General features: G+C 48.8%; 5 protein-coding genes across 9 annotated transcripts; all 5 read right to left on the reverse strand.

The window, feature by feature from the left end:
* Positions 1-21669: 21669 nt before the first annotated feature.
* Positions 21670-32941, reverse strand: LOC122393467. 4 transcript variants are annotated; one of them, XM_043389491.1, is made up of 9 exons: positions 32804-32941; positions 30025-30332; positions 28363-28577; positions 27877-28074; positions 27502-27759; positions 27041-27184; positions 26406-26619; positions 25278-25420; positions 21670-22435 (listed from the first exon to the last, which is right to left on the reverse strand). In XM_043389491.1, the coding sequence occupies exons 2-9, from the start codon at positions 30330-30332 to the stop codon at positions 22371-22373; spliced, it is 1545 nt and encodes a 514-aa protein (XP_043245426.1). In that variant the 5' UTR covers positions 32804-32941; the 3' UTR covers positions 21670-22370. The 4 variants fall into 4 exon arrangements, with proteins under 4 accessions (XP_043245426.1, XP_043245425.1, XP_043245423.1 ...); XM_043389490.1 differs by having other exon boundaries at positions 32860-32925; XM_043389488.1 differs by having other exon boundaries at positions 28363-28598; positions 32860-32925.
* A 2250-nt stretch (positions 32942-35191) lies between these two features.
* On the reverse strand, positions 35192-66101 carry LOC122393465. Its single transcript, XM_043389487.1, has 9 exons — positions 66093-66101; positions 51883-52211; positions 51301-51521; positions 50810-51007; positions 50428-50682; positions 39135-39278; positions 37434-37647; positions 36799-36941; positions 35192-36508 (listed from the first exon to the last, which is right to left on the reverse strand). The coding sequence occupies exons 2-9, from the start codon at positions 52209-52211 to the stop codon at positions 36444-36446; spliced, it is 1569 nt and encodes a 522-aa protein (XP_043245422.1). The 5' UTR covers positions 66093-66101; the 3' UTR covers positions 35192-36443.
* Positions 66102-67396: 1295 nt separating this feature from the next.
* On the reverse strand, positions 67397-85823 carry LOC122393469. 2 transcript variants are annotated; one of them, XM_043389495.1, is made up of 7 exons: positions 85692-85751; positions 84967-85187; positions 84417-84674; positions 83798-83941; positions 70420-70633; positions 68681-68823; positions 67397-68390 (listed from the first exon to the last, which is right to left on the reverse strand). In XM_043389495.1, the coding sequence occupies exons 4-7, from the start codon at positions 83931-83933 to the stop codon at positions 68323-68325; spliced, it is 561 nt and encodes a 186-aa protein (XP_043245430.1). In that variant the 5' UTR covers positions 83934-83941; positions 84417-84674; positions 84967-85187; positions 85692-85751; the 3' UTR covers positions 67397-68322. The 2 variants fall into 2 exon arrangements, with proteins under 2 accessions (XP_043245430.1, XP_043245429.1); XM_043389494.1 differs by having other exon boundaries at positions 67660-68390; positions 85529-85823.
* A 161-nt stretch (positions 85824-85984) lies between these two features.
* Positions 85985-92030, reverse strand: LOC122393468. The gene is made up of 4 exons (XM_043389493.1): positions 91924-92030; positions 87840-88236; positions 87255-87475; positions 85985-86971 (listed from the first exon to the last, which is right to left on the reverse strand). The coding sequence occupies exons 2-4, from the start codon at positions 88232-88234 to the stop codon at positions 86850-86852; spliced, it is 738 nt and encodes a 245-aa protein (XP_043245428.1). The 5' UTR covers positions 88235-88236; positions 91924-92030; the 3' UTR covers positions 85985-86849.
* Positions 92031-103403: 11373 nt separating this feature from the next.
* LOC122393463 lies at positions 103404-137665 on the reverse strand. Its single transcript, XM_043389484.1, has 9 exons — positions 137548-137665; positions 132127-132523; positions 131460-131674; positions 119260-119457; positions 118885-119142; positions 110728-110871; positions 110073-110286; positions 104123-104265; positions 103404-103649 (listed from the first exon to the last, which is right to left on the reverse strand). Exons 2-9 carry the CDS (start codon positions 132519-132521, stop codon positions 103582-103584), a joined length of 1635 nt encoding a protein of 544 aa, XP_043245419.1. The 5' UTR covers positions 132522-132523; positions 137548-137665; the 3' UTR covers positions 103404-103581.
* Between the last annotated feature and the right edge of the window lie 5952 nt (positions 137666-143617).

Raw genomic sequence — 143617 nt, forward strand, 5'->3', positions numbered from 1 at the left:
TGGTATGAATTAACCCGCGAGTTGCTGGGGGGGGGCGTTAAACGCCCCCACTTTTTTCGCCGGGCCATAGCATAAAAACGGCGCGCCGCAGGCGCGCCAAATTTTGGGTACCTGTAGGGAATTGATTGAAGTTTATTGTGACGAAGTTTCAAAAAAATCGGTCGAAAATTTTTTGAGATATCGAGGTTTTAGTGACGTCATGATTTCTGAGTTTTCGACCAAAAACGGCATATGTTCAAAAAATCATATAAAATCACAGAATAAACATACAGACATGCCGTAAACGCCATTAGACTGCCAATACCATGATCAATCAAATGGCTATCTTCGATTATTGATTATCGTTCCGCATTTTCCATAATCTTGAACTGAATCTTGGCAATTTTTCGTGACTACTTCACGACCATGATACATGAATTTATTAAATTGAACTTTTTGAGCCAAACACGTACACATATGATAAAATGAATGTCACCATCGTGTTCTACGCCCCAAATTACCTATAAAACATGTGTCACAGGCTGCGAATATCAGTTTTGATTTTCGGGGATATGTGCCTACCCGGTTGACCTGACCTTGACCCTGACCTATGCTTGACTGATCCCTACATGGAGCTGACACTCTTGTAGGCCTTATAAGATGGATTGTGCACCGTTTTGACGGAGTTTATGGCGAGAGGCGCCCATTGCGAAGTCCTGAAGTCCATGCTACTGAAAGCCCGATTTCAGGTGTTTGACCTGACCTTGACCCGACCTGTGACCTCAAAATTCAACTTTAAAGTACTCATCTGAAGCGTCTCGTCGCGCTCTTTCGTTTGCCGCCTCGTGCGTTTCGCTGCGCCTATTGGTTCTCGAGTTATCGGCTGGGGGCGTTTAACGCCCCCCCCCCCCCAGCAAACGGTGAGTGGCGAAATACCCCAGCAACTGCCGGGTTAACTGCACGTGCATAGTTCATGTCCCAGGCACCCCAGTGCAGTCATTTTCATAACATCATGTAGCGAGTGTCTAGTTCTATCAGTGTACCGACTTTTGTGTCGCTAGATCGACGTTTCCCGGGATCAGAGGATCCCTGGTCAAAACCGTTATCCGCCCCCCGCACGCGCAGCTTGCACCCCTGGGATATTATCTCGCCGGAATGTTACGACTCAATGTATTCTTCTTATGACCTGCAAGTTTTGAACCAGTTAGAGCGGCCGTTTACCCTGCAGGCGTGGCAACGCACGAAGGGGTGCAATCGGCTTGCACGTACCTAGCTCATGCACCACAGAGTTTAGCTCAACCAAATGTGCACTATTTTGGAGGCCTTGCCTGAGACTACCATTGAACCGATTTTGAGGTTGATAGCTCAAAATTTCTTTGAGCCAGAGGACCTCACGTCAAAACGGTTTTCCGCCCCCAGCACGTGCAGCCTGCACCCCTCGCAGACGGTGACCCCCCTGGAAACTGGTTCAAGGTGTTACCGATGTGTCCCGCCAGTGTGGCTTTGTCCGTGACCTCGGGTTGACCTGTAGCCTTGACAAAAAATTTCGTGTCACCGAAACTTTGAAGCGGAATAGCATGTGCCACAAAGCACTGAGCGAACCGAGGCCAGTACCAAAAGTTTACCTCGCCGGAGACGAGTCGAACGGTCCCACTTTCGTCCCGATCGGTCCACCCATTTTGACTCCAGGTCCAAAAAAGCTTGGACAAACTCACTCACATACTCACATACTCACTCACTCACTGACCAACTCACTGACAAACAGGTTCAGCCGAACTTTTTTCAGCGACCCACCAATGGGAATTTCCGGATGCAAAAGCATGCTATCGCATGCTTTTGATCCTCCAATTCTGGATAAAAACGGCACGCCGCACACGCGCCAAATTTTTGGTACCCGTAGGGAATTGATTGAAGTTTATTGTGACAAAGTTTTAAAAAAATCGTTTGGAAAATTTTTGAGATATCGAGGTTTTAGTGACGTCATGATTTCTGAGTTTTCGACCAAAAACGGCATATGTTCAAAAAATCATAAAAAATCACAGAATATACATACAGACATGCCGTAAACGCCATTAGATTGCCAATACCATGATCAATCAAATGGCTATCTTCGATTATTGATTATTGTTCCGCATTTTCCAAAATCTTGAACTGAATCTTGGCAATTTTTCGTGACTACTTCACGACCATGATACATGAATTTCTTAAATTGAAGTTTTTGAGCCAAACACGTACACACATGATAAAATGAATGTCACCATCGTGTTCTACGCCCCAAATTACCTATAAAACATGTGTCAAAGGCTGCGAATATCAGTTTTGATAAAGGCTGCGAATATCAGTCTTGATTTTCGGGGATATGTGCCTACCCGGTTGACCTGACCTTGACCCTGACCTATGCTTGACTGACCCCTATATGGAGCTGACACTCTTGTAGGCCTTATAGGGTGGATTGTGCACCGTTTTGACAGGGTTTATGGCGAGAGGCGCCCATTGCGAAGTCCTGTAGTCCATGCTACCTACTGAAAGCCCGATTTCAGGTGTTTGACCTGACCTTGACCCGACCTGTGACCTCAAAATTCAACTTTAAAGTATTCATCTGAAGCGTCTCGTCGCGCTCTTTCGTTTGCCGCCTCGTGCGTTTCGCTGCGCCTATTGGTTCTCGAGTTATCGGCTGGGGGCTTTTAACGCCCCCCCCCCCAGCAAACGGTGGGTGGCGAAATGCCCCAGCAACTGCGGGGTTAAACGCCCCCACTTTTTTCGCCGGGCCATAGCATAAAAACGGCGCGCCGCAGGCGCGCCAAATTTTGGATACCTGTAGGGAATTGATTGAAGTGTATTGCGACAAAGTTTCAAAAAATCTGTCGGAAAATTTTTTGAGATATCGAAGTTTTAGTGACGTCATGATTTCTAAGTTTTCGACCAAAAACGGCATATGTTCAAAAAATCATATAAAATCACAGAATAGACATACAGACATGCTGTAAACGCCATTAGACTGCCAATACCATGAACAATCAAATGGCTATCTTCGATTATTGATTATCGTTCCGCATTTTCCAAAATCTTGAACTGAATCTTGGCAATCTCTCGTGACTACTTCACGACCATGATACATGCATCGTAAATGTTCGTTCATCCCAAACCGGTTTCGTTTCATACAAGAAACATCATCAGTGGTACACTTCACAAGTGTCAGTGGTAACGGACAAACAGCACAATAATAAATACACACATATACAGTTGGTGCACACGCTAAACATACATGTGGTCCTACAGGGCGCGATCGATATAAGGTCAATAACATGAAGAGCTACACATTGTAAGCAAGGTTACCTGACAACAGACAGGGGATATGCCGATGTTGTGCCATTAAGCCTTGGCTTCAGTTGATGGATGAAAAGTGATTCCAAGATCCTGAGAGAATGTGATGGCTCGCTGCCTAAAATGGTGAAATCGTTGGAGAAGTATTTTGTCCTCCCATATCTAGGTAAGGGTTCGATCAATATGCAAAATGAGCTAACTGAGATGTTTAAGAAGTTTTACCCATACCTAAGCCCCAAGATAGTTCTCAGGAATAGATTTACCATCGGAAGTCTCTTTAAATTCAAAGACAATGTCCCTATGTGCATCCGCTCTGGTGTAGTGTACCAGTTTCGTTGTTCCTCGTGCGAGGAATCGTACATAGGTTCCACCTATGTACGCTTGTACACCAGGGTATGTGAACATAAGGGCATTTCTGACCGCACTGGTAATATTCTAACAACTCCAAAACAATCGTCCATTCGCGATCACAGTCACACATGTGACACCCCTGTCTCCTTCAACGATTTCACCATTTTAGGCAGCGAGCCATCACATTCTCTCAGGATCTTGGAATCACTTTTCATCCATCAACTGAAGCCAAGGCTTAATGGCACAACATCGACATATCCCCTGTCTGTTGTCAGGTAACCTTGCTTACAATGTGTAGCTCTTCATGTTATTGACCTTTTATCGATCGCGCCCTGTAGGACCACATGTATGTTTAGCGTGTGCACCAACTGTATATGTGTGTATTTATTATTGTGCTGTTTGTCCGTTACCACTGACACTTGTGAAGTGATACATGCATTTCTTAAATTGAACTTTTTGAGCCAAACACGTACACATATGATAAAATGAATGTCACCATCGTGTTCTACGCCCCAAATTACTCATAAAACATGTGTCACAGGCTGCGAATATCAGTTTTGATTTTCGGGGATATTTGCCTACCCGGTTGGCCTGACCTTGACCCTGACCTATGCTTGACTGACCCCAACATGGAGCTGACACTCTTGTAGGCCTTATATGATGGATTGTGCACCGTTTTGACAGAGTTTATGACGAGAGGCGCCCATTGCGAAGTCCATGCTACTGAAAGCCCGATTTCAGGTGTTTGACCTGACCTTGACCCGATCTGTGACCTCAAAATTCAACTTTAAAGTACTCATCTGAAGCGTCTCGTCGCGTCCGTAGTTGCGGCGCCCGCCACGGGCGGCGCTGGCCCGGCGAGCGGCGGTGACCCGACCGCTCGCCGGGTCAGTCTGATTGCCGCCTCGTGCGTTTCGCTGCGCCTATTGGTTCTCGAGTTATCGGCTGGGGGCATTTAACGCCCCCCCCCCCAGCAAACGGTGGGTGGCGAAATACCCCAGCAACTGCCGGGTTAACGCGAGGGTACTCAAAGTTTCGTCGCGATCGGCCGCTTTTTACGCGAGTTATTCGCGAAAAACCATGGGGGGTCCGTTCGACCCCCCCCCCCCCTATACGGGCGAGGGTTTTAAGTCATACATTTAACCCGCGCCCCAGTGGCAGTCTCGGCCAACTTCGCCCTAGTGGGGGGGGGGGGGGGCATATGTTACCACCCACCTCTAACTCAAAAACTAAGAGGGCTAGAAAGACGCAGTAAAAAAGCAGTCGATAGCCCTCAATGCGTACGTTTGAAAGTATTTTTGGTCATTTTTCACCTTAGAGCAATATTGGGGTCACCAGAGGTCATTAAAGGTCAAAATTTGCCAATTGTCATTATATTTTTCAGAAAACATGCCGCTATCTCATGAACTATGGTAGCTAGAAAAACGCATGGAAGAGCAATCGATTTTTGAACTCTTCTTTTGAAAAGGTCATTATCAATATTGACCTCAGGTCAACGGTTTAGCCTCCAGAGGGCAAAAACTCCAAAAGAGCTGTTTTTACGAAAAGTGTTTTTCGACAATAACTTTCGACTACAAAAAGCCACGACATTTCTATTGCCAGAATCGTGTTCCCCTCGCCAAGACGCGTCGAATGAACTATAATTTGACCTTGAAAGGTCAACTTGAAAATATGACCTCAGGTCAAGGTCATGACCTTACCGGAAAAGGTCATGTTGCATTTCAGTTGATGCTTCTCAACAAGACAAACACAATGAGACCATCCCCAGCGTTCTATCTCTTTCCAATCGCGAGTTATTGGCAAAAAAAAAAACTGTTTGTAGCCTCAAGTGACCTCGGATGACCTGTCTAGAGGCTATCAGCAAAAATGACACCTTGGTCATCACGAGTGGACTAAATCATTGTGATTCTGAAATATTTGGACTGTTCTGATGCGTACACACGGATCTAGAGGCATTTTCATTTTTCTCCATTGAGTTGTAATGGAAAGGTCACGCCACTGACCTGACCTTAGGTCACGGATATAAAAAATCCGAGATATACAAATTGTAGGCGCCCATAACAACATGCGATCCACCAAGTTTGAAACCTTTCTGACAAATACTGCAGGCTGGACATGATTGCAAACTTTTTTTAGGCTTGGTCAGTTAACTTTACCTGGTGACCTGACCTGACATGACTTGGGGTCAAAAATTTCACACATTATCCAAAATTGATGTACCAAAAGCTACCCCAAGCGGCGCGTTTTTTATTCACACGCAAAAAACGCGACAGGGTGGTAACATATGCCCCCCCCCCCCCCCCACTGGGGCTAAGGTTATTTAGTTCACGTCCCAATTAGATCCGTTCCACTCAAGTGTGGCTATTCCAGAGTCAGGCTCAATATCTCAAAGTAGAAACAGCTCACTGTTGGTCACTTATGCTAAAGTACAGGCACACGCACCAATTCACGCCCATTCCCACTCCGCCATAGACGTGTCATCGAGAGCCGGCGCTGCTGGCAGCCAGCCTGCAGCTGCGACTGGCGCATGCTGCTTGTTTGTTTTTGTTTTGTTGGGTTAGGCCCTTTCGGTCTGACAAGACCATTTCAGAGCCGGACGAATGATAGGAATTAGGGGGAGACATTGGTCTGCGCAGACACCCTACAGAGTCGCCGGGGCTGAGCCCGTCCGAATGGACAGATCGACCAGCCCCCCAAGCACTCTCCGCACCCGGTTACGGGGTGCACTCCCTCGGGAGCGGTGCCGCTCCAAGGGAGCAGCCTGCATGAGATAAAGGTCAAGGTGCCTGTCCAGCCCGGAGTGGGGGTTTCGGCGTGGAGGAGAAGGATTGGTATCCTGATTCCTGAGGATGGAAACGACGGAACGGAGGAGCACGTTGCTCCGAACCTCCCCTTTACATAGCCGCGAGAGTAGCATTTTTTCGGTAAAACAATTAAGGATATGTAAGCTTTTCTCCCTAGTGAATTTGCAAACTCCCTAGTGAGTTTGCAAACTCACTGATGGGTCAGGGAGTTTGCAAACTCATGGATTTCTCAAACTCCCTGTAACATTTATATACATTTAATCACTTGTATTTTAGTGTCTGTCGGTGGCTGCCTATTTCCGTTTTCATTTTCAACGTCCCTGTGCCCGTACTCCTATGTATACCTCCAACGGATACGGTCATCGCTGAGGTTATTGTGGTCTATCCAGTTACACGTAATATCCGCCGTCGCCGTCCGGCCGACTGACCTGCTGACCGCTGCCACCTCTGACTGGGTCAGGGCAGGGATGTCCGTGAGGGGCCGGGTGTCTTTGAGCTGCACCGTATATAGCTGGCAGCAGACGTGGAGGGCGGACAGCACAGTGTCGCAAATGACGCCGGGAATGAGAACAGCGACGTCTCTCAAGCTGGTGAGGGCAGTCAGGAGGCGTTCCGTCGCTTCCGGTGTCACGGACGGTGAGTCTGTAAAATATAAAAACAGATACACAATACAAATGTCGGTCTTAAAATGCATAAGCTATCCAACAAAAGTAGACATAATAATTTTAGGTAGGTAATGTAGAAGCCGCACGTCGGTCTGGAAATCTATATCCTGCGTCCGTGGCCAGCTTTAGGCTAAATAGGTATAGCCCAATTGTTACATGAGCAATTGTAAGCAGAGCCATGGTAACTAACCATGGCTCTGAGCCATGGTTAGTTAGAGCTAGTAAGAGTTAGTAAGAGCCATGGTTATGTGTGTGAAGGAAATACACTCCCTCTCATATGATTACGATATGAGGTTACGATATCTTAGGTTATTCATATGGTTACGATATCTTAGCACCGATGCTTTCCTTATATTGCTGCTCACCAGTTATTGCCAGTCCTGTGACTGCGCGGGTCGCCAGAGCAGCCAGCTGGTCCAGGAGTGTGTCCGTCGCTAGCTGTATACTGACATCGAGTCCAGACGTCGGCCATCGGGGGTGATACACCGGCGTTTCAGTCATCCCGGATCCTGTGGAGAGTGATACAATTAGCCGTAAACCCGCGCCGTGACGGGAGGGGGAGGGGAGGGGGTTTTCATAAACCAAGCGCATCTATTTTTTATATTTGCAGAAAATTGAGAGGATGTTTATCCGCCATTTCTCTATAGAAAGCCATTTTGACACTTTCAAACGTAGTTTTATGGGTTCCTATCGAAAACTGAATTGTTGACACAAGTGATCACAAGTGACACAAGTGATGACGCAAGTGATCCTAAATTTTACTTATGAGGTCGTATAAGATCGACAAAGGACCAAGGTCATTAACAGTTTTTCGACGAAAACTATTGAATTTTGATAGATAAGCAAACAATGGATCTATGCTAGCTCCTTGAACCTTGAAAAGGTTGCGCTCAACAGTACGGAATCACAAGTATGTACATACGTTGACCGCCAGCTATGAAGTCAATCTCGGACCAATTCGTAAAACTGATATTTTACTGGTCAAACTATCGTTCATCATTCGACGCGTCTCGACAAAACAAGGATCAGATGCTGGTAAAAGCACTGCCGTTATGTGACAGTGATGCAGTTCATAATTGTTGTTGATGTTGTCAGTGATCATTTGATCATTTGTGAATAGCAACAAATGAAAATCATTGATAATGTGCTCACTGACAAACAAACAAGGCGTAATTCTTTCCATCAAAAGCGCCGGCGAGAACTTCTGTGTTAGCAATCACAGCGAGACCCACACGCTGAAAATTTCTGAGCCGGCGATCGCAAGAAGATTCAAGAATCACAAGTCCACAACTTTTGACCCAATGATCCCAGGCAGCCTAACAATGTGATTTGTACAGGTGAATATGGCTGACCTACAGTACGGACCAGCGCGGCGATTTATTATCTGAGCTAGCGTGACGTACGATAGTAACTAACGCGTTCCAACGTCGCCCCATAACTCTTCTTACCAGTGATGTCCAGTCTCTTCAGCGACTGGGGCAGCAGCCGAAGCCACTTGCCCGAGCTGTCCACGGGTGGGCTCACATCGAGCCGCTCCAGAGCCTTCAGCGGCTCCAGCAGCGCCTCCAGCTGCCAATCGCTGATGCCGGCCGGCAGCGTCAGCTCACGCAGACTGGAAGCGTTGGCATGCGCCATCCGACGCAGGGCAGAGACCCGCAGCTTGAAGCCGCGCAGGTTGGCCTTCTCCAGGGCGTGGCAGGTAGCCGCTGGAATAAAGCAACACTGTCAGTGAAGAAGTGATCACTTGTATGGACAAGGCATGGCAGTTACAGCGGAATATAGCGTACCAGGTCGTGTGTAGCGCGTTTCACACAGTACTCACCGACCAGTCGGAGGTCGGTGTCCGTCTCAGCGGTCGGCGCCTGCAGTTCGGTCATCTTCGGCTGGTCCTGCACCTTCAATACAAGCTCTAGGCTCGTGGCCGGCGCCGGGACCTCTCCACCGCGGGTTTGCTGATCGGTTAGCTCCCGCCGACAGTCGCCGACGATATCGTCGACGGCGGACCGCCAGCGATGGCAGACTGTCGGCACCAACGAAACAGGAGGAACAAGTGGCGTCAACGGAAAGCCTGAAACTCAAAGTCCACAAACCGGCAGAGTTTATATATCTGGCAAATAGGCGGCAACCATATTACGGCGGCCGTTCACGTCTCCAGCAGCCCTTTACCTATCACATTCGTTCAGATTTCCGACCCCCATTGCTGAACTATCTGATGGCTAAGGAAACCAACACATCAACTCGGATGTTATTGTGAAATACGACATCGGCATTCAACAGGACACTCACCCCGCCTGGCGCGGAACATGTCCCTGCAGTCCATCTTGCTCAGCACCATCTTCAACAGCTTCGAGTCAAGGTGGTAGATGTTGGCCTCGCGAGGCGCGGGAGGCCTCAGCTTACCGGACGCCGCCGGCCCCATCTCCTCCGTAGTTGGGGTGACGTCACAACTGGTGGTGGCGTCACACTTGTCACGAGTGTCGGCCTTCAGTGAGACCACCTCTTCGCCGTCACTGTGGTGAAATGACGTCAGAGTGACGTAGTAGGACGTCATCTAAGGTCAGCCATAAGGCGATAATTTCGAGATGTCTTCATTTTACCGAAACAGCACCGTACCATGGGCCCACGTAGGTAAGCCAATCCAGTGTCTTACAGACAAACTGTATTCACAACCGGGTTGGTTCTTACAGACAAAATGCCCACACAACCATGTTGAATCTTACAAACTGTCTACACAACCGGGTTGACTAAATTATCGGCAAACTGTCTACACCAAGTGCCGCCCCCCCCCCCCCCCCCCCAGTGCCACCCCTGCTGCCTCCCAGTCTCACCCCTGGGGACGGCCGGATGGCGCCGCTCGCCGGCGGACCTCCTGCCGCAGATCCTCCACGACGACCTGGCGAGTGGTGCGCTCCTCGAGGACAGCCTGCCGCAGGCGGACCACCTCTTCACGTAGATGGACCACCTCCTGACGCAGTGTGGTGTTGTCTCCCTTCAGTGTGGCGTTGTCTCCCTTCAGTGTGGTCACCTCCCCCTTCAGTGTGGTCACTTCTCCCTTCAGTACGGCGTTGTCTCCCTCCAGTGTGGTCACTTCTCCCTTCAGTGTGGTCACTTCTCCCTTCAAACCAGTCATCTCTTCACGAAGAGCAGTCAGTTCTCCGCACAGATGTTCTATGTCCATCTGAAACACAAAATGTTTTGTTTCTCAGGTTCCCAATGATCAGAAGAGACAATAGCCGTTTTCATGACGGGCTATCCTGCGAATGCACCTACTTTGACCAAATCTGCACCTAATCTCTTTTAACTCTGGCCGGCACAGGCCATTTTGAGTCCTTCGACGGCACAAGGGGGGGGGGGGGTTGGTACGACCCCCCTCGCGTTTGGCCCCTGGTGGAGCTAGAGCTTCGCGGAAAAAGGAGCGCGTTGCCCGTCACGAGAGGAAGCCAATGATGCCCAATTTTAAGGTCCTAAGTCATCGGTTTGACCCAAAAATCGGAAATATCGGGACCTGTTAGAAAGTCGTAAAGCGTGGCTGCTCAGAGGTTTTCCAAGGTGCTGATCACGAATATTGTGTTAGTTTTGATCAACGATGATGTCGTTAAGCGTTTAGACCAGGTCGGGTCAGGTCAGGTCAGGTCAACCGGTAGGGGTCGTGACGGGTATTCGTAGTACCTGTCGTCCGCCTCTGACAGCTTCGTAACATGTTACGATAGCACCAAAACTACTTCGTAAATGTTCAAATGGTTGCTAAATTCGAATTCAGCTCAAAAAACTAGCCTAGAAACATGTAAAACTCGAAAAGTGAACCGAGGTCACCAAAGGTCAATGACCTGACCTGACCTTCAGGTGACCTTGACACCCACCCTAATGCATGGGAGCTACATCAAATCACATGTTTGAACGTTTGAAACCACGAAAAGCTTGCAAACGCGCGGGTAATGCGAGCCGACATACGCCGAATCGCGATTTCGGCCAAACATGGTCACGGAAAAGAGGTCACAGGTCAAAAGTCATTGTCAAAGGTCATTGGGGTCAGGGTCATGAAATTTTCAGGGTAGGTGTAAAATTGATCAATGCGAGGGTACTGAAAGTTTCGTCGAGATCAGCCGCTTTTTACGCGAGTTTGTCGCGAAAAACCTTAAGGTGGCATCACCCCCCCCCCCCCCTGTGCCGACGAGGGTTAAAAGGCAAATATCTTTATTTTATGAATTTATTTCAGTGTTTTAAATGTCAATGATACTGTCTGATAATTTGACAAAGCAGGCATATCAGCAATTAGTGCAACAATAACCCATAGCTTCTATAGGAAACACACGGATAAAATGATAATAAGAAACCGTAGCCTCATAATAAGGTTCAATATATTGCCGAATATAATTATAACAAAGTGAGACGACAGTTTCGGGCGTAGCCCATTATCAAGTGTGGATAATGTGTGTTAGGTGCAGATTATCAAATCTGCACCTAACCTACACCGAATGTGCACCAAACGTGTATGGTGTACCTTCCAGATGGCCGTCGTGAAAACGGCTATTGAGATTTAAGACTGTGACTGTGAGATGACTGTGTATGTTCAACACAGACTCTACCATATACAGTCTGTGTTGAAAGTACTGCAGCATGGCAGGGTGGCGCTAGGGTTCACGGAGGGCGGTCCAGTTTGAGTGCCACTAGATCGCCTGTGGGACGGGGAGAGGGGGGAGCGGAAGAAGGGCAGGCCAGAAGGCAATGGATGGGGGGAGGCCGGGTGGGGCGATTTGACGGACTACGGACAATCAGTGCCACAGACGCCTTGTGATACCCTTTGCCCAGCTTCGTGACCTGAGGGGCTCTGACCTGACCTTGACCCGAGGTCAACTACTTAAGTTGACCTCACCCTAACAAAAAGTATACCATTCGACGCACCTGAGCTAGGCGAACACAATGATGCCAAAATCGCGGCTCTGCGGACATTTCTTGCCAAGTTATTTACTAAAAACCGAACCCGTAACTTCAGTCAATTGACCCGACCTCAGACGCTACCGGTTAACCTGAGACCTTAAAATTGGAAACCAATCGCTGCGACTTGTAACGACACACACGCTCGTTTTTTCCGCGGGCCTCTAGCTCTAATAGAAGCGAAGCAGCGTGCTGGGGTCGTGTCAACCCTTCCGAAACCCATTTTGTTTGCGGGAAAATGAGGAACAAAAGAACACCTTTCTAATTTTTTGCATGTCGATTTGCAATGACATGAAGTTTATTTTGAAGAAATAAAAATGTAAAAAAAAAAATTGGTCCCAATAGTCATAACAGGCAAATGAAAAAAGATTAAGGTTTTTGTTCAACAATGAAATTTTTTCTTGGGAATTTTTAAAAAGTAATATTTTGATTCATCGCAAGCTTAGTTTTGTTTACCGTTTCATAGGCGTAGGAACAGGGGGGGGGGGCAGGGGGCAAGTGCCCACCCACTTTTCGAGGTGGGGGGCCAACCATGTGTTTTCGCCCACCCACTTTTTACTCGAGGCCCCTCTTCTCGATTTGAGAGGACGTCGTCACCTTCCAGAATAAACAAACTCGGTAAAAATAAGTTCCACGGATCCCCACGCACGGACTCCAAGGGGCCGTGATGGATCCAAGGAGGCCCTCTGTTCATACTTGTCAGTCGAAGCCCCTGAGACTGATGGCCTGAAAGGCCCTAGTGGATCTGAGGAGGCCCCAATATCCACACTGGTCTGGGGAGGCCCCTGACACTGGCGGTCTGGGAGGCCCCTCTATCCACACTAGTCAGAGGTCTGAGACTGGTGGTCTGGGAGACCCCTCCATCCACACTAGTCAGAATAAATTTAGGCCCCTGACACTGGCGGTCTAGCCGAGGCCCTCTACCCTCACTAGTCAGAGGAGGCCCCTCTATCCTCAATAGTCATAAGAGGCCCCTGAGACTGATGGTCTGGGAGGCCTATCCATCTACACAGTAGTCAGAGGAGGCCCCCTGAGACTGATGACCTGAGAGGCCCTTATAATCACACCAGGCAGAAGAGGCCCATGATACTGATGGACTGAGAGGCCCTATACTAGCCACAGGAGACCCCCAAAACTTTCGGTCTGGGAGGTCCCTCAATCCGGCACCAGTCAGAAGAGTCCCCTGAGACTGATGGCCTGGGAAGCCCTTATATTCACACTAGGCAGAGGAGGCCCCTGAGACTGATGGTATGAGAGGCCCTCATATTCACACCAGTCAGAAGAGGCCCCCGAGGCTGATGGCTGTGAGGCCCTTCTGTTCATATAACTGGCCACTGGAGGCCCCTGAAACCGGTGGTCTGGGAGGGCCCTCTATCCAGACTAGTCAGAGGAGGCCCCTGAGACCGATGGTCTGAGAGGCTCTTATATTCATACAGGCCACACGAGGCCCCTGAGACTGATAGTCAGAGAGGTCCACTCCCAATGAATCTGAGGGCGCCCTCTATCCACATTTACACTTTTCTAGGGAGGCCCCCCGAGACTGATGGTCTGAGAGGCCCTTTTATTTATACTGTCCACAGGAGCCCCCCGAGATTAATGGTCTGAGATGCTCTTCTATTTATACTAACCAGAGGAGGCCCCTAGGATTGATGGTCTAACAGGCCCTTCTATTTATACTAGCCAGAGGACTGAGGAGACCCATGAGACTGATGGTCTGAGAGGCCCTTCTACTCAAACTAGGCAGATGAGGCCCCTGAGAATGATAGTCCGAAGAGCCATGCGGCGGCAACTGGCCGTGGCCATATTTCGGCTCGGTAGGGCCCCACAGAGCTCATGAGAGCACCTCAAAGGCTCCTAAGTAGACACGCTTATCCCCACGTGCCACGCCGGCTTCTGAAGGCTCCTTGTAGGCATCTAAGGGCCCTTTCCGGCCTCTAACGGCTCCACCCGCCTGTGATGGCTCCACACCAGTGTTTATGAGCGCCACACAGCGGCGCCTTTGAGGGTCATACTAGTGTCTCTTAGGCCCTATATCGGTGGCTCTGGGGGCCCCACACCGGCGCCTCTGTGGGCCACCACACCTGTGCATCTCAAGGCTCTATAGGTACATCTGAAGGACCCACACCGACACATCTGAGGGCCCCAGACCAGTATCTCGGAGCTCGGAAGGCCCCACACCGGTGACTCTGAGGACTCACCGGCTCCTGAGAGCACCATGTTGATGTCTAACGGCTCCACAAGGCCACTGAAGGCACCACACAAGCTCTCACTGAGCTCTTATGTCCATGTACCGGCCTCTGAGGGATTTAACCCGCGCCCCACTGGGGTCTGTGTATAACACGCCCTACTGGGGGGGGGGGGGGCTAGTCATAGCCCCCCTCCTAACTCCGAAACTACTGGGCCGATCGTCAAAATTCAAACGGCGTCTGATAGCCCCGGAAAAACTGTCGATCGAAACCTAATTTCATTGACCTCGAGGTCACCGATGACGTCACAGGTCAGGTCAAAGTAAAAATTATTAGCATTATGGCTTGTTCACATTTTGGGCTCTGGCCGCCGTCTTACAAGTCAGATCAGGCTCATTTTTGGTTTCCACACTCGTGAATAGATGCTCTAGATACCTTGAGGGTACCAAACTTGTACTTTGATTTTCAGGTCAGGGTCAGGTCATCACAGGTCACGAAAATTTTATATCATGCGTCAGTCATGTGACACATGTTTTATGGTCCATTTAGGCCATAAATTTCGAATTTTATGTCGTCTGTGTCATTCGAGGTCATTTTGAGTCGAATTTAGCTTAGGTTAGGTCACTTTCAGGTCAAAAAATGTCAAATTTTGAAGTTAAAATTTTTCAACAAAAAAAGGTGTTTATTGGATGCAGTTTCAGCTCAGGAACACGATGGTGCCATTTATATTGGTAAACAATGTCAAATACGTACTGAAAAATTGATTTTAAAAATTAATAATTTTGAATTTTTTGCAATAATGCGTATAACTTGGCCATTTTTGAAGATATTTAGCTTAAACTTGCTAGAGTTAGTCATAATCATGCGTTCTGTCACATATATTCCGGTGTTTTCGAAAAATAAAAAAAAATTGAAAAAAATATAAAAATATAAATTTTGAACATTATTATACAAAATTTTCCAAATTTTCAAAATTTTGAAAATCCGAGATAGCAGTCTGATAGCGCGGTCAGTTCTGAGTCCTTTCATGCAAAGAAATTGGATCTAGCTTAAAAACTGAGCTCTTGGGAGCGATTGCCGTGGTTCAATGTTTTGCGTCGAAATCGGACGAACATGACGTCACTCTGACGTCATTTTCGGCCGACCTATGGTAGCTACGAAGTTTAAATTTTGTCACAAGATGTCAAATTGATGCAGCCAAAGGTACTGAAAGTTTGGCGTCGATCCGTCAAGCGGTTTGGAAGTTATTGCAGAAAAACGGGAGGGGGGCTATAAATAGCCCCCCCAGTGGGGCGCGGGTTAAGCCAGCGCATTCATAGCTCCACACCAGCAATTGTAAGGGCTTCACACTGGAGTATCTGAGGGTTCCACACCGGTGTCTCTAAGGGCCACATACCGGCATCTCTGAGGGCCCATACCGGCATCTCTGAGGGCCCCATACCGGCGTCTCCGAGGGTCCACATCTGGCGGGCACCCATCAGCGACTGAAGGTCCCACACTGTCGACTCCGAGAGCCCCATCCGCGTCTGGGAGCACCATGCCGTCTCTAAGAACCACAGCGGCTCCTCCGTACGAAAGATGGGCGTCTCCATGCCAAAGGGGAGCGGTTCTGAGACAGTAGGGCACCTACGCGCAATAGAGGGGCGCCTATGAAGCCCATAGGGGCGCCTCAATGCGAAAGAGGGGCGCCTCTGAGGCCTACATATATGGGCGTCCACATGCAATAGAGGTCTGCAAATTGCAATTGACCAATGCCATGGGGGTGCATTCATAAGAAACAGGGGCGCCGGCATGGCAGAGAGAGGTGCCTTCAAGTGTCCATAAAAGAGAGACGCCTATGATAAGCGCACATTGTATGCGACAATGGGGCGACTGTGGGACATATCGACACCCACATTTGTTCTCCGGTGAATTTCAGACAAGTTGGTTAGAGACCTTCAAAAAAGGTACAATCACTCGATTTTTCTCAAGTTTGTCTGTCTTGGCAGATAAAGCAATACCAGAACAGGCCTACGAACACACATATTTGATCAGGATCGGACGATTGGACACTTTTAAAAGGAGATCTTTCGTGCCTCACGGAAATTCACGGGAGAGCAGATGTGGGGTTTAAAAAAAAGGTGTCGATATAGGGATGTCTCTGATGACTATACATAGGGCGCTTATATGCCAAAGAGGGCGCCTATGAAGCTAATGGGGGCACCTGGGAAACGAGGAAGACATTTGTGTAATGGTTTTCAGGGGTCATGCGCCGTTTGCGGCAAACACATTCTAAAAAAATGGGAGGGGGAATAAGTTTTAAAAATGGTGCGGACTTTCTGCACTGTTCGCTTAAGCGGTTACGCCCCTGGGTACATCTGCCCGATCTCAGAAGCTAGATTTGGAGGTCATACTTGAAAGCAGCCAGCAGGACGAGGCAAAAGTTGGAGGCCCCCTGGAAAAGGAGGCCCCTTGACAGGGTGGCCCACCCACTTTTCATGACGTTCCTACGCCCGTGTACCGTTTGTTGGTTGCCCAACCCGTTCTTGAGTTATAGGCCATCAAACTCAGCGTTGCAAACCGAGGTTTACAAAATGTAATGCAATATGACTCAAAACGTTTTGATCTGAGAAGTCTGATATTTTGCCAGGCGTCTTTGGGGCCTATGATTGCCCCTAGGACCGATTTTCATTATCCTTCGCCCCAGTGTGGGGGGGGGCATATCTCAGGCAGCTTTTGCCAAATTGTCAGGGAACTCAGATTTGTTTTTCAATACAAAAACACAATTCTAAAGAATAGTGTTTTAACCCTCGCCCGTATAGGAGAGGGGGGTCGAACGGATCCCCCCCATGGTTTTTCGCTAATAACTCGCGTAAAAAGCGGCCGATTGCGACGAAACTTTCAGTACCCTCGCGTTCATCAATTTCACACCTACCCTGAAAATTTCATGACCCTGACCCAAATGACCTTTGACCTGTGACCTACTTTTCGAGACCATGTTTGGCTGGAATCGCGATTCGGCGTATGTCGGCTCGCATTAGCCGCGCGTTTGCAGTCTTTTCGTGGTTTCAAGCGTTTAAACATGTGATATGATGTTGCCCCCATGCATTAGGGTGGGTGTCAAGGTCACCTGAAGGTCAGGTCAGGTCATGGACCTTTAATGACCTCGGCTCACTTTTTCGAGTTTTACATGTTTCTAGGCCAGTTTTTGGAGCTGAATTCGAATTTAGCAACCATATGAACATTTACGAAGTAGTTTTGGTGCCTTCGTAACATGTTACGAAGCTGTCAGAGGCGGTTGCCACCTACTACGAATACCCTTACTGGTTGACCTGACCTGACCTGACCCGACCTGGCCTAAATGCATGAAGATATGATCTGTGATCAAAACTAACATGATATTCGTGATCAGCACCCCGAAAAACCCCATAGCAGCCACACTTTACCACTTTCTAACAGGTCCCGATTTTCCCGCCTTTGGGGTCATTGACCTGACCTGCAAGATCAACCAATGACCTAGGACCTTAAAATTAGGTATCATCGGCTTCCTCTCGTCACGGGCAACACGCTCGTTTTTTCCGCGAAGCTCTAGCTCGATCAGGGGCGAAACGGCAAGGGGGGGTCCAACGGACCCCCCCTCCCAATACGTTCGCGGCTGGAAAAACACCAATACGGGCGAGGGTTAACTATTGACAACAAACCTTCGGTTATGCTACCACCCTGTCGCGTTTTTTGCGTGTGAATAAAAAACCGCGGCGCGTAGCGCCCCGCCGCCTGGAGTAGCTATTTGTACATCAATTTTGGAGAGTGTGTGAAATTTTTGACCCCAGGTCATGTCAGGTCAGGTCACCAGGTCAAGTTAACTTGACCAAGCCTAAAAAAGTTTGCAATCATGTCCAGCCTGCAGTGTTTTTCAGAAAAGTTTTAAGCTTGGTGGATTGCATGATGTTATGGGCGCCTACAATTTGCATATCTCGGATTTTTTTTTTATATCCGTGACCTAAGGTCAGGTCAGTGCCCAGTGGCGTGACCTTACCATTATAAGTCAACGGAGAAAAATGGAAATGCCTCTAGATCCGTGTGTACGCATAGGAACAGCCCAAATATTTCAGAATCACAATGATTTGGACCACCCGTGACGACCATGGTGTCTTTTTTGCTGATAGCCTCTAGAAAGGTCATCCGAGGTCATTTGAGGCTTCAAACAGATTTTTGTCAATAACTCTCGATTGGAAAGAGATAGGACGTTGGGGATGGCCTCATTGTGTTTGTCTTGTTCAGACGCATCGACTGATATGCAGCATGACCTTTTCCGGTCAGGTCATGACCTTGACCTGAGGTCAAATTTTCAAGTTGACCTTTCAAGGTCAAATTATATTTCATTCGACGCGTCTCGGCGAGAGGAACACGATTCTGGCAATAGAAATGTTGTGGCCTGTTTTAGTCAAAAGTTATGGTCGAAAAACACATTTCGTAAAACAATTTTTTTTTTTAGTTTTTGCCCTCTGGATGCTAAACCATTGACCTGAGGTCAGTTTTGATGATGACCTTATCAAAAGAAAAGTTCATAAGCTATCGATTGCTTTTCCATCCGTTTTTCTAACTACCTATCATAGTTCCTGAGATAATTGCATGTTTTCTCAGAAATATAATGACATTTGGCAAATGTTGACCTTTGATAACCTCCAGTGACCCCATATTGCTCTAAAATGATAAATGACCAAGACACTTTCAAACGTACGCATTGAGAGCTATCGACTGCTTTTTACTGCGTCTTTCTAGCCCTCTTAGTTTTTGAGTTATTAGAGGTAGGTGGTAACATATGCCCCCCCCCCCCCAACACACACACACACTAGCACTAGGGCGAAGTTGGCTGAGACCGCCACTGGGGTGCGGGTTAAAATCTGAAAGATGAGGGTGACCGGCCTGGTACGATCTATCGTGGAATGCCCCAGTAAGCACATACATACCTACTATGGATAGCCGGCGGGCGCCTGTTGGTTAACGTAACCTGACCGCACTGCCGACTTTCCCCAAATACATGAATACAATGATCAAAACTGAGTTGATAATAGCGATTAGCGAATGCCTAACAATTATAAAACTAATACCTAATGCTTAGTAAAATGCTGACAATTGTGTCTCGCTGGGTCACATGGAGTCAGTAGGTCGTTCCTCTCCGACTCCCAGCGGGGCGCGGGTGAAACTGAAATCGCTTACCTTACGTCTTTCAGCAGCACACCTTTCGTCCTAGACCTCCAGTCTCTGTCTGGGGTCACAGGGTTTAAACTGCACAGTGCCTCCCCTGTGTCCCTTTGTCATGAGGCCGAACTAACCCATTGACGCGGAGCGGTGCAACACTTTGATGACGTCAGCAGAGTTACCATGGTAACGTGACAACACGAGCCGAGCGGTGTGCAGTCACTGCCCTCCCCGGATATGCAAGTTGGGGTGGGGCAGCTCATTGGAAATGGGGGCACTCAAGGCCGTGGGGGGGGGGGCGACACTATAGTTCTGGTATAGTCAACTGGTAGTCATCACTTGACCGCTGACCACCACGACCGTCCAAATTTGGAGCATCGCACAAAATTCTTAAATGTATCCCCAAGAGTTTTAACTTCAAAAAGGTGCTCATCAAGACCTAAAGTTCATCAAAATTGAATGGCCTTGACGCTACAATAAGCCAGAGAACAAACTTCATTCCTTTCTTTGGCTCACTTCTTCTTGCAAAAGTGAAGTGCACGTACAGATTATATGCGCTTATGCGGCGAATCACCATTCTTGTCGAATATTGTCTTAAAACAATGCAAAATTTCAAAGGTCAATGATTGGACCAGTGGACCACGAACGTTTTCAGGTAAGGGTATTGATTAGAACTGAGTGATAAACGTTACGTCAATATTCACCACTTTTTAGAGGGGAGTACCTAATTGAGAAAATAACCGAAAGGCCCTATTGGACACTTCCCCTCTAGGCATGTGATATGGCCACTGGCGGTATCCAGCCTTCTAAAAAGTGATAATGGCCACTGGCGGTATCCAGCCTTCTGTAAGAAATAGTGTCCACTAGCGGTATCCAGCCTTCAGTAAAATAATAGTGTCCACTAGCGGTATCCAGCCTTCTTAACCCACGAGCCGCTGGGGGGGGGGGGCATAAAGTTGCCCCCCCCTTTACGTTTTGTGAAATATCTCCGAAACCTGATGAGCCACGAACGTGAAACTTGGCATAGCTTCAAATGAATACCTAGGCAATGTTTGAGGAAAGTTTGGTGGTTGTAGCACCTAAGATGACGTCACAGTGACGTCATAAAGTTTTGTCGTTTTCCGATATGGACCGTTTCTGATGACGCTGAGCATGAAACTCGACTGTAAATGAACTAGACAGCACCTGCTGTCATCCTAAAACATCTTACTACACTTCCATCTAGTTTCTGACCAATAATCGGCCCTTTATATTCGGTCCCATATATGTGATGTATCGTGAGGAATATGAGAGTCGCAAATCTATAATTTCACTTATGACGTCACTGTGACGTCATTTCAAATGGGATCAACACCAAATTTGGACACAACCTCGGCTAGGTATTCAGGAAGATGTGTGCAAAGTTTCGCTTCTCTATCTCTTCGCGTTGCGACGATATCGTCGCAGAAGTAAAGGGGGGCAACTTTATGCCCCCCCCCCCCCCCAGCGGCCGGCGGGTGGCGCGGAGGCCCAGCGGCCGCCGGGTTAAAAGTGATAGTGTCCACTGGCGGTATGTAGCCTTCTAAAATAATAGTGTCCACTGGCGGTATCCAGCCTTCTAAAAGAAATAACGACCACCGGCTGTATCGCACCGCTGGATACTAGACCGTGTCCTGTATCCACCAGTCGATGGTATGGTGTCCCGGATCCGTACCCGTGCTGTGTCCATACAGCTGTAATATAACTAATACACACTGTACAGTCTACAGTTGACGGCAGAACGATGCACCGTTTCTCAGCGGGCAATCAGCTGCCTGGAGTGGTAGGCTGTACCGCACTGCACCGGCTGGGTGACACATTGATCACCATAGACACACTTGATTGTGTGATAATCAGTACAGCCTAACGGCTCAGTCAACTGAAGTGCTGGGCTGGTGGTATGGGTAAAAAGTATGATTCGTCCGTCCCCTGGAGGGATACGTTTCCTGGAAATGACGCGATTTTTCTTTTTACTGATAACTCTCTGGGTTTGGCTTAATTTTCACGGAAAACATATTAGGGAACCTGAAGTTGCACACACTTTTTATGAAGCATCCTGACATCAGAGCTCCACGTCACTTCAAGTAGGTGACTTCTTTTTATCACAACTTTGTATGACATTATGGAATGATATGCTCAAAGCATTGCATAATGGTCAGAAGCCTTACAGTCCCTTTGACTAGTTAACGTCACTAAATGACAGCACTACATAGTGGCGCTTGGAAATCCAGTAGCATTGTGTATTGAACGTCTCAACCACTGTGTATTCCAATCGCCATCAGCCCGTGATATCCCATGAACGACACCGAACCGGACATATCCGGTCTAAACCAACCACAGCCGACCGGACCACCGACGGTCCGACACAGTGACGGGCGAGGTCCGATATCGCCTGGACCGGCCACCCCACAGCTAGCTCCAACGAAACTCTGGTCTAAACTGAAACGACACAACAGCACAGCGGTGAGAGCCAGCGTGACGTGACGTCACAACACACGTGACGTCACCACGGCGGTACCTCCGGCACGGTGACAACGGTTTACCGACGGCTGGACAGTGGCCCCGAGCGTGATATCTCGGATACTGAATATACCCACTCACCACTGTCTATCAAAGCAGTGTCAACAAGCGTAGCAATCTATGCCTAAATCAAATGACCAGCCTACAGGTGGCTACTCAACCCAAACCAGCCTGGCACGGCGGTAAAGTACCTACCCACGGACCTGAGCCGATGGGACAGGGCGGCTCGAAGTACTTCTGGATATGAAGGTCTTGATGTGTATTGTGCCCCGTACAGCGCTGCCGACGGGACACGGTGCTGCCATCTGTTGTCGAGTTCCGACACGGGACACAGTACTGCCATCTGTTGTCGAGTTCCGACACTGCCGCCGGGACCGGAGCGGTCGAAGCACTGATTAGTCAGGCTTTTAGAAGGAGTACACGGTGATTTTGCTGCCGTTGGGTGGCTTAGTAAGCTTGTCGTATACAGACTCTGGAAAATAGAGCACGTCAGATTACACACAGTTTGCTAGTGATGTCACATGGGCAGGGCCTATTTTAACATGTTAACTGGGGGGGCAAATGCCCCCGCACTCAACAGAATTGCCCCCCCAGTCGTCGAGATGTGCCCACTATAAAAATGGGCATAAAGGAACACGGTGACAAACATACAACTGTGACTTGTTTTGCAATGGATGTCAAATGAGTCAGTCTGCAAGTAATGACCAGTGGTGGATCCAATGGTGGGTCATATGGGTTATGACCCCCGCCCCCTTTGGCCCGGGGACACCACAGGCCTGCCTGGGGCACCACCGGCCTGTCAGGGGCACCACAGACCTGTTGGGAGCACCATCGACCTAGGAAGAGCACCATAGGTCTGCCAGGGGCACCACAGACCTGCCAGAGGCCCCACCGGCCTCGCAGGGGCGCCACCTTGGGCCTGTCAGGGATACCACCACAGGCCCGCCAGGGGCACCACAGGCCTGCCAGAGGCACCACAGGCCTAGCAAGGGCACCACGGACCTGTCAGCGACACCACGGGCCTGTCGGGGGCACCTCAAGCTTGTCAGGGCCAAGGGACACCACAGGCCTGTCAGGGGAACCAGAGGCCTAGCAGGGACACCACATGCCTGGCAGGGGCACCACCGGCCTCGCAGGGACATCTTGGGCCTGTAAGTGGCACCACGTGCCTGTCGGGGACACTCCAGGCTTGTCAGGAGCACCACAGTCCTCTCAGGGCCCAGGGGCACCAGCGGCCTAGCAGAGGCACCACCGGCCTAGCAGGGACACCAACGGCCTCGCAAGGGCATCATGGGCCTGTCAGGGGCACCACGGGCCTGTCGTTGGAACTTCAGGCTTGTCAGGGGCACCCACAGTTCTTTCAGATGCACCGGCGGCTTAGCACCATGGCACCATGTTTGGCCGGGATTGCGATTCGGCGCATGTCGCCTCGCATTAGCCGCTCGTTTGCAGTCTTTTCGTGGTTTCAAACGTTCAAACATGGGATATGATGTTGCTCCCATGCATTAGGGTGGGTGTCAAGGTCACCGGAAGGTCAGGTCAGGTCATTTACCTTTGATGACCTCGGTTCACATTTTCGAGTTCTATAAGATTCTAGGCTAGTTTTTGGAGCTAAATTCGAATTTAGCAACCATTTGACCGTTTGCGAAGTAGTTTTGGTGCCTTCGTAACATGTTACGAGGCTGTCAGAGGCGGTTGCCACCTACTACGAACACCCGGCAAAACCCTTACTGGTTGACCTGACCTGACCTGACCCGACCTGGCCTAAATGCATGAAGACATCATCTATAATCATAGCTAACATGATATTCGTGATCATCACCCCGAAAAAACATAGCAGCCACCCTTTACGATGCTCTAACAGGTCTCGATTTTCCCGACTTTTGGGTCATTGACCTGACCTGGAAGGTCAAGTGATGACGACCTAGGACCTTAACACTCGCCGGCACAGGCCATTTTGCGTCCTTCGACGGCACAAGGGGGGGGTTGGTACGACCCCCCCCCCCCTCGCGTTTGGCCCCTGATTGAGCTAGAGCTTCGCGGAAAAAAACGAGCGTGCTGCCCGTCACGAGAGGAAGCCGATGATATCCAATTTTAATGTCCTAGGTCATCGGGTGACCTTCCAGGTCAGGTCAATGACCCGAAAATCGGGAAAATCGGGACCTGTTAGAACGTCGTAAAGTGTGGCTGCTATGGGGTTTTTCGGGGTGCTGATCCGAATGATATCATGTGAGTTTTGATCACAGATGATGTCTTCATGCATTTAGTCCAGGTCGGGTCAGGTCAGGTCAGGTCAACCAGTAGGGGTCCTGCCGGGTATTCCTAGTAGGTGTCAACCGCCTCTGACAGCTTCGTAACATGTTACAAAGGCACTAAAACTAGGCTTCGTAAATGTTCATCGGGTTGCTAAATTCGAATTCAGCTCCAAAAAACTGGCCTAGAAACATGTAAAACTCGAAAAAGTGAACCGAGGTCATCAAAGTTCACTGACCTGACCTGACCTTCAGGTGACCTTGACATCCACCCTAATGCATGGGAGCAACATCAAATCACATGTTTGAACGTTTGAAAGCACGAAAAGCTTGCAAAAGCGCGGCTAATGCGAGTCGACATACGCCGAATCGTGATTCCGGCCAAACATGGTCTCGGAAAGTAGGTCACAGGTCAAAGGTCATTTGGGTCAGGGTCATGAAATTTTCAGGGTAGAGGTAAAATTGATAAATGCGAGGGTACTGAAAGTTTCGTTGCAATCGGCAGCTTTTTACGCGAGTTATTCGCGAAAAAACCTTAGGGGGGTTGCATCAACCCCCCCCCCCCCTGTGTCGGCGAGGGTCGGCGAGGGTTAAAATTGGGTATCATCGGCTTCCTTTCATCACGGGCAACACGGTCGTTTTTTCCACGAAGCTCTAGCTCGAGCAGGGTCGAAACGGCAAGGGGGAAGGTCCAACGGACCCCCCCCCCCCATATACGTTCGCAGCTGGAAAATACCAATACGGGCGAGGGTTGATGGATTATTAGAGACAATTTTCCAGGTTGCCCCCCCAGTCAAATTCCCTTAAAATAGGCTCTGCACATGGGGCAACTCAGACTGATGATGTCACTCACATATACAGAAACAAACACAATGACAATGTGTGTATCACTGACTAGTGACGTCATGCGGGTTGATACTGATGCTGTGACGTCACTAAGGGAGATACACGTCACCAAGCGTGACGTCAGTACATGTGACGTCACGTGCGTCAGTGTGCGTGTCCGAGAGTCCGGTGGCGCCGTGTCGGCTGGTGTGGGTGGTTAGAGACACCGTCACTTACTGGGGACCTTGAAATTGATGGTACGGGACTGGCTATTGTCACATCCCAGGTCTGTCTCGTGCAGGGCAGTCAGGACGGCCTGGCGGTTTTTGATTGAGGATGAAATGAACAGTGTCTTCAGTTTCCTGCAGGTTACTGCCATCCTGCAACAGATTACAACAAAACAGAACAGGTCAGTATATAGGTACAGGACACAGTCACAAAGTGGCACCAGTGGGCGATTGAACACGGAGACACCATGAGTTCCGATGCCGTTCATAACAGAACATGTGTGTCTCTGGCTATCTAAAGTTCCCAGTCTGGTGCTGCAACTTGCTAGTTGCTACACTGGTTTCACACGATACTAACAGCCTTATGCCATCCAATATTATGTCCATATCTATATTAATACCAGTCTGCAGTCCACATAACGTAGTTGCCCGTCCGCTTGTCCGTCTGTCTGTCTGTTTGCATCGCATCAACACAACGACCTGAATCAAAAAGTCTGCTTGTGGATACCTATTCTTCTGTAAAGAGTTTGTTACAATTTCCAGTGTCCATATGCCCGTATTACTATGTAAACCTCCAAGGGATACCCAGTTTCTGGGGTTATTGCGGTCTACGATAGGCGTTATCACAAGTGTATTCGCGGCCATTGGGGCGACGTAAGAAAAGAAGAAAACAACTGGCCCCAAGAACTTTAAATTATCAGTTAGCATGCACATTTTCCTTGATATGTAGAGAATTTACCATTAATTGTTAGAGAAAATTGCATTTAAATCTTCCATTTATGCTTTTTTCATCGTTTGCACAGTATGTTCTTTTACTAAGCTAGAAACACTAATTAGAAATAGTTCCCGCATCATCAAGAACAATAGGGAAGGCTTGAAGTGAATACAATAATCTAAACGGTTTTGTAATCCATGTGAAGACGCTTCTAAAATTGCCTGTAGAAATATTAAAGGCAAAAGTTCAACTTTTTCACAAGACGGATGACTTATTCAACGTGTGACAACTCAGCCGGTATTTCGTCGCCTACAGCCAAGCTTTCCCTAGTGACCGATAGAGGCGCTGCTATCGATGTCCGCCCGTGCCGCCTAACGATCCAGATACACATAAGTATCCGCCGTCGCCGTCTGGCCGACTGACCTGCTGACCGCTGCCACATCTGACTGGGTCAGGGCAGGGATGTCCGTGAGGCGCCGGGTGTCATTAAGCTGCACCGTATCCAGCTGGGAGCAGCCGTGAAGGGCGGCTAGCACAGTGTCGCGAATGACGCCGGATCCGAAAACAGTGACGTCCTTCAAGCCAGTGAGGGCAGCCAGGAGGCGTACCGTCGCTTCCGGTGTCACGGAAGGTGAGTCTGTAAAACATAAATACAGAAGCCATAAGTGCATATGTACACACGTTGCGATCACCGTGGCCCAGATCCCAGCAGTAACTATTGATAGCAAGATAAAATAATTACGAAGCGCGTAACGCATAATATCGGGCTCTCCACAAGCACCATTAATCTGAACTCCTTGGTGTGGGCCACACTTCTAACTGGTTAACCTCGAGCCAATCGAGCTCGTCGCTGTTGAGGTGCCTAACCGAACGATGAATTAGCGCCCCAGTCGCGACACCACAGGCATGCAGTACCGGCGAGAGCCGGACGACAGGCGCAACAAGTTTTGTATTCTTTTAGAGTAATTTGAGACAACGGAAGAGTAACATCTCCCTTTCATAATGCAACATACACAACACTACGTAACTTTCTATGCTTTACTCATGCTGCTACTCACCATAAATGAACAGCCCTGTGACTGTGCGGGTCGCCAGAGCAGCCAGCTGGTCCAGGAGTGTGTCCGTTGCTAGCTGTACACGAACATCCAGTCCAGACGTCGGCCAACGGGGGTTAAACACTGGCGCTCCAGTCAATCCAGATCCTGTGCCGAAACAGAAACAATTAAAACGCGCCCCGCTAGGGGTCTGAGTATAACGCGCCCAGAAATGCAGACATGCAGAAATGCAGAAATGCAGAAACGCAGAAATGACGTCATTCTGACGTCATTTGCGTCTAACCTATCATAGCCTTTGGAAAAAATTGGTCACAATGTGCAATAGCTATTCACGGGAGGGTACTGAAAGTTTGGTGACGATCGGCGCAGCGGTTCTTGAGACATATCGAAAAAACTAAAGGGGGGGGGGCAAAAAAATGCCCCCCCCACCACCACCTGGAAGGATATCCCACAACCCTTCTCACCAGTAATGTCCAGTCTCTTCAGCGACTTGGGCAGCAGCCGCAGCCACTTGCCGGAGCTGTCCACGGGAGGGCTCACATCGAGCCGCTCCAGAGCCTTCAGCGGCTCCAGCAGCGCCTCCAGCTGCCAGTCGCTGATGCCGGCCGGCAGCGTTAGCTCACGCAGACTGGAGGCGTTGGCACGCGCCAGCCGCCGCAGGGCAGAGATCCGCAGCTTAAAGCCACGGAGGTTCGCCTTCTCCAGGCCGTGGCAGGTGGCTGCTGGAATAAAGCAACACCAGTCAGTGAAGAAGTGATCACTTGTATACACAAGGAATGACAGTTACAGCGGGACAAAGCGTACCAGTTCGTGTGTAGCGCGTTTCACACAGGACTCACCGACCAGTCGGAGGTCGGTGTCCGTCTCAGCGGTCGGCGCCTGCAATTCGGTCATCTTCGGCTGGTCCTGCAGCTTCAACACGAGCTCTAGGCTCGTGGCCGGCGCAGGGACTTTTCCACCGCGGGTTTTCTGATCGGTTAGCTCCCGCCGACAGTCGCCGACGATATCGTCGATGGCGGACCGCCACCGACGGCAGACTGTCGGCACCGACGGAACAAAAATGGAGATCAGGTGGCATGTCAGCGACAAACGTCAGAGTCAAAGTTCAAATACAGGCAGCGTTTGAAATTATATGAAGAAAATGACATCGATATCCCATACTATGGCAGCCGGAATTCACATATCTACAAGCCCTTCAACAGCGTTTAGATATCATATCCACCCAGACTTTCCCAGTGCTGAACTCTCAGTTGGCTGAGGAAACACACCACATCGACTCGGATAATATTGTGAAATAATACCTCGCCAGTCGCAAGGGCACTCACCCCGCCTGGCGCGGAACATGTCCCTGCAGTCCATCTTGCTCAGCACCATCTTCAGCAGCTCGGTATCAAGGTGGTAGATGTTAGCCTCGCGAGGCGCGGGCGGCCTCCAGCTATCGCCCGCCAGTCCCGCGTCCTCCGCAGTTTGGGTTGTGACATCACACTTGTCACAATTGTTGTCCTTCAGTGAAGTCAGTTCACGAGGCTCTTCGTCGTCACTGTGGCGAAATGACGTCAGACTGACGTAGTAAGACGTCATCTAAGGTCAGTCATAAGGCGATAACTTCGAGATGTCTTCATTTTACCGAGACAGCACCGTACCATCAATCCACGTAAGCCCATGCAGTGTTCATCCCCCATTTCCAACCTCCAGTGCCATCCTTGCTGCCTCACAGCCTCACAGACAAGACAAACTATCCACAAAATAAGGTATACAAGTACCTAATATTACTGACAAACTGATCACACAGCCGTCACTCTTACATAAAGCTGTCTTCACAACCGTTTAACCCTATTCCTGGCGGGGGGCCTCAGGAGCCCCCCCCCCCCTGAGGTTTTTTGGTTATTTCTCCCAAACGCGTTGAGCTAGGAAGCTCAAATTTTCTGACTTTTCCTAAAAGGCTTCTACACAACATGTCTGAAAATTTTGAGTTGATCTGACCTCAGGTCAGGTCACCAGAGGCGGTTTGGTGACCCTACCTCAGAAAAGTTTGCAATCACGCCAGAGCTAGAGTTTTTGACCGATCAATTTCTTCTCTTCAGGCTTTAGTTAGGGTACCAGTATGTGCAATTTGTTTATCTCGGAATTTTGATATCGGTGACCTAAGGTCAGGTCAGTTTCGCGACCTCCCAATTATAAGTCAATGGGGGAAAAATCAACTCCCTGTTTTTACCACTAAAACGGGTCGGAATGGCCCCATATACCATACATGACTTCATATACGATCAACCTTCACTACCTTGAGGTCTGTTTTGCTGTTGGGCAGCTGTGAGGTCATGTGACGTCATCAAAGGTCACCAAAGGTTTTTGGCCAATAACTCCGTACAGGAACAAGATACAGACGCATGGATGGTCTCATTGTGTTCAGCTCGTCAAGACGCATCGAATGATATACATGATGACCTCGAGGTCACGTGACCTGAGGTCAACCTTTGACCTTGACCTTTCGAGGTCAACATATATATCATTCGATGCGGATTGACGAGAGGATCACGATGATGCCCTTAGTTTGTTCCTATCTTGACTAATTCGAAAGTTATGCGAGAAAAACTCTCTCCATATCTAGCGCCGCCATTTTGACTTTTTCGACCCCTGTGACGTCATCTTTGACCTGACCTGAAAATGACCTTTGTAGAAATTGTAGATCTTGACCGTGCGTATCCGATGCCGTTTACCGTTTGTCGCTGCGATGTGTAATTTTGAGATCTGAAGGGGGGGCCGAATCGGCCCCCCCGCCAGTTTCTTGTCCCGGCGGAGCCCGCCAGGAATAGGGTTAAGTCTTACTGACCGACTATCCGTACAGCTGGTTTGAGTTTTACAGACCAACTGTCTTCTACGCCAAGCGTCATATCCTGCAACCAAAGCCGACCTCCTGTTACTATTTGCCCCTAGTGTCATCTCATCGACTAACCCCCACTGCCACCCCTGCTCCCTCTCAGTCTCACCCCTGGGAGCGGTCGGATGGCGCCGCTCGCCGGCGGACCTCCTGCCGCAGCTCCTCCACGACGACCTGGCGAGTGGTGCGCTCCTCGAGGACAGCCTGTCGCAGGCGGACCACCTCTTCACGTAGATGGACCACCTCCTGACGCAGTGTGGTGTTGTCTCCTTTCAGTATGGCGTTGTCTCCCTTCAGTGTGGCGTTGTCTCCCTTCAGTACGGCGTTGTCTCCCTTCAGTGTGGCCACTTCTCCGTTCAAACCACCAACCTCTTCACGAAGAGCAGCCAGCTCCCCGCACAAATCTTCTAAGTCCATCTGAAACACAAATGATAAGTAGGTATCCATTCCTATGCTTCCAGTAATCAGATGAGACAATGACAAACAAACCATCTGTAATTAGTCTTTCTTGAAAGCATTGATCTTGAAGTTAGAGCCGCGGTGCGGGGACACGAAAAACTACTCTGTTGGTACTGAGGGCCATAGAAGCGATGTCGTGTATCATACAGAATCTACGCGCGGTAGTACCAAGGGGAAGTTGAAGCAATGCCGGAGTTGGGGCAAAGCCGAAATTCGAGATATTTCGAAAACCGTAAGACATGGATGCCACCTGTCAGTGATGCTCTGAAGCTTAAGTGACTACAATTATCGCATGTTTGTTACGAGTCGTCATTCGGAATACTTCGGCTGCGAGGGCGCCAATAGCGTTTTCAAGGTACGCGTTCCTTGTACTACATGCTCCTTTGAAGCTGCATTTCTTACTCATTATGCTACCGTTTGTCTGGCCAATTCGGTCAAGTAATCTTCAGCATGTCTTTGCATAAGTGTGCTGCCTATTTGAAATTTATACGGCACGTTGAAAAGTTATGGGCCTGCAAATGAAAGTATGGCTGGCTGGGGTCATGCCGAAAACGTGCAATTACGCACGTTAAACTAAGCACGCTACGTGGACTTTACTGCTGTAGAATAGCAGCGCGAGTTTTTAGTCACACAAATTACACTTTCAACCGACCGGCCTGTTACTATGTATAAGGAATTATTTACCTGGCATTTTCTTATTATATCACACAATTATAACTTCCAGTGTGCACCAAGCGTCCTCAAGCTCTTATAACGCGTGTCACTTCTTTGATATTTTTAGTTTGTGCGCTTAACGGTATGCGAATTCATCAAATGCGCCTGGTATGTTTGAAAGGCAAAAGACTGGCCTCTCGAATGACGCCAACAAGAATAGCTTATGTTGTCTACCTTCCGTGCTACGGGCGTCAGAAAAAAGTATTTGGCGTTCCTCCAACTTCCCCTATTATCTATGGCGTAAAGTAAACTACTCTTGCATGAAATAGGCGTCACCACAGCCTATAACAGCTGGGCTGAAACAGTTAGCAAGGAGACCGGTCATAGGTCGTGCTGTCGTAACTCTCCGTTGACCCCGTCCACCGCCTCAGGCGGATACCGGCGCCGCTGGGGCTCACCTATCGGGCGTTCATTGGTCTACCTCAGTATATCCTGTCACTTTACAGATAACTTATCATACAGATAACAGATAACAGTCCTATATAACTTGACAGATACCGGCAGTGGCGCGGGAACCGGGGGGGGGGCTAGCGGGGGCTGAGCCCCCCCCCCCCCCCCCTCCAGCTTTTCGGCCAAGGGGCAGGCTCGTAATGTATTTGAGCCTCCCCCCCCCCCCACCCAGCTGGAGGAATCGAAGTCGGAAATCTACCAACATAATTTCATAGATTCATACATAGGCGCGGGAACCGGAGGATGGGGCAGTGGGGGAAGCTTGCCCCACAACTCTGCGGCCGTGGCGGCGGTGCCCCACAACTTTTCATAAGGCCAGGAAACGTTGGGCAGCTTGTCCTCCCCAAATTAGGGGTTATGGGTCACAAAGAAAGAAAGCATGTAAGTGAAAAATCCAGCTCGGCAACTCATTTGGCATATTAAAATCTTTACTCCAGGTTGCCAAAACGGTAGTTTCTTCACTCAGCTGAGACGGAATACCTCACTTTTTTGCTTTTTTTTCGTTTTTTTTGTTGTTGAAAAGGCCACAGCCTGAAAAATAAGTGGCCTAAACCGGTGAGAAAACTATATTTGGGGGTACCCTAGGTTGATCTCTATTATGCCCCCCCCCCCTCCCGTCTGAAAGAAGTTCCCGCGCCAATGGATACCGGCGGTGAACGACTTAAGCACTTTAACCCGCGAGTTGCTGGGGTGACACCTCTTCGTTTTGCACGTGGCACGTGCATAAGGGGTCACCCACATGCATCGGGAATAGTCCAATACTTGGTAGAAGGAATGAAGCTATCCTACAAAAATTACCGCATGTAAATCGGTCAAGTGGTTGCTGAGATATAAGCGTCGCAGAATCGTGACTACGGCCGGCCGGCCGGCCGGCCGCTCATACTCAGAAATTTCCGTTAATCTAAGGAAAGACTTTGCTCGCTTCGCTCGCTCCGTAACAATATCCACTGAAAAATACCGAAATCAAACCGACTTTGGAATATGAGGAAAATACAAACTTTTTACCAAATTCTCGGCCTCTTTTACACTAGTGAGGATTCAAAATACCAACAATGTACCGAATGCACTCGCCTTGAAATACCAAATACCAAGTTGGTATCGGTTTGATATCGGTAGGTATACCAAAAAGTTGGTATCCGATTGACATCTCTAATAGTAGCGAATGCCTTATCATTATGAAAATGACTTATGCTTAAACATTGCTGAATGCAATGCCTCGCTGGTTCCGAGGTCTCGGCAGATCGCTCCTCTCCAGGCCACTATACCTTGTCTCGGTGGGTCACACGAAATCAGAAAACCGCTCCTCTCCAGGTCACTATATCTTGTCTCGGTGGGTCACACGAGATCAGAAGACCGCTCCTCTCTAGGTCGCACTGTCCGACGCCCGGGGCCTCAATGCCAGTGTTGTCCCTATCGATACCCTGTGTGGGGCTCGTGACATTGCTGTAGCCGATACGGTATCTCTGCACCGATAAGGTATCAGTGGACCGACTGGGACGAGTATGGATACTTCAATTGATGGCAGTGGCGGATCCAGCGCCAGGGGCGGATCCAGAAAATCTCCAAGGGAGGGGCCATTAGAAACCAGGAGGCCCCCCCCCATAATCCCACCTGTTGGAGGCCCCACCTTCCCACTTGTTGGGCCCCCCCCCCCAAAAAAATACTGCGTCTATTGAGCTTATCTAGCTGTCCAGGCAACATCTCAACATCTGTGCAGGCTTGGAGGCCCTCTGTGCAGGTTAGGAGGCCCTGTAAAAGTGGTCATCTCTGTGAGTATAAGAGACCTCCAAGTTATGAAAAGCTTTACCAATCTTCTAACAAAGAAGTCTTCTCAGCTAGTCTTCTAAGAAATAACTAAGTGGGTAGGTTAAAAAAAAACTCATCGGATTTCGGCCACTTTATTTTCAGGAGGCCCCCTTTTCAGCTTTTTAACTTTTTAACTTTTTATTTTATTTTTGAAAAAATCGGCCAAGGGGGGGGGCCATGGCCCCCATGGCCCCCCCCCCCTTGTATCCGCGCCTGTCCAGCGCCACGTTTGGGGTGGGGCAGCTCATTGGAAATGGGGGCACTCAAGGCCGTGGAGCGGGGGGGGGCGACACTATAGTTCTGGTATAGTCAACTGATAGTCATCACTTGACCGCTGACCACCACAACCGTCCAAATTTGGAGCATCGCACAAAATTCTTAAATGTATCCCCAAGAGTTTTAACTTCAAAAAGGTGCTCATCAAGACAAGTTCATCAAAATTGAATGACCTTGACGCTACAATAAGCTAGAGGGCAAACTTCATTCCTTTTTTGGTTCACTTCTACTTGCAAAAGTAAGGTGCACGTACATATTATATACGTTTATGCGGCGAATCACCATTCTTGTCGAATATTGTCTTAAAACAATGCATAATTTCAAAGGTCAATGATCGGACCACGAACGTTTTCAGGTAAGGGTATTGATTAGAACTGAGTGATAAACGTTACGTCAATATTCACCACTTTTTAGAGGTGAGTACCTAATTGAGAAAACAACCGAAAGGCCCTATTGGACACTTTCCCTCTATGTGATAGGGCCACTGGCGACATCCAGCCTTCTAAAAAGTGGTAATGGTCGTTTTCACGACGGCCATCTGGTATACACATTTGGTGCAAATCTGGTACAGATTAGGTGCAGATTTGGTCAAATCAGGTTCAGTGTGTCTCTTAGCAGCTATCAGCTAGGGTTGCAATAATTGCTTATATGCCTGCTTTGTCATATTATCAGAGAGCATCATCGATTAAAACCCTGAAATAAGTTCATAAAATGAAGATATTTGATGTAAAAGAAATTAGGTGCAGATTTGGTCAAATCAGGTGCATTCGCCGGATAGCCCGTCGTGAAAACGGCTAGTGTCCACTGGCGGTATGCAGCCTTCTAAAAGTGATAATGGCCACTGGCGGTATCCAGCCTTCTGTAAGAAATAGTGTCCACTGGCGGTATCCAGCCTTCTAAAAGAAATAACGACCACCGGCGATATCGCACCGCTGGATACTAGACCGTGTCCTGTATCCACCAGTCGATGGTATGGTGTCCCGGATCCGTACCCGTGCTGTGTCCATACAGCTGTAATATAACTAATACACACTGTACAGTCTACAGTTGACGGCAGAACGATGCACCGTTTCTCAGCGGGCAATCAGCTGCCTGCAGTGGTAGGCTGTGCCGCAGCGCACGGGCTGGGTGACACATTGATCACCATAGACACACTTGATGTGTGATAATCAGTACAGCCTTACGGCTCAGTCAACTGAAGTGTTGGGCTGGTGGTGTGGGTAAAAAGTATGATTTCACCCGTCCCGTAAGGAATACGTTTCCTGGAAATGACGCGATTTTTGTTTTTACTGGTAACTCTCTGGGTTTGGCTTAATTTTTACGGAACACTTATACATGTTAGGCAATCTGAAGTTGCACGCACTTTTTATGAAGCATCCGACATTAGAGCTCCACGTCAATTTAAGTAGGTGACTTCTTTTTATCACAACTTCGATGACATTATGGAATGACAGGTATGTTCAAAGCATTGCATAATGGTCAGAAGCCTTACAGTCCCTTTGACTAGTTACCGTCACAGAATAACGGCACTGCATAGTTGCGCTTTGAAATTCAGTAAAATTTGTGTATTGAACGTCTCAACCACTGTGTATTTCAATCGCCATCAGCCCGTGATATCACATGAGCGACACCGAACCGGACATATCCGGTCCAAACGAACCACAGCCGACCGGACCATCGACGGTCCGACACAGTGACGGGCGAGGTCCGATATCGTCCGGACCGGACACCCTCACAGCTAGCTCCAACGACTCTATGGTATAAACTGAAACTACAACCACAACAGCACAGCGGTGTGAGCCAGCGTGACGTCACGTCACAACACACGTGACGCCACCAGGGCGGTACCTCCGGCACGGTGACAACGGTTTACCGACGGCTGGACAGTGGCCCAGAGCGTGATACATCTCAGATACTGAATATACCTATCAAAGCAGTGTCAACAAACGTAGCAATCTGTGCTCAAATGATCAAGCATTTACTATGGACGTCAAACCCCATGAGACCCCACTTTTTTGCGATAATTTGTAAATGCGTCAACTCTCGTTGACAATATTCTGGCAATGTGTGTTTCAGAACCTGCCGAAACTTTTATTACTAAGGTATTTTGACGCCAAACGATTATGAAAGGTACTTCTCATTCACTCGTAATGTTAAATTTCACGGAACGTATCTGCTGTTTGGGTAGAGGCTACCCGCTCATGGGGCGGAGCCACGTAATGACGTCAGCGCTAAGCTCCGCCCTACCCCTCCGGCGCTCCTTGCCCGGCGACCGGTCACTCGCGTCTCTCGCTCCATTCAGGCTTGATGGTGGGCGGTAGCTGGTAGCGGTAGCGGGCGCTGGTAGATGGCATTTAGAGCAGATGGCGCTGGTGGCGGGGCTCGAGTGTGGCCGAGCGCAAGCCTCTCCCCGGGCCTGATTTGACCTTAGCATTACGAGTGAATGAGAAGTACCTTCCATAATCGTTTGGCGTCAAAATACCTTAGTAATAAAAGTTTCGGCAGGTTCTGAAACATACATTGCCAGAATATTGTCAACGAAAGTTGACGCATTTAAAAATTATCGCAAAATAGTGGGGTCTTAAGGGGTTTGACGTTCATAGTAGGTGGCCACTCAACCCAAACCAGCCTGGCACGGCGGTAAAGTACCCACGGACCTGAGCCCATGGGACAGGGCGGCTCAAAGCACTTCTGGATATGAAGGTCTAGACGTGCATTGTGTACAGAACAGCGCTGCCGACGGGACACGGTGCTGCCATCTGTTGTCGAGTTCCGACACTGCCGCCGTCACCGGAGCGGTCGAGGCACTGATCAGTCAGGCTTTTAGAAGTAGTACACGGTGATTTTGCTGCCGTTGGGTGGCTTAGTAAGCTTGTCGTATACAGACTCTGAAAAATAGAGCACGTCAGATTACACACTGATTGCTAGTGATGTCACATGGGGCAACTCAGACTGATGACGTCACTTACAGGTACAGAAACAAACACAATGGCAATGTGTGTATCACTGAGTAATGACGTCATGAGGGCTGATACTGATACTGTGACGTCACTAACGGACATAAACGTAACCAATTGTGACGTCAGTACTGGTGACGTAACGTGCGTCAGTGTGGGTGTCCGAGAGGCCGGTGGCGCCATGTCGGCTGGTGTGGGTGGTCAGAGACGCCGTCACTTACTGGGGACACAGAGATTGATGGTACGGGACTGGCCACTGTCACATCCCAGGTCTGTATCGTGCAGGGCGGTCAGGACAGCCTGGCAGTTTTCGAGTGAGGAGGTTAGGAGCAGTCTATACAGTTTCCTGCAGGTCACTGCCATCCTGCAACACATCAAAACAAAACAGAACTCAGGTTAGTATACGAGACACAGTCACACAGTGGCACCAGCGGGCGACTCGACACGGAGACACCCTGCAGTTCCAATGCCATTCATAACAGAACATATATGCCTCCAGCTACCTCAAGTTCCCAGTCTGGTGGTGCTGCAATTTGCTACACATGTTTCACACGATACTAAGAGCCTTATGCCATCCAATATTATGTCCCTATCTATATAATACCAGTCCAGTCCAGATAATGTAGCTGCCCGTCCGTTTGTCCGTCTGTCTGTCTGTTTCCATCGCATCAACACAACCACCTGAATCAAAAAGTCTGCTTGTGGATGCCTATTCTTCTGCAAAGAGTTTGTTTCTATTTCCAGTGTCCCCATGCCCGTATTACTATGTAAACCTCCAAGAGATACCCAGTTTCTGAGGTTATTGTGGTCTATCCAGATACACGTAATATCCGCCGTCGCCGTCCGGCCGACTGACCTGCTGACCGCAGCCACCTCTGACTGGGTCAGGGCAGGGATGTCCGTGAGGGGTCGGGTGTCTTTGAGCTGCACCGTATCCAGCTGGGAACAGCCGTGAAGGGCGGACAGCACAGTTTCGGAAATGACACCCGATCTGACAACACCGACGTCCTTCAAGCTGGTGAGGGCTGCCAGGAGGCGTTCCGTCACTTCCGGTGTCACATCCGGTGACTCTGTAAAACATAAAAACAGACACACATGTCGGTCTTAACCCGCGCCCTGCTGGGGGGGGTGTTTGAACACCCCCCCCTTGTGGTTTTTCGCGAATATCTCAAAAACGGCGGCGCGGAGCGCCGCCGTTTTTGGTACACCTTATCATACATCAATTCTACACATGTTGTGTAAATTTCAGACCAAGGTCATTCAAGGTCAGGTCACCAGGTCACTTGAAGTGACCTCACCTCATAAAAAGTTTCAATGTCTACCATAGCTACACCGAGTGACCGATCGCTTTGAAACTTTCAGCGATTGCTAAGAGCAACAGCATGTACAAAATGTATGTCTCAGAATTTTGATATCGATGACCTAAGGTCAGGTCAATTTTGCGACCTCCCCATTATAAGTCAATGGGAGAAAATTGAAATGCGCCTCTTTTGGATGAAAGACATTATAAACACTCCCAAACACCGAATTACAAGTGGATTAGACACACTGAACATGAAAATGGTGTCCGTGACCTTTGTTTATGCCCTGAGGTCATCTTAGGTCACGAATGGTATCTAACAGTTTTTCGCAAATAACTTTTGATAGAGGCATGCTAGAGCGATGAAAACGCCTTAGATGTGTTCAGCTCGACTATACGGATCGACTGATATGCAACATGACCCTTTCCGGTCAGGTCATGACCTTGACCTGAGGTCAAATTTTCAAGTTGACCTTTCAAGGTCAAGTTATAGTTCATTCGATCCGTCTTGATGAGAGGAACACGATGCCGGTAAAAGTAAGCTCGTACAAGGCTTGGGCCAAAAGTTATTGCAGAAAAACTGTTTCCGAAAAAATCGGCTATTTTTGCAGTTTTTGCCCCCTGCAGGCAAAACCGTTGACGTTAGGTCAAATCTGAGAGAATTACTCAGAAAGGGCGTTAATAGGGCTATCGAATGCGCTTTTCCGCGGCGCTGTAGCTCTATTGGTTCCCGAGTTATGCGTTGGCTTCTTGGAAATTTTTGATATTCGACCTGGAAATCGGCGAAATTTGGCCTTCAATGACCTCTGGTGACCTGACCTTTGACCTGACCAAAAAATTGACTGAAGTGAATTCGTCATTATTTTTGACGCTCTTTCGAACGCCGCCTTCCGCGTATCGCTACGTGGCCCAGGAGCCGAGTTACAAGGGGGGGTGTTCAAACACCCCCCCCCCCCCCAGCAGGGCGTGGAAATCCAGGACCCCCAGCAGGGCGCGGGTTAAAATGCATAAGCTGTCCAACAAAAGTAGACATAATAATTTTAGGTAGGTAATGTAGAAGCCGCACGTCGGTCTGGAAATCTATCTCCTGCGTCGGTGGCCAGCTTTAGGCTAAATAGGTATAGCCCTATTGTTACATGAGCAATTGTAAGCAGAGCCATGGTAACTATGTGTGTGAAGGAAATAGGTACACTCCCTCTCATATATGATATGGCTACGATATCTTAGCACTGATGCTTTCCTTATATTGCTGCTCACTAGTTATAAACAGTCCTGTAACTGTGTGGGTCGCCAGGACAGCCAGCTGGTCCAGGAGTGTGTCCGTTGCTAGCTGTACACAAACATCCAGTCCAGACGTCGGCCATCGGGGGTGATACACCGGCGTTTCAGTCATCCCGGATCCTGTGGAGAGTGATACAATCAGCCGTAATTCCGCGTCGTGACGGAGGGGGGGGGGGCGTTTTTAACCCGCGACCCTCTGGGGTCCTGGATTTCAAAGCCCTACTGGGGAGGGGGTGTTTGAACGGGGAGCATTCATTTTGGCCGTGGTTCATAATGTCCAGGGCATGATGTGCCAAGTGTTCGAAATGACCAGTGCCTTGGGTACATGGTTCATAACGTCCAAAATTACATTGTCCTGTTGTGGCCAATTGGCCGCAAATAGGATATTTTCGCACAGGCCAGCTGGTTCATATTGTCCAGAAGAGGCTAAATGGATGGAGTGTCCTGTGTTTGAAGTGTCCAAGGAATGTGTAGGCCATATTTGTGGAAATGATCGTCATGGCCAGTGATCAAAGTGGCCAGTGGTGAAATTGGCCAGCCCAATTCCCTTCTAACTCGGCTCCTGGGCCACGTAGCGACACGCTGTAGGTGCTGTTCGAAAGAGCGTAAAATAATGAAGAAATTACTGCTGACACATTTAAGGGCAGGTCAATGGTCAGGTCATCAGAGGTCACCAAAGATAAAGTGTCGCCACTTTCCAGGTCACACTTCGCAATTTTCGAGAAACCGGCGCATAGCTCAGGAACGGATAGAGCCCCGCTGAAAAAGCGCACTCAATGGCTCTTTTAACCTTCGCCCCAGTGGGGGGGGGATATGTTACCACCCTGTCGCGTTTTTTTTGCGTGTGAATAAAAAACCGCGGCGCGTAGCGCCGCGCCGCTTGGAGTAGCTTTTGGTACATCAATTTTGGACAATGTGTGAAATTTTTGACCCCAGGTCATCTTAGGTCAGGTCACCAGGTCAAGTTAACTGACCAAGCCTAAAAAAGTTTGCAATCATGTCAAGCCTGCAGTGTTTGTCAGAAAGGTTTTAAACTTGGTGGATGGCATGATGTTATGAGCGTCTACAATTTGTATATCTCGGATTTTTTTTTATATCCGTGACCTAAGGTCAGGTCAGTGGCGTGACCTTTCCATTACAAGTCAATGGAGAAAAATGAAAATGCCTCTAGATCCGTGTGTAACCGAAGGTTTGTTGTCAATAACACTATTCTTTAGAATTGTGTTTTTCTATTGAAAAACAAATCTGAGTTCCCTGACAATTTGGCAAAAGCTGCCTGAGATCAGTACAACTTGATGCTCGAGAATACGGTTGTTCCAAAAATTTTGATTTTTTCAGTATTTCTAGTGGGCCAGGTTATCTACGTTCTGGTATGGGTCTCTCCTCCGCGAACAATCTGGTGCACGTGCAACGTGACTTTGAAAATTCCCATGCTAAGCCAATGGGGAAAATGAAAAAATGCGTTCCGCGGCAGATTGCTCGAAAACGATCCAAACGACACCCCATTTTCTTCCATGCGGATCAAATTCCATGCGGATTCGGTGCACTACCCATGGATATGTCGCAAAGTGGCCGGAAAAGTCCAGAACCACGTGCCACGTGCCGTTGAAAATGACCCTGCACACCGGAAATTTGGACTTTGGGTCATTTCGGTACACCCGCGAAGCAGACTATGGCGCGAGTGACCAAACAATGGGTGTCAGCTGGTGTTTGCGTTTTGCGGCGGGCGGGCGTTTTTCATAATTAAAAGTCCAAACCTTCGGGCCACAGCGCTCCTCGAAAAGCGCTGCCCTCGAGTACGCATAGGAACAGTCCAAATATTTCAAAATCACAATGATTTGGACCACCCGTGATGACCAAGGTGTCATTTTTGCTGATAGCCTCTAGAAAGGTCATCCGAGGTCATTTGAGCCTACAAACAGTTTTTTTCCAATAACTCGCGATTGAAAAAAGATAGAACGCTGGGGATGGTCTCATTGTGTTTGTCTTGTTGAGACGCATCGACTGATATGCAGCATGACCTTTTCCGGTCAGGTCATGACCTTGACCTGAGGTCAAGGTCATTCCAAGCGTTTTTCTAGTTACCATAGTTCCTGAGATAACGGCATGTTTTCTGAAAAATATAATGACCATTGGCAAATTTTGACCTTTGATGACCTCTGGTGACCTCAATATTGCTCTAAGATGAAAATTGAATGAGAAACTTTCGAACGTACGCATTGAGAGCTAACGACTGTTTTTTACCGCGTCTTTCTAGCCCTCTTAGTTTTTGAGTTAGAGGTGGGTGGTAACATATGCCCCCCCCCTCCCCCCACTAGGGCGAAGTTGGCTGAGACCGCCACTGGGGCGCGGGTTAACGCTTTTCCTGACTAACTTTCTCAGATTTAACCTAACTTCTACAGTTTAGCCTGCAGGGGGGCAGAAACTGTCAAAACAGACGTTTTTTGTGGAAACGGATTTTCGGTAACAACATTTTACTAAAAAATTAGCACAACTTTGCTTTGAGCAGCACCGTATTCCTATCATCAAAACACATCGAATAAACTATAATTTGACCTTAAAAGTCCAACTTTAAAATTTGATCTCAGGTCAAGGCCATGGCCTGACAGGGCGTGCTGCATATCAGTCGATCCGTAATCCACATCGTCGAGCGGAACACATCTAAGACATTTTCATCGTTCTAGCGTGCCTATATACCAAAGCTGTTATTAGCGAAAACTGTTGGCTACCATTTGTGACCTGGGATGACCTCAGGGACATAACGAGGGGTTACGGGTGCCATTTTCCGGTTCAGTGTGTCATGTTTACTTGTAATTCGATGTTTGAAAGTGTTTAGAATGACGTTCGTCCAAAAGGGAGCTTTTCATTTATTTTTTTTTTCAGAGAGGGCGTAAAATTGACGCGACCTTAGGTAAACGATATCTTAACCTTCCAGGCGGTGGGGGGGGGGGCATTTTTTTGCCCCCCCCTTTCGTTTTTTCAATATATCTCGAGAACCGCTGCGCCGATCGTCACCAAACTTTCAGTACCCTCCCGGGAGCAGCTAGCGCACATGGTTACTAAAAATTTTCCAAAGGCTATGATAGGTTGGCCGCTAATGACGTCAGAGTGACGTCATTTTTGCCATTTTCGACCAAAAAAGGTTTCGCGGGAAGAGCTGTCAGGACTACAGCTTTAGAGATACATAAAAATGCTTCAGACATAAGAGGTGTGGAATCAAAAGGGCTACAAAACTGCTATTTCGGTTTTTCGATTTTTTTGGATTTTGACCCCCAAAAATAAGAAAACAGATTTTTTTAATATACTAGCCAAAAAATCCATTTTTTTTTTAAATTTCGAAGAAACCGGAATATATGTGATAGTCCCTACCGCCTTCTATCTACATACCAAATTTGAGATCGATACCTCTTTTTTTGGCCAAGTTATAGCGAAAAAACTGTTCAAAATTGATGACGTCAAATTTTCAAACTCAATTTTTAGCAATTCTAGACCTCGTAGCACAAAACAAAGACCACCATTAGACTCCCCGTGACGAGATGCATCGAATTGATACCCATTTTATGCAAAAAATATCAACTTTGAAATTTGACCTTTTTTGACCTGACCTTGACCTGACCTCCACCAGAAAGTGACCTAAACCGTACCTGATGGTCTTATAACCAACACCATTGAGTTGGAAATGAAAAACTGGCCATAAAACATGCATCGCATAACCTTAGTAAAGTTGGGCTCATGTGGTGACCCTTGGTGACCTTTGGTGACCTGACCTGTGACCTGACCTGGTATGACCAGTGACCTCTAATACTGTCTAATAGCAACATATGTACTAGACAACTGACGCCTTATCGCTGATTTTCGACAAAATGCGTTTTACTCGGTGTTATAGCGCTTTCCCTAGAAGCCCCGTGAACGGTGCAACATTTTATCTTTGACCTGACCTGTGACGTCATCGGTGACCCCGAGGTCAATGAAATTTGGTTTCCTTCGACAAATTTGACAGGGCTATCGAACGCCGTTTGAATTTTCCGGATCCGTCCAGTAGTTTCGGAGATACGGGGGGGGCAAAAAATGCCCCCCCCCCCCCACCGCGCGGAAGGTGGCTGGTAGGCCCACCGCCTGCCGGGTTAACCCGCGCCCTGCTGGGGGGGTGTTTGAACACCCCTCCCTTGTGGTTTTTCACGAATATCTCAAAAACGGCGGCGCGGAGCGCCGCAGTTTTTGGTACACCTTATCATACATCAATTCTACACATGTTGTTAAAATTTCAGACCAAGGTCTTTCAAGGTCAGGTCACCAGGTCACTTGAAGTGACCTCACCTCATAAAAAGTGTCAATGTCTGTCATAGCTACACCGAGTGACCGATCGCTTTGAAACTTTCAGCGATTGCTAAGAGCAATAGCATGTACAAAATGTATATCTCAGAATTTTGATGTCGATGACCTAAGGCCAGGTCAATTTTACGACCTCCCCATTATAAGTCAATGGGAGAAAATTGAAATGCGCCTCTTTTGGACGAAAGACTTTATAAACGCTCCAAAACACCGAATTACAAGTGGTTTAGACACACTGAACATGAAAATAGTGTCCGTGACCCTTGTTTGTACCTTGAGGTCATCTTAGGTCACGAATGGTATCTAACAGTTTTTCGCAAATAACTTTTGATAGAGGCATGCTAGAGCGATGAAAACGCCTTATATGTGTTCAGCTCGACGATACGGATCGACTGATATGCAACATGACCCTTTCCGGTCAGGTCATGACCTTGACCTGAGGTCAAATTTTCAAGTTGACCTTTCAAGGTCAAGTTATAGTTCATTCGATGCGTCTTGACGAGAGGAACACGATGCCGGTAAAAGTAAGCTCGTACAAGGCTTGGGTCAAAAGTTATTGCAGAAAAACTGTTTCCGAAAAAATCGGCTATTTTTGCAGTTTTTGCCCCCTGCAGGCAAAACCGTTGATGTTAGGTCAAATCTGAGGAATTACTCAGAAAGGGCGTTAATAGGGCTATCGAATACACTTTTTCGCGGCGCTGTAGCTCTATTGGTTCCCGAGTTATGCGTTGGCTTCTTGTAAATTTTCGACATTCGACCTGGAAATCGGCGAAATTTTGCCTTCAATGACCTCTGGTGACCTCACCTTTGACCTGACCAAAAAATTGACCGAAGTGATTTCGTCATCATTTTTTACGCTCTTTCGAACGCCGCCTTCTGCGTATCGCTACGTGGCCCAGGAGCCGAGTTACAAGGGGGGTGTTCAAACACCCCCCCCCCCCCAGCAAGGCGTGGAAATCCAGGACCCCCAGCTGGGCGCGGGTTAAGTCTAAGATATACGTTTTGTGCAGACTTGCTCTTATCAATAGCTGAATGTTTCAAGCCGATCGGTCAATCGATGTAGCTACGGCAAACATTGACACTTTTTATGAAGTGAGGTCACTTGGCGTGGCCTTGTAACCCGACCTTGAGTGACCTTGAATGACATTGTATTACTGATGCCTCAGACTTAATTACCTATCAGACCTCGGCCCGTTTATGTCCTTATAAACAAAGAAGTATAGTCGAGCAAATTCGCCCTTCCCTTCTTAACCCGCGCCCTGGTGTGGGTCTGAGCCACCTTCGCCCTGGTGGGGGGGGGCCAAAATGACCCCCCCCGTCTAACTCGAAAACGAAGAGGGCTAGGAAGACGCGGAAAAAAGCAAACGAAAGCCCATAACAAGTACGTTCGAAAGTATTTCGGTCATTTTTTCGCTAAGGTCAATATTGAGGTCGCTAGAGGTCATCATAGGTCAAATTTCAGTGTTTTCGGTGTTGCCGGACATATTCCGCTGTAGCTCGGAAACTAGAAGAGCTAGAGAGCCGCGGAAAAAAGCAATCGATAGCTCTTTTCAAGCTCTTTCGCCAACGTTCGTTAGATTTGACCTCAGCTCAACGGTTTGGCCTACAGAGGTCATGCAAGGTCAACTTGGCAAATTTCGTTGAAAATGTTTTCAACTATAGCATGCATTCACGAGAAAATAGAGAAACGATTCATGCACCATCGTGCTTGGCTCGTCGAGACGCGTCGAATGATATATAGTTTGACCTCGAAAGGTCATTTTGAAAATTTGACCTCAGGTCAAGGTCATGACCTTACCGAAATAGGTCATGCTGCATATCATTCGATCCGCATTGACGAGACAAACACGATAAACGTCGAACGGAGTCTCTATCTCTATTCAATAACAAGTAAGTGCAGAAAAACCGCTGGTGACCTCTGGTGACCAGGGAGATGACCTAGCGTGACCTCAGCGAGGTCACAAGCAAATGGTTTCACATGGGCTGTGATTTGCTGACCCAAGACACTTCAATAACGAAATATAGGAACAATCACGCCCGATTTAGCTGAAAAACAACTACTTTTCGATTCTCCCATTGACTTATAATGGGGAGCAGCGATGACCTGACCTGACCTTAGGTCAAATTTATAAAAAATCCGAGATAGCCATTTTGTAGAGCTGGGTGACATCTTCAACTACTGTAAATTTTACATCGATCGGATAAAAGCTGTGCCTTTGAGAGAGCTTTGAACTTTTTTAGAGGTGGTGTCAGTTTTGGTGACCTTGTGACCTGACCTGACCTGACCCGAACCCCCCAAAAAAGGACATGATGTAAAAATGTTGAATAAACAGCTATACAAAGTTTCAGGGCGCTAACTCAAGTGGTTTCTGAGTTATCGCTGAAAAACCACAGGGGGGGCCAAAATGGCCCCCCCCCACCAGGGCGAAGGTTAACAGTTTTTCTCATAACACAAAATATGAAGCAATTTCAGGAAAAATAACCCGCGCCGGGCCGGTGCTCCGAGATTCCGTGCCGGGCCGGGGGGTCTGAACCCCCCCTTCTAACTCGGCTCCTGGGCCACGTAGCGACACGCGGTAAGCGACATTCGAAAGAGCGTCCGAAATAAGGACGAAAACACTTCGGTCATTTTTTGGGTCAGGTCAAAGGTCAGGTCGCCAGAGGTCACCAAAGGTAAAATGTTGACTATTTCAACATTTTGGAAACTGCCAACGGCTATCTCGGGAACCGATAGAGCTACAGCGCCGCGGAAAAGCGCATTCGATAGCACTTTTACAGACCTTTATAAGCGATGTTCTCAGATTTGACTTCAGGTCAACGGTTTAGCCTCCAGAGGGCAAAAACTCCAAAAATAGCCGTTTTTACGAAAAGGGTTTTTTTTTCGGCAATAACTTTTGACTCAAAAGAGCCATGACATTACTTTTGCCAGCATCGTGTTCCTCTTGTCGAGACGCGTCGAATGAATTATAATTTAACCTTGAAAAGTCAACTTGAAAATTTGACCTTAGGTCAAGGTCATGGCCTGACCGGAAAAGGTCATGTTGCATATCAGTCGATCCGCAACGTCGAGCCGAACACATCTAAGGCATTTTCAGCGCTCTAGCACGCCTCTTCAGAAGTTATTAGCGAAAAACTGTTAGATTCTGTTCTTGACCTGAGATGACCTCGGGGACATAAAAAGGGGTCACAGTTGCCATTTTCCGGTTCAGTGTGTCGATTTTACCTACATCTCGAATCTCGATGCTTGAGATTGTCTAGAATAGCGTTCGTGCAAAAAAGATGCTTTTCAATTTTCTCCCATTGACTTAGGGGAAAGTGGGGTAAGACGGTCAGAGTAGGTAAGACGGGCACCCCTTCTGCAGACCAAACCAATAGCGCTACGAGCGAGAAAATTTAGGACCAGAATTGCCTTTCCCACTACACACCACCATTGAAGTCTGGTGAATTCGTGTTCAGTCAATAATCTTTTATTTTGATTTCTTTAAAAAACCTCATTTCATTGAAAACATCCATAATGTATTGCGCAAGGTTTTGTGTGCGGCACTATAGAGTTAAAAACTCGCAATCACTTGTGGTACAACACACATATGCCACCAGTGTTCATTTATCGCGGATTTGCTTTGCCTGCATCAAATTGTCCACAGAGAAAAATCGTGCTGAACTTCTGACATTGAGTTTGGGGTAAGATGGGCAACTATGGATCCAATGGGTCTGTAATGGTGAAAATCTTTTGTTGCTGTAGGAAAAAAGAAGCATTTCTGTTAAGAATATGTTTGATTTTGATACTCACAGACATGTTAGCAATATTCCTTCGGCACAGTTTATTCTCGAATAATGAATGTGAAAATCGGCTCTACAAGGTTTCTGAACTAGGGTCTATATACGAGCATACGCCTTCTGCACGAATCTCGTATACTGCCTTTTCCGAAGCACTTGAGACCAATGAGCGACTGTATCAATGCGGCTAATATCGGGCATTTGTTGCGAACTGCGCTGGTCGGTGAAAGAAGCTGGCCGTCTTGCCCTACCCATGTGACCGTCTTACCCCATAGGGTGGGGTAAGACGGGTTTTTGCAAGGTTTTGCAAAAATAGGTGTAGTTTTTTTTGTTGAATCAGCTCTAAGTCTAATCTTCTGGCAAATGGGAGTAAAATGTCTAAAAAAGGTTTTCACTCAGTTTCCCGTTTCTATGATGTTTCTAACCGGCTGAAAAATGGCTCCAAAGTTAAGGCGCCCGTCTTACCCTACTTTCCCCTATAATGGAGAGGCCGCAAAATTGGCCTGACCTTAGGTCACCGATATCAAAATTCCGAGATAAACATTTTATTGATTATGATGCTCTAATCAATCGCTGAAAGTTTCAAGGCAATCGACCAATCGGTGTAGCTATGACGAACATTCTCATTTTTCTGAGGTGAGGTCACTTGGCGTGACCTGGTGACCTGACCTAAGGCGACCTGGGTCTGAAATTTTCACATGTGCGGAAAAGATGCACGAACAGTTGTGCCAAAAACGGCGGCGCGGAGCGCCGCCGTTTTTTAGATATCTGCGAAAAACCGCAGGGGAGTGTTTAAACACCCCCCGCCCCCCGGCCCGGCGCGGGTTAATACTTTTCCTTTTTCGACTACGCCATTCTCGAGATCCAGTGCCGCAACTACATACGTGTCGACGCGACAGTGCACTATGGTTGGAAACGGCCTCACGGATGGCCGGGGGTCAACGCGAAAAAATGTTTTGCCCATAACTTGTTAATGCGTAGACCGACTGCGCTGAAACTTTGCATAGGTATGCCAGTGTCTTTCGTGCATCATACAGTAACTCAGAAATGACGAGGTCACGTCACGTTACGCGTGTGTGACGTCATCATTTCAAGTATGTTATAAGTCGCCTATGTCTTTCGTAATGTTATCGATATCGCGAGGCATTTTGAGCATGTTTTGAATACTGCTATTACTGAATGGATATTGTTGTTATGCTTTAGGGCGAGAAATATCAACGTAGCGACGCACAGTGTCTTACTATTGGTCATAAAGGGTCAAAAATTTGGAGAGAGAGTATTTATGATTTATTTTTAGATTGGGCAAAAAAGTAAGAAATAAGATGACGATCAAATGACAAAACATGCGTCAGATTAACCCGGCAGTTGCTGGGGTATTTCCCCACCCGCCGTTTGCCGGGGGGGGGGGCGTTCAACGGCCCCAGCCGATAACTCGCGAACAAATTGGCGCAGCGAAACGCACGAGGCGGCAAACCATAGAAGAACGCGACGAGACGATTCACATGAATACTTTAAAGTTGAATTTCAAGGTCACAGGTCGGGTCAAGATCAGGTCAAACACTTGAAATCGGGCTTTCAGTAGCATGGACTTTAGAACCTCGCAACCGGTGCCTCGCGTTTCGCGTTTCGATTATATCGTCATCAGTTGGTCCTAAATAAATTCAGTCATCAGTTGGTCCTAAACAATCTGTCACAACTGTCACAACTGCCACAACCCTTCATATAAGTGCTAAAAGAGTGTCAGATCAATGTAGGGGTCAGTCAAACATAGGCCACTGGCCAGGGTCAAAGTCAGGTCAATCAGGTAAGCACATAACCCCGAAAATTAAAACTGGTACCTATTCGCAACCCATGACACATGTTTTATGGGTACTTTTGGGCGTCGAACACGATGGTGACATTCATTTTATCATACGAGTACGTGGTTGGCTGAAAAAAAGATCAATTTCAGAAATGCATGCATCATGGTCGTGAAGTAGTCACGAGAAATTGCCAACATTCAGTTCAAGATATTGGAAAATGTAGAACGATTATCAAAAACCATAGATAGCCATTTAATTTGCCATGGTATTGGCAGTGTACTGGCGTTTACAGCATGTCTGTATGTCTGTTCTGTCAGTGGATATCCATATCCATACTCCAGGATATCCATACGCGTTTGCACGATATCCATACTCCAGGTGCAGGGGCGAGCAGTTACTTCTTACGAGGGGTGCGGAGTCGAAGTCAGAGTCGGAGTCAGAGTCGGAGTCGCAGTCGGAGTCGCCCAGAGTCGTGGCAACGAGCCAGGAGTCGGAGTCGGAGTCGGGGTCGGTCAGGAGCCCGCAGTGGAAGTCGGAATCGGTCCGAATCGGAACAGCTCCATCACGACTCCGAAACACTGGCAGGGGTCCGGAGTCGGAAACAGAGTCGGCCGGAGTCATGGCAACGAGTCAGGAGTCGGAGTCGTAGTCGGAGTCGGATTTGGCGCCACCACGACTCCGCAACCCTGCTTCTTACCATCATTTATTAGGATAAGCGATTGCACGACTGACGAGCCGACCTAGTGCTAACGAAGCGACGGGTAGGTACGCCTCGGGAGATGAAGCTTTACGGACGATTTTGCGCACAAGTGCGCAGTCTGCTTTTACGTTCCCCTTACGCAGAATTGAACAGAGATTTATTCTGCCAAAAATATCAATGGAGGTCGATGGAGAACTTTTTGTATGTCCAATGAAACATAAACGTAATTTTGCAAATGTTGCTGTGGTGACACTGCAAACAGAATGCAATGCCGTTCCTGATTTTGAACACGCATGGGAAACAGAGTCACTCCACTCGATAGCCAACATAACAAGGATTGTTTTGATATATAATAATCCAGTTTTACACGTCATGGAGGTACTCCACATGCTATCACCAGCGCGGTTGTTTAAACCTTTGACGGCGCACCAAAAAAGCCACTATCAGAAACTCCCGATTCCACGTACGATAATGGAGACTAAATGCGCAACTAAATATTTTTTTCTGCCCAATTCAAAACATTTCATCAATTTCCAACAGAATGACACCCCAAATATACATATATTCCGAAATTGCCCACGGCCATCCGTGAGGCCGTTTCCAACCATAGTGCAGTGCTAGAAACTCACTCCACCAGCACCCTATCGACCCTTCTCACCAGTGATGTCCAGTCTCTTCAGCGACTTGGGCAGCAGGCGCAGCCACTTGCCGGAGCTGTCCACAGGTGGGCTCACATCGAGCCGCTCCAGAGCCTTCAGCGGCTCCAGCAGCGCCTCCAGCTGCCAGTCGTTGATACCGGCCGGCAGCGTCAGCTCACGCAGACTGGAGGCGTTGGCACGCGCCAGCCGGCGCAGGGCAGAGACCCGCAGCTTGAAGCCGCGCAGGTTGGCCTTCTCCAGGGCGTGGCAGGTGGCTGCTGGAGTAAAGCAACACCAGTCAGTGAAGAAGTGATCACTTATATACACAAGGGATGACAATTGACAGTTACAGCGGGACAAAGCGTACCAGTTCGTGTGTAGCGCGTTTCACACAGGACTCACCGACCAGTCGGAGGTCGGTGTCCGTCTCAGCGGTCGGCGCCCGCAGTTCGGTCAGTTTCGGCTGGTCCTGCACCTTCAATACAAGCTCCAGGCTCGTGGCCGGCGCCGTGACTTTTCCACCGCGGGTTTTCTGATCGGTTAGCTCCCGCCGACAGTCGCCGACGATATCGTCGATGGCGGCCCGCCACCGACGGCAGACTATTGGCACCGAAGGAACAGGGGGGGGGGGGGATCGGGCGGCATGTCAGCGACAAACATCAAAGTCAAAGTTCAAATACAGGCAGCGTTTAAAGTTATATAAAATATAACATCGATATTCCATATAATGGCAACCGGAATTCACATAGCTACAAGCCATTCATTGGCGTTTATAGGTATATCCACTCAGACTTTCCCAGTGCTGAACTCTCAGTTGGCTAAGGAAACACACCACATTGACTCGGATAATAGTTATTGAGATACACGACCTCGCTAGTCGCCAGGGCACTCACCCCGCCTGGCGCGGAACATATCCCTACAGTCCATCTTGCTCATCACCATCTTCAGCAGCTCGGTGTCCAGGTGGTAGATGTTGGCCTCGCGAGCCGCAGGCGGCCTACGCTTACCGGACGCCGGCCCCATCTCTTCCGTAGTTGGGGTGACGTCACAACTGGTGGTGGCGTCACACTTGTCACAGGTGTCGGCCTTCAGTGAGACCACCTCTTCGCCGTCACTGTGGTGAAATGACGTCAGAGTGACGTAGTATGACGTCATCTAAGGTCAGTCATAAGGCGATAATTTCTAGATGTCTTCATTTTACCGAAACAGCACCGTACCATGGGCCCACGTAGGTAAGCCCATCCAGTGTTTTACAGACAAACTGTATACACAACCGGGTTGGTTCTTACAGACAAAATGCCCACACAACCAGGTTGACTCTTACAAACTGTCTACACAACCGGGTTGACTATTACCGACAAAGTGTCTACACCAAGTGTCATCCCTTGCAGCCAAAGGCGGCTGCCTCTAATGTTTCCCTTCTTTGCCCCCCCCCCCCCCCCCCCAGTGCCACCCCTGCTGCCTCTCAGTCTCACATCTGCGAACGGTCGGATGGCGCCGCTCGCCGGCGGACCTCCTGCCGCAGCTCCTCCACGACGACCTGGCGAGTGGTGCGCTCCTCGAGGACAGCCTGTCGCAGGCGGGTCACCTCTTCACGTAGATGGACCACCTCCTGACGCAGTGTGGCGTTGTCTCCCTTCAGTGCGGCGTTGTCTCCCTTCAGTGTGGTTACTTCTCCCTTCAGTGTGGCGTTGTCTCCCTTCAGTACGGCGTTGTCTCCCTTCAGTGTGGCCACTTCTCCCTTCAAACCAGCTATCTCTTCACGAAGAGCAGCCAGCTCTCCGCACAGATCTTCTAAGTCCATCTGGAACACAAATGATAAGTAGGTACAGTCCACAGCAGAAGTAATGTGGGGTTTCAGTCATGGGTATGTTCTGCTTCTGAAGCTTAGGAACGATTTACCAGACTACAATAAAACTTTGAATGTAGATTATATGTATTGTCACCCTTGCAGCTGCAACTTTAGCTACTGACATCTTCTTTTCGATCACTCCGCATTAACCCGGCAGTTGCTGGGGTATTTCACCACCCACCGTTTGCTGGGGGGGGGGCGTTAAACGCCCCCAGCCGATAACTCGAGAACCAATAGGCGCAGCGAAACGCACGAGGCGGCAAACGAAAGAACGCGACGAGACACTTCAGATGAGTACTTTAAAGTTGAATTTTGAGGTCACAGTTCGGGTCAAGGTCAGGTCAAACACCTGAAATCGGGCTTTCAGTAGCATGAACTTCAGGACTTCGCAATGGGCGCCTCTCGTCATAAACTCTGTCAAAACGGTGCACAATCCATCATATAAGGCCTACAAGAGTGTCTGCTCCATGTAGGGGTCAGTCAAGCATAGGTCAGGCCTCAGGGTCAAGGTCAGGTCAACCGGGTAGGCAAATATCCCCGAAAATCAAAACTGATATTCGCAGCATGTGACACATGTTTTAACCCGGCAGGCGGTGGGCCTACCAGCCACCTTCCGCGCGGTGGGGGGGCACTTTTTTGCCCCCCCCCCCGTATCTCCGAAACTACTGGACGGATCCGGAAAATTCAAACGGCGTTTGATAGCCCTGCCAAATTTGTCGAGGGAAACCAAATTTCATTGACCTCGGGGTCACCGATGACGTCACAGGTCAGGTCAAAGATAAAATGTTTCACTGTTCACGGGGCTTCTAGGGAGAGCGCTATAACACCGAGTAAAACGCATTTTGTCGAAAATCAGCAATAAGGCGTCAGTTGTCTAGTACCTATGTTGCTATTAGAGGTCACTGGTCATACCAGGTCAGGTCACAGGTCAGGTCACCAAAGGTCACCAAGGGTCACCACATGAGCCCAACTTTACTAAGGTTATGCGATGCATGTTTTATGGCCAGTTTTTCATTTCCAACTCAATGGTGTTGGTTATAAGACCATCAGGTACGGTTTAGGTCACTTTCTGGTGGAGGTCAGGTCAAGGTCAGGTCAAAAAAGGTCAAATTTCAAAGTTGATATTTTTGCATAAAATGGGTATCGATTCGATGCAGCTCGTCGCGGGGAGTCTAATGGTGGTCTTTGTTTTGCGCTACGAGGTCTAGAATTGCTAAAAATTGAGTTTGAAAATTTGACGTCATCAATTTTGAACAGTTTTTTCGCTATAACTTCGCCAAAAAAAGAGGTATCGATCTCAAATTTGGTATGTAGATAGAAGGCGGTAGGGGCTATCACATATATTCCGGTTTTTTCGAAATTCAAAAAACTTTTTGGATTTTTTGGCTATTATATTCAAAAAATATATTTTTTGATTTTTGGGGGTCAAAATCCAGAAAATTCGAAAAACCGAAATAGCAGTTTTGTAGCCCTTTTCATTCCACACCTTTTATGTCTGAAACATTTTTCTGTATCTCTAAAGCTGTAGGCCTGACAGCTCTTCCCGCGAAACCTGTTTTTGGGTCGAAAATGGCAAAAATGACGTCACTCTGACGTCATTAGCGGCCAACCTATCATAGCCTTTGGAAAAAATTTTTGGTCACCATGTGCGCTAGCTGCTCCCGGGAGGGTACTGAAAGTTTGGTGACGATCGGCGCAGCGGTTCTCGAGATATATCAAAAAAACTAAAGGGGGGGCAAAAAATTGCCCCCCCCCCACCGCCTGGAAGGTTAAGGGTAATTTGGGGCGTAGAACACGATTGTGACATTCATTTTATCATATGTGTACGTGTTTGGCTCAAAAAGTTCAATTTAAGAAATGCATGTATCATGGTCGTGAAGTAGTCACGTGAAATTGCCAAGATTCAGTTCAAGATTTTGGAAAATGCGGAACGATAATCAATAATCGAAGATAGCCATTTGATTGTTCATGGTATTGGCAGTCTAATGGCGTTTACGGCATGTCTGTATGTCTATTCTGTGATTTTATATCATTTTTTGAGCATATGCCGTTTTTGGTCGAAAACTCAAAAATCATGACGTCACTAAAACCTCGATATCTCAAAAATTTTCCGACCGATTTTTTTTTTGAAACTTTGTCAAAATACACTTCAATTAATTCCCTACAGGTACGCAAAATTTGGCGCGCCTGCGGCGCGCCGTTTTTATGCTATGGCCCGGCAAAAAAAGTGGGGGCGTTTAACCCGCGCCCTGCTGGGGGGGGGGGTGGGTGTTTGAACGATTCCAGGACAAAAAGTCAAAAGACAAAATGTCAAAAGACAAAAAGTCAAATGCAAAAAGTCAAAATGGACAAAAGTCAAATGGAAAAAAGTCAAATGGATAAAAGTCAAAACGGATAAAAGTCAAAAGACAAAAAGTCAAATGGCAAAAAGTCAAAACGTCCAAAAGTCAAAAATGCAAAAAGTGAAATGGCAAAAAGTCAAAATGGCGAAAAGTCAAAAACGCAAAAAGTCAAAAGCAAAAAGTCAAATGGCGAAAAGTCAAAATGGCAAAAAGTCAAAAACGCAAAAAGTCAAAAGCAAAAAGTCAAATGGCAAAAAGTCAAAATGGCGAAAATCAAAAACGAAAAAAGTCAAAAGCAAAAAAGTCAAATGGCAAAAAGTCAAAATGGCGAAAAGTCAAAAACGCAAAAAGTCAAATGGCAAAAAAGTCAAAATGTCAAATGGCAAAAAGTCAAAACGTTCAAAAGTCAAAAATGCAAAAAGTCAAAAAGACAAAAAGTGAAAAAACGGCAAAAAAGTCAAAATGATAAAAATCAAATGGAAAAAGTCAAATAATCGGTCCAGCCGTTGTGCGGTTATTGAGGATAATAGTTTTCGGGTGTGTAAAGTACCCCAAGCTTAGCACGCGTCACGTGCCAAGATCGACACTCAGACAACATGGTGTCCATGCCATACAACTTTTACATCCAAGTGGTATTCAGCAAAGAAGACCGCTTGTCGATGCGGCATGCGGTTCTTCAGTTATAAGGGTTTGAAGAGCGTGATGGGGTCGTGTCGGGTCGGGTCGTGTCGGGCCGGGTCGCGCATACTCAGATTTTTGCCTTAAACACGAAAGAACACGCACGCTCGCTGCGCTCGCTCGCTCGTAATTAACCCTATGGCGTTGCATGGAAAGAAATGAGTTCAAACTGCCTCGAGCTCCTCCAAAATTGAGAAAGTTCCAGCGCCAGTGCTCCCACATGTAATAATAACCTGTGAATCATTTTCATTTTATTACTTAATGGATTCGTTCATTAGAATATGTTCATTTCTTTTAACCAAATTTCTATAGGTAAACCCAGCGCGTTGGATGCTGGACCAGTCAGCGATGACCGTACAGAGACCAGAGAGCGTGAGTGGACGGAGGGGACCGCGTCCAGTCTATCGGGCACGTTTAAACTTTCAGATAAAACTTTGCCATAGCACTGGAATTGCACGATGGGGCAGTGGTGACCCGGGAACGTTTGAAAAGTTGATGGGGTAGGTTGAAAGTTGAGGGGACAAAAATTGCAACTCAAAATTTTGAAATTATCTTGTCTTTTGTATTTTTTACTTTAAGTCCATTAACCCGCGCCCGGCTGGGGGTCCTGGATTTCCACGCCCTGCTGGGGGGGGGTGTTTGAACACCCCCCCCTTCTAACTCGGCTCCTGGGCCACGTAGCGATACGCGGAAGGCGGCGTTCGAAAGAGCGTCAAAAATAATGAGGAAATCACTTCGGTCAATTTTTTGGTCAGGTCAAAGGTCAGGTCACCAGAGGTCATTGAAGGCAAATTTTCGCCGATTTCCAGGTCGAATGTCGAAAATTTCCAAGAAGCCAACGCATAACTCGGGAACCAATAGAGCTACAGCGCCGCGGAAAAGCGCATTCGATAGCCCTATTAACGCCCTTTCTGAATAATTCTCTCAGATTTGACCTAACGTCAACGGTTTTGCCTGCAGGGGGCAAAAACTGCAAAAATAGCCGATTTTTTCGGAAACAGTTTTTCTGCAATAACTTTTGACCCAAGCATTGTACGAGCTTACTTTTACCGGCATCGTGTTCCTCTCGTCAAGACGCATCGAACGAACTATAATTTGACCTTGAAAGGTCAACTTGAAAATTTGACCTCAGGTCAAGGTCATGACCTGACCGGAAAGGGTCATGTTGCATATCAGTCGATCCGTATCGTCGAGCTGAACACATCTAAGGCGTTTTCGTCGCTCTAGCATGCCTCTATCAAAAGTTATTTGCGAAAAACTGTTAGATACCATTCGTGACCTAAGATGACCTCAGGGCATAAACAGGGGTCACAGACACCATTTTCATGTTCAGTGTGTCTAAACCACTTGTAATTCAGTGTTTGGGAGTGTTTATAATGTCTTTCGTCCAAAACAGGCGCATTTCAATTTTCTCCCATTGACTTATAATGGTGAGGTCGCAAAATTGACCTGACCTTAGGTCATCGATATCAAAATTCTGAGATATACATTTTGTACATGCTAATGCTCTTAGCAATCGCTGAAAGTTTCAAAGCGATCGGTCACTCGGTGTAGCTATGGCAGACATTGAAACTTTTTATGAGGTGAGGTCACTTCGAGTGACCTGGTGACCTGACCTTGAATGACCTTGGTCTGAAATTTTCACAACATGTGTAGAATTGATGTATGATAAGGTGTACCAAAAACGGCGGCGCTCCGCGCCGCCGTTTTTGAGATATTTGCGAAAAACCACAGGGGGGGGTGTTCAAACACCCCCCCCCAGCAGGGCGCGGGTTAACGTCATTTAAGCGTTAATCACATGGTATTTTTTATTTTGAGGTTTTGGCTTTTCACCAGGGCCTCCTCTCAGGGGCGACACTTTCCGAAAATTATTGGTAGGGCTCTAATGTAAATTTTTGCCAATTCAAAGCGATTCTTTCCACGCATCGCCATAGGCATAATGTTAAATTTCCAAAATTATTGGTAGGGCTCGGGCCCTACCATGCCTATACAAAACGACACCCATGCCCCCTCTAACATGTTAACTGCGGGAGCTGCAGCCCCCGCAGTCATCCTCCAAACTGGTCACTGAGGGGTACCTTAGTCACTTTTTAGTCTTAGACGTTTTTGGTAGGGGTTACCTTAGTCATTGCCCGTGATCGGGCCCCCCAGTCAAAACTGCTTAGAGGAGGCACTGCTTTTCACCTTCTCCCATGGGGGAGGGGCTGCCGCCGCCCGGTGCTCCGCGCACCACGGACGCCACGCGAGCGCTGCTGGCGCGGCGGCGCGCACTGCTCGGCCCGCGCGCCGAGTATACGGTGGTGAACCGGCAGTGTCGAGCGGCCATCAGACGTGACCACGCGGCATACTATGCTGACCAGCTGCGTGAGGCAAGACCGGCGAGGATGTGGACAGTGCTGCGGCCGGTGATCGGGGCGGGGAAGAGTGCCACTGCTGCTGCGCCAGCGTGCACGCCGGAAGCGCTCACGCGTATTATGTGAGCGTGGGCCCCACCACCGCAGCCAGCGTCCCTGCCCCGCTGCTGCGGACCCCGGTACCTGTCAGAATCCCTCGCGTACTCACATGTTCCTTACAACTTCAGTGGGTAGGGTACGTTGCGCTGTATAATATTTTTCAAAAGATGAAAAGATCGATGCTTCGACTTTTATCCTTTTGACTTTTTATTTCAGACTTTGACTTCGACTTTTCTATTTTATACTTTTTTCATTTTTTGACTTTTTGTCTTTTGACTTTTACCCGTTTTGACTTTTTGCTTTTGACTTTTTGTCTTTTGACTTTATTCCGTTTTGACTTTTTTTGTCTTTTGACTCTTACTCGTTTTGACTTTTTGTCTTTTGACTTTTTTCCGTTTTGACTTTTATCCTTTTGACTGTTTGCATTTTTGGTTTTTTGTCTTTTGACTTTTACCCGTTTTGACTTTTTGTCTTTTGACTTTTTCCGTTTTGACTTTTATCCTTTTGAATTTTTCATTTTTGACTTTCATTTTTGACTTTTTGCATTTTTGACTTTTTGTCATTTGACTTTTTGCGTTTTTGACTTTTGCACATTTTGACTTTTTGCTTTTCACTTTTTGTCTTTTGACTTTTATCCGTTTTGACTTTTATCTTTTTGTTTTTTATCCCGTTTGATTTTTTTGCATTTGACTTTTTGTCTTTTGACTATTTGTCTTTTGACTTTATTCCTTTTGACTTTTTGTCCGGTTACCTGTTTGAACACCCCCCTTGTGGTTTTTCGCGAATATCTTAAAAACGGCAGCGCGGAGCGCCGCCGTTTTTGGTACACCTTATCATACATCAATTCTACACATGTTGTGAAAATTTCAGACCAAGGTCATTCAAGGTCAGGTCACCAGGTCACTTGAAGTGACCTCACCTCATAAAAAGTTTCAATGTCTGTCATAGCTACACCGAGTGACCGATCGCTTTGAAACTTTCAGCGATTGCTAAGAGCAATAGCATGTACAAAATGCATATCTCAGAATTTTGATATCGATGACCTAAGGTCAGGTCGATTTTGCGACCTCCCCATTATAAGTCAATGGGAGAAAATTGAAATGCGCCTCCTTTGGACGAAAGACATTAAAAACACTCCCAAACACTGAATTACAAGTGGTTTAGACACACTGAACATGAAAATAGTGTCCGTGACCCCTGTTTATGCCCTGAGGTCATCTTAGGTCACGAATGGTATCTAACAGTTTTTCGCAAATAACTTTTGATAGAGGCATGCTAGAGCGATGAAAACGCCTTAGATGTGTTCAGCTCGACGATACGGATCGACTGATATGCAATATGACCCTTTCCGGTCAGGTCATGACCTTGACCTGAGGTCAAATTTTCAAGTTGACCTTTCAAGGTCAAGTTATAGTTCATTCGATGCGTCTTGACGAGCAGAACACGATGCCGGTAAAAGTAAGCTCGTACAAGGCTTGGGTCAAAAGTTATTGCAGAAAAACTGTTTCCGAAAAAATCGGCCATTTTTGCAAATTTGCCCCCTGCAGGCAAAACCGTTGACGTTAGTTCAAATCTGAGAGAATTACTCAGAAAGGGCGTTAATAGGGCTATCGAATGCACTTTTCCGCGGCGCTGTAGCTCTATTGGTTCCCGAGTTATGCGCTAGCTTCTTGGAAATTTTCGACATTTGACCTGGAAATCGGCGAAATTTTGCCTTCAATGACCTCTGGTGACCTGACCTTTGACCTGACCAAAAAATTGACCAAAGTGATTTCGTCATTATTTTTTACGCTCTTTCGAACGCCGCCTTCCGCGTATCGCTACGTGGCCCAGGAGCCGAGTTAGAAGGGGGGGTGTTCAAACACCCCCCCCCCCAGCAGGGCGTGGAAATCCAGGACCCCCAGCCGGGCGCGGGTTAATGCCCCCCCCCCCCCTCAGCAACTCACGGGTTAAACAATCGCCAGTCACAGCCAACCGTTGAGATTGGTAAAACCCTACATCACTTTAGCGGTGGGCTGTACCTATCCTAGGCTTCCAGATAATCAGAAGAAAGAGACAATGACAAACAAACCATCTGTAATCTGTAAAACTAATTACACCTTTTTTGTATTTGAATTCAACCATTCGCCATAACTCTTTGAGTAGCCATTTCGACAATCGGCATTGCCATTGAGCACAACTATTCCGGCGTTGCGTGTTTCATTTCGGCCATTTAGCAAAACAGATTGAACACTGAAATGAGCGATCTACAAAACAGTTTGACACTTCTCCAGACTTCGCCATTGAGCGAGCCAGCTCCGAGCTCGGCATATGACGAATAGTTTCGACCATTGACGATTTGTTTTTGCACAATGTTGAGCCATCCGCTCAATGTCGAGTTGTAGAGGAGGACCACCGAAAAGTTTTGCACAATGGTGTTTATTTGTGACCAACCGCCCATTTGTAGCGCCACCTTTATGGCGAATGTGTACAAATATTTTGTCTAATATGCACTGAAAACAATTTCACCCGAAGCTGGCGAATTAAGTGTTGCTCTGCGGGTGGTATATGTGTATTAACTCGCCATGTCCAGATTCTAGCTAGAGGGTAAGCAGACTTGCCTGCCTTATTACTCGTAAATATGCACTGTACCCACAGTTTGCAGTAAGGTAGCTACCCAGCACCGGATATTGTCCCCGCGGGTGTCGAGTCATTGGCACAGCCCTCACAGAAAGAGTTGGAACTACTCGAGGCATCGTAAACGCGTATCCGTGGATGGCGAACCTTTACATAACCTGCCCTGAAGGAGTTGGATCTACTGTTACAACTAGATGGCGTTGCCTCATACAGTTTTGAATTACAACAATTTTTAAACTTTTTTTTGAACCAATGATATGTTGGCACATTGTTTGGCGGTTTCCAAGTGGGGGCGAAAGTACAATTGTTAAGGTGCATCTTTAAAACCTCTGCAATATTCATCACGGGACGATTGGCAAGGCTTTTTCTTCCGAAACTACCAAGTGAGACCATTTTTATTCTTATATAGGTCACGAAAGCAGCGGCGACACATCTTCTTGATTTCGGGCGGTCTGCATGACTGCCGGTGACTGAGCCATGTCGAAATTTCTATGGGAATTCGATGTGACCTTTCCCACCGATGTGAAACTTTCTCACCGATGTTTCCTAGGTGTGAGATTGCTATAATATAGATATTTTCCCGCAAATATGGTCAAGCGTGGGAGTTTTTTTGGCCCTCGTGACTTAGTCGGCGAAGGGTAGGCGTGGAGGGTAACCCCATCTCCTAGGGGTTTGTGGGGCGCTGCTGCCAGGTAGGCGTCGATGAATACCATAGGCGTAGGAACAGGGGGGGCCAGGTGGGCAAGTGCCCACCCACTTTTCGAGGTGGGGGGCCAACCATGTGTTTTGGCCCACCCACTTTTTACTCGAGGCCCCTCGTCTCGTTTTGAGAGGACGTCGTCACCTTCCAGAATAAACAAACTCGGTAAAAATAAGTTCCACGAATCCCCACGCACGGACTCCAAGGGGCCGTGATGGATCCAAGGAGGCCCTCTGTTCATACTTGTCAGTCGAATCCCCTGAGACTGATGGCCTGAGAGGCCCTAGTGGATCTGAGGAGGCCCCAATATCCACACTGGTCTGGGGAGGCACCTGACACTGGCGGTCTGGGAGGCCCCTCTATCCACACTAGTTAGAGGTTTGAGACTGGTGGTCTGGGAGGCCCCTCCATCCACACTAGTCAGAATAGGCCCCTGACACTGGCGGTCTAGCCGAGGCCCCCTACCCTCACTAGTCAGAGGAGGCCCCTCTATCCTCCATAGTCAGAAGAGGCCCCTGAGACTGATGGTCTGGGAGGCCTATCCATCTACACTGTAGTCAGAGGAGACCCCTGAGACTGATGACCTGAGAGGACCTTATAATCACACCAAGCAGAAGAGGCCCATGATACTGATAGACTGAGAGGCCCTTCTATTCATACTGGCCACAGGAGACCCCCAAAACTTTCGGTCTGGGAGGTCCCTCAATCCGGCACCAGTCAGAAGAGTCCCCTGAGACTGATACCTGGGCAGGCGCGGATACAAGGGGGGGGGCCATGGGGGCCATGGCCCCCCCCTTGGCCGATTTTTTTCAAAAATAAAATAAAAAGTTAAAAAGCTGAAAAGGGGCCTCCTGAAAATAAAGTGGCCGAAATCCGATGAGTTTTTTTTTTAACCTACCCACTTAGTTATTTCTTAGAAGACTAGCTGAGGAGACTTCTTTGTTAGAAGATTGGTAAAGCTTTTCATAACTTGGAGGTCTCTTATACTCACAGAGATGACCACTTTTACAGGGCCTCCTAACCTGCACAGAGGGCCTCCAAGCCTGCACAGATGTCCTAACAAACACAAAATCTCTTAGCCTACACAGAGGCCTCCACTCGCATCCGAACAAAGGGCCTCCTAGCCAACACAGAGGGCCTCCTAACTCACACAGAAGGTCTCCTATCCTGCACAGAGGGACTCCAAGCCTGCACAGATATCCTCTTCGCCAACACAGGACCTCTTAATCTCCACAGAGGGCCTCCACTCGCATCCACTGAACAGCTAGATAAGCTCAATAGACGCAGTTTTTTTTTTGGGGGGGGGCCAACAAGTGGGAAGATGGGGCCTCCAACAGGTGGGGGGCCTCCTGGTTTCTAATGGCCCCTCCCTTGGAGATTTTCTGGATCCGCCCCTGTACCTGGGAAGCCCTTATATTCACACTAGGCAGAGGAGGCCCCTGAGACTGATGGTATGAGAGGCCCTCATATTCACACCAGTCAGAAGAGGCCCCCGAGGCTGATGGCTGTGAGGCCCTTCTGTTCATATAACTAGCCACTGGAGGCCCCTGAATTCGGTGGTCTGAGAGGGCCCTCTATCCACACTAGTCAGAAGAGGCCCCTGAGACCGATGGTCTGAGAGGCTCTTATATTCATACTGGCCACAAGAGGCCCCTGAGACTGATAGTCAGAGAGGTCCACTCCTAATGAATCTGAGGGGGCCCTCTATCCACATTTACACTTTTCTAGGGAGGCCCCCGAGACTGATGGTCTGAGAGGCCCTTTTATTTATACTGTAGGAGCCCCCTGAGATTAATGGTCTGAGAGGCTCTTCTATTTATGCTAACCAGAGGAGGCCCCTAGGATTGATGGTCTAACAGGCCCTTCTATTTATACTAGCCAGAGGAGGCCCATGAGACTGATGGTCTGAGAGGCCCTTCTATTCAAACTAGGCAGATGAGGCCCCTGAGAATGATAGTCCGAAGAGCCATGCGGCGGCAACTGGCCGTGGCCATATTTCGGTTCGGTAGGGCCCCACAGCGCTCATGAGAGCACCTCAAGGGCTCCTAAGTAGACACGCTTATCCCCATAAGGGTGCCACGCCGGCTTCTGAAGGCTCCTTGTAGGCATCTAAGGGCCCTTTCCGGCCTCTAACGGCTCCACCCGCCTGTGATGGCTCCACACCAGTGTTTATGAGCGCCACACAGCGGCGCCTTTGAGGGTCATACTAGTGTCTCTCAGGGCCCTATATCGGTGGCTCTGGGGGCCCCACACCGGCGCCTCTGTGGGCCACCACACCTGTGCATCTCATTCTCAAGGCTCTATAGGTACATCTGAAGGACCCACACCGACACCTCTGAGGGCCCCACACCAGTATCTCGGAGCTCTGAAGGCCCCACACCGGTGACTCTGAGGACTCACCGGCTCCTGAGAGCACCATGTTGATGTCTAACGGCTCCACAAGGCCACTGAAGGCACCACACAAGCTCTCACTGAGCTCTAATGTCCATGTACCGGCCTCTGAGGGATTTAAGCCAGCGCATTCATAGCTCCACACCAGCAATAGTAAGGGCTTCACACTGAAGTATCTGAGGGTTCCACACCGGTGTCTCTAAGGGCCACATACCGGCATCTCTGAGGGCCCCATACCGTCGTCTCCGAGGGTCCACATCTGGCGGGCACCCATCAGCGACTGAAGGTCCCACACTGTGGACTCCGAGAGCCCCATCTGCGTCTGGGAGCACCATGCCGTCTCTAAGAACCACAGAGGCTCCTCCGTACGAAAGATGGGCGTCTGCATGCCAAAGGGGAGCGGTTCTGAGACAGTAGGGCACCTACGTGCAATAGAGGGGCGCCTATGAAGCCCATAGGAGCGCCTCAATGCGAAAGAGGGGCGCCTCTGAGGCCTACATATATGGGCGTCCACATGCAATAGAGGTCTGCAACTGCAATTGATCAATGCCATGGGGGTGCATTCATAAGAAACAGGGGCGCCGGCATGGCAAAGAGAGGCGCCTTCAAGTGTCCATAAAAGAGAGACGCCTATGATAAGCGCACATTGTATGCGACAACGGGGCGACTGTGGGACATATAGGGATGTCTCTGATGACTATACATAGGGCGCTTAAATGCCAAAGAGGGCGCCTATGAAGCTAATGGGGGCACCTGGGAAACAAGGAAGACATAATTTGTGTAAGGGTTTTCAGGGGTCATGCGCCGTTTGCGGCAAATAGATTCTAAAAAAATCGGAGATGGAATAAGTTTTAAAAATGGTGCTGACTTTCCGCGCTGTTCGCTTAAGCGGTTACGCCCCTGGGTTCATCTGCCCGATCTCAGAAGCTAGATTTGGAGGTCATACCTACTTGAAAGCAGCCAGCAGGACGAGGCAAAAGTTGGAGGCCCCTGAAAATAGGAGGCCCCCTGGAAAAGGAGGCCCCTTGACAGGGTGGCCCACCCACTTTTCATGACGTTCCTACGCCCGTGATGAATACCTTTCGATGGAGGGGTCGCGAGCCACTGGTGCGCGAATAGTCGTGGAGGGTTACTACTCTCCAGAGTGAATTGCGAAAGTGTTATGTCCTAAATTGACTCCTGGGAGGGTGGTTAAAAATGGTTGCGGATAGGGGTACCCGCGAGGCACCGGTTTACTCGCCAGTTTTGGGTGAAATTGTTTTCAGTGTGTAGTCAAAAGCTAACGTAAAAAGGTGTAGTAGTTCTTGAAAGCATTGGTGTGAGAGCCGCTACGCGGGGACCCGAAAAACTACTCTGTTGATGTTGATGACCACAGATGCGATGTCGTGACCTGTATCATACACGAATCGTACGCTAACGGTAGTGCCTATTATCTACGGTGTAAACTACTCCTGCATGAAATAGGCGTCACCACAGCCTAACAGCTGGGCCGAAACAGTTAGCAAGGAGACCGGTCATGGGTCGTGCTGTCTTAACTCTCCGTTGACCCCGTCCACCGCCTCAGGCGATACCGGCGCCGCTGGGGCTCACCTATCGGGTGCACATTGCTCTATCTCAGTATACCCCGTCACTTTACAGATAACTTGTCATACAGATAACAGATAACAGTCATATAACTTGACAGATACCGGCAGTGGCGCGGGAACCGGGGGGGGGGAGCTAGCGGGGGCTGAGCCCCTCCCCCTCCAGCTTTTCGGCCGGGGGGCGGGCTCGTAATGTATTTGAGCCTCCCCCCCCCCCCCCAGCTGGAGGAATCGAAATCGGAAATCTACCAACATAATTTCATAGATTCATGCATAGGCGCGGGAACCGGAGGATGGGGCAGTGGGGGAAGCTTGCCCCCACAACTCTGCGGCCGTGGGGGCGGTGCCCCACAACTTTTCATGAGGCCAGGAACCGTTGGGCAGCTTGTCCTCCCCAAATTAGGGGTTGTGGGTCACAAAGGAAGAAAGCATGTAAGTGAAAAATCCCGCAGCTCTTTCACTAGCTCGGCAACTCATTTGGCACTTTACCTGGAGTAAAACCTTTACTCCAGGTTGCCAAAACGGTAGTTTCTTCACTCAGCTGAGACGGAATACCTCACTTTTTTGCATTTTTTTTTTCGTTTTGTTGTTGTTGTTGAAAAAGCCAAAGTCGGAAAAATAAGTGGCCTAAACCGGTGAGAAAACTAGATTTGGGGGTACCCTGGGTTGATCTCTATTATGCCCCCCCCCCCCCCCAAGTCTGACAGAAGTTCCCGCGCCACTGGATACCGGTGGTGAACGACATAAACACTTTAAGTTGCTGAATATTAGGTAGAGTATACTTAGGTGTTGTTTTCATCCGCTGGGACTGAGAGCGTGAGATGATGTTTTTCGTACTCCAGCGTAGATGTCTCGGTGGGTCACCTGGGGTCAGAAAACCGCTCCTCTCTAGGCCACTATACCTTGTCTCGGTGGGTCACACGGGGTCAGAAGATCACTCCTCTCCAGGTCACTATACCTTGTCTCGGTAGGTCACATGGGGTCAATATATCGCTCCTATCCAGGTCACACTACCTTGTCTCGGTAGGTCACATGGGGTCAATATATCGCTCCTCTCCAGGTCACTATACCTTGTCTCGGTGGGTCACATTGGGTAGTTAGACCGCTCCTCTCCAGGCCACTATACCTTGTCTCGGTAGGTCACACGGGGTCAGAAAACCACTCCCCTCTAGGTCGCACTGTCCGACGCCCGGGGCCTCAATGCCAGTGTTGTCCCTATCGACACCCTGTACGGGGCTCGTGACATTGCTGTAGCCGATACGGTATCTCTGCACCGATAAGGTATCAGTGGACCGACTGGGACGAGTATGAATACTTCAATTGATGGCAGTGGCGAATCCAGTGGCACGTTTGGGATGGGGCAGCTCATTGGAAATGGGGACACTCAAGGCCGTGGGGGGGGGGGGGGGCGACACTAGTTCTGGTATAGTCAACTGGTAGTCATCACTTGACCGCTGACCACCGCGACCGTCCAAATTTGGAGCATCACACAAAATTCTTAAATGTATCCCCAAGAGTTTTAACTTCAAAAAGGTGCTCATCAAGATAAGTTCATCAAAATTGCATGACCTTGACGCTACAATAAGCCAGAGAACAAACTTCATTCCTTTTTTGGCTCACTTCTACTTGCAAAAGTAAGGTACACGTACAGATTATATGCGCTTATGCGGCGAATCATCATTCTTGTCGAATATTGTCTTAAAACAATGCATAATTTCAAAGGTCAATGGTCGGACCACGAACGTTTTGAGGTAAGGGTATTGATTAGAACTGAGTGATAAACGTTACGTCAATATTCACCACTTTTTAGAGGTGAGTAAAACAACCGAAAGGCCCTATTGGACGCTCCCCTCTATGTGATAGTGGCTATACCGGCGGTATCCAGCCTTCTAAAAGAAATAGTGTCCACTGGCGGTATCCAGAATTCTAAAATAATAGTGTCCACTGTCGGTATGCAGCCTTCTAAAAGAAATAGTGGCCACTGGCGGCATCCAGCCTTCTAAAAGAAATAACGACCACCGGCTGTATCGCACCGCTGGATACTAAACCGTGTCCTGTATCCACCAGTCGATGGTGAGGTGTCCCGGATCCATACCCGTGCGGTGTCCATACAGCTGTAATATAACTAACACACACTGTACAGTCTACAGTTGACGGCAGAACGATGCACCGTTTCTCAGCGGGCAATCAGCTGCCTGCAGTGGTAGGCTGTCCCGCACCGCACCGGCTGGGTGACACATTGATTACCATAGACACACTTCATGTGTGATAATCAGTAAAGCCTAACGGCTCAGTCAACTGAAGTGCTGGGCTGGTGGTGAGGGTAAAAAGTATGATTCCCCCGTCCCCTGAGGGATGCATTTCCTGGAAATTATCTGATTTTTCTTTTTACTGTACCTCTCTGGGTTTGGCTTAATTTTTACGGAACACTTATATTAGGCAATCTGAAGTTGCACACACTTTTTATGACGGATCCGACATTAGAGCTCCACGTCACTTCAAGTAGGTGACTTCTTTACATCACAACTTCGTATGACATTATGGAATGATACGTTCAAAGCATTGCATAATGGTCAGAAGCCTTACAGTCCCTTTGACGGGTTACCGTCACGAAATAACGGCACTGCATAGCAGCGCTTTGAAATTCAGTAAAATTTGTGTATTGAACGTCTCAACCACTGTGTATTTCAATCGCCATCAGCCCGTGATATCCCATGAACGACATCGAACCGGGCATATCCGGTCCAAACCAACCACAGCCGACCGGACCACCGACGGTCCGACACAGTGACGGGCGAGGTCCGATATCGCCCGGACCGGCCACCCTCACAGATAGCTCCAACGACTCTGGTCTAAACTGAAACTACAACACAACAGCACAGCGGTGTGAGCCAGCGTGGCGTCACGTCACAACACACGTGACGTCACCACGGCGGTACCTCCGGCACGGTGACAACGGTTTACCGACGGCTGGACAGTGGCCCAGAGCGTGATACATATCGGATACTGAATATACCTACTGTCTATCAAAGCAGTGTCAACAAACGTAGCAATCTGTGCTCAAATGATCAAGCATTTAGGTGGCCACTCAACCCAAACCAGCCTGGTACAGCGGTAAAGTACCCACGGACCTGAGCCGATGGGACAGGGCGACTCAAAGCACTTCTGGATATGAAGGTCTAGTAGACGTGCATTGTGTACAGAACAGCGCTACCGACGGGATACGGTGCTGCCATCTGTTGTCGAGTTCCGACACTGTCGCCGGCACCGGAGCGGACGAGGCACCGGGAAGCTAGTCGTCTACGTGAAGTAACTCAAGCTGATTTTGCTGCCGTTGGGAGGCTTGGTAAGATTGTCGTATACAGACTCTGGAAACAGAGCACGTCAGATTACACACTGATTGCTAGTGATGTCACATGGGGTAACTCAGACTGGTGACGTCACTTACAGATATAGAAACAAATACAATGACAATGTGTGTATCACTGAGTAATGACGTCATGAGGGCTGATACTGATACTGTGACGTCACTAACGGAGCTACACGTCACCTATTGTGACGTCAGTAGTACTGGTGACGTCACGTGCGTCAGTGTGTGTCCGAGAGGCCGGTGGCGCCGTGTCGGCTGGTGTGGGTGGTCAGAGACGCCGTCACTTACCGGGGACGGCGAACCTGATGATACGGGACTGGCCACCGTCACATCCCAGGTCTGTCTCGTGCAGAGCGGTCAGGACGCCCTTGCAGTTTTCGAGTGAGGAGGTTAGGAACAGTGTCTTCAGTTTCCTGCAGGTCACTGCCATCCTGCAACACATCATAACAGAACAGAACAGGTCACTATACAGGACACAGTCACACAGTGGCACCAGCGGGCGACTCCACACGGAAACACCATGTAGTTCCAATGCCGTTCATAACAGAACATATGTGCCTCCAGCTACCTCAAGTTCCCAGTCTGGTGCTGCAATTGGCTATACATGTTTCACACGATACTAAGAGCCTTACGCCATCCAATATTATGTCCATATGTATATCAATACCAGTCCAGTCCAGATAACGTAGCTGCCCGTCTGTTTGTACGCGTCTGTCTGTCTGTTTGCATGGCATCTACACAATCGCCTGAATAAACTAGATGCCGGCAGCGCTCTTGCGTTGCCTTGGGCCAGAATTGGAGGAACGGTACTGAGGGCACACACCGGGCCAAACCACCGAAACCCAGACTGAGCCAAGACTGAGCTTGGACGGCTTGGACTGAACCTGAAACCAAACGAAACATCCCAAAAATGCTTCGAAGCACGTGAGATTGGTGCGGATATCTACCTACAGTATGGTATGAATTAACTGCACGTGCATAGTTCATGTCCCAGGCACCCCAGTGCAGTCATTTTCATAACTTCATGTAGCGTGTGTCTAGTTCTATCAGTGTACCGACTTTTGTGTCGCTAGATCGACGTTTCCCGGGATCAGAGGATCCCTCGTCAAAACCGTTATCCGCCCCCCGCACGCGCAGCTTGCACCCCTCGGATATTATCTCGCCGGAATGTCGTGATCAAATGTATTCTTCTTATGACCTGCAAGTTTTGAACCAGTTAGAGCTGCCGTTTACCCTGCAGGCGTGGCAACGTACGAAGGGGTGCAATCGGCTTGCACGTGCATAGCTCATGCACCACAGAGTTTAGCTCAACCAAATGTGCATTATTTTGGAGGCCTTGCCTGGGACTACCATTGAACCGATTTTGAGGTTGATAGCTTAGAATTTCTTTGAGCCAGAGGACCTCACGTCAAAACGGTTTTCCGACCCCAGCACGTGCAGCCTGCACCCCTCGCAGACGGTGACCCCCCTGGAAACTGGTTCAAGGTGTTACCGATGTGTCCCGCCAGTATGGCTTTGCCCGTGACCTCGGGTTGACCTGTAGCCTTGACAAAAAATTTCGTGTCACCGAAACTTTGAAGCGGAATAGCATGTGCCACGAAGCACTGAGCGAACCGAGGCCAGTACCAAAAGTTTACCTCGCCGGAGTCGAGTCGAACGGTCCCACTTTCGTCCCGATCGGTCCACCCATTTTGACTCCAGGTCCAAAAAAGCTTGGACAAACTCACATACTCACTCACATACTCACTCACATACTGACAAACAGGCTTGGCCGAACTTTTCTTCAGCGACCCACCAATGGGAATTTCCGGATGCAAAAGCATGCTATCGCATGCTTTTGATCCTCCAATTCTGGATAAGCCTGTCTTTGGATGCCTATTCTTCTGTAACGAGTTTGTTTCCATTTCTAGTGTCCATGTGCCCGTACTCCTATAAATACCTCCAACGGATAAGGTTATCGCTGAGGTTATTACGGTCTATCAAGATACACATAGACAGTACCCGCCGGCGCCGGCCAGCCGACTGACCTGCTGACCGCTGCCACCTCTGACTGGGTCAGGGCAGGGATGTCCGTGAGGGGCCGGGTGTCTTTCAGCTCCAGTGTATCCAGCTGGGAGCAGCCGTGGAGGGCGGCTAGCGTAGTTTCGGAAATGGCGTTTGCTCCATTAAGAGGGACGTCCTCCAAATTGTTGAGAGCAACCAGGAGGCGTCCCGTTGCTTCCGGTGTCACAGACGGTGACGCTGTAAAATATAAATACAGACAAACATACGAACTGAAATGGCACATATAGCAAAATTTAATAACCAGTAAGACTTCTTTTTACGTAACGAGCGGGCGAGCAGATTAGTGGATCCTGCACGTACACTCAGAAAACACTTTGAGAACATTTTTGAATAAGGGCTCATACACTGGCGGATCCAGACTTGCGTTTTGGGGGGGGCCAACTCCTGCAAGTAACCAAACCTAGGGTACCCCCAAATCCTGTTTTCTCATCGGATTTAGGCCACTTATTTTTTCGTCACAGCCCTGAAACGATATTTTTTTTAACTAAAAAAAAAAAATAGAAATGGTAGCCCACCCAACCCGAGCCTAAATATTACTTTGCAACACTTCAAATTGCTTTTGTCGACCAATTAGCCCGCTCCGGGTCGGTGCGTGGCGCAGCCTTCGCGGGCTGGGAGGTGTCGGTTGGACCCCCTGCCGTTCGGCCCCTGATTAAGCTAGAGCTCGCGGAAAAAAAAAACAGGCGTGTTGCCCGTGAGTGACGAGACGAAGCCGATGATACCCGATTTTAAGGTCCTTGGTCATTGGTTGACCTTCAAGGGCGGTGTTTCACGGTCGTGCTGACAGCCGCTGACAGCGCATTCCGCGAGCTAAGGTCAGCCTTCGGTAGTGTTGTGGGTATAGGCTTGTTGATGTCTCCATTGAAACCAAAAGTGCCATCAGCGCTGGCAGCGGCTGGCAGCGTGCCGTGAAACACCGCCCAGGTCAGGTCACAGACCCAAAAGACGGGAAAATCAGGACCTGTCAGAACCTCCTAAAGTAAGGCTGTAATACGTTTTTTTTGTGCTGATCACAAATTTCATGTTAGTTTGGATCATAGATAATGTCTTCATGCGTTTAGACCATGTCGGGGCAGGTCAGGTCAGATCAACCAGTAGGAGTACTTATGGGCGTCCGTATAGCAGGTGTCCACTACCACTGGCAGCTACGTAACATGATACGAAGGCATCAAAACTACTTCATAAATGTTCAAATGGCTGCAAAATGCTAAATTCAAAATCAGCTTAACGAAACTATCCTAGAAACATGTTAAACTCGGAAAAGTGCACCGAGGTCATCAAAGGTCAATGACCTGACTTGACCGTAAGGTGACATTGGCATCCGCCCTAATGCGTGGGAGCAACATCATATCACATGTTTGAGCGTTTTAAACCACGAAAAGACTATAAAAGCGCGGATAATGTGAGCCGACATACGCCGAATCGCTATTCCGGCCAAACATGGCCTCCAACATGGCCAAACAGTCTCGAGAAATAGGCCACAAGTCAAAGTTCACTTGGGTCAGGGTCATGAAATTTTCAGACTTTGTCACCATGAGGGTACTAAAGTTTCGTCGCGATCGGCTTCATGATATAACCTTACACGATAACTTCACACGTCGATCGAGAGTTAAAGCATGGATGAAGGAGAACCAGGGGATGAAGGTTCTTTCATCCATGGTTAAAGTGTGCAATAAGAACTTCTTGGGTGAAGACAAGACCAACACTTTTATCAAGCTCACAGATTTTTAATGATACGGTATTTTCTTTCTACCTACTACGCCCTTCTCACATTCATTTTTCTTAAGTGTTTTTGGGGACAAAAAATATATGTTGTTCCCCTTTCAGGCTTGGGGGCATGACCCCGTGGCCCCCCTGGATCCGCTAGGCCGAAACTAACTAGGTCGTTTTCAAACGGTCTGATATTTCAGGTCATAGTTTGCAAACGGCCGGTGTTTTCAGGTAGTTTCATATGGCCTGACTGGGCCAGGCCGTTTGCAAACGGACCGAATTTTCATACGGCCTGTAACATATATTCAGATTTCGACATCTGTCGTAGCATCAAATGCTGATGTGGCGCACTCAAAAGCCGGAATTGGTCCTTGGATGCCGTAAGGACCCTTTTAAGAAATAAGTGACCCGACTGACCCTTAGAGATTGGCCTGAGCTGTGACCGAAATAAGTCTTTTACCGTTTCGCAGGAAGGGACAAAAAGGTCCCTCATATGCTTCTTGTACAATTACGAAACAAAACAAGTTTTTTTTTCAACGAAAACTCAGTGAGTTTTCCTAAAAAAAATTATTGCGCATATTCCGTGAATGAAAAGTTGCCGGGTCATGTCAGGTCAGGCTGCCACAGCAAGTTTGTTAGCTTGACAGTTCAATCGATATATATGCAATAAGACCTTCTCGGGTGACGACAAGACATGACCACACTTTATGATGGAAGCTAGTAAACCCGGTAGTTTCTCCATATTGTGGTGGCATTTGTTCAGAAAAGGTCTGATCTACAATTGTGGCGCCGTTGATACGAATACGCACGGGTTTGATTATTCGTTTTTCTTGTATTTGCGCCACATGAAAGCGCGGGAACCGGGGGGAGGGGGCAGTGGTGGCAGCTTCCCCCCCCCCAACTCTGGGGCCGTGCGGGCGGTGCCCCCACAACTTTCAGACAGAATACCGCTCCTTTTTGCAAATGTTTTCTTTTTTGTTGAAAAAGCCAAGGGATGAAAAATAAGTGGCCTAAAACCGGCCAGAAAACTATATTTGGGGGATCCTAGGTTGATCTCTATCATGGTGTGACCTCCCCCCCCCTCGTCTAAAAGTAGTTCCCGCGCCCCTGGGTTTCTCTACGCTATTGAATCACGCTGCTGATTCTAGTAAGTATCTACTACACAACCTTCTCACATTAATTTTTCTTCGAGCGTTTTGGGGGGCCAAAAGATATGTTGGCCCCCTCTTTCAGGCTTTTTGGGCCCATGGCCCCGGTGGCCCTCTTGAATCCGCCAGTGGGGGCGGTGCCCCCACAACTTTCAAACGGAATACCGTCCTTTTTTGCAACTGTTTCTTTTTTTGTTGAAAAAGCCAAGGGATGAAAAATAAGTGGCCTAAAACCGGTGAGAAAACTAGATTTGGGGGGACCCTAGGTTGATCTCTATTATGGTGTGCTCCCCCAGTCTGAAAGTAGTTCCCGCGCCCCTGACTTTCTCTACGCTATTGAATCACGCTGCTGATTCTAGTAGGTATCTACTACGCAACCTTCTCACATTAATTTTTCTCCAAGCGTTTTGGGGGGGGCCAAAAGATATGTTGGCCCCCCCTTTCAGGCTTTTGGGGGGGGCCATGGCCCCTGTGGCCCCCCCCCCCCCTGGATCCGCCAGTGGGCTCATATGAGTGCCAAAACAGGGCTCAAATCTGTATGATTTTAAAATCGGGATCAGTTAGGCGCCCTTTTCGGGCTCAAAGTACATTAGCCCCGAAAGCGGCATCAGTTCGTCTTCCTTTTCGGGCTCAATTCGAGCTGCGTTTTAGGGCTCCATACGACATTCCGCCATTCCGTCTTTTGCTGTTTTCAGTGCCATGTGTTGGTGTACCTACCGCCGTGATTTCAAAATGAATGGTAAGTTATTAGTTATCAGTTATCGCGATCTTTTAGAAAAAATCAAGATGTTGATGCTCATGCCATTTTAATCCCTTATCAATTAAAATTGTGGTGGCATTTGTTCAGAAAAGGTCTGATCTACAATTGTGGCGCCGTTGATACGAATACGCACGGGTTTGATTATTCGTTTTTCTTGTATTTGCGCCACATGAAAGCATCATATCTGGATTCAGGATGTCAAATAGTGTAAGAATGTGCAACATTTTTGTCTGGTTTTTCGTGATGATGTGATTGAAGCAATGCTTTCAAGGGTAGGTAAGGATTTTGTAACTTGTTCGTAATGGTTATCTTGATGCTCAACTAAAATTAATCCTAACCTTGCCTACTAACCTATTAAGTTAAACTTAGTACCAATACCTACCAACCTACAACCTATTTGGATCTTTCATATACTTATAACATGCTGCTGCTTCTGCTAACATGCTGCGGAATGCTGTTTGACATGATGGAATGCTGGTATGACAGTGTTCCATGTTTCAGAATTTTAGGTGAATAACCACACATGATGGGGAAAATATTTTCATCATAAAAATATGACAAGTAGCTTTATTTCATCTTTGCTAAAAAATATGTCAAAAGTTTGATTCAGCTGCCAGGTTACGCATGACTTGACAGTTGATGCATCTACTCTATATCATTTCATTTCAGATCCTGTGAAGGTTCTGACAAAATCTGAGGTAAAAAATGGCATTATGCAGTTTTGCGGAAAGACTAAATCTATCTCATTTTGTCTTCAGTTTTTTATTGGGACACCCAATTGAAATCCAATTTTAGAACACTGTGACACCATGCCTGTGTGCCAAGTAAGAGGAAGGGTCTACAAGTATACATCAAGATAACCAATTATGGACAAGTTGAGACTTGAGTCATGAGCTCTTATTTGTGGTTACAATACCTTCAACTGCATGATTTTGCACAACTTCCATACAGGCATCCAGACTGGAAAAGGTTCACTTCAAGTCCATACTTATTCTGGTGCTTGAATATGGCAGTTCAAAGATGGAAGGCATATGATGCTACAAAATGAAAAAAGTAATTCAACTTGCAAAAAATAGGTATTCATATCTATCCTAAACTAAACTAACCTAAACTTAACTAACCTAATCCAACCCAACCCAACCACCCCAACCAGCCCAGCCCAGCCCAACCCAGCCCAGCCCAGCCCAGCCCAACCCAGCCCAGCCCAGCCCAGCCCAGCCCAGCCCAGCCCAACCCAAAACCTACAGTCTAAAACCTAGAGCTAAAACCTGCAGCCCAAACTGGAAAACATCCATATGGTACGCCGGACGCCCGTGAAGCCATCATGCGCCGAAGTTCGGCGCAAGCTATTTTGCAATTTGCGCTGAAATTTCTGCATTATTTGCGCCGAAGGTTAGTGCCCTTTTGCGTCAAAATTAAGCCACTTATACAAAAAGCACGTTTACATCTGCTGGCCAAGGTTTTATAAACCAGACAGAACGCTCTGGGCCTTAACCACTCCTGACTCCCATGTTTGAGCGTCCAAATTAGTTGATGTTTCCATGGAAGCTGAATACCACAATACGTGTAGCGCACTGTAGCATCGTGCCGTGAAATAAGGCTCGGGACGGAAGTTCCGGGGTCACAAAAATTGGTGTGGCGGTGTTGTCGCGGCTGGCGGGCGCCAGCAAGGGGTTTAAGTTTACGACACCACTCTTGTTTCAGGAGAGGTGTCAGCGATTCGAGACTACTTGGGCATGCGGGCAGCGGGGTCGGCGTGGCTGCCTGCGGCTGCGGCCACACATCTTGGCGTCCTGGAGGCGGAGATGCTGATGGTGGCATGAGTCATCACTGGCTGCCCGATTTCCATGCTCCAAGACTCGCCGTGAGGGTCGAGGCGGGCGTCGTGCCGATGGAGAGATGAGGAGGGATGCGCTGGCATCGCGCCTACTGGCGAAGGCGCTCTCCCTCCCTGTAAAGTGCGTTAGTTATTTGCTTATTGATGTTTGTCCTTCGTGAATCGCTTCTTATGTTTCTAAGGGTTTAGGCTTAATTAGTTCGTAGTCTAGTTATACCTGCGTGGTGGCTATATTTCAATTTCGCATTTCAACGCTCATTACCTTTACCGCTCTCCGCTCGCGCTCAGCCCACTGCAGCTGACCCCGCGGCCGGCCGACGACGCGTCATAGTTTATTCATGATCGTGACTCATCGTCTCCAGCACTCTGCGCCGCGCCGCCGGTGTGTTATCTACAAACGTCAGCTTTTAGTCTGTCTTCTGTCAAACGCGCTCTAGAGACTCTATACCTAGAAGCCAGCCGCTGCCTGCTAAGTGCCGTCTGATGTCTTTGCAACGTTGCGTAGCCGGATGCACTTAGGACCACGAGACCAGCGTGTGACGCTCTCACTCACGTGACGCATGATTCTCGATCGTACGACGTGGTGATGACCAATCACAACTGTGCAACCATATATGGAACGGCCAATAGTAAGTCGCCACGCAGGGTTAGAGGGCCACCGCCCTTAGAATAGGATAGTTCTGCTGAAGTCACCCGATCGGGGGGGACTGGGAGAAGACCTAGAGCCATCATCGGCGTCGGACGTGCTCTCTCTCTCGCTCGAGGAGACCTCCGAGCTCCACAGCCGCTGGACACATACCATCTGCTCCGCGTGCTTGTGTAGAGAAGACCCCGGCCGTCACCCACGCCGGACGTGTTTCTGCATCGGTCTCAACCGATACCGTAGCTGACCATCTCGCTGTGTTGTGCTCGTGAAACAATACACCTGGACTGGCAGAGCATCTCTTCTGGCAAGGGCTGACTACAACACCGGCGCGCCCCGCCCTGGGCACGAGAAACCGCCGTGTTACATTGGTGCCGCTGACGTCGGATCGAACCTGCCGAAGAAGCCGTCTTCTCACTTCCATCTCCTTCTTCGTGCGCCGACTCTTCAATCTGAACTCTGCCGCTGACGAACTCTGCCGCCGACGAGCACCTATTCAACGCTACTGCGCTCCAGCTGCTACCAGCCAGCTCTCACGGCTAGTACATCGGCCGACACTTCACTGTGAGCCGCTGAACAATAGCGCTCCAAAAGTGAGTACGCCAAAGCTCAGCACCGTTTATCTTAATCCGTGCCAGCTCAAGGTACAAGTACCCGTACAAGTACCAGTCATAAAGGGCTCTGAAATCGAACTGTACCAGTCAGGCCCGATCTGCCAGAGTTATACGGCAGCCATCTCAACCAGCGCTCGATCTAAGCCGCTGATAACTCCAACCGACCGTCTCTCGTCATCGAGACAAAGTTTAACAGGAAAGAGAGTTCAACTCGCGCTCTCCAACGAGGTCAACTGACGTCATCAGAGAGGTCAACGGACGCTCTTCTACGAGATCGACTTCATCGAGAGGCTTCAAAGGCGCTCAATACCCAGCGCTACAACCAGACACTCGCGCGTAATCGAAACAGTCCGCCCGGCGCGTAGTTAAAAGTGATAGTGAGAGTGAAAGTGAACTGGCGAACAACCCATCTTCGGTAACGCCAACAAAGGTACGTCTCGACATCTCCCGAGTGGCACTGGATTTTAATTTTACTTTTGCAAACTAAAAGTTCAGCGTAACGTAAATGGTTCACTTTATGATTTTGTATTTTTGGCTCTCAGTTGTAGCAATCATGGCTCAATCCAACCCGTCCCACCTGCATGCTCCTGGTTCTGGATCCTCCAAATCGTCGGTGAAGGTAACAAAGGAAAACCCCAGTGCTTCCCAACGCCAGCCTGCAAAGGACCGAGAGTTGTTAAGAATAAATCCATTTGGCGAAAAACTAGACTTATGGCGTGCCGAAATGAACAAAGCTGACCTGTTCGATCTAAGTTCTAGTGAGCGGGCCGAACGCCTAGAGCTATTATCAATTATCAATGAAAGGGATACTTATCTTGGACGTAAGGATCACGAAACCCAACAGCGACGAGTCAAACAAGCGCCCACTCAACCGGACCCTAAATACCCAGATCTTGAGAAACTCAGATTCGTGTGATTACTCCGAAAAGCACACGGAATTAGTGCAGTTGATGACTACGCCTGAAATAGGACTACGATGTTGAGATAAGCCCTTATGATGTTGCAAGAATCTTTTTAGGGAGGCATTTACCTAAGAAAGGAATGAAACTTGTATATTAATTGGTAACCGAGCGCGGTCAAGTCACGCATGGTGACTGATGTTGGTCTGCTTTTCTGAGTAAAGCCAACAAACGTATGAGACAGGTGCACTGCAAATTTTCAGAACCCTTCAGCAGCAATAGGTGACCCCACTGTAATCTCGCCACAGTTACCGGACAGTGGAGAGCATGGACGTTACCGCTGCCACAGAGGCTGTACGATTAAGTCTGAGGTCTCGAGCCTCTCGAAGGGTTGTGTACGACGGAACGTACACCAGAGCTGCGTAATAGAAGAGACAAATGTCTATTTTTTTATGAGTGCCCTGCAATCGAGAGACGAAGGTACAATCTGGAACTGATTGTCTGGCAGTTTAGCTAGCAATCCAAATGACGTTGACGTTCAACAGCCATTTGCCGTGATGTAGCACCACGATTGAGGTGACTCATCGGATTGTTACCGGAAGCTTCCGAATACTTAGTTTTTTTTTTTGCATTGATTTGGCTTTCCATAGCCCGCTGTAATAAATGGCCGTTGTGGTAGAGACCGTAGGAGCCACAACGATGCATTGGTCGTTGTGATTGGGACCATAGGTGTCACAACGGATGCATTGTGGATGGATGTTTTTGAGAATGAATGCTGCTGCTGATAATAACGAATACGCCTATGATTACTAAAGGCCATATCCTTGACTGCTACTATGCTTTTGCGCTAACCACTACTGCTCTCGCTGCCTGACTACAAACCGTTCCTCCCTTTGTCCTCCCAGCTTCCATTTCTCGAGACTATCACGAGCCAGCCATAACTTGACGAGTGTCACATTGTGCTCGGCTCACTAGCAGAGCCGGCACGTGGTAACTGTAAACGATGCACCGGCATCACTCAGCGCTCAGTCTAGTGCCACAACGGATATGCCGTGACGGGCCACGTATGGCCAGGCGTGAGGTCTCTTTGTTCCTCTTTCCCCAGTGTGCGTGCAAGTGCAAGTGTTTGTGTATGCACGGCGCCGAGCCTGCATCACAATGGACCGAGGAACTATCCGAATCACCGTATGATTCAGTGTTCCGCACCGAGCGCAGACGTGCGCTACCAAGCGAAGTGCCCCCGCGCACCAGCAATCCGGGTCACCAGTTGACTCGACGGCCCACGATCCGGGTCACCGCCGAAATAACTGACGTCATGGACTACGATAACCGTTTTCGTGAACCGCAACAAGTGCTTCAGTGACGTTCAATGCGTTCACCCGGCCACTTCCCGCCCTCCCGCCCCTGTGTCGTGTTCTTGTCGCGGATGTGTTTGTGTTCTGCGTGTGACTCCCCCGCTGTGTCCTTCGCCTTCAGGCGTCGGCCTCTGCTTTGTCCTAGCCAAAGCTCTTGCCATGGGTGGGGGAGGTGTGTAAAGTGCGTTAGTTATTTGCTTATTGATGTTTGTCCTTCGTGAATCGCTTCTTATGTTTCTAAGGGTTTAGGCTTAATTAGTTCGTAGTCTAGTTATACCTGCGTGGTGGCTATATTTCAATTTCGCATTTCAACGCTCATTACCTTTACCGCTCTCCGCTCGCGCTCAGCCCACTGCAGCTGACCCCGCGGCCGGCCGACGACGCGTCATAGTTTATTCATGATCGTGACTCATCGTCTCCAGCACTCTGCGCCGCGCCGCCGGTGTGTTATCTACAAACGTCAGCTTTTAGTCTGTCTTCTGTCAAACGCGCTCTAGAGACTCTATACCTAGAAGTCAGCCACTGCCTGCTAAGTGCCGTCTGATGTCTTTGCAACGTTGCGTAGCCGGATGCACTTAGGACCACGAGACCAGCGTGTGACGCTCTCACTCACGTGACGCATGATTCTCGATCGTACGACGTGGTGATGACCAATCACAACTGTGCAACCATATATGGAACGGCCAATAGTAAGTCGCCACGCAGGGTTAGAGGGCCACCGCCCTTAGAATAGGATAGTTCTGCTGAAGTCACCCGATCGGGGGGGACTGGGAGAAGACCTAGAGCCATCATCGGCGTCGGACGTGCTCTCTCTCTCGCTCGAGGAGACCTCCGAGCTCCACAGCCGCTGGACACATACCATCTGCTCCGCGTGCTTGTGTAGAGAAGACCCCGGCCGTCACCCACGCCGGACGTGTTTCTGCATCGGTCTCAACCGATACCGTAGCTGACCATCTCGCTGTGTTGTGCTCGTGAAACAATACACCTGGACTGGCAGAGCATCTCTTCTGGCAAGGGCTGACTACAACACCGGCGCGCCCCGCCCTGGGCACGAGAAACCGCCGTGTTACATCCCGTCGGAGGACCCGCCGCGTCGTGGCGGAAGCCCCCCCCCCCCAACCGTGACTGAAGTCAGTGACCGGCTGGAGAGAGCGTGGGGGAGCGGTGTGGGACCACTGGAGTGGCGCTGCCCGCCGAGGCGCGCTTATCCACGAGACTGCCCCCGTAGACGCCAACAGACGGCGTCACGGTCCACCTGGACCGGCTGCCGATCGGGGCGTCCGCGACAGCGAGGAGGAGTGCTGCGGAGGCGTGCCTGGGAGCGCTCCCCCAGCGTGCGACGTGGGCCTGGGTCGACGGGTCTGCGACCGGGGGAGTAATAGGAAGGCGGCGCTGGGGTCCTCACCGAGCACCCAGACAGTACAACATTGGTACTGCGGGAGGCGGCGGGGAGGCTTTGCTCCATTTACCGATCTGAGATGGTGGCGCTCAAGACGGCAAAGCAACATCTCCTGGAGCACCCGTCTTTCGAGGAAGACCCCATAATCATTTGCTCCGACTCGCAGGCGTCGCTGGCGACGCCACGAGGTGGACAAGTGGCCCAGACACCCCCCCCCCTCATCCCCTAGGTGCCGCCATCTGAGGGTATATGATGGCCCTAGTGGCTGTAGGGGGCCGAAGAATCCACCATAGAAGGAGGGCGGCGATAGCCCGATTAAGCTGGGCGTCCAGTGGAGCCTCGGCTCTATCATGGGCATTGGGCAAGGACTCTGCGAGCACCCCCGTCTCCTCCATCTTCGACGGCACTCCAGTCAGAAAGCTGTCCCCACCCGAGTTTCCCAGCGGCATGGGCCACATGAAACCGAACAGCGCCGAGCCGCTCGACGCTGAGGACCAGGCGAGAGGAACAGTGAAAAGGTGAAACGCTCGAAACGGCGCGCGCCGCCGGCCGAGGGCGCCGAGCCGGCCCAGGCCGGCTGCGGGTCAAACAGAAGCCGTCTCCGCGGCGGCCGCCCAGTGACAGCGACTCGGACTGACGTCGAGGCACCGCTGCCGCCTCCGCCGACCAACCCGCCGCCCAGCAAGGGCAGTTTGAAGGCGGCTGCGCCGGTGGAGGTGGCGCGGCCTGGCAGGGGCCGCGGCCGGCCCACTCCCAGCTACCCGTCCCGCGAGGTGCTCAGTACCACTGACTCGTCCGATTCTGAGGCAGCGCCGTCGGCGGGCCGCCGCCAGCAGTGACGACGACCGGCTGGCGGCGTTCGCGCGGGACTTGTCCGACTCCTGGTACTCGGACTTGCCGCCCAAACTGGACGCCGGCGGCGTGAGCACCAGCAACGCCAATAAAAAGTCCACCTTCATCCGGCTCTTCTCGCACCGTGTCAAAAGGACTACGCCGCGCGGCCGGCCGGCCAACTCGAATGAGCGCAGCGAAGGGCACACGTCCCCGACGGCGGCACTGGCGCCTCCCGCCGCGCCGCTGCCGGCGTTGCTGGCAACGCCGATCCAGGCCCATCGATTTCTACTGTTTTGTTGCCTACGTGCCGCTGCCGCCGCTCAGCCAGCACAATGGTGTGCCGGTGTTGCGCTGTCGGATCGAAAAGCGGCTCGTGCAGCGGACGGACGGGTGCGGCCCGCGCGATGAGCCGCCGCCGCACACCGAGCTGCGCTGCGCGGACGTGAAGGTGGAGCTGGCAGCGGTCTGCTCAGTCCCCCTCGACGGCGTCGACCGGCTCTCCGGCGATTTGCTGCCAGAAACGCCGCCGCTTCTGGGACCCTGCACCCTGGGACCAAGGTGTCAGAGCGCGGCGCTGCCCGTGAGACGTTAAGTTAGCACAGGCAATGTCGTCTGCACTCCTTGCAGTTCATGTTGAATACACAACCATGGTGCGAAGTAATAGGCGCCGGGTTTTTCAGTTCATAGAACTTTTTCCCTGGCTATTACACCCCACAACCGAACACTGACACCTTGCACAAGTATGACTGTGTGTATGAATGTTAATAATTACATGAACCAATGTGTTTTCGGTTCCAGTACCTTCTTTGGGCACTTCGGCAACAAGTAAGTAATCCGTTAGCTTTGCCACACCTAAGATAGGCTCCCACGTTGTTATTTGCTCCCGGGTTAACATAAACCGGTTTAACGTAACTTTTGCATCCCGGCCAAAATTGCCGGGTTAACTGTCCCACCGCTCGAGACTGGCGCTAGGCTGGCCGAGCAAAAAAAAAAAGTTTGTCCGCGGCTTCGTCTTATTCGCAGCTGCTGGACACGGGGGAGGGGGGAGGAGGGGCTGCATCGGACAAAAAGCGGGCTCTGGTATTAACTGGATTTTTTGCCAGCTGGCGCCGTATGGTGGCGCTAGCAGAGCTTCTTACATATCAATGCTAGATATAAAGGAATACATATTTATCAATCAATTTTTCATTTAAAGCCATTTGAAATATTTATGTCCATCCTACTACCGCGCTTAGGTATATCTAAAATTAAATACCTTTCGTGCGTCGCCAGCTGGCCAGCCAGCTGACGCAATCCAGTTTTTACCAAAGCCCCGAAAAGCGATGACGTGAGCCCTAATATTGGCTTCACCACACAATTTGAGCCCTCAAACTGGATTCAGGTGAGCTCGAAAATGGGGATCGGGCTGAAAACTGGTTTCATAGTGAGACTAGTTTTGAAGCTTGACACCGATAATGGGTACTGACTGAGCTCTGTTCCTGCGATCAATGATACCGATTTAAGGGATCGTATGAGCCCATGTGGCGTTGCTCAGAAAGTATTCTCGAAATGTGCTGTCTGTTTTGAATATGGTACATTAGCCCGAAAACTGGTCTCTGAGACCGAAAATGGGGATACTGTTTTCTCAGTGTACCCACATACAAAGGAAGACCAAACTGCTTTGTGTGGGCTACCCTTCTAATCGGTCTCTAACAGCGTACGTACCAGCCTCGAGCACAATCCCGAATCCGGCCCTTTGCACGACCCCCTAATAATCCCCGAGATAACGCGTCCGGTGGAGGTATACATAGGAGAACGGGCACAGGGACGTTGAAAATGAAGAGATGCGTAAGCGGCACGTTGTCATGGGCGTGTGCATTAGCACCTCAGCCGTGAAACAAGTAGGTACATTGTACAAACTACAAACAGAACGGCTGGGCCGCTGGGCGTGCAATAAGACTAAATTTATTTCGCACGGTTCCTACAGAGACCAGTGTTTTTGCAGGCAAAAATTGTTGTATGTAACGTTATGTACTTGCATACGCCTACGGCTGATATGACCCCATTCGTCTGTCATGAGCACGAATCACGATATATCGGCCCTTGTAATTCTTGGAAAGATGTGGGAGTGGGATATGAAATGTTCGTGCTGTTGATGCTCACCCCATATGGCCAGCCCTGTGACTGTGCGGGTCGCTAGAACAGCCACCTGGTCCAGAAGTGTGTCCGTGCCTTGTTTGATACTGACATCCAGTTCAGACGTCGGCCATCGCGGCACCTTTAATGGTGCCTCGGTCATACCCGATCCTGTGGAGAGCAACACAATCCCCCATCAACACAGGGAAGAGAAACATCGTCACCAACCAGCGAGACAATAGCTTTTTTTATTTAGCCTACCTACGTCATTCACGACAGCCAGACTCACAAAGCGATAACTTTATCAGGTCCGTGCTGACGAAAAAAGCGCTAGTAACTAACGCATTCCTCCAAATTAGTGATGTCAATTACGGAAAATCGGAATACCGATACCAAACCAAAAACCAACCAAAACCGTGGAGAAATACCGAAGCCAAACCAACTTGGGAACATGAGGAAAATACCACCTTTTTGCCGATTTCTTAGCCTCTTAAACATTAGCGAGGGTTCATGATACCAACAAAATACCAAACACATTAGGATTGAAATACCAAATACCGAGTTGGTATCGGTTTGGTATCGGTATACCAAAGAGTTGGTATCCGATTGACATCTCTGCTCCAAATCACCACGAAGCCGTCCTCACCAGTAATGTCCAGTCTCCTCAGCGACTTGGGCAGCAGCCGAAACCACTTGCCGGAGCTGTCCACGGGTGGGCTCACATCGAGCCGCTCCAGAGCCTTCAGCGGCTCCAGCAGCGCCTCCAGCTGCCAGTCGCTGATGCCGGCCGGCAGCGTCAGCTCACGCAGACTGGAAGCGTTGGCACGCGCCAGCCGACGCAGAGCAGAGACTCTCAGCTTGAAGCCACGGAGGTTGGCCTTCTCTAGAGCATGACAGGTGTCCGCTGTAATACAGCATCACCGTCAGTGAAGAAACCAAATGTTGCTGATCACGGATGTAGAATGTTTGAAAAAGTTACCCCGGCCGGCGACCGAAAGTCAGAAAGACGATATGCTCAAATTTTGTCAACGCTTATCAACAAACCCCGATTCTGTGAAATGCTGATTATGATGTACGTGTCACATGACTTTAACCCCCCCCCCCCCAGCCCCCACAGTGATGATATTGTCAGAACAAGGTATGACAGTTCACACCGCACCAGGTTATGTGCAGTCCATCTCAAACTGAGGACTCACCGACCAGTCGGAGATCGGTGTCCGTCTCAGCGGTCGGCGCCTGCAGTTCGGTCACCTTCGGCTGGTCCTGCAGCTTCAACACGAGCTCTAGGCTCGTGGCCGGCGCCGGGACCTCTCCACCGCGGGTTTGCCGATCGGTTACCTCCCGCCGACAGCCGCTGACCAGTGTTCGCCACGGGCCGGGCCAGCCCAACGGGCCACGGGCCGGGCTGGGCTACGGGCTGGGCCGGGCCCCCAAATATCATTAGTTAACGGGCTATGGACGGGCCGGGCCAAGAGCTTTGTGCACTATGGGTTTTGCGACTAATGTCAATTTAAGAAAATTTGGAAACTGATGCAAACAAAACCCACTGGGAAAATACAAAAACTAAACCAAATTTAAGCAATGTGAAAGAAAACCTACTTGATATTGAATTTTGGGAGTCTTGAGAATTATCCAATATCACATCATGTCACACATAGGAGGGTTTTCATAAAAATTCCGCAACCAAAAAGATCAGAGAATCTCTAGCATCATTAGTTTGTTAATAAAAGTTAAAATGTAGTCATCAGAATAACTTACTTAGCACTACAACTCCAAAAACTAAGAAGCCACTCAACAATGATGGGCTACAGGGCTACATTAAGTTAACACTTATATATGGCGATAGTGAGACAATTCCAACACAGTCTTTTTTCCTTCACCGACGGCTTTTTAACGATCAGAACCTTAAAAGGATACTCACAAAACACACTGTAAGTAACGAGGAACTCTACAGAGTATTTCGCGATGAAAGCTTCTTTAAATGTCCATAAATTTGTCAAAATAAATCACAACAAACCAGCCCCTTCTCAACAAAATGTGCAATCATGGCGGCGGCGCTATGTTTATGTGGCGGCATCTAGGTAGTATACACAACAGTATATCAAATAAATACGTTTTTTAAGTGAGTATCAAGGTGAAAACAAAATTAAACAAATAAAAAATAAAACCAAAATCACGAAGTCTGAAAACTCGAACGAAAAACAAAACAAAAACTTGATCATATATGTTTTATTATACAATTCGTCAGAATCGCTACCTGCCGCAGCTGCGACAATCAAGAAGTGTTCGCTCATTTTCGATTGATGATGATGATGCGTACAAGTCGCAAAAGTACCCAATGACATTTCAAGCTTACCATGTTTTCTGCTTACGCTGCTAGCGATATCCATATCTTGAAAAGAGCCTAACATAAAATAGCAAGGAAAGTAGCAGATAGTTGTCCACAGAGATTCGGTTGACACGTGGGCATGAATTGAAAATAGATTAAATCAGTTTTGCTGATAAATGGATGGATTTTCTCTTTTTTTTGGAAGACAGTGCTAAAGTTAGTGTCACCTATTTTGTATGCTTTCTCAGGCTTTTGATATTGCAGCATCTATGGAGTGAATTTAACAGCAAGGTCAATCTCAGACAGATTCATCAATTCCCATAAGTCAAGCTTTTTTTCTGCTGGTAAGTGCTGGGAAGTATAGAGTATGTTGCAAATACTTCCTTCAAGTATGCATTAGAGTCACCAATTATTAATGATAATGTTCACACACATCAGCTTGCAAGATAACTTTACTCATAGAATGTAGTTAATATAATCATGTAAACTTTTTATAGGTGTGTAATCATGACCTAATTGACTGAGGTGCTTGCTGTTACTGTTAAAATTTGTGCCATAGGTGCTTGAAATGATTATATTCATTGAAAAGAAGGGAGTCATGATTGCCATGTTAATATTCATGCAATTTGAATTGTTCTCAAAATAGTGTAATCAATCATGCTTATTATAGCAATAGACTAAGACAATAACTAGATTGCTATTTTTGACGGGCCGGGCCGGGCTGGGCTTGGAATATTTGCCAAGAGCGGGCTACGGGCTGGGCCGGGCTCTGAACCCATGGGCCCGGGCCGGGCTGGGCTGGGGATTTTGGGGCCCGTGGCGAACACTGCCGCTGACGATATCGTCGACAGCGGACCTCCACCGATGGCAGACTGTCGGCACCGAAGGAACAGGGGTATCGGGCGGCATGTCAGCGACAAACATCAAAGTCAAAGTTCAAATACAGACAGCGTTTAAAATTCTATAAAATATAACATCGATATTCCATATAATGGCAACCGGAATTCACATAGCTACAAGCCCTTCATTGGCGTTTATATATCCACCCAGACTTTTCCAACTTGCTGAACTCTCAGTTGGCTAAGGAAACACACCACATTGACTCGGATAATAGTTATTGTGACACACGACCTCGCTAGTCGCCAGGACACTCACCCCGCCTGGCGCGGAACATATCCCTACAGTCCATCTTGCTCATCACCATCTTCAGCAGCTCGGTGTCCAGGTGGTAGATGTTGGCCTCGCGAGGCGCGGGCGGCCTCAGCTTACCGGACGCCGGCCCCATCTCCTCCGTAGTTGGGGTGACGTCACAACTAGTGGTGGCGTCACACTTGTCACAGGTGTCGGCCTTCAGTGAGACCACCTCTTCGCCGTCACTGTGGTGAAATGACGTCAGAGTGACGTAGTAAGACGTCATCTATGGTCAGTTATAAGGCAATAATTTCGAGATGTCTTCATTTTACCGAGACAGCACCGTACCATGGGCCCACGTAGGTAAGCCCATCCAGTGTCTTACAGACAAACTGTATATGTACACAACCCGGTTGGTTCTTACAGACAAAATGCCCACACAACCGGGTTGACTCTTACAAACTTTCTACACAACAGGGTTGACTATTACCGACAAACTGTCTACACCAAGTGTCATCCCTTGCAGCCAAAGGCGGCTAACTCTTATAACTGTTTACCCTTATCTTCCCCCCCCCTCCCAGTGCCACCCCTTTTGCCTCTCAGCCTCACCCCTGTAGACGGTCGGATGGCGCCGCTCGCCGGCGGACCTCCTGCCGCAGCTCCTCCACGACGACCTGGCGAGTGGTGCGCTCCTCGAGGACAGCCTGTCGCAGGCGGACCACCTCTTCACGTAGATGGACCACCTCCTGACGCAGTGTGGCGTTGTCTCCCTTCAGTGTGGCGTTGTCTCCCTTCAGTGTGGCGTTGTCTCCCTTCAGTGTGGCCACTTCTCCCTCCAGTCCGACCACCTGTTCACTCAGTGAGTCGCAGTTTTTCTTCAGTGTGGTCAGTTCCCCATCCAAACGGACAATGCCCTCTTGATGGCGATGTGTCATTTCCTCCTTCAGAAGTGCCATCTGTTCTTTCATCTGGATAAACTTCTCTTGGAGCTGTCCAGTCTCCATTTCTAAAACAGAAAACGTACGGTATAAGACTGAGAGAACGGTTTCACCTTAAACAGGCTAATGTTCGTAACGGCATGTGTCTATGGCTATTCTGTGAGTATGATTTTTTAACACATACCGTTGTTGGTCGGAAACCCAGGAGTCATGACGTCACTAAAACCTCAATCTTAATTTTCCCCACCAATCTGTTTGAAATTTCATCGCAATGAACTTCAATGGATTCCCTACACGCAACCAGAATTTGGCGCTCCTGCGACGCGGACGTTTTTTTAACGACGAAAAAGTGGGGGTTTAAAGGGACACTCCCACCTTAACATTAGTTTTGAGTTGAGATAGCCAAATTGGTGGCCATGGCCTGCAAATACCGGTTTGGGCACTCACAACATCGACAAATGCTTTAATTCGGAGATATGGAATTTCAAACTTGCAGTTTTCGGATTCTAAGGGGCTAGTGCATTGGTATGCCCCCTTAGAATTTGTGACGTCAGCGGAGATCTAACGATTTTTAAATCTTTTACTAAAACGTTTGGTAGCACGCGGTGGTATATGCTGCTTTGCGCGCAACAAATGCCGCACTTTCAAATTAAGTCGCTAGGAACAGCGGAGATCCCAAAAAGTAAACAAAAGTAAAAGTCTAATATCTTGAAAACCGGTGAATATTTTTCGATGAAATTTGGTAGATATTCGTTTTCGCTCTTTCTGAACCGAGCGACATCACTTTCGTGCCAATTCATTAACTTTTTTGAAGGTGGGAGTGTCCCTTTAACTCATCCAGCAGCTCGCGGGTAAAGTAACGAAGTTTTCGAGGCACTATGATGCGGTATACGTAGACCCCTTTCCTCAGCCCTGATCTGGCCAGTCCCCCGGTCCTCTCATAACGAGTGGATAGGGGCCAGGGGGAGATACGACTCCTGGCGAGGCCTTTATAGAGCTACTTTTTTACGTCAGAGGCTGGTGTAGGCGTGCTGCGTGAGTTTTTGTTTGTTTGTTTTGTTGGGTTAGGCCCTTTCGGTCCAATGAGACCATTTCAGAGCCGGGAGGATGATAGGATATAGGGGGAGACATTGGTCTGGGCAGGCACCCTAGTGAGTCGCCGGGGCTGAGCCCGTCCAGAGGACAGGCCACCCAGCCCCAAGGCACTCACTGCACCCGGCTACGGGGTGCGCTCCCTCGGGAGCAGCGGTGCCGCTCCAAGGGAGCAGCCCGCATGAGATAAAGTTGCCTGTCCAGCCCGGAGGGGGGTTGCGGCGTGGAGGAGAAGGATTTCTGCATCCTGAGGATAGAAACATGGAACGGGAGCCACAGTTGGTTCGTACGAAGTTTCATGTTTGTTTTTCCCCACCCGCCGTGAACTGAGCAGAGGGTGTTCACGGACTCTCTCGCCGATCACTTCCCTCCACAACCTCCCCCCATCCCCCCCCCCCGCTGACCCCCTGACCCCTGTCTACCCCCGACACCGAGCACCGGTCACCCGACGCTCGGTGTCGTGTCTCCGTCGGCTGACTCTGTCGTGGATCAGCTCCGTGTCTGTGTGTTCAGGCGGCAGAAACACAGGTAGAGAGCAACTGGAGCTGGAGAGAGGGAGGGAGGGAGGGAGGGAGGGAGAGAGGGAGAGAGGGAGAGAGAGAGAGAGAGAGAGAGAGAGAGAGAGAGAGAGAGAGAGAGAGAGAGAGAGAGAGAGAGAGAGAGAGAGAGAGGAAACGACCCGCCGTACCGGTCAGATATCAGAGCCGTGGTCCAAATGGACGCGATTCCCAGTAATCACTCCGTGGTGAGTCGCGGCCCTCCTTCGCTGTGGATTACCCATCAGCGGTGCTCATCCCAAATCATTGGAAAGCTGATTCCAAACCGGGATGACAATGGTTTGGTTTCATTATACCACAAACGTTGGTATCCGATTGACATTTCTCAGTTATAATCTATCCGTTCCTGATATAAGGTCTGCTAGTACGTCGTAACCAGAGGTCAGCATTTATCAGCAATAGCCGTAATAGTTATCCCACGCTATTTTCTAACACCCCGACAACAACTATAACGATTTTATCAAACGTAATAAGATTAAAGTCATACCGGAAATACGTCGTCAAATCTGACCTGACCGGTATATTAGGGCTTTGACCAGACCAAACTCCTCAGCCAAGCTCCTCATCCTGGTAGCTGAGACGTCTCCATGGCAACCGCCAGTCGCGCTCAACGGTAGAAAGGGACTTCCCCTCTCCCACGTGCATGGAGCGAACCGCGCCAGTCGACAAAGGGGACTTCCCCGCGGTAAAACTGAAACTGACGTCCAAATAGTTTTCAGATTGTTAATTTTGCTTCTAACCATGTTTTATGATGTCTTAAATATTGACATTACACTTATTAGTGTAGTAAATTGCCATGATAATCCACTGAGGTAAAGACACTCGATTAAAGGTAGTGTGCCACCTTTGAAAGATTTCCCATTTTATTTTTCCTAGGATAAGAAGCTTCTGTTTTTACCTAATATCGCAAAAAAAATCAAAAATGGGCCTGGAATAGTGCCTTTTTCGCCTAAAAGTTTTTCGGTTTTTAGATATGTATAACAACTGTAGTGGGCTCACCTGCAAACAGGCGTCGGGCAACAATCGCGAATGCGGCGCACTTGTGACAATAAGCAAAGGTCATTATAGTGTTACGACCATACGACGTACGGGAATGAGTTATCAGCTGTCTAATCGTAGACAACACAATGTCGAGCCTTAAACTGTAAGCCCGTATTGGTATTGTTTCTTTTATTTGGCTGTCGAACATTATTTATGGTTTGAAATATGATTTTATGTAAAATAATTGATATGAAAAAGCCGTCTTATAAGTTATGACCCCATTTCACCACACGCAAGTGGCAGAAATGACAATGATCAGCTGACGCATTTTTCTTGGCCGAAGTCAGAGCGCGCGGCCCGACGCACCACGCGTATTTGGAAATTCCGACCTCGACGAGCATCAGAAGCCACCTAACAGGCGTGTTCGAAACCGCAGGAGATGATGATGAACGGGTTTATCGAAACTTGATTGGATGAGCATATCGGTAATAGCGATTTCAGTGTGTGCATTTATTGTTCATAGTGGTGTGAAATGTGGTTGGGGTACGACCGACAACCCGTCGGGGCGAATTTCGCACTGGGGTACTCAAAATTTGAAGAATTTAAGACGTTTCCATGAGTTTTGAAGGTATGGATAAGTTCTAAAAATCCGGTTCTCCTTATCTGGGCCATTAACTCCATACGGTCCAAGAAAGCTGGCACACTACCTTTAAACCTAATCTGAGATAATCCAGCATGGTGTATTATCTGAGATAATACACCTACGCAGCACACGGAACACAAAGCTCCTCTGGTAGAAGGCTATGCTGGGTTAGGGTGAGGGGTTTATATAGCCTTGGGCTGAGGTCAGACCAAGGCTCAGAGCATTATCTCAATATGTGTTGCGCAAACAAACATTTCTTGGACTCAGTGCATTGAAAAACATGGAAAAGAACAAAACATGGGTATATCCTTGTATAACTATCGGGACCTCAGCTTCGGCCATACCTACAACACGCTACACGATACCAAGCGCTGCGAACGAGCCCCTGGAAAATACCGACAAAGACCACACTGTTTCATGTTTGGCCAACCCCTCATCCCCACAGATGTGTGTGACATTCTGTGTCCTCTCCCTGACCTCACCTCGTCTCCTTTGTCCGACCTGCCCTCTCCTCCGTCCGTACTCGGTACGCCTCTCCCAGACTGAGACTCCACACGTGCACCGTCCACTGGCAGTCCCAAAGGTCGACAGTCCACGGCTGTCTGCCGCCTCTGGTTCCAACAACCGACGATAGGTGGCAGCAGGTCCACGGCTGTCTGCCGCCTCTGGTTCCGACAACCGACGATAGGTGGCAGCAGGTCCTGGGCTCAGTATGCCACCTTTGGTTCCAGCAACCGACGATAGGTGGCAGCAGGACCTGGGCTCAGTATGGGGGAGCATTCATTCTGGCCAGGGTTCATGATGTCCAGGGTCCGTTATGCCCAGTGTCGAAATGGCCAGTGCCTTAACCCTATTCCTGGCGGGCTCCGCCGGGACAAGAAACTGGCGGGGGGGGGCCGATTCCGCCCCCCCCTGAGATCTCGAGAACGAAGCAAGATAGCGACAAACGGTAAACGGCATCGGATACGCACGGTCAAGATCTACAATTTTTACTAAGGTCATTTTCAGGTCAGGTCAAAGATGACGTCACAGGGGTCGAAAAAGTCAAAATGGCGGCGCTAGATATGGAGAGTTTTTCTCGAATAACTTTCGAATTAGTCAAGATAGGAACAAACTAAGGGCATCATCGTGATCCTCTCGTCAATCCGCATCGAATGATATATATATGTTGACCTCGCAAGGTCAAGGTCAAAGGTTGACCTCAGGTCACGTGACCTCGAGGTCATCATGTATATCATTCGATGCGTCTTGACGAGCTGAACACAATGAGACCATCCACGCGTCTGTATCTTGTTCCTGTACGGAGTTATTGGCCAAAAACCTTTGGTGACCTTTGATGACGTCACATGACCTCACAGCTGCCCAACAGCAAAACAGACCTCAAGGTAGTGAAGGTTGATCGTATATGAAGTCATGTATGGTATATGGGGCCATTCCGACCCGTTTTAGTGGTAAAAACAGGGAGTTGATTTTTCCCCCATTGACTTATAATGGGGAGGTCGCGAAACTGACCTGACCTTAGGTCACCGATATCAAAATTCCGAGATATACAAATTGCACATACTGGTACCCTAACTAAAGCCTGAAGAGAAGAAATTGATCGGTCAAAAACTCTAGCTCTGGCGTGATTGCAAACTTTTCTGAGGTAGGGTCACCAAACCGCCTCTGGTGACCTGACCTGAGGTCAGATCAACTCAAAATTTTCAGACATGTTGCGTAGAAGCCTTTTAGGAAAAGTCAGAAAATTTGAGCTTCCTAGCTGAACGCGTTTGGGAGAAATAACCAAAAAACCTCAGGGGGGGGGGCTCCTGAGGCCCCCCGCCAGGAATAGGGTTAAATGGGCCAGAGTTCATAATGTCCAGGGATTGCATGGTCCAAATGCGGCCAACTGGCCGCAGATAGGGTATATTCAAAGAGGCCAGGGTTCATAATGTCCAGGGCACGATGTGTCCAGTGTTCCAAATGGCCAGGGTTCATAATGTCCAGGGCACGATGTGTCCAGTGTTCAAAATGACCAGAGTTCATAATGTCCAGGGCACGATGTGTCCAGTGTTCAAAATGGCCAGTGCCTTGAATAGGCCAGAGTTCATAGTGTCCAGGGATTACATAGTCACTGAAAGTGACGTCATTATGTAAAAAACACGGAACCAGCTCAATGCGAAGCAGTGCAGTGCCGAAGGCAATGCCTTAGGAGAGATTACAGTAGTGGTGTCAATCGGTTACCGAAAAATTCGGTTACCGAAAAGATGTGCTGACCGATTCGGTAATCGGTCGGTCAGGCCCCCCCAAAATCGGACATTTTCGGTCACCCTGTCAGTGAAACCATTTTCAAAATAAGAAAGCATTCCATTTTTACCAAGTTAAATGCAATGTACCCTTAGCCAATGTACCCTGCAATCTACCCTTAGCATAGGTGTAGGAACGTTTTCGAAAGTGGGGGGGCCAGACTCCCAGAGGCACAAAACCTCACCTACCCCCAAAATCCATTTTCTCCTCGGATTTCGGCCACTTTATTTTCGCAGCATGCTCAAATTGGTTAAAAAACGTGACCAGAAAAAAAAAATCGACCAAAATCTCGGGGAGACTCCCGTCCAGAAATTATATCTCATGGACGCGTCCCCCTGGCCTCCGTAGCCGCGTTGGCACCAGGAGCGGATCCAGGAAAACTCCAAGGGGAGGGTCATGAATCGAAGTAGTGCCCCTACCTGTACCCAAAATTAAAACCTCAACTGATTTCGGCCACTTAATTTTTGTGGTGCCCTATTTTCATTTTTTTATTTATTTGTTTTTGCCCTGGCAGGCCTGTGGTGCCCCTGGCGGGCCTGTGGTGCCCCTGCTAGGCCGCAGGTGCCCCTGACAGGTTTGTGGTGCCCCTGGAAGGACTGTGGTGCTCCTTACACGAGCCTGAAGTACCAGCGACAGGCCCATGGTGCCTCTGCGAGGCCGGTGGTGCCCCTGCGAGGCCGGTGGTGCCCCTGCGAGGCCGTGGTGTCCCTGCTAGGCCGCTGGTGCCCCTGGGCCCTGACAGGACTGTGGTGCTCCTGACAAGCCTGAAGTGTCCCAGACAGGCACGTGATGCCCCTGACAGTCCCAAGGTGCCCCTGCGAGGCCAGTGGGTGCCCCTGGCAAGTCTGTGATGCCCCTGGCAGGTCTGTGGTGTCCCTGGCAGACCTGCGGTGCCCCTGCTAGGCTTCTGGTGCCCCTGACAGGCCTGTGGTGCTCTTGAAAGGAATAGAGTGCTCCTGGGCCCTGACAAGCCTGAGGTGCCCTGACAGGTCCGTGGTGCCCTTGACAGGCCCAAGGTGTCCCTGCGAGGCCGGTGGTGCCCCTGGAAGGGCCTTTGGTGCCCCTGGAAGACCTGTGGTGCCCCTGACAGGTCTGTGGTGCCCCTGGCAGACCAGTGGTGCTCTTGCTAGGCCGATGGTGCTCCTGTCAGGTCTGTGGTGCCCCTGTCAGGTCTGTGGTGCCCCTGTCAGGTCTGTGGTGCCCCTGGTAGGCCTGTGGTGCCCCCGGGCCCCAAGGGGGCATGACCCATGTGACCCCACCTTGGATCCGCCACTGGTTGGCACCCATGCGAATTCCAGATGCATCCAAAAACATTTTTTATTACGAGCGAGCGTGAAACGTGAGAAGTGAAAAGCCAGCAAAAGGTGTGTGTGTGTGGGGGGGGGGCACTTAACATTGCTGGCCACCATTCGAAAGTGGGGGACCATTGCCCCCTGCCCCCTGTTCCTACGCCTATGCCAGTAACCGATCAACTAATGCAAGGCCGCCTAGCATAAATTGTTAGTTTACGCCGTTTACGCATTCTGCTGCGCCAGTACTGTCTCTCTTTGCAGCGCGCGCTGCCCCTAAGTTGCCACTTATTGCTTCTGACAAAGTTACCTTTAATTGGGTGGAGGAAAATTGCACTCAATAACGATGAAGCACAAATGGAAATCTTCATGGAAGGGCAGGCCAGAGAACCGTCAAGTTTGTTCTTCGGGGTGATACCTACAAATACATTAAAAAGTTCAGCAAAAAGTGGGGGGGCAGTTAACATTACTGGCCCCCCACTATGAAAAGTGGGGGGGCCACCGGCCCCCCGTCCCCCCCTGTTCCTACACCTATGACCCTTAGCAATGTAACTTCTACCACAAAATGTATTTTGCAGTGGCTAAGAATTGACTGAACTTGGACTGAAATGCTATTTCCCATTATTTTGAAACAGAATTTACCAAATAATTTAATTTGGGGGGTAAAATAATAGCAACTCTAGAATTTCGGTCAAAGTTCGGTCAATTTTTGGCTTGGGATGTTATCGGTCGGTATTCGGTCGGAAATGTTTCCCAAATTTCGGTTTCGGTCGGTATCGGTCAGCCACTTTTTGGAAAATGACACCACTAATTTGGACCATGTAATCCCTGGACAATATGAACACTGGCCAATTCAAGGCACTGGCCATTTCGAGCACCGGACACATCATGCCCTGGACATTATGAACCCTGGCCTAAATAATACGCACCCTCAGTATGCCACCTTTGGTTCCAACAACCGACGATAGGTGGCAGCGACCTCGGCATTCTGCCGACTCTGGTTCCAACAACCGCCGATAGGTGGCAGCAGGTCCGCGGCTGTCTGCCGCCTCTGGTTCCGACAATCACCGATAGGTGGCAGCAGGTCCACGGCTGGCCCACGGCTGCCTGCCGCCTCTGGTTCCGACAACTGACGATAGGTGGCAGCAGGTCCGCGGCTCAGTCTGCCGCCTCTGGTTCCGACAATCACCGATAGGTAGCAGCAGGTCCACGGCTGCCTGCCGCCTCTGGTTCCGTCAACTGACGATAGGTGGCAGCAGGTCCGCCGCTCAGTCTGCCGCCTCTGGTTCCGACAACCGACGATAGGTGGCAGCAGGACCTCGGCATTCTGCCGACTCTGGTTCCGACAATCACCGATAGGCGGCAGCAGGTTCTGGGCTCAGTCTGCCGCCTTTGGTTCCGACAACGGGCGGTAGGTGGCACTAGTGACGTGACAGGGCAGTGAAGAGAGATGTCAATCTGATACTCAACTTTTTGGTAAACCGGTACATGGGCGTAGGAACAGCTGGAACATTGTGGGTGCATGGGTGCAGAAATCCAGCCATGGCCGGTGAAGCGGGGGGGGGGGCGACACCCGAGCGAAGGCTCGTTACGAGCTTTGAGGGTGTACCATGTCGAAAAGGTACCAACCGATAAGTGCATTTGGAACACCTATCCGTGCTTCTATCCTCATGATACTGAAATCCTTCTCCTCCACACCGCCACCCCCTTCCGGGCTGGACAGGCAACTTTATCTCATGCGGGCTGCTCCCTTGGAGCGGCACCGCTGCTCCTGAGGGAGCGCAACCCGTAGCCGGGTGCAGTGAGTGCCTTGGGGCTGGGTGGCCTGTCTTCGGACGGGCTCAGCCCCGGCGACTCACTAGGATGTCTGCCCAGACCAATGTCTCCCCCTAATTCCTATCATCCTTCCGGCTCTGCAATGGTCTTGTCGACCGAAAGGGCCTAACCCAACAAAACAAACAAACAAACAAGCATTTGGAAGCATTGACCCTCGCATGTGTAGGGGGGTCGGATGAAACCCCCCCCCCCCATGGTTGTTCGCAAATAACTCGCGCAAAAAGCGGCCGATCGCGACGAAACTTTTAGTATGTACCCTCGAGTTGATCAGTTTTACATCTACTCTAAAAATTTCATGACCCTGACCCAAAAGACCTTTGACCTGTCACCTGATTCTCGAGACCATGTTCGGCCGGAATGGCGATTTGGCGTATGTCAGCTCACATTATCCGCGCGTTTCCAGTCTTTTTGTGATTGTAGACGTCCAACAAACATGTGAAATGATGTCCTTCCCATGCATCACGGTGGGTGTGAAGACTGTGAAGATAACCTGAAGGTCAGGTCAGGTCATTGACCTTTGATGACCTCGGTTCACTTTTTCGAGTTTTACATGTTTCTAGGCTAGTTTTTGGAGCTGCACTGAAAACACTTTGGAAGAACGTTAAGAACGTACAGGGGTATTTAGACCCCTGTGGGGTAAAATGTTATGCCACCGTTTTTCAGAACCTCCATGGTTCTTCACGTAGACGGCTTTGCATTCTCATCAAAAGAATCCACACGATTCTTCCAAAGACTCTTATGAGGTTTAGGGTTTATAATAAGAGCGTTCTTAGCACCTAGATAAGAACCCCAAAGGGTCTGTGAAGAAGTCCCTGAGGTTTATAGGGAAACCACTCTGTGTTCTGAATATCGGTTGTAGAACCCTTTCAGTTCTATTGCAATACCGCAAAATCCCCGTTCATTCGTCTATTGAACCTCCCATGCATGGCTATCGACCTGCGCCGTCACATCTGCTGCGCAAACACAGCATTTGATACACCTTAAAATGTATTACCTTCCTCTTTACTCTGAGCAATCAGCCTGCAAGTCTCCAGTCAGGAACAACCAGCCCGCAACCAGCCCATGCGATCAGCCCGCAACCAGCCCGCATTCAGCCTGCGATCAGCCCGCAATCAGCCTGCAGGAACGCTTTCCATTCGGCCGCGTCACTTGCCTTACACATCCAAGCCAAAGAACTCCAGGAGCCAAATATGAACACATTTTTAGCTTTAGCAAGTGGATGTTTTCCCAAACACAGTATGTTTGCGCTATCGCCCATGTCAGCAGCCGGGTGGCGATATCGCATTCTCCCAAATCACATACAGTTTCTCCTTCCACCACCAGCCTCAAGCCAGCGTTTTCGACGATGTAGACGTCTCCGCGCGGCGCGCGCCAGGACGCTCTCCTCAGACTCCAGGGCCTCAATCAGAGCGGAGATGGCCTCGTCCCCTAGAATGAAGAGTCGGGCGGATGCGTTATTCAACAGACAGGGAGTAAAGAAACTTAGATTGACTTCAGAGACCATGAGCCTACTCCAAAAATAAAATAATTCACTTGACATATAAAGCGCAATATAGATAAAATATTGCACTAATCAGCACGAACATATGTTTATTAAAATCAGCCAAATTTAGGTATACCTAAATCAATTGATCCCAAAATGGCAAGCTGATTCTATTCCTGGTTTATCTTCATTTGGAAGATTTGTCTAAATACCACATGCATAATTTAAGCTATGGGGCATTTATACAACATATAAATACTTACTGCATTGATTGGTCTTGCATATGAATTGTCTTCATCCAATGCATTCATCCATGCATTTGAAGAGCGTTGTGATATTGCTTAGTATGGTCAATCACAAGTAATATAAATAATACACAACACTTGACAAGCAAAAAATTAACCTTATTTCAGTTCTTCAATATTTGATTGCTTGCCATTCACCCAGTCTTGCACCAGCCGCTCGTCACTGCACAAAGCGTGATCCAACGCGATCGAAAAATGGCGATCGCTTCCGGTGGACGGTAGAACGTGGTACCGCGGGCGTGGTCTTGATGAAAGCCATTACACTGATTAAACCACAACCCCTTCTTCTTAAACCCGATGCTAGTTCGTGCAAAACCTTCAAAGGGTTTATCTTTCGCGCGCTTGGTGTGACGTAATATCACGTGACTAGGGAGAACGAAGAAGAACCGGTGTTGGTCGAGTTGAAGCGCCCCTGGGGCCACTAATATTGCACGCGAAGAAGCAGCACGTGTCTTCGGTCTATGTGAAACACTGTGTGTGTTCTTCATGAACCAGACGTTCTGCTTCGCCTCTAAGCCAGTTTACCCTAATACCCAAAAAACCTAAGTGTGGAATATTTTAAGATGCTTTTGCATAACGTTCTTTCAACTTGTTTTCAGTGTGATTTCGAATTTACCATCCATTTGAACGTTTACGAAGTAGTTTTAGTGCTTTCGTGACATGCTACGACGCCGTCAGTGGTAGTTGACACCTACTATGGATAGCCGGTAGGACGCCTAATGGTTGACCTGACCTGACCTGACCCGATCTGGCCTAAATGCATGAAGAAATCATCTGTGATCAAAACAAACATCAGATATTTGTGATCAGCACCCCGAAAAACCCGATAACAGCTTCACTTTACGCAGTTCTAGCAGGTCCCCATTTTCCCGACTTTTGGAATATTGACCTGACCTGGAAGGTCAACCAATGAAGTAGGACCTTAAAATTGGGTATCATCGGCTTCCTCTCGTCACGGGCAACACCCTCGTTTTTTCCGCGAAGCTCTAGCTCGATCAGGGGCCGAACGGCAGGGGGTCCGACCGACCCCCTCCCCCTACACATTAGAAGCTGGAAAACGCTGCACACATTCGAGGGCTTATATTGTCAATACTGACTACCGCAAAAAGTAAAAGCGGCCAACTTAGCCATTTTCGAAGATATCGGGCTAAAATTTTTGACAGTGGGTCATCGGTTCGGTATGTGTTCAATCACATGCTCCATTTCCTTTTTTCAGCACAAATGTAAGTTTTGAAGACCATCACTGATCACAGTAGCAAATGCTTCGAAAGATGGATAGTAGGCAACATATCCTGAATTTGCCGTGCTGCATGGGATGTAGTGTTGATGAAAAAGGGGTTTTTGGTTCAGATTATTGTGGGTGCAGAATACATTGTCTGCACCCACTGGATAAATATTGTGGGTGCAGCTGCACCCTTGCACCCATGGTTCCTACGCTTATGAACCGGTACCAAACCAAATCGATACCAACTTGGTATTTGGTATTTTCATCTTAACATTTTTGGTATTTTGTTGGTATTATGAAACCTCACTAATTAATAAGAGGTTGAGAAATTGGTAAAAAGTCGGTATTTCCTTGTGCCCAAGTCGGTTCGGTTTCGGTATTCCCTCACGGTTTTGGTTGGTATTTGGTTTGGTATCGGTATTCCGATTTTCCGTAATTGATACCACTAACACGAACACCCTCAAAAGTAAAGGGGGAGTTTGTGCCATCATTGAGCTGGGCTCGGGATACCCGAGCTCTTATTCCACGCCGGCTTGGCTTTGGAGCCGCCACAGACGGCAGAGGTCAAGGTCACCGCTATATAGGTCAGCTGTGGATTTGCTGCGCCCAGGCACCCCCACTTAACCCTATTCCTGGCGGGGGGGCCTCAGGCCCCCCCCCCCCCCTGAGGTTTTTTGGTTATTTCTCCCAAACGCGTTGAGCTAGGAAGCTCAAATTTTCTGACTTTTCCTAAAAGGCTTCTACGCAACATGTCTGTAAATTTTGAGTTGATCTGACCTCAGGTCAGGTCACCAGAGGCGGTTTGGTGACCCTACCTCAGAAAAGTTTGCAATCACGCCAGAGCTAGAGTTTTTGACCGATCAGTTTCTTCTCTTCAGGCTTTAGTTAGGGTACCAGTATGTGCAATTTGTATATCTCGGAATTTTGATATCGGTGACCTAAGGTCAGGTCAGTTTCGCGACCTCCCCATTATAAGTCAATGGGGGGGAAAATCAACTCCCTGTTTTTACCACTAAAACGGGTCGGAATGGCCCCATATACCATACATGACTTCATATACGATCAACCTTCACTACCTTGAGGTCTGTTTTGCTGTTGGGCAGCTGTGAGGTCATGTGACGTCATCAAAGGTCACCAAAGGTTTTTGGCCAATAACTCCGTACAGGAACAAGATACAGACGCGTGGATGGTCTCATTGTGTTCAGCTCGGCAAGACGCATCGAATGATATACATGATGACCTCGAGTTCACGTCACCTGAGGTCAACCTTTGACCTTGACCTTTCGAAGTCAACATATATATCATTCGACGCGGATTGACGAGAGGATCACGATGATGCCCTTAGTTTGTTCCTATCTTGACTAATTCGAAAGTTATTCGAGAAAAACTCTCTCCATATCTAGCGCCGCCATTTTGACTTTTTCGACCCCTGTGACGTCATCTTTGACCTGACCTGAAAATGACCTTAGTAAAAATTGTAGATCTTTACCGTGCGTATCCGATGCCGTTTACCGTTTGTCGCTGCGATGTGTAATTTTTGAGATCTGAAGGGCGGCCGAATCGGCCCCCCCCCCGCCAGTTTCTTGTCCCGGCGGAGCCCGCCAGGAATAGGGTTAAGCAAAAGCTTTCATAAATGATCAAAACACGTTTGCGAGTGCCATTTCTGTAAAATTTGTGTATTCAACACCTCGTCCTAAGCCTCGCATACACTGACAAGAGGTTTAAACACGGTCTATTGTAGAACCTTAGGTACTGAGCTAATCTACTTCCCAATCATGTATTTCAATCGCCATCAGCCTGTGCACCATGAGCGACACCGAACCGGACATATCTGGTCCAAACCAACCACAGCCGACCGGACCACCGACGGTCCGACACAGTGACGGGCGAGGTCCGATATCGCCCGGACCGGCCACCCTCACAGCTAGCTCCAACGACTGGTCTAAACTGAAACTACAACACAGCAGCACAGCGGTGTGAGCCAGCGTGACGTCACGACAACACAGGTGACGTCACCACGGCGGTACCTCCGGCACGGTGACAACGGTTTACCGACGGCTGGACAGTGGCCCCGGAGCGTGATACATCTTGGATACTGAACATACCTACTGTCTATCAAAGCAGTGTCAACAAACGTAGCAATCTGTGCTCAAATGATCAAGCATTTAGGTGGCCACTTAACCCAAACCAGCCTGGCACGGTGTTAACCCGCGCACCGACGGGGGTCTGCGCCAACTTAGTACCGACGGGGGGGGGCGGATGACCGCCCCCCCCTGAGATCTCGAGAACGAAGCAAGATAGCGACAAGCGGTAAACGGCATCGGATACGCACGGACAAGGTCTACAATTTTTACTAAGGTCATTTTCAGGTCAGGTCAAAGATGACGTCACAGGGGTCGAAAAAGTCAAAATGGCGGCGCTAGATATGGAGAGGGTTTTTCTCGAATAACTTTCGAAGTAGTCAAGATAGGAACAAACTAAGGGCATCATCGTGATCCTCTCGTCAGTCCGCATCGAATGATATATATGTTGACCTCGAAAGGTCAAGGTCAAAGGTTGACCTCAGGTCACGTGACCTCGAGGTCATCATGTATATCATTCGATGCGTCTTGACGAGCTGAACACAATGAGACCATCCGCGCGGCTGTATCTTGTTCCTGTAAGGAGTTATTGGCAAAAAACCTTTGGTGACCTTTGATGACGTCACATGACCTTACAGCTGCCCAACAGCAAAACAGACCTCAAGGTAGTGAAGGTTGATCGTATGTGAAGTCATGTATGGTATATGGGGCCATTCCGACCCGTTTTAGTGGTAAAAACAGGGAGTTGATTTTTCCCCCATTGACTTATAATGGGGAGGTCGCGAAATTGACCTGACCTTAGGTCACCGACATCAAAATTCCGAGATATACAAATTGTAGCTACTAATGACCTAATAACATCCTGCGACTTTCAAAGGCCTCCGACATCTACTGTAGCTCTGGCACGGTGACAAAGTTGCAAAAAAGTGACTTGAGGTTGGGTCATTCAAAGTGACCTGGTGACCTGACCTTAAAAGTTAGGAGGTTCAAACTTGCACACCATGTGTAAAATTGATGAGAGAATAGTCATACCAAATTTCGCGGCGCTACGCGCCGCGGTTTTCCCGCTATCCGCGAAAAACCTCAGGGGGGGGCGGATATCCGCCCCCCCCCGTCGGTGCGCGGGTTAAAGTACCCACGGACCTGAGCCGATGGGACAGTTGTTTTTGTTTGTTGGGTTAGGCCCTTTCGGTCGACAAGACCATTGCAGAGCCGGAAGGATGATAGGATTTAGGGGGAGACATTGGTCTGGGCAGGCACCCTAGTGAGTCGCCGGGGCTGAGCCCGTCCAGAGGACAGGCCACCCAGCCCCAAGGCACTCACTGCACCCGGCTACGGGGTGCGCTCCCTCGGGAGCAGCGGTGCCGCTCCAAGGGAGCAGCCCGCATGAGATAAAGTTGCCTGTCCAGCCCGGAGGGTGGTTGTGGCGTGGAGGAGAAGGATTTCAGTATCCTGAGGATAGAAGCACGGATGGGTGATGGGACAGGGCGACTCAAAGCACTTCTGGATATGAAGGTCTAGACGTGCATTGTGTACAGAACAGCGCTGCCGACGGGACACGGTGCTGCCATCTGTTGTCGAGTTCCGACACCGCTGACGGCACATGAGCGGACGAGGCACCGGGAAGCTAGTCGTCTAGCCAAAGTACTTCAAACAAATTTTGCTGCGTTTGGGAGGCTTGGTAAGCTTGTCGTATAGAGACTCTGGAAACGGAACACGTCAGATTACACACTGATTGCTAGTGATGTTACATGGGGCAACTCAAATTGATGACGTCACCTACAGATACATAACTACGAACATAATGACAATGTGTGTATCACTAACCCGGTTTACATAGGGTTTGTTGCAAGCTTATATCTCCGTCCGTGATGTTGCAAAAGATGCCAATGGTGCTTAACAATTTACAAAATGATCCCCTCTAAATATTTGTAGACCACTGCATCGAAATTATCGCCAAATTAACGAGCTAGAGCCTCGTCAAATATGCTATGTAAACCGGGTTACTGAGTAATGACGTCATGAGGGCTGATACTGATACTGTGACGTCACTTACGGAGATACACGTCACCAAGCGTGACGTCAGTACTGGTGACGTCACGTGCGTCAGTGCGTGTCCGAGAGGCCGGTGGCGCCGTGTCGGCTGGTGTGGGTGGTCAGAGACGCCGTCACTTACTGGGGACCAAGAGATCGATGGTACGGGACTGGCCACTGTCACGTCCCAGGTCTGTCTCGTGCAGGGCGGTCAGGACAGCCTGGCAGTTTTCGAGTGAGGAGGTTAGGAACAGTGTCTTCAGTTTCCTGCATGTCACTGCCATCCTGCAACAGATCACAACAAAACAGAACGGGTCAGTATACGGGACACAGTCACACAGTGGCACCAGCGGTCGACTCGACACGGAAACACCATGTAGTTCCAATGCCTTTCATAACAGAACATATGTGCCTCCGGCTATCTCCAGTTTCCAGTCTTGCCCTGCAATTTGCTACGCACGTTTCACACAATACTCTTAGAGCCTTATACCACCCAATATTATGTCCATATGCATAGTAATACCAGTCCAGTCCAGTCGTCTGTCTGTCTGTTTGCATGGCATCAACACAACTGTCAGGGCTGTGTGGAGCGCGTGTTGTCGCCCCGTGTTGTCGTGCTGCGCTGTGGTTGGCTGTCCCCGCCGCCCGGGTCACGTGACGTGGCGACCGGCCGGTCGGGCCGTGCGGCGGGGCCGGGGGTGAGTGACAATACAGACGCGCCAGCGACCGGGTGTTTGCTGCTGCGTGCGTGGCCACGTGACATGGTGGCAGCGGTTCAGTGATCGCCATGCCTGAGGACGCGAAGAGTGCGACGCTTAGTGGCACTGCCACTGTTCCAGTGATCAGAGTGTCATTGTCGGATTTTCCGGTCTACGACGGTAGCTCGGCACCCGACCGTTTCATCCAGCAGTGCGAGCGGCTGGCGGCCCTCGGGGGCATCGCTGATGGGCAGCTTCAGACCGTCATCGCGGCGCGATGTCGCGGTCTGGCCCTGGAGATCGTCGAAGCTGACGGCGAAGTGGTGGACGTCACAGGCCGACTGCGTGCCGCCTTTGGCGCCGGGACATCCGAGTTGGCTGTGTCGCGTCTTGGCTCAGCGGTCAAGGGCGACGCACCGGTCCTGGAGTACGCCACGCGTATCAAGGAGCTGGTGCGTGATGCGTGCCCCGAGTTTTATGACGCCTCGGGCAAGGTCAAGACCATCTGTGTACCGGCCCACAAGGCCGCTCTCTACCGGCATCTTCTGATCGGGCTTTCGCCGCAGGAGAAACTTTTGCTGTCCCGTCAGAACGTGTCCACGTTCGACGCCGCCGTGGACGTGCTGCGTCGTGAGGAGACGCTGGCGGAGGCTTTCGGCGAGGAGGAGCGCCGCGCGAGCGCTTGGGTTCAGTGGGCGGATCGCGAAGTGATGGGGGTCGGGCGCGGAGACATGATGTCTCCGACTCCGAGCGGTGATCGGAATCAGGAGGATTCCTCGCGCCGTGAACGTGACCGTCCGTCCGTGGAGCGGGCGCGCCGGAGCCCGAGTCCGGCTCGCGGCTCCTGGGGGCGGTCCCGCGCCGTCGCCGCTGGCGGGCGCTCGGGCGGCTCGCCGTATGCGCCCTCTCGTGGCGGCCCTCGGGGCTCGCCTCGCCGTGATGACTCGCCGTGGCCGACTCGTCGTGGTGACCCGCGGCGCGCGCCTCGCCGTGGCGACTCACCGTGGGCTGCTCGCCGTGGCGACTCGCGACCGGCGCCTCGCCGGGATGACGCGTCGCCTGACAGTGAAGAGGAGTGGCGGCCGGGGCGCCCCGGCGGGAGACGCGGCTCGCCGGCGCCGCCGGACCGCACACGGAGGGAGGTGCGCTGCTGGTCGTGCCGTGGCTATGGGCATCTGAAGCGGCAGTGCCCAAACGGCTACTAGGGCAGCGTGGACGTCGGGTGATGACTCTTCCGACTACTCGGGTAAATGTGAACGGCTTCCTGGTAAGTGACGCACTTTTGGACAGTGGGAGCCAGTTGTCCTTACTCGATAGTCGTGTCTTTAGTGTCATCGCCCCGAACGCTGAACTGACGGCACCTGCCCGGCTGTTATCGGCTACCGGTCATCACTTGAACGCGGTAGGGAAATGTGTTTTGCCAGTGCTAATCGCAGATGGTCGAACTAAGGACACGGAGTTCACAGTGGTACATAATTTGTCTCACGACATTGTGCTGGGGTGGGACTTTATGTCGGAGAATGGAGTTGTTTTGAATTGTTCGCCAGATGCGAGCCAGATTAAAGTCAGGACAAAGAAGCCCATTTCAGTTCCCGCGCGATCGGCAGTTTGTCTAAATGTGAAAGTTGATCGGCCCGTGTGTGTTGCGGGGGAATATTTGTTTGTCGGGCAAAGTTCGAATGATGTCGAAATATGTGACTCGTTACTTACGCCATTTTCCGAGACGGAGATACCACTTTATGTTCGCAATCGTTCCGACCGCGTTATCACGATTCACCGCCGCAGCGTCATTGGTTATTTGGAGAGCGTCGAGCCCGTGGAGGCCGAGCCTGCCGAGCGCGTCGGGGAGGCTCAGGTGAATGCTGTGTCGGCGGACGACAGTCGCTTTGTCGGGAAGTCCACGGCCGACATTCTCTCAGAGTTTGTTGTCGGAGAACCGCTCTCGGCTACTCAGCGTGATCGGCTGGCCGATCTCCTCAGGTCGTATCCCGAGATATTTTCGCGAAGCTACGCGGATATCGGGACATATAACGGCGGAGACGTTGATTTAGAGCTGTTGCCAGGAGTCCGCCCTCAGTTCGTTAGGCCATACCCTGTCCCGTGGGCCCGAGAGGACCAGCTCAAGGCCCAGCTGGACGAGCTGCAGTCTTGTGGTGTTATTGAGGAGGGAGAGCCGTCCGACTGGAACAGTCCCATTATTCTGGTGCCCAAGGGAAAGGACAAGCGTGAATTTAGAATAGTGCAGGATATGCGGTCCTTGAATAAATGTTTGATGCCCAAAACGTTTGTGTTCCCGAATATAGATGATTTTATTTTTTCATTAGGCGACTGGAAAATCGCGTCCTCGTTAGATATTAAGTCTGCGTTTTGGAATTTGTGTTTGACGGAAGAGTCCAGTAAAATATGCGCATTCTATGCTTTAGGCAAGACATATTATCCCCGTCGCATGCCAATGGGGTGCATGCAGAGTTCGTATTTTTTGCACCTAGTTATGCGCCGAGTACTGGGAGACTTGCCTGGCGTTCACATTTATTGTGATGATATTTTGTGTACTAGTTCCTCGATAGAAGATCATTTCCGTTTACTGCATAGCGTCTTCGAGAGGCTTAGATCAGCCGGTCTCAAAATCGCTCCGGAGAAGTGCAAGCTTTTCCAAACGTCCCTGACATATTTGGGACACCTCATCACGCCGGACGGCATATCCATTGATCCCAGCCGTCTCAAGGTGATTGACGAGATGCCCCGTCCGTCTTCTATTAAGCAGGCCAAGCGTGTCCTCGGTTTCTTTGGTTGGTTTCGGAAGTTTTTCAAGTCTTTCTCGACTGTGGCAGAGCCTTTAGTTGTGTTGAGTAATGCCGATAAGTTCTATTGGAATAGTGAGCTGGAGCAGTGTTTCCTGCAGCTGAAATCTGAGCTCACTGCTCACGTGGTTCTCAGTTACCCGCGGAAGGATTGTCCGTTTATTCTATATACGGATAGTTCATCGTCGGGATCGGGACAGGTTCTCTCCCAGATCTGGCCCGATGGCCAGGAGCGGATCGTTGCTTTCAGTGGCAACCGATACAGTCGCGCCCAGCGCAAATGGACTATTTTCGAATTAGAGCTTTTCAGTTTTATCCAAGGTCTCAAGAAATGGTTCAAGTATTTGGCTGATAATGAGTTCCGATGGATTTGCGATTGTAAGAGTGCTTTGCAAATTCTGAAAAATAAGGAGTGGATCAATCCCCGCTTGGTCCGCTGGCGAGCGTTCGTCAGCCAGTTTCGTTTTACAACGGAACACAGAGGTGCCTCGCAGATGCGTCATGTTGATGCACTCTCTCGCCTTCATGAGGACGCTCCGGCCTCTGAGGATGACGCCGAGTCCGATGGCGTGGCGCCGGCGGCTCGGGCGCTGCGGCCGGAGCCGGTGTCGGGGCCGGAGCCGGTGCGTGTCTCGCGAGGCGGCCGTGGCGCCGCCCGTGGTGCGGCGGGGGGCCGGGCGCGCCGGGCGCTGGGTGACAATAACCTCGATGCTGAGCCCCCGATTGTGCCCAGCGAGGCGCGGAGGCAAACAAATGCGACGAGTGCTGAACTCGAAGGATCGCCTTGTGCGTTGGATGGTGTGCTCAAGGAGCAGCCGGTGGAACCGGAAGCGGCTCGGGAGGTCTTAATGACTACTGCTGACTTTTTAGTCCAGCAGGCTCTCAAGCCGGAATCAGTAATCTGGTACCAGAAACACGACCGCAATTGTCGAGCTATTGCGCACCGACTGAAGCACAACAAGTGGCCCAGGTACGCGCCGCCCGTTCTGCGGCGGTTATCAGCAGACCAGTTCACTTTTCGTAACGGGATGTTATTCCGCGGTGATCAGATTGTCTGGCCTCTGTCTAAACGATTCGAGATGCTCTACAATCATCACGACGTATCGCAGCACGCCCATGGAGGCGCCGGGAAGCTGTACGAGCTACTTAGCCGGCACCTCTGGTATCCGGGCCTGCGGTCCGACTGTACCGACTACGTAAAGAGCTGCACGAGGTGTTGCCAACGGAAGGACACGAGAGCCCATCGCTCGCCTCTGCTGCCCCAGCGAGCTTCATACCCCAATGAAGTACTCGTGATCGATATACTTTCCATGCCGAGAGGGAATGTTCACGGATGCTCAATGATTTTAACGTGCGTTGATAAATTTACCGGATATTTGACCTATTATCCACTGCGCTCCGGCGCCGCAGATTACGTTGTGGAGGCGTTGACACAGCATTTTTTGACCTTCGGTCCCCCTGAGCGCATTGAGAGTGACGCGGGTTCGAACTTGCTGAAACACGGTCATGTCAAGGTCTTGTGTCAACATTTCGGTGTGAATATTCGTGTGAGTGTAGGGTATCATCACGAGGCGGTGGGTGCAGTGGAGCGGCGTCATCTGGACATTAAACGCCGCTTGCGTGCTGTCTCTGAGTCGGGCGGCGCTGACTGGGAGACACGCTTGTCTGGAGTGGTCTATTCCTTGAACAATGAGATTTGTGACACTACTGGATACAGCCCGTTTTTTCTGTATTTCCTGCGCCATCCGAATAGTCCGCTGTCACAGCTAGCTAGCGCGCCCAAAAACAAGTATTCGCCAGATTTTGTGCACGAAAAACTGCGTCTGTTATCAGCGACCCTTCGGCAGGCTCAGGACCGTCGTGATGAGATGTCTGGTCGTTACCAGCGCCAATTTGACAAGCGGTATCATGTACGCGATGTTTGTTACCGGGAAGGAGACCGACTTTGGGTGAGAAATGTTACAAGGGCCTCCAAGATGGAGGACCCGTGGGTCGGACCGTTCATAGTGTCATCGATGGTCGGGCGCAGACATGTTGAATATATCACCGACAGGGGCGTCCGTCGAACCCATGTCCAGAATACAAAGCCGTATGAGGTGCGCCGCCCGTAGTTCATGTTCGTTGCCGCGCTGCCGTATGTTAAGGTTTATGTTCACTTGTTCGCTGCCTTGTTTATTGTGTGTATCCGTTGCACATTTTCGTGGAAGGGGGGTAATGTCAGGGCTGTGTGGAGCGCGTGTTGTCGCCCCGTGTTGTCGTGCTGCGCTGTGGTTGGCTGTCCCCGCCGCCCGGGTCACGTGACGTGGCGACCGGCCGGTCGGGCCGTGCGGCGGGGCCGGGGGTGAGTGACAATACAGACGCGCCAGCGACCGGGTGTTTGCTGCTGCGTGCGTGGCCACGTGACAACAACCACCTGAATCAAAAAGTCTGCTTGTGGAGGCCTATTCTTCTGTAAAGAGTTTGTTTCTATTTCCAGTGTCCCCGTGCCCGTATTACTATGTAAACCTCCAAGGGATACCCAGTTTCTGGGGTTATTGCGGTCTATCCAGATAGGTACACATAAATATCCGCCGTCGCCGTCCGGCCGACTGACCTGCTGACCGCTGCCACCTCTGACTGGGTCAGGGCAGGGATGTCCGCGAGGGGCCGGGTGTCTTTGAACTCCAGCGTATCCAGCTGGGAGCAGCCGTGTAGGGCGGACAGCGCAGTGTCGCAAATGACGCCGGATCCGAAAACAGTGACGTCCTTCAAGCTGGTGAGGACAGTCAGGAGGCGTCCCGTCGCTTCCAGTGTCACTGACGGTGAGTCTGTAAAACATAAATAAAGATACTTACGCTAACTGGAATGACAAAAGTCAACAATATTCATAGCGAAATACTGAATAGTAGGATGTCTTTTTTGGTAAGCAGCGAAAGAAAATATTAGTAAACTCGCGCGCTTTTTTGTGCCAAGTAGGATGCAACTGTTAAAAGCAGGCTAACCATTTCCTAACAGCTAAATGTTCTTTTTCTAGCATGAGAGGAAAACGAGAAGAACTTTGAAGCAAACACGAGAAAGGAAAAAAGGTAAAGTAAAAATGGTGGCGTCTCCGACGGCCTTCCTTTTAAGTTTTAAGAGAGAATGCGTTTTGCTTAATTAGGCCCGGTCAAAAATAATGTCACGCGGAGCTTTTGTGCGTGTAATGGCCAACACACCCCTTCACAAGCGATCGTCACGACATTCCGGAACATTATGATCCTGCTGCTCACACCGTATGAACAACCCCGTGACTGTGTGGGTCGCCAGAGCAGTCAGCTGGTCCAGGAGTGTGTCCGTGCCTTTCTGTATACCAACATCCAGCCCAGATGTCGGCCATCGGGGGTGACTCAGCGGCGCTCTAGTCATCCCGGATCCTGTGGAGAGGGTAAAATTAGCCGTAAACCCGCGCCGTGACGGGAGGGGGAGGGTGGGGGTTTTCATAAACTACGCGCATCTATCTTTTATATTTGCAGAAAATTGAGAGGATGTTTATCCTCCATTTCTCTATAGAAACTGCCATTTTGACACTTTCAAACGTAGTTTTATGGGTTCCTATTGAAAACTGAATTGGAAAATGACACAAGTGATCTTAAATTTTACTTATGAAGTCGTATAAGATCGACAGAGGACCAAGGTCATGAGCAGTTTTTCGACGATGGCTTTTGAATTTTGATAGATCGGGCAATAGACATTGGCAGACACTGAAGCTGTGCTAGCTACTTGAACCTTGAATATGCCACGCTCAACAGAACGGAATCACATGCATGTAAGTTGACCGCCTGCTATGAAGCTGATCTCGGGTCAATTCGTGAAACTGATATTTTACTGGTCAAACTATCGTTCATCATTCGACGCGTCTCGACAAAACAAGGATCAGATGCTGGTAAAAGCACTGCCGTTATGTGACAGTGATGCAGTTCATATAATTGATGTTGATGTTGTCAGTGATCATTTGATCATTTGTGAATAGCACCAAATAAGAATCATTGATAATGTGCTAACTGACAAACAATCAAGGCGCAATGGGGTTGGGACCTATCTGCATGCTCTGTATGTTTTGGTAAAATAAAAAAGCTCAGAATTTTTAATGATTTAATTTAAAATCACTTTGTTAAAAAAAATGCCTAGTTAGTTCAGAAATTAATTATTTGTGGCTGAAAACAACTTGCTTCTGATTGGTCGGGCTAATCATGACGTCACATGTAGGTATATAACTGTCTGTATATTTGGCGCAGTTGAGACATACATTTTCTATGTATTTTCCTATGGTAAATCGGAGTGATTGGTCGTGTTTTCAGTGTCTCTTTATTTTGCGCTGGTATTGCGTGGCTAAGGAGTTTTATCAAGAATGGCATATACTAAAATGTTCCTTTAATAATGGAGCTTCAATATCTGTGAGTTTTATTGGCAAGCGAAAACTGATTTCGCTGTTATTTTATCTGGAAATTACTCATTTTTTTTTAGGTCAATATTCAAAATATTTTACGGGAACAAGTTGGCACTTTTCTTGATTTTTGCACTCAAATCGCGTGCGATTCAACTGTATTGGAACTTGCAAAGAAGCTTGGTGATTAATTAACTGTGTTGTTATGGCACTGTTTGCAAAGCATGGATAATGAAACTCTGCCAAAGACTTAGCTACATAGCAATGCCTCAAGTAATACGCAGGAGGGACAGAATTCAGAGTCCGATCGAGAAGAATCGGTGCAAATGCTACGAAGACCAGGCAGCTCTGATACAATAGCTAGTCGTCTCACTACTCTCACTCCATTAGACCAGCTGATTCCCGACAGCACCGACTCGGATGCAAAGATGGAGCTCATCTTCCAAGCCAGAAACCAGTTCTTTGATGGAAGATGTGATGCCGCCTCTGTCTCTGCTTTGTTGGCCACTTTGGACGGGGCGGAGCTCCGCTCCTTGCGTGAGCGGTTATTCGCCTGTCATCCAGAAATAGTTCCTTCGTTTGCTGGCCGTTCCCTGATTAGGTGCAATACGGGGAGCTGTAATCAGGGAAGTAACTTTCCATATGAAAGGGGTGCAGGTGCACCCCCGTCCCCCATCCACTAGAAGTGCACCCCCATAGGCTAAGCGGCGCCCCACACGCCGCCCCACACGATTAGCTCTAGAGCAGATGGCGAGGGTGATTTCCCGGCTACATTCCATCTCGGCGTCGTGATGCTTGTGGGCTTGGAAAGCGTCCAGTCGTATGTAGGGTAGTGTAGGGGTAGGGTTGAGTTCAATAAGGTCCTTACATTTGAAAGGTTTGAACAACCCGCAATCCACTTTGGACAATGCCTCAAGCAATGCCTGCACTTCTAGTGGATGGGGGACGGGGGTGCACCTGCACCCCTTTCATATGGAAAGTTACTTCCCTGATTACAGCTCCCCGTATTGCACCTAATCAGGGAACGGCCAGCAAACGAAGGAACTATTTCTGGATGACAGGCGAATAACCGCTCACGCAAGGAGCGGAGCTCCGCCCCGTCCAAAGTGGCCAACAAGTATGACCATGTAAGCGAAGTGCTGAAAGAGTTGCGGTGGCTCTCGGCCGAGAATATGTGGCGTCTACAGTCTGTCACGCTATTAAAGAAAATCCTCGAGACAGGAGAGCCCGAAGCCCTATCCAACGCGATTGTGTCGCGAGGTAGCGTGCATGGGCGTGATACGCGTCAGGCCGACCTGCTCGATTTACCCGTGATTAGAACGGAATCCGGGCGCCGCCGGTTCCTATACGCCACTGTATCGCAGTATAACGCTCTGCCTCAGGCGCTGCGCAATCTCGGTCACAGGCTCTTTCGGAGGGAGTATCGGAAGCTCCTACTGCGTGAGCAACACGGCGACCCGGCCAGTGTGTAGCGGCGCGGTGGCGCAAATGTGAATATGTGTGCAAATGTGATGCGTGTGTGTTGTATGTAATGTTGTGCCCACCTCATTCGTTTCACCTGACTCGGCAGCCAATAATAGCCATTTTCGGATGGATCGGCTTGCCACGATAAGTACATTACAATACAATACAATACAATCAGCACAACATACCACAAGTTAAATAAAAAAAAACTACCAAACTCCGCCCAACTAATATTAATAAACATTACAGCCAAACTAATGGCCTAAATAAAAATATATCTCAAATCCTAACAGTTATCGCGGGTGATGGCGCTATGAGTTGCTATTATCCAAAACAGATGCAAATAAACATGTTTGTATGTCCTATGTATGTTTGTTTTAAAAACGTTGCAGCGGCGCTGGGAACTGCAGTCTTAGATCTGGGTATGTTTGGCATATGCAACTCTTCATATACACATTAACCCTATTTCGGACGGGGAGGCCTTTCAGGATTTTCTTGTACAATTGCCAAACGCCGCGAGACATTCAGCTCATATTTGGTGACTTTTCCTAAATGCTCATTGCGCACATCTCAGCAAAAAAAAAAATGCCGGGTCAGGTCAGGTCAGGTAACCAGAGCGGGTTTGTTGACCCCACCTCAGAAAAGTTTGCAAACACGTCAGAGCTTGAGTTTTTCACGAAGTTATTTCCTCTCATCAAGTCTTCAAAACAGTACCTGCAGTATGTATCGTTTGTATATCTCAGAATTTTTGATCTGTGACCTGAGGTTAGGTCAGAGTCGTGACCTTTACATTGCAAGCCTATGGAAAAGTATTGAAATGCGACCTGCACCTCGAGTAAACGAGTCAAAACCACCCAATTCATTAAGAATTGTGACAAATTATCTTATCTGTAATGATCCAGGTGCCATTTACTGACAGGGACACCGGGGAGGGTTATCTGAGCCGAGATCATGTGGTGATATCTACCATACATCAATGCTCACAATACTTACAATATTGACAATGCTTTTGCTTACAACACTTACAATACTTACGATGAGACCAGCAAGCACTCTGCCGTTACAGTTCTAACTTCTGTTTCGAAAACCGACGTTACACACATTCGCTGCCAGCATAACATGTATTGTTTGACAGTAACAAAATACAATTGACATCTGAACCCCAAACGGACCGCCATCCACATTCCACTCAAATTGTATAACCCTGACCGGTCAGGGCGCGAATGGAGGTCATCTCCTGGGCATTACACTCAGCCCTTGCACAAAATATTGACAGGGGGCAGGTAGTCTCTCTTATAGCTGCTGACACCTCTAAAGCTTTTGACAGCGTTGAGCATGGCCGGCTCGTGGAGAAGCTGGGGCTGGTATGGTATTGACCCCTGGTGGTTTGCCGACTGGCTCAGTGACCGCAAACAGACGGTCAGGGGCGGCTCGGAGTCCCTCCCGGTTTCCCACGGTGTGGTACAGGGTAGTATTCTTGGACCGATACTTTTTACAGTTTTTACCAACGACCTTCCGTCTCACGTACCGTGCGGCAGACTGATTATGTACGCGGACGACACACAATTCATTAATACCTGTGGACAGACCAGTATCGGAGAACACGCAGCCGACCTAGAGGTCATGCTCGGGGTGGTCCAGGCATGGTACAATCAAAACAGCCTGAGGATAAACCCGTCAAAAACAGAACTGATCATGTTCGGAAAAAATCACGGAGCCGATTTTTCTATCCAGTTTGCCGGTGCAGTAGTTCAGCCATGTGAGAAGGTGAAGGTGCTGGGAGTGGTGCTCGACTCGCGCCTACAGTGGGTGGACCACGTGTCCTTAGTGGTGCGCCGGTGCTACAGCACCTTATCAGGTCTCTCAAAATTCTCCCATCGGCTGCCGAGTTCGGTCAAAAAACTAGTCGTCGAGTCCCTGGTGTTCCCACACATTTTGTACTGCGCTACTGTTTGGGGCGGGTGTAATAAAACCCAAAGACATAGGGTTCAGAAAATTCTAAACCATGCCGCGCAGATCGTGTCGGGATGTTCACGTCGGACGCACGTTACGCCACTTCTAGCCCAACTGGACTGGCAGAGCGTGGACTCCCTCATACGCGAGAGAGATATCATTACCGTCCACAAGCTGACACACTCGCATCTGGCTCCTGTCAGACTGAAACACAAGGCGCTGTGAGGTGTCAAGCCGCTGTACCCGGGCTACGGAGGCGGGTCACCTGGAGCTGCCCCAGGTGCGCTCTGAGCGGGCCCGGCGGCACTTTTGTTTCCGGGCCGCTATGAGCTGGAACGATGCCTCTGATGCTGTCAGGGAGCCAGTAACTGTCGCCACGTGTCGTGCGAGACTGCGATCAAAGTGAGCTTCTGCACTGTGATGACTGCATTTTAACTCTGTATCAACTTTGTGTATTAATCTGTAGAACGCGTCGCGAGGTACAGTGTTTTATAGTTAGGCTGTGATTCTTGAGCGGTGACAATAATATGTAGGTATGTAGAAACCATGTGATCATAATTTGTATGTAGGTACCAATACCATACATGATGCTTCAATGTATATTGACGCAAGCTTTAAAACCCACCATGTGGAGGCTTAAGATCGTAAATAAATAAATAAATAAAATATCTCACCTCACAGTGATCATTACAACAATAGCACCGACTTGATAGTGGATTTCAAAGTACTTGCATCAGCTCTTCCTGCTATTGCAGACGATCATCTCCTCAGGGTAATGTTGTTCGGGACATGAACGAAGATCGTTTTCGGAGTTTCATAAGTGCTACTGCAACAGCCTGGCACAAAACAGGACTTGTACGCTCTTCTCTGCACTTTGCCCTTCAGTATATCACAAAAGAATTGTTTAGAATCCATCTTACGCTTCTTTCACAGTCTCCCTTGCCACCGTAGGGCGTAGATAGATTGCTGTTGCTGATAAGTTAAGGCACGGTAGATAGAAATTACCTCGGTTCTCAACGCCTTAAGTTATTTTCATAAAAAAGAACAAATAAATGATCAATAAGATGACAGGAATGTAAACATTTTAATCGTAAAGTAGTACAAATATTGGAATGAGCTTTTGCTTTTCAGCATCCTCCGATTCATCATCTTTATCATTTGAAAATTCGAGGTACATAAAATGTTTATCACGCGCTCAATGTTAAGTGGGAATATAGTACACGGCAGACACATCAATTTTTGACACTGAACATTTCATCCGTAAATGTTTTGGCATAATTTAAAGTTAAAAACAGCGCGAATGGCAGAGTGAAGCAAACAACATCTTTCACCCATTGATATAACATGTAATTTGTGGTGCGCCAGATGCGCCATTATTTGTCAACCGCAGAATGTGACATGTGACGTAACAGCATCAAGAGCATCTTTTTTCAAGAACTTTTCAAAACAAGTTTCCTATCTTTCTTCCCCCATTTCTCTCAGCATATTGATTTTATGAGGCAATGGTATGCACCATAAATTCTGTGAAAATAGTTTGATCATTTTCATGCATTCTTAAAAAATCGAGTTCCCAACCCCATTCTTTCCATCAAAGGCGCCGGCGAAAACTTCTGTATTAGCAATCACCGCGAGACTCACAAGCTGAAAATTTCTGAGCCGGCGATCGCAAGAAGATTCACGAATCACAAGTCCACAACTTCTGACGCAATGATCCCAGGGAGCCTAACAATTTTTCGGGTTTGTCCGGGTGATTATGGCTCAGTGACCCTGACTGACACATAGTACGGACCAGCGCACAGTGGGGATTTTTCCGATCTAGCACCTATTTATTCGTAGAGGGCAAACCATAGGTAGAATTGTAGCCAGATTGTGCACAGATGTTGGCTGGTGTGTCCTGGTGAGAATTTTACCTGTAAATGTGCATAATCAACATAGTATAGGGGGTTCAATTGGACCCCCCGCTCAGCCGTTTGGCCCCTGATCAAGCTAGAGCTTCGCGGAAAAGTCAAGCATGCTGCCTATGACGAAATTAGGCCGAATATATCCAATTTCAAAGTCCAAGGTCATAAGCTGACTTTCCAAGTCAGTTTAATGACCCAACTAAAGTTGGGAAATCGAGACCTCTTGAAACTTCGCAAAGTTAGGGTGTTACGGGGTATTTTGGGGTGCTGATCACGAATTTCATGTTAGTTTTGATCACAGACGATGTCTTTATGCATTTAGGCCAGGTCGGGTCAGGTCACGTTAGATCAATTAGTAGGCGTCCTGCCGGCCATCCATAGAAGTGTCACCTACTACTGATAGCTTCGTAACATGGAACGAAGGCACTAGAAATACTTCGTAAATATTCAAATGACTGCTAAATTCGAAATCAGCACCAAAAACTACCCTAGAAACAAGTAAAACTCGAAAAAGTGAACCAAGGTCATCAAAAGGCCAATGACCTTGACTTGACCTTCACGTGACCTTGACTCCCACCATTATGCATGGCACCAACATCATTTCACATATTTGAACGTTTAAAACCACAAAAAGACTGGAAACCGCGGATAATGTGAGCTGGCATACGCCGAATCGCGATTCCGGCCAAACATGGTCTCGAGAAATATGCCACAGGTCAAAGGTCAGTTGGGTCAGAGTCATGAAATTTTTAGATTAGATGTAAAATTGATGATCTCGAGGGTACCGAAAGTTTCGGCGCGATCGGCCGCTTTTTGCGCGAGTAATTTGCGGAATACCATGGGGTTTTATCCGACCCCTTCCCTCTCCCCCTCCCCACAAGTGCGATGGTTAATAAGGTTACGGTATGTATAATTTACGGTTGTCATCCTATTCCTAATGAATGTGTCTCAGAAAATATGCATCATATAAATCACGAAGTAAAATTATTCGCCTATGTCCGGAACATACCTGTATCGTGCTGTTTGCCCTAGCGCTCCTCGAGTGGGGTGTTAAGATACTCTAATGTGAATATTCTGTGTTCAGGCAAGTTTCGGCAGCCAAACTAGGCGTTGTCTTGTGCAGAAGAAAGTGGCGAATTCGATAGGATATATTTCGGAGTGGAAAAGTGTGGAGAACATTGTTGATTTCCTACATTTATTTAGAATACCATTCCTTCAATATGGTGTCTGTAAGGGTTTTTTGTAAAGGGCATTTTTGTGACCTTAGTAAGGTTGTGGCATACTTTCTGTTTGCCATTCCATTCCTAATAAAGGTGCCTTTCAGACGATATGCAACTTGAAGACCTCGCAAGATTAAAACCAACAGGACAGGACAATGAAATTGAGCTATACTTTCGGGCCTTGCTGAGCCCATTGAGTAATCACGCATGAGTGTGAACTTTGGGCGCATTTTTCCTAGTTTTGCTGTGGACATACAGATAAAACAATGCCATATATAAAAAATTCAGACATTTCTTAGCCCTACTGACACAAAAAATAAACAAAAATCCAAAAAATATTTTTTGAATTAATAGGCGCTAGATCGGAAAAATCGCCGCGCTGCAGCGCGGCGATTTTTTATCTGAGCTAGCGTGAGGTACGCTAGTAACTAACGCGTTCCAACGTCGCCACATAACCCTTCTCACCAGTGATGTCCAGTCTCTTCGACGACTGAGGCAGCAGCCGCAGCCACTTGCCGGAGCTGTCCACAGGTGGGCTCACATCGAGCCGCTCCAGAGCCTTCAGCGGCTCCAGCAGCGCCTCCAGCTGCCAGTCGCTGATGCCGGCCGGCAGCGTCAGCTCACGCAGACTGGAGGCGTTGGCACGCGCCAGCCGGCGCAGGGCAGAGACCCGCAGCTTAAAGCCGTGCAGGTTGGCCTTCTCCAGATCGTGGCAGGTGGCCGCTGGAATAAAGCAACACAAGTCAGTGAAGAAGTGATCGCTCATATGGACAAGGAATAACAGTTACAGCGGGACAAAGCGTACCATGTCGTGTGTAGCGCGTTTCACACAGGACTCACCGACCAGTCGGAGGTCGGTGTCCGTCTCAGCGGTCGGCGCCTGCAATTCGGTCATCTTCGGCTGGTCCTGCACCTTCAACACGAGCTCTAGGCTCGTGGCCGGCGCCGGGACCTCTCCACCGCGGGTTTTCTGATCGGTTAGCTGCCGCCGACAGTCGCTGACGATATCGTCGACGGCGGCCCGCCACCGACGGCAGACTGTCGGCACCGAAGGAACAGGGGGATCGGGTGGCATGTCAGCGACAAACATCAAAGTCAAAGTTCAAATACAGGCAGCGTTAGAAATTCTAAAAAATATAACATCGATATTCCATATAATGGCAACCGGAATTCACCTAGCTACAAGCCATTCATTGGAGTTTATATATCCACCCAGACTTTCCCAACTTGCTGAACTCTCAGTTGGCTAAGGAAACATACCACATCGACTCGGATGATAGTTATTGTGACACACGACCTCGCCAGTCGCCAGGACACTCACCCCGCCTGGCTCGGAACATGTCCCTGCAGTCCACCCTGCTCAGCACCATCTTCAGAAGCTCGGTATCAAGGTGGTAGATGTTGGTCTCGCGAGGAGCGGGCGGCCTCAGCTTACCGGACGCCGGCCCAATCTCCTCCGTAGTTGGGGTGACGTCACAACTGGTGGTGGTGGAGTCACACTTGTCACAGGTGTCGGCCTTCGGTGAGACCACCTCTTCGCCGTCACTGTGGTGAAATGACGTCAGAGTGACGTAGTAAGACGTCATCTAAGGTCAGTCATAAGGCGATAATTTCGAGATGTCTTCATTTTACCGAGACAGCACCGTATCATGGACGCCCACGTAAGCCCATCCAGTGTCTTACAGACAAACTGTATACACAACCGGGTTGGTTCTTACAGACAAAATGCCCACACAACCAGGTTGACTCTTACAAACTGTCTACACAACCGGGTTGACTATTACCGACAAACTGTCTACACCAAGTGTCATCCCTTGCAGCCAAAGGCGGCTGCCTCTAATGTTTACTCTTATCTTTGCCCCCCCCCCCCAGTGCCACCCCTCCTGCCTCTCAGTCTCACCTCTGGGGACGGCCGGATGGCGCCGCTCGCCGGCGGACCTCCTGCCGCAGCTCCTCCACGACGACCTGGCGAGTGGTGCGCTCCTCGAGGACAGCCTGTCGCAGGCGGACTACCTCTTCACGTAGATGGACCACCTCCTGACGCAGTGTGGCGTTGTCTCCCTTCAGTGCGGCGTTGTCTCCCTTCAGTGTGGTCACTTCTCCCTTCAGTGTGGCGTTGTCTCCCTTCAGTACGGCGTTGTCTCCCTTCAGTGTGGCCACTTCTCCCTTCAAACCAGCCATCTCTTCACGAAGAGCAGCCAGCTCTCCGCACAGATCTTCTAAGTCCATCTGGAACACAAATGATAAGTAGGTACAGTCCACAGCAGAAGTAATGTGGGGTTTCAGTCATGGGTATGTTCTGCTTCTGAAGCTTAGGAACGATTTACCAGACTACAATAAAACTGTGAATGTAGCTTATATGTATTGTCACCCTTGCAGCTGCAACTTTAGCTACTGACATCTTCTTTTCGATCACTCCGCATTAACCCGGCAGTTGCTGGGTTATTTCACTACCCACCGTTTGCTGGGGGGGGGGGGGCGTTAAACGCCCCCAGCCGATAACTCGCGAACCAATAGGCGCAGCGAAACGCACGAGGCGGCAAACAAAAGAACGCGACGAGAAGCTTCAGATGAGTACTTTAAAGTTGAATTTTGAGGTCACAGGTCGGGTCAAGGTCAGGTCAAACACCTGAAATCGGGCTTTCAGTAGCATGGACTTCAGGACTTCGCAATGGGCGCCTCTCGTCATCAGCTCTGTCAAAACGGTGCACAATCCATCATATAAGGCCTACAAGAGTGTCTGCTCCATGTAGGGGTCAGTCAAGCATAGGTCAGGCCTAGGGTCAAGGTCAGGTCAACCGGGTAGGCAAATATCCCCGAAAATCAAAACTGATATTCGCAGCCTGTGACACATGTTTTAACCCGCGCCCTGCTGGGGGTCCTGGATTTCCACGCCCTGCTGGGGGGGGGGGGTGTTTGAACACCCCCCTTGTAACTCGGCTCCTGGGCCACGTAGCGATACGCGGAAGGCGGCGTTCGAAAGAGCGTAAAAAATAATGACGAAATCACTTCGGTCAATTTTTTGGTCAGGTCAAAGGTCAGGTCACCAGAGGTCTTTGAAGGCAAAATTTCGCCGATTTCCAGGTCGAATGTCGAAAATTTCCAAGAAGCCAACGCATAACTCGGGAACCAATAGAGCTACAGCGCCGCGGAAAAGCGCAATCGATAGCCCTATTAACGCCCTTTCTGAGCAATTCTCTCAGATTTGACCTAACGTCAACGGTTTTGCCTGCAGGGGGCAAAAACTGCAAAAATAGCCGATTTTTTCGAAAACAGTTTTTCTGCAATAACTTTTGACCCAAGCCTTGTACGAGCTTACTTTTACCGGCATCGTGTTCCTCTCGTCAAGACGCATCGAATGAACTATAATTTGACCTTGAAAGGTCAACTTGAAAATTTGACCTCAGGTCAAGGTCATGACCTGACCGGAAAGGGTATGTTGCATATCAGTCGATCCGTATCGTCGAGCTGAACACATCTAAGGCGTTTTCATCGCTCTAGTATGTCTCTATCAAAAGTTATTTGCGAAAAACCATTCGTGACCTAAGATGACCTCAGGGCATAAACAAGGGTCACGGACACCATTTTCAAGCTCAGTGTGTCTAAATCACTTGTAATTCGGTGTTTGGGAGCGTTTATAATGTCTTTCATCCAAAAGAGGCGCATTTCAATTTTCTCCCATTGACTTATAATGGGGAGGTCGCAAAATTGACCTGACCTTAGGTCATCGATATCAAAATTCTGAGATATACATTTTGTACATGCTATTGCTCTTAGCAATCGCTGAAAGTTTCAAAGCGATCGGTCTCTCGGTGTAGCTATGACAGACATTGAAAGTTTTTATGAGGTGAGGTCACTTCAAGTGACCTGGTGACCTGACCTTGAACGACCTTGGTCTGAAATTTTCACAACATGTGTAGAATTGATGTATGATAAGGTGTACAAAAAACGGCGGCGCTCCGCGCCGCCGTTTTTGAGATATTCGCGAAAAACCACAAGGGGGGGTGTTCAAACACCCCCCCAGCAGGGCGCGGGTTAAAGGACAGGCGCAGGTTCGAGTCAAACATCGGTTCCGTGTTTCCATCCTCAAGACAGTCAAATCCAAGATACCTAAAAGAAACAGGTAGGTCGGGTGTTTTGAGTAAAGCCCTGGTGACGTCACGGACATTTCTTATATGGAGAATTTCGCCTTTAAGGAAAATATTCTACAAACGAAAATTTGTATTTTATAAGCAAAAAATACAGTCTTTCAATTTCAATATGAAACTTATATAACTTAATTACAAAACTTAAAATCCTTTGAGTGTTTGTCCCAACCCCCTGCTATACCCTTGGTCACGTGACTAAAATGATAAACTGCGTTTTACAATGTTATGACTTAACCCGGCGGCCGCTGGGCCTCCGCGCCACCCGCCGGCCGCTGGGGGGGGGGGGGCATAAAGTTGCCCCCCCTTTACTTCTGCGACGATATCGTCGCAACGCGAAGAGATAGAGAAGCGAAACTTTGCACACATCTTCCTGAATACCTAGCCGAGGTTGTGTCCAAATTTGGTGTCGATCCCATTTGAAATGACGTCACAGTGACGTCATAAGTGAAATTATAGATTTGCGACTCTCATATTCCTCACGATACATCACATATATGGGACCGAATATAAACGGCCGATTATTGGTCAGAAACTAGATGGAAGTGTAGTAAGATGTTTTAGGATGACAGCAGGTGCTGTCCAGTTCATTTACAGTCGAGTTTCATGCTCAGCGTCATCAGAAACGGTCCATGTCGGAAAACGACAAAACTTCATGACGTCACTGTGACGTCATCTTAGGTGCTACAACCACCAAACTTTCCTCAAACATTGCCTAGGTATTCATTTGAAGCTATGCCAAGTTTCGCGTTCATAGCTCATCAGGTTTCGGAGATATTTCACAAAACGTAAAGGGGGGCAACTTTATGCCCCCCCCCCCAGCGGCTCGTGGGTTAAACAAGAGTAATAAATATTAAAAGTGTACTATTTATGATGTTTTAGGCAGAAATCGTGTAAATATATCCTTAAATTATATATAATCTGTTGAAAAGAAATCACGTGATGTTACCAGATTGTGCTCGGACAGCATCTTCTTGAACTTCGATTTCGAGTACTTTGTACCTCCATAGAGGCCTAATAACGGACGTTTTCAGTTATAAAATGAAGCGCTGAATCTAATAAGGGCAAAATGTAATCATTTGTTGCCCTTCAGGCTTGGCTATCCAGGCATGAACTTTGGCCAGTTTGTGTGCAAAGCCTATGGTAAAGGGAAAACTTCACGCCCAGCTGACGTCACAGACCTCGGCTACCAAATCGTGTCCGGTGGGGGTCGGTCAAATCCTTCTCCTTCACGCCGCAACCCCCTGCTCCGGGCTGGACGGCCAACTCTATCCCCTGCGGGAATGGCTCCACTGGAGCTAGCCTGCAGCCGGGTGCAGTGAGTGCCAGTGCACAGTGGGGATTTTTCCGATTTAGCACGTCTTTATTCGTAGAGGGCAAAGCATGGGCAGTATTGTAGCCAGATTGTGCACAGATGTTGGCTGGTGTGTTCTGGTGAGAATGTTACCTGTAAATGTGCATAATCAACATAGTATATGGGGTTCAATTGGACCCCCCGCTCAGCCGTTTGGCCCCTGATCGAGCTAGAGCTTCGCGAAAAAATCAAGCGTGCTGCCTATGACGAGATGAGGCCGAATATATCCAATCTCAAAGTCCAAAGTCATTAGTTGACTTTCCAAGTCAGTTTAATGACCCAACTAAAGTTGGGAAATGAAGACCTCTTGAAACTTCGTAATGTTAGGGTGTTACTGGGTATTTTGGGGTGCTGATCACGAATTTCATGTTAGTTTTGATCACAGACGATGTCTTTATGCATTTAGGCCAGGTCGGGTCAGGTCAGGTCAGATCAACCAGTAGGCGTCCCGCCGGCCATTTAGGTATAGTAGGTGTCACCTACTACTGACAGCTTCGTAACATGGTACGAAGGCACCACAACTACTTCGTAAATATTAAAATGGTTGCTAAATTCGAAATCAGCACCAAAAACTACCCTAGAAACAAGTAAAACTCGAAAAAGTGAACCAAGGTCATCAAAGGACAATGACCTTGACTTGATCTTCACGTGACCTTGACACCCACCATAATGCATGGCACCAACATCATTTCACATATCCGAACGTTTAAAACCACAAAAAGACTGGAAACCGCGAATAATGTGAGCTGGCATACGCCGAATCGCGATTCCGGCCAAACATGGTCTCGAGAAATATGCCACAGGGCAAAGGTCAGTTGGGTCAGAGTCATGAAATTTTTAGGTTAGATGTAAAATGGATGATCTCGAGGGCACCGAAAGTTTTGTCGCGATCGGCCGCTTTTTGCACGAGTAATTTGCGGAAAACCATGGGGTTTTATCCGACCCCTTCCCCCTCCCCTCCCCACAAGTGCGAGGGTGAATAAGGTTACGATATGTATAATTTACACTTGTCATCCTATTCCTAATGAATGTGTCTCAGAAAATCACGAAGTAAAATTATTCGCCTATGTCCGGAACATACCTATATTGTGCTGTTTGCCCTAGCGCTCCTAGAGTGAGGTATAAGATACTCTAATGTGAATATTCCGTGTTCAGGCAAGTTTCGGCAGCCAAACTAGGCGTTGTCTTGTTCAGGAGAAAGTGGCGAATTCGATAGGATATGTTTCGGAGTGGAAAAGTGTGGAAAACATGTTGATTTCCTACATTTATTTCGAATACCATTCCTTCAATATGGTGTCTGTAAGGGTTTTTGTAAATGACATTTTTGTGACCTTTAGTAAGGTTCTGGCATACTTTCTGTTTGTCATCCCATTCCTAATAAAGGTGCCTTTCAGAAGATATGCAACTTTAAGACCTCGCAAGAATAAAACCAACAGGACGGGACAATGAAATTGAGCTATACTTTCGGGCCTTACTGAGCCCATTGAGTAATAACGCATGAGTGTGAACTTTGGGCGCATTTTTTCCTAGTCTTGCTGTGACATACAGATAAAACAATGCCATATATGAAAAATTCAGACATTTCTTAGCCCCACTGACACACAAAAAAAAACAAAAATCCAAAAAAGTTTTTTGGAATTAATACGCGCTAGATCGGAAAAATCCCCACTGTGCAGTGGGCTGGTCGGCCTGTCCGACTGGACAGGTTCAGCCAGGTGACTCACTGGGATGCCTGCCCAGACCAATGTCTCGCCCTAATTCCTACCATCCTTCCGGCTCTGAAATGGTCTTGTCAGACCGAAAGGGCCTAACCCAACAAAACCAAAACAATCGAGTCAAGTACGGGGATGGCTGATCTGTCACTGATTATTCTGCGTGGTTCGGGTCCGTTTTTGTTTGGCCGTGACTGGTTGGCCAAACTTAGGCTGAACTGGCCGGATATTTGTCATGTGTCGACTGATGTCTCCATTGACGACTTGGTTACTGAGTATGCCAATGTCTTTAGTTCCGAGTTAGGACGGTATATACGCCAGTAACTGACCGTTCCACCAGCACCCTACGACCCTTCTCACCAGTGATATCCAGTCTCTTCAGCGACTTTGGCAGCAGCCGCAGCCACTTGCCGGAGCTGTCCACGGGTGGGCTCACATCGAGCCGCTCCAGAGCCTTCAGCGGCTCCAGCAGCGCCTCCAGCTGCCAGTCGCTGATGCCGGCCGGCAGCGTCAGCTCACGCAGACTTGAAGCGTTGGCACGCGCCAGCCGGCGCAGGGCAGAGACCCGCAGCTTGAAGCCGCGCAGGTTGGCCTTCTCCAGGGCGTGGCAGGTGGCCGCTGGAATAAAGCAACTGACCAGTCAGTGAAGAAGTGATCGCTCATATGGACAAGGAGTGACAGTTACAGCGGGACAAAGCGTACCAGTTCGTGTGTAACGCGTTTCACACAGGACTCACCGGCCAGTCGGAGGTCGGTGTCCGTCTCAGCGGTCGGCGCCTGCAATTCGGTCATCTTCGGCTGGTCCTGCACCTTCAATACGAGCTCCAGGCTCGTGGCCGGCGCCGGGACCTCTCCACCGCGGGTTTGCTGATCGGTTAGCTCCCGCCGACAGTCGCTGACGATATCGTCGACAGCGGACCGCCACCGACGGCAGACTGTCGGCACCGAAGGAACAGGGGGATCGGGCGGCATGCCAGCGACAAACATCAAAGTCAAAGTTCAAATAGATAGATAGATAGATAGATAGATAGATAAGCTTTATTTCAGACTCTGGGTCCATACTCTTAAATACTGAGGATTTCAGCCAGTGCAGTGGCAAGACAACCAAATGTCACACAAACAATCATTCGGGCCTGTTTCAGCACTCTCGCAGAGCTATGTGCTAAAATGAACGTACAGTTGCTGTTGCCAGTGGCGCCTCAGGCGTGAACGGTATTTTACACTCGAATTTTCAGTCTTTTTTACCAGCTCACTATCACATGTACTCAGCCTGCACATGAAGTTATAGATGCGCTGTCTGATGAGAACAGCACAATGAGGAACACGGTGCACGACACATGTGTGAGAAGAACTCTCGTACCTAGAAATGCCTAGCATAGTTTTCAATACCGTATGGTAAGCCACCATCAGCCGGCGCAACATACACTGGCGATAATTTGACCACAAGTGTGCAGTGTACATAGATGAACAAAACGCTGTAAAGAGACGCGCCTTTGCTGCTACCGAGCACATGTGAAAACGACGAATCAGCACATTCCCCTGTTTGTACATTTGTTTACACTGCCGATCTATGTCAAGGTCATCTGAGTAAGCATGATTACTGATGATATGCCCTAAGTATTTTACATGATCAACCTCCTTTAGAGGAACACCTTCAATGAACAGCCTTGGCAATATCAAATCTTTCATGTGTTTAGAGCGACAAACCAGTACAACACTTTTCTTTGCATTGTACAAAATATTGCAAGTTTTTCCGAATTCTCCACACAATGAAATCAGTTTGCTCAACCCTGCAACCGACGGTGATAACAATACCACATCATCTGCGTACATCAGATGATTGATTTTCGCATCCCCTACCCAGCAACCTACATTCTGTCTATTTAACAAGGAACTCAGACCGTCCATATACACATTAAACAGATATGGGGACAATATGCCACCCTGCCTAACGCCGTTCGATACCCTAAATTTAAAGGAAATGGCACCACCCCACCGGACACACATTTCCTGACGGGCGTACCAGTACACAAGTACACGAACAATGTATATTGGGACTGCTCTATCTCGAAGAATGTCGAAAAGCCTTTTATGCTGTACACGATCGAATGCCTTGCTTGAATCCAAGAAACACATAAATACACTGCCATTCATGGACTTGTACAGATCAATAGACTGTTTCAGGAGGTATATGCACTGGTCAGTTCCCATTCCCTTTTTGAAGCCAAACTGATTGGAGGCTGTCAACAGGTGGTCCTCTATCCGTTCCAAAAGGATTAGTTCTAGCGCTTTACTCATTACGCTAGCTAGCGCAACAGGTCGGTAGTTATCTTTTGCAGTGACCTTACCAGCTTTATCCTTGATAATCGGCACCAGGACCACCGCCATCATTGATTCTGGGAGAATGCCATGCATAAGTAGTGCTGTGAAGCAAGCGGATAACTTTGACAATAAACTTTTCCCCGCATATTTCAAGTTTTCGGCCTGTAAACCATCAATCCCACTAGCTTTCCCACACTTCATTTTTTGGACAGCATCCTGAATCTCGCCTTCGGACACTCTGATATCACCTACAGACGATTCCCTGTCCTCTTCCCAGAGCGTACCATCTGATGACGGCATCAAATTGAGAAGGCTGGAGAAATGTTTCCCCCAAAAGTCAGCAATCTCACCCTCACCACACACACCATCAATCACTGATGGTAGGGGAGTACTACTGTTACTCAGCGATCTTATTTCTTTCCAAAAAGATTTACAGTCATTGTCACATAACTTTTTGGCGATGGCTTCACGTCTCAGAACATTTTCATTTTTCTTAACAAAACGAATGGCATACTTACACCTGGCCCTGCCTCTGCTGTAGGCATCAAACACTGGGCCATGCTTAGGTTTCCCTGCTTCTTGCCAAAGTCGATACAGGTCCTTTGATTCTTTGTACAGGTCAGAAACATAGTAATTCCATCCAGGGACACATTTGAAAGACTTTCTGGCCCTAGCATCGTTTACAGAATTTTCTGCCTGCAAAAGGGCGTGACATATTTGTTCGTACAGCGCTATGCACTCTGCCCTGTGTTCCTCTGAAGTGCAGTTCGGTTCAGAACATGTTATGCCTGGTGCATCAGTTGCAACACCAGTTAACAAATCCTTACATTTATCAGAGTATATCTTAAGAGATTCAGGAGATAACTGGTCCCACTTAGTGCTACTTTGCACATCGTTTTGAACCGCAGTCATCTCTGGTAGCTGTGTGATATCCATTTTGAGCAATAGCGGCAAATGATCACTTAATGAGGGCTGATCGCCAATTTCCATATCAGAAATAGCAGCATGTGCATCGCTACTGGCAACAACATGATCCAACCATGATTGAGTACCCCAAGCGTCGCTTACATACGTAAAACTGTCACCAGGTAACATCGCCTGTGATGATAAATGAAGGCTGTTAGAATCACAAAATTGCACTAAGGCAGGGCCAAATAAGCTATTGTGACAATCCTTCATATCAGCATTCCAGTCACCCAAAATTAGAAAGCATGTGGTGTTAAGGTCGCTGATGATACTTTCTAAAACTCCTAACTGTTCAGCATACTTATCGGTATTCTCACGACACTGAAATGGCATATATACATTAAACACGATGAGACGTTTTGTGGGCAGAGAAATATCAAGGGCACAGCACCAGTCTAATTCTAAGTCAATAGGTTTCGCAAATGCTGCCATAGACTTCCGAAACAGGATAGCTACACCACCAGACGGATGACCAGTGCATATACCATCTCTAAAATCTACTGTTGCACAACCAAAACCATAAAATTCTTCATGAAGACTATTCAGGTGACCTAGCTCCTGCTTCGAATACCACGTTTCTTGAACACATGCTATGTCCGCGCACTCTAATACATCAACAACATCAGGGCGTAACGATAGGCTTTTACTAGTTTTGGGGAGACCTCGAACATTGAAACTAGCTAATCTCATGCGGATGAGGAGCTTGGGCTGATGGTGGCCCGGTTTTGAGCGTTTGTGATCGGCCCACGCCACCTTCTCACATAGGTGTTCTCGGGCCATAAGTCTGGCTGTATTAGCATGTTTGGCTCCTCGCATCTGCAGCTGACACGAAATGACCTGTAAGTGTCATATCGAGTTTGAACGCTCTCAACTCTAACATCACTATCTGCGCCCAGCTTTCCTATCAGGAAAGTTTTGACCATCTCAGGGGACACAGACGTGTGGAATCTAGACACAAAAATGTGCGCTCTCCTATGGGACCTACTGTCCACTGTTAACAGTCCAGTGTTTTTCGCCGCGCCAGTTACGCTCCCAGAGGATTCGTTGGTTGCCCTCCCCACAGCTGTGGAAGGACTAGCGCTGGGTGACGCTGCAGTCTCATTTTTAGTCACAGGAACCGGTTTTAGCTTACCGTTTACACGTCTCATCGTCAACCAGTCCTCCTCCTCCTCCCGCTTAGCTGTAGATGACACGACATCTGCATATGAAGTAGCTCCCCTTCTCACTTCAGCTTTATTACTAGGAGAACTGTCGTTGGAGCTGTTCGAAGCGTTGCGCGAGTCATGGGCCGCGACCGTTGCTGGCTGACTCCCGGAAACAGCAGCAGCAGCTCTTGCAGTAGCTGTATGCGCTGAAGTGATGTCAGTCGCAGCAGTCGAGGTCGAGGAAGTCGAGGTCGAAGTCGTAGCTTCTGAAGTAGAGGCTACTGTGACGACAGGAGCAGACATTGCACCAGCAACGTCATGGTCAGTCACAGCAGTCTTACTCTGGTTGCTCACGATCTGATCAGTCTGGAGCTTGACCTGGCCGACCACTTCCGTGAGCGACTGCACGGCGCACTGTTGGGCGGTCATACTGTCCTTCAGGAAATCAAGCTCTGACTGCGTTTTCTTGATCTGGCTTAGCAGACAGGAGACATCAAGACTGTCAAAAGAAACCGGAGGCAGCTTTTGTAGATCACGGGCTACAAACAAGGGGACGTCTGTTCCCTTCTCTTGCATCAGTTTGATTATGTCTTCTAAGTTTTGTTGAGTTTTTTTCCTCCCAAGTCTTTTCTTAAATCTTGAAGTATCAGCTCCAGCACACAGATCATATAGGAGCCTTTTTGATGCTTCTACATCCGCTTCATTAAATGTGGACTCACATAGCTGAACAATGGTATCTGGTGGTAAAGTATCAAGCTTGTTCTGAACGAAGCAAAGAAGTTCGTCAATCATGATGTTCTGAGGACCAGCTGAGTTGCTCATTTCTTCAGTATTTTATCTGTCGAGGTTTGCTTCATACGGGCTCTGTCGTGCAAAACACGAGAATTGCAACGAAAAATCAAGAGCCAATCACGACTTTCGCAAGGCTAGGAAAATCAACGCCAAGCGATTTAAGTCAAAATTTTTAACGAGTTAAACGCTGATTAAGCAGCTTAGAATCCACTAAATCGGTATGATTCTAGTACAATCGCGTACTACAATTAATGTTCTTTCAGAGCATACCAATTTGATATTACACCGATTACCATATCCGCATTAAATAACCAAAAAACAGGAGCGCTGCAAAACACGTCCGACCAATCCGACCGACCTTCATGGTTATGATTAATTCATGGTCATAAATACAGGCAGCGTTAGAAATTCTATAAAATATAACATCGATATTCCATATAATGGCAACCGGAATTCACATAGCTCCAAGCCCTTCATCGGCGTTTATATATCCACCCAGACTTTTCCAACTTGCTGAACTCTCAGTTGGCTAAGGAAACACACCACATCGACTCGGATAATAGTTATTGTGACACACGACCTCGCCAGTCGCCAGGACACTCACCCCGCCTGGCGCGAAACATGTCCCTGCAGTCCATCTTGCTCATCACCATCTTCAGCAGCTCGGTGTCCAGGTGGTAGATGTTGGTCTCGCGAGGCGCGGGCGGCCTCAAGCTACCGCCTACCGGCAGCGCCTCCTCCGCAGTTTGGGTTGTGACGTCACACTTGTCATAATTGTTGTCCTTCAGTGAAGTCAGTTCGCGAGGCTCTTCGTCGTCACTGTGGCGAAATGACGTCAGTATGACGTGGTGTGACGTCATCAGAGGTCAGTCATTGGGATATAATTTCCAGACGTCTTCTCTTCCGAGACAGCCCCGTACCATCAATCCACGTGAGCCCATGCAGTGTTCATCCCCCATTTCCAACCTGCAGTGCCATCCTTGCTGCCTCACAGCCTCACAGACAAGACAAACTATCCACAAAATAAGGTATAACTACTATTACTGACAAACTGATCACACAACAGTCACTCTTACAGAAAGTTGTCTTCACAACCGGTTAAGTCTTACTGACCGACTATCCGTACAGCTGGTTTGAGTTTTACAGACCAACTGTCTACGCCCAGCGTCATATCCTGCAACCAAAGCCGACCTCCTGTTACTAGGTATTTGCCCCTAGTGTCATCTCATCGACTAACCCCTGGTGCCACCCCTGCTGCCTCTCAGTCTCACCTCTGCGAACGGTCGGATGGCGCCGCTCGCCGGCGAACCTCCTGCCGCAGCTCCTCCACGACGACCTGGCGAGTGGTGCGCTCCTCGAGCACAGCCTGCCGCAGGCGGACCACCTCTTCACGTAGATGGACCACCTCCTGACGCAGTGTGGCGTTGTCTCCCTTTAGTGTGGCGTTGTCTCCCTTTAGTGTGGCGTTGTTTCCCTTCAGTGTGGCCACTTCTCCCTCCAGTCCGACCACCTGTTCACTCAGGTGGTCGCAGTTTTTCTTCAGTGTGGTCAGTTCCCCATCCAAACGGGCAATGTCCTCTTGATTACGATGTGTCAGTTCCTCCTTCAGAAGTGCCATCTCTTCTTTCATCTGGATAAACTTCTCTTGGAGCTGTCCAGTCTCCATTTCTAAAACAGAAAACGTACGGTATAAGACTGAGAGAACGGTTTCACCTTAAACAGGCTAATGGTCGTAACGGCATGTGTCTATGGCTATTCTGTGAGTTTATGATTTTTTAACCCTCGCCCGTATAGGGGGGGGGGGTCGAACGGACCCCCCCCCATGGTTTTTCGCGAATAACTCGCGTAAAAAGCGGCCGATCGCGACGAAACTTTCAGTACCCTCGCGTTAATCAATTTTACACCTACTCTGAAAATTTCATGACCCTGACCCCAATGACCTTTGACCTGTGACCTACTTTACGAGACCATGTTTGGCCGGAATCGCGATTCGGCGTATGTCGGCTCGCATTAGCCGCGCGTTTGCAGTCTTTTCGTGGTTTCAAGCGTTCAAACATGTGATATGATGTTGCCCCCATGCGTTAGGGTGGGTGTCAAGGTCACCTGAAGGTCAGGTCAGGTCATTGACCTTTGATGACCTCGGTTCACTTTTTCGAGTTTTACATGTTTCTAGGCCAGTTTTTGCAGCTGAATTCGAATTTAGCAACCATTTGAACATTTACGAAGTAGTTTTGGTGCCTTCGTAACATGTTACGAAGCTGTCAGAGGCGGTTGACACCTACTAGGAATACCCGGCAGGACCCCTACTGCTTGACTTGACCTGACCTGACCCGACCTGGACTAAATGCATGAAGACATCATCTGTGATCAAAACGAACGTGATATTCGTGATCAGCACCCCGAAAAAACCCGTAGCAGCCACACTTTACGACGTTCTAACAGGTCCCGATTTTCCCGACTTTTAGGTCATTGACCTGACCTGCAAGGTCAGCCAATGACCGAGGACCATAAAATTAGGTATCATCGGCTTCCTCTCGTCACGGGCAACACGCTCGTTTTTTCCGCGAAGCTCTAGCTCGATCAGGGGCGAAACGGCAAGGGGGGGTCCAACGGACCCCCCTTTATACGTTCGCGGCTGGAAAAACACCAATACGGGCGAGGGTTAACACATACCGTTGTTGGTCGGAAACCCAGGAGTCATGACGTCACTATAACCTCAATCTTAATTTTCCCCACCAATTTGTTTGAAATTTCATCGCAATGAACTTCAATATATTCCCTACATGCAACCAGAATTTGGCACTCCTGCGACGCGGCCGTTTTTTTTTAAGCGCGGCGAAAAAAGTGGGGGTTTAGCTCATCCAGCAGCTCGCGGGTAAAGTAACGAAGTTTTCGAGACACTATGATGCGGTACGTATAGAATAACCCCTTTCCTCAGCCCTGATCTGGCCAGTCCCCCGGCCCTCTCATAACGAGTGGATGGGGGGAGATACGACTCCTGGCGGGGCTTTTACAGAGCTACTTTTATACGTCAGAGGCTGGTGTAGGCGTGGTGCGTGAGCCACAGCTGGTTCGTACGAAGTTTCATCCACAGTTGGTTCGTACGAAGTTTCATGTCTGTTTTCCCCACCCGCCGTGAACTGAGCAGAGGGTGTTCACGAACTCTCTCACCGTATCACTCCCCTCCACAACCTCTCCCCATCCCCCCCGCTGACCCCGCTGACCCGCTACCCCCGATACCGAGCACCGGCCACCCGACCCTCGGTGTCAACTGTCATGTCTCCGTCGGCTGACTCGGTCGTGGATCAGCTCCGTGTCTGTGTGTTCAGTCAGCAGAAACACCGGTAGAGAGCAACACTGGAGCCAGAGAGAGAGAGAGAGAGAGAGAGAGAGAGAGAGAGAGAGAGAGAGAGAGAGAGAGAGAGAGAGAGAGAGAGAGAGAGAGAGAGAGAGAGAGAGAGAGAGAGAGAGAGGGAGAGGGGAGAGAGAGAGAGAGAGAGAGAGGGGATGAGCGGGGGAGAGGGGGGAGTAGACACGGCCCGCCGTACCGGTCCGATCTCCGAGCCGTGGTCCAAATGGACGCGTTTCCCAGTATACAGGCCGTGGTGAGGCACAGCCCTCCTTCGCTGTGGATTACCCATCAGTGGTGCTCATCCCAAATTATTGGAAAGCCGATACCAAACCGGGATGACAATGGCTTGGATTCATTATACCACAAACGTTGGTATCCGATTGACATCTCTTAAAGTTAATCTATCCGTTCCTGACATAAGGTCTGCTATTAGGTAACCAGGGGTCAGCAAGAGACATTATAGCTATTCAACGCTATTTTCTAACATCCTGACAATAACTTAAACGATTCTATGTATAGAACGTAATAATTAAGATAAAAGTCACATAGGGGAAGCGGGGGTAACACCGCCCCCTAAGCTTTTCGCCAAAATGAGAGAATATGTGTGAAGTCTCTTGGTAGTTATTGTCTTGGTTACAATATTTAAACATTTGCTCACGTGTTTTAGGTACTTATTTTGCATGCTCCTAAAAGGTTTTCATGTATCACGACTTTTAAGTTTTATACAGCTGGCAAGTGCTTGGTCGGGATGCATGAAAAATATAAAGTAAAAAGTCAAATAAGCTGCTTATTCCCGACTTAGGAACATCTACGAACATAAATAAAGCGTGTCTTTGGAATTTCATCACTTATCACGCTACGAACAGGAAACACCGCAACCTCAATTGGGGTAACACCGCCACGGGGTGGCGGTGTTCCCCAATAAGTGATCACAAGCAAAAATCGCCAGCGGCAAGAATGTACTACACGGTTCAAGCAAACCTATCTTACTGGACAAAGCCGATCAGTTATTTTTCGATGTAATCAAGTACCTAAATCAAAATGAGTCTCTACTTCAAGACATTCAAAAGTTCTCCCAACTCATCGAATTTTTATAAGAGAATGTGCATTTTTCTTTAAATGCCCACAATGAGCTTCGATTACACTGAAAAACCGGAACACAAATCAGAAGACGCTTACCTTCGTGCGGTTAATAGGAAATAACGGATTTTTACACTTAATAGTTCATACTTTCGCCGCCAGATGGGGTGGCGGTGTTTCCCACAGTGGCGGTGTTCCCCCCGCTTCCCCTAGGAATAACACCCCGTCAATAAATATAACGATTCTAGGGGAGAGTGGGGAAAGATGCCCAGGGTTTGACTATGTCATATATTATTCGAAAATGACGATCGGAATGCCAAAACTTGGAGTTTCAACGGAAGCCTACATCATTTTTCTCCAAAAATATCACACTTTCGTGCCTGAAATATGATAACTTTTTTTGCTATTAGGCATTTTCCTGAAGAAGTGAAAGGGGGCATCTTACCCCACAGGGTGGGAAAGACGCCCCCTGCGGTTGGGTAAGATGCCCCCTGCACTATAAGTGACATAAATAGGCACGTGAATCGCCTGAACGAATCAGTAGTCCCTTCGAGCCTGCAATAGACACTAAACGTCATCGTAAGGGCCCTCAAAAGTAGTCGTAAGGGGCTTCAGAGGTCATCGTTAGGGCCATCATAGTCCAGCGTGGCCAAACAAGCCTCCGTGGTGGCGTTCGGAGACCACTGTAGGGCCCTTATAGGTCTTCATGATGCTTGAGGGCCCTCGAGCCCATCGTGGGGACCTCAGATGCCAGCGCGGCCCGTGGAGCCAACGTGGGAGCCCTCAAAGGATGTCGTGAGGGGCCCTGAAACAAATAATGGGGCCCACAGAGGCCGTCGTGAGGGCTCTCAGAGTCAGATGCCGCCCAAAAAGTCGCTGTGTGGGCCGAGAGACCGGCATGGGGAGCACCCGACCGTACCGGACTCTCAATAGTCCCAGATGGGCTTTTGTCTCTCATCACAACTCACAAGTATGTAATAAATGATTTGACGGGCTGCTTGAAGGACAGCCTACGGATTTAGGGGGCGTCTTTCCCCATCAGGACAGGGGGCATCTTACCCCAAGGTACCGAAGTAACATTAAATCAGCACAATTTGTTAGCTTTAAAACTACACCCTGAAACAAACTGTTTGGGACACAGTACACGCATGTTAATGTATCACGACTATAGCAAGGGACTCAAAAATTATATACCTTCTTTGATATTTACAATGTTTTGACGCCAAAATATTTTTTGAAAGCAGCAAATAAAAAACATGCAATCACCAGCCAGCCGTTGCCCAACTGAGCTTCGCAAATTTTTGTTCAGTTAACAAGGCAGGCTTCCGCTTTACGCTAAGAACATTAATTTCCAGGTTCGATTCTTCGTTTCCCCGCTAGAGGGGGTGGGGCGTCTTTCCCACCCTGGGCATCTTACCCCACTCTCCCCTATAAAACGTAATAAGATAAAAGTCACATAGGAAATACGTGGTCAAATCTGACCTGACCGGTATATAGCGCCGTGACCCAGACCAAACTCCTCAGACGAGCTCCTCATCCTGGTAGCTGAGACGTCTCCATGGCAAACGCCAGCCAGTCGCGCCCAACGGCAGAAAGGGACTTCCCCAGCCCACGCGCAGCGGGGCGAACCGCGCCAGGGGGACTTTCCCGTTCAGGAAAACTGAAGCCGAGTGTCCGTTGTTTTTTTAGATAAGTACGCTCCTTACCATGTTTTTACATGTCCTGATTATTGAAAGAGTTGTAAACGTCACGATAATCCATCCAGGCCCTGGTCTCAACTCTCAGGCCTCCTTATCAGCTTCACCTAGCCCGGCCAAAACTAGCCCTGCCTGACTAATCTTTACCTAACCCAACCACTCACTTCACCCTGCACCCAAGACTCTATATTGATATACCCCTACAACTACCTAACACTGAATAGCTACCACTGGCAGAAAGCTATCCAGCAGATTACGTCAGACTGATGGGGATGTGTCACGTGACCTACTCACCCCAGCGGATTACCTCAATGTTGGATGCGCTGATAAACATCGGTATTTAGATTTAGGGCATGGAACAGAACAGAATCTATGCTTGTTCAACTGTTGGAGCTCAGCATTCGGCCATACCTTCAACCGGGTACCGTGCCGCTGAGAAAGAGCCCCTGGAAAATACCCACAGGCCACACAAAGACCACACTGTTTAGCCAGCCCCCCCCCCCCCCTCATCCCCACAGAGATATGTGACCGTCTGTGTCACCCCTCTCTCTCTCTGACCTCACCTCGTCTCCTCTGTCCGTACTGTCGTTCTTAGCCGTCCGTATTTCTCCGTCTCCACTTTCTGTAGGTACTCTCACCTACTACGCCACACTTCCAGCAGCCACTGGCAGTCCCAAGGCCGTCGCTCGACCGTCAGCCGCCTCTGGTTCCGACAATCGCCGATAGGTGGCAGCAGGTCCTGGGCTCAGTTTGCTGTATATAGTTCCGACTAGGGATGTCAATTACGGAAAATCGTGATACCGATACATTAGCGTCGCCACGGGGGGGCAAGCGGGGCAGCTTGCCCCCCCCAACCTCGGACCGGGCACCCCCTGGGATCGATACAGATCCGATGAGATTTTGGAGTCGGGAAAAATGGGGGGGGGGTACCTTTCTGAGAATGCCTGTGAGGTCTGACTCGTTCAAGCCAGAGTCGGAGTCGCAGTCGCCAACATCGTCAAGACACCGACTCCAGACTCGGAAGTGTCAATACTGTGATTCATTTCATGTTCCTCGTTGGTTCTTTATTACATTTTATAGCTGATTTTCATAACTTTTGAAGTGCTGATACCAAATTTGCGTTCAAAGCGTGACACAATCTTCGGGCCTTTCTCAACTCTCGTCAAATGTCTGCGACAGACTCAAGTACCGTTCAAGTGCCACAGGGCTCATGACTGCTTGCTTTTCACACAGGCTCCGAAGGAGCTCCACTGAGCTCTAAGAAGCCATCAGAGGGCCCAAAGCCTCTGAGAGTCCCACTGGTGTTCATATTCTCTGAGGGCCCATACAGGGATCTTTGAGGACCTTACACATGCGTGGACCTCTGAAGGGCCACACGGATCTTTGAGGATGCTTTCAAATATTTCTGAGAACCTTAGGCCTCTGATAGCTCAGCCGAGCTTTTGAGGCGACAGATTTTGCTGAGCCCAAGCCTGCAGTTTAGGGGTCACGACTCAGGTGTGCCTCTGAGGGTCCCAGCACATGTTTCTTATGTCCCTATGTAGGGTCCTTAGGGATTCGACACAGACCTCCAGGTTCACACTGCTATTTGAGGGCTCCCTGCTCACCCTAGGCCTGGTCTCTTAGCGCCCGCGGCGCCGCCCACACTGGCTTCTGAGGGCCCCACCTTGGGCTCGGAAAGCCCTAAAGCACCACATACACGTAACTATTTGGGGTGACCAACACCGATCTTCAGGATCCTAAGCAGGCCTCTGAGAGCTCACACTGACCCTGAGTGGCCTAAAATGGCCTGGAAGTCCCAAGCCTGTCGCCAAGGGGTCCTTTGCCGCTATGCCGTGCGAAATTTTGGTTCCGTTTAACATCTTTTCTTCGCATTTGCAGCGCTTCCCTACACACGAAAAACGAGAAACTTTTTGTTCACACTCTCGTGTGAACAAAATAGGTACCTCCTCTCACTGGAGCAAAGATGAATTAGGTAGGTACCTCCGATTCACACTTTCGACATTCACTCTACGCCGAAAGCCCAACTTAGCTTCAATCGGCGGCTGGGATAAGCCCTATGCATTTTACGTAGAACCTCTGCAATCTGCATGCATGCGTGAATGAAAGTTTCAGCAAGGTGATTCGATTAAGCTGAGCGTTTAACCTTTTTTATGATCATGAGCGACGAGCGTCTGCACAGGGGCTCTCCAGAGTGCGTCGGCAAGCGCAGCCATTGTGATTCTACCGGTCGTTTTTTGTTCAAAAATTTAAAAGAAAATGAATTTTCTTTAAAAAAAATGGCAAGTCATAGTTTCAAGGAAAACCTTGTCACCATCGTATTCCTCGTACCATTGCGCGTTGAATGATATGTAAAATGAATGAGTAACGACTGGAGGAAGGCAAGATTTAACACAAAAGTTGATTTTGCCCCCCCAACCGAAAATCTCTGGCGACGCCTATGTACCGATACCAAAACAAATATCAACAAAAACCATGAGAAAATACCGAAAGTCGAAACCGAACCGACTTTGGAAAATGAGGAAAATACCAACTATTTACCAAATTAGCTGCCTCTTTTACATTAGTCAGGATTCATAATACCAACAAAATACCGAAAGCCTTACCCCGCGTTCGATGTCTCTCGGACGGCGAAGATTCTACGCCGTCCGGCCAATCACGTTTCATAACCGCAGCCGAGCCCCCGCTGACCTTGGACGGGATTGGCTGGACGGCAAAGAATCTTTGCCGTCCGGGAGACATCGAACGCTGCCTTAGCATTGAAATACCAAATACCAAGTTGGTATCGGTTTGGTATCGGTAGGTATACCAAAAAGTTGGTATCCAATTGACATCTCTAGTTCCGACAACCGCCGATAGATGGGAGCAGGTTTCCAGCAGTCTGTCACAGTCAGTGACGTTGAATTTTAGGCCTTTAGGCTTTAACTTTTGATTTTTACTTTTTAAATTTTACCAGCCGTGCAATTCGCTCCCCAAAGTTCAAAGAATATTTAACGTTCGGACTAAATTCTGCCATACAACTGGAATTGCGCGATCGGGTGGTAGGGTCAGGGTCGGAACAACAAGCTATGCTTAGTGCGGGCTCTGATTCCTCAAATCCGCCCATTCAACCACTCGGACTAAATTTATATATATGTATATAAAAATGTCTGCTCACTGGCAGTGGCAGTGCAGCTGGCCGATCTGGCGAGTAGGATTGTAGAGTACAGACATGCGAAAACATGGCTGCTATGTCGGCAGGTAATTCAGTATCTAGAGCGACTTTTTAATCAAGTCTATCCCGCGCACCGACGGGGGTCTGCGCCAACTTCGTACCGACGGGGGGGGGGCGGATAACCGCCCCCCCCCCTGAGATCTCGAGAACGAAGCAAGATAGCGACAAGCGGTAAACGGCATCGGATACGCACGGACAAGGTCTACAATTTTTACAAAGGTCATTTTCAGGTCAGGTCAAAGATGACGTCACAGGGGTCGAAAAAGTCAAAATGGCGGCGCTAGATAAGGAGAGAGTTTTTTCTCGAATAACTTTCGAATTAGTCATGATAGAAACAAACTAAGGGCATCATCGTGATCCTTTCGTCAATCTGCATCGAATGATATATATATATATATATATATATATATATATATATATATATATATATATATATATATATATATATTGGTATATTTTGGCAGAATATCTTCTTTGATACATGTTTCATTGTAGACCAAGGAGTTGTGAGCTTTAGCAAGCTTTCGGTTGGTTCTTTCTATAGTGCGAATCAGTTTTTTGGTACCAGACGGAAGACCAAATATTAGTTGTCCAAAATTGCTCATTAATGAGTCACACAATCGTTAAAATCGTTAAAAATAAGTGACGTTTCGGTTTATTGTCTCTAAACCATTATCAAACAAGTCGTTCACGAATCGAAAAACACAGTACCAGATGCAGTTGTTTTACATAATACATGACAAAATGTCTCGTGAATAGGGGTAAGACCACTTCTTTTAGACATATACACAAAAATACCTATCACCTAAGAAGGAATTGCGCAACGTAAGGGTGAGTAGACTAGTCACATACAAGGCTAATCACACGGACACATCGTTCTTGACGTCCGGATTAGCGCCACAGGCCTAGTGTGACACATGAGTTGACCTGTTTGTTGAGTGTTGGTGTGTGCTGTCTAATGAGTAAGGCTTCAGCAATGAAGAGTCTATATTTGTTGTGTTCTGTTTTGATGATGTCTGTGTTTTCTGTGAGATGTTTTCTGGTGAGTGTTGTGTGGTGTTCTTGGTTCATGTGCTGTTTGGGGGCCCCATCCCTCAAGTGCATGGTGAGGCGTCGCGAAAGTGACGTAGTTGTAGCACCGATGTAGCTTATATCTCGAAGCCTACAATCTTCGAAAGGACAAGAAAAACGATAAACTACATTGGTGCACTTCAATTTGTCATTTTTGCTGTGTGTGTTGTTTCGTATGAGCAGGTCTTTTGTCTTACTATTCCTGTAGTAAATGACCAATAGTAAACGGTCATTCTCGTCAATGCATTTTACATGGCCATATATGATGTCTCTAATTGTTACATGTCTCTGTCTCTAATTTGTTACATGTAGAATTCACTAGGATTAAGCAGATATTAGTTAACAATGGATATTCAAACCAAGAGATAGATGACGAAATCAGAACTTACCTGGACAGGGAGATCGAAAAAGGTAACATGACAAACGGGACAGATGAGACGAACGGTGCAAACGGGACAAATGAGAGTAATGGGACAAACGGGACGGACGACACAAACGGGACAAACGGGACGAACAGCGGTAGAAAAATCCGAATTTTCTACCGCAACCAGATGTCAACTGCATATAAAATAGACGAGCGAGTTATTAGAGACATCATATATGGCCATGTAAAATGCATTGACGAGAATGACCGTTTACTATTGGTCATTTACTACAGGAATAGTAAGACAAAAGACCTGCTCATACGAAACAACACACACAGCAAAAATGACAAATTGAAGTGCACCAATGTAGTTTATCGTTTTTCTTGTCCTTTCGAAGATTGTAGGCTTCGAGATATAAGCTACATCGGTGCTACAACTACGTCACTTTCGCGACGCCTCACCATGCACTTGAGGGATGGGGCCCCCAAACAGCACATGAACCAAGAACACCACACAACACTCACCAGAAAACATCTCACAGAAAACACAGACATCATCAAAACAGAACACAACAAATATAGACTCTTCATTGCTGAAGCCTTACTCATTAGACAGCACACACCAACACTCAACAAACAGGTCAACTCATGTGTCACACTAGGCCTGTGGCGCTAATCCGGACGTCAAGAACGATGTGTCCGTGTGATTAGCCTTGTATGTGACTAGTCTACTCACCCTTACGTTGCGCAATTCCTTCTTAGGTGATAGGTATTTTTGTGTATATGTCTAAAAGAAGTGGTCTTACCCCTATTCACGAGACATTTTGTCATGTATTATGTAAAACAACTGCATCTGGTACTGTGTTTTTCGATTCGTGAACGACTTGTTTGATAATGGTTTAGAGACAATAAACCGAAACGTCACTTATTTTTAACGATTTTAACGATTGTGTGACTCATTAATGAGCAATTTTGGACAACTAATATTTGGTCTTCCGTCTGGTACCAAAAAACTGATTCGCACTATAGAAAGAACCAACCGAAAGCTTGCTAAAGCTCACAACTCCTTGGTCTACAATGAAACATATATATATATATATATATATATATATATATATATATATATATATATATATATATATATATATATATATATATATAGGGGAGAGTGGGGTGGGTTGTATCAGTTTTTACTCCGAGACCCATAACCTCGTAACTATCCGTGATAAACTCATTATTTCCATACTATCCCCTTCCTTGATTCTTCTGCTTTTTTGTGCAAAGTAACTTTTCCGCTACCTCTACCAGTTTTTCTTCTACGGTCTCCCGAAAAGAACAATGTTTTTGATACAACCTGCCCCATGGCTTGGGTGAGTTGTATCACATGGTGGGGTAATTTGTATCACTATTTCACGTTTCAGGGAGTGTGCTTGCTACTGGTTTTGAACATAACAACAACATTAAATGGGGTTAATACAATGTATAGGTATGCTCAAAGGCTTCACTTTATTAGACCAAACTTAGGTCAATGCAATCCAAACGAAACATCAACAGACTAGACGCAAAAGTGGCCCGTTAACCTTCGCCCTGGTGGGGGGGGGGCCATTTTGGCCCCCCCCCCTGTGGTTTTTCAGCGATAACTCAGAAACCACTTGAGTTAGCGCCCTGAAACTTTGTATAGCTGTTTATTCAACATTTTTACATCATGTCCTTTTTTGGGGGGTTCGGGTCAGGTCAGGTCAGGTCACAAGGTCACCAAAACTGACACCACCTCTAAAAAAGTTCAAAGCTCTCTCAAAGGCACAGCTTTTATCCGATCGATGTAAAATTTACAGTACTTGAAGATGTCACCCAGCTCTACAAAATGGCTATCTCGGATTTTTTATAAATGTGACCTAAGGTCAGGTCAGGTCATCGCTGCTCCCCATTATAAGTCAATGGGAGAATCGAAAAGTAGTTGTTTTTCAGCTAAATCGGGCGTGAT

Source organism: Amphibalanus amphitrite, unplaced genomic scaffold (genome assembly GCF_019059575.1).
Source record: "Amphibalanus amphitrite isolate SeventyFive unplaced genomic scaffold, NRLGWU_Aamphi_draft 000536F_arrow, whole genome shotgun sequence".
NCBI lineage: Eukaryota > Metazoa > Arthropoda > Thecostraca > Balanomorpha > Balanidae > Amphibalanus > Amphibalanus amphitrite.

Bases quoted from the DNA above. Each gene is read 5' to 3' on its own strand.
- LOC122393469 (XM_043389495.1), bottom strand. From the start codon at position 83,933: ATGACCGAGGCACCATTAAAGGTGCCGCGATGGCCGACGTCTGAACTG. The intron at 68,824-70,419 runs GTCAGTCGGCTG...GATGTGTTGCAG, and splicing joins GAGGTGGCAGCGGTCAGCAG to GATGGCAGTGACCTGCAGGA. The intron at 68,391-68,680 runs GTAAGTGACGGC...CTCTGTTTCCAG, and splicing joins CATCAGGTTCGCCGTCCCCG to AGTCTGTATACGACAATCTT.
- LOC122393468 (XM_043389493.1), bottom strand. From the start codon at position 88,234: ATGGAGACTGGACAGCTCCAAGAGAAGTTTATCCAGATGAAAGAACAG. The intron at 87,476-87,839 runs GTGAGGCTGAGA...ATTTCACCACAG, and splicing joins CCATCCGACCGTCTACAGGG to TGACGGCGAAGAGGTGGTCT. The intron at 86,972-87,254 runs GTGAGTGTCCTG...CGGTGCCGACAG, and splicing joins TATGTTCCGCGCCAGGCGGG to TCTGCCATCGGTGGAGGTCC.
- LOC122393465 (XM_043389487.1), bottom strand. From the start codon at position 52,211: ATGGACTTAGAAGATCTGTGCGGAGAGCTGGCTGCTCTTCGTGAAGAG. The intron at 37,648-39,134 runs GTGAGCAGCAAT...TATGTTTTACAG, and splicing joins TACAGGACTGTTTATAACTA to AGTCACCGGATGTGACACCG. The intron at 36,942-37,433 runs GTCAGTCGGCCG...GATGTGTTGCAG, and splicing joins GAGGTGGCTGCGGTCAGCAG to GATGGCAGTGACCTGCAGGA.
- LOC122393463 (XM_043389484.1), bottom strand. From the start codon at position 132,521: ATGGAGACTGGACAGCTCCAAGAGAAGTTTATCCAGATGAAAGAAGAG. The intron at 131,675-132,126 runs GTGAGACTGAGA...ATTTCGCCACAG, and splicing joins CCATCCGACCGTTCGCAGAG to TGACGACGAAGAGCCTCGCG. The intron at 119,458-131,459 runs GTGAGTGTCCTG...CGGTGCCGACAG, and splicing joins CATGTTTCGCGCCAGGCGGG to TCTGCCGTCGGTGGCGGGCC.
- LOC122393467 (XM_043389488.1), bottom strand. From the start codon at position 30,332: ATGGACTTAGAAGATTTGTGCGGGGAGCTGGCTGCTCTTCGTGAAGAG. The intron at 27,760-27,876 runs GTGAGTCCTGTG...GCTTTATTCCAG, and splicing joins CACCGACCTCCGACTGGTCG to CAGCCACCTGCCACGGCCTG. The intron at 25,421-26,405 runs GTCAGTCGGCCA...AATCTGTTGCAG, and splicing joins GATGTGGCAGCGGTCAGCAG to GATGGCAGTAACCTGCAGGA.